This window comes from Polypterus senegalus, chromosome 1 (assembly GCF_016835505.1).
Source record: "Polypterus senegalus isolate Bchr_013 chromosome 1, ASM1683550v1, whole genome shotgun sequence".
In the NCBI taxonomy this organism is placed as follows: Eukaryota; Metazoa; Chordata; class Cladistia; order Polypteriformes; family Polypteridae; genus Polypterus; species Polypterus senegalus.
The window spans coordinates 284,258,669-284,402,847 of record NC_053154.1 but is presented as its reverse complement, the minus strand read 5'-3'; the positions used below and the strand labels follow the sequence as shown (position 1 = coordinate 284,402,847).

Genomic DNA, 144,179 nt, shown 5'->3' with positions numbered 1-144,179 from the left:
GTCTTCCCCTTTTAAAGCCTCCACCTTTTCCCTATTCCCTCAGTTCTGTTCTGGACTCGGTTTTGTGCACATCAGTGCGGTATTCATTTTTCGACATTGCAGATAGGATACCAATTATACGGGTGGCTGCCCCAAACCTTGCTATGGCTCTGTGTGGAGTTTGTAACACTGTTTAAGAGGGGCTTTCGGAGGAGCGACTACATCCCCTCTTCAAACTAGTCATAATCTATACAGTTCACTGCAGTAAGTGTAGAAGCGCATCAAAAAGAAACAAACGGGACAAAGTGTTAGCTGGGTGACAAGAGGGGCTCTGCAGTTCAATGGCAGGCTCTTCGGGAATACGAGGGCATGGCGTGGCATTAGGAACAGGGTCCCCTTTAGTTGGTGCATAACTTAGGGGATCCACTTGTGCTCCTTATCCACTTGTCGTATTCCCCGAACCCACCCTCGTCCTCCAAGGAGAAAAAAGTGCAGCTATGAAACACTGTGACATTTTCTCACGAAAAATGCAAGTATAATTTTTACAAACTACTAAATACAAAACTAGTACACAAAGACACAGAACTCTTTAAACAAACAGGAAAACAAAGAAGTTTTGAAACCAGTTTTTCACTCAGGGTTGGTCATCTCAATTAACTTACTCCATTGAACAGGCACAGAGTTAAGAGCAGTTCACTTAGGGATGATAAGCAGCAGAGCTTTACACCATGACACCTCTTATTGTGAAGGTATTACTGATCTGGTTTACTTACTTAGAGCTCTTTTTCTGATCCTTACTGAGTAAACCAATCAATACACAAAATAAACACTTTTTGGTTTTTTTTCACCTTGATCCTGCAGGAAACGGGACTCGCACGCTGACCTGCTTACTGTCCGTGAGGAGTTTATACATTCTAAAGAGTGTGGATTTTGTCCTGACACTCAGGTAACTCAGAGAGACTTGCTGAAAACATTAAATGAATACTCCACCCACTGGCATCGTTCGTAGGGGGCTCTTCCAGTGGGGGTCCGGACCCTAATGTCCTGCGACACCCTCTTGATGTCCGTAGCCCAGTCCTCACTACCAGTATTTACACTAATCCCCTATGCATGGAAGCTTCATGCTAAAGTCCCCTCTACCAATCTGTGGCAAACTCAGTAAAAACTACAAGGAGGACTAAACCTGTAATAGCTACTAAAAGCTAAGGACGCCCTTTGAATCCATCTAAAAATGGCTTTTTGTTGTTTTTATTCATTAATTACCATGCAGTGTTTGCAGTGACAAATCCCCCCAAAAATGTAATCCTCTACTTGCTGAAGAGCAGAAAACTGGAATGTCAGTGTGGTACACAATGAACATGAATCCTGTTCAAATGATCAGTCCTTTGAATTAAAGGCAGGGCTCTTAACCAATGAGTGCATCATGTTAGAACACTGCTTGGAATTTCTGGAATAATATTTAGCAATATTTTAGCAAAAAGTATGCGCTTTGGACCTTTTGAGCCTATGACTGGATAACTAACATGCAGGGCCATCTTAACAGCATTACAGGCCCCCGGACAAAGCAGTGCAGTGCGGCCCCCACCTACACGACCACTCAGCAAGTCACAACATACACAGAATAGCATGGGACCCCTATGCTCGTTGGGCCCCTGGGGAATGCCCAGTGTGCCCATGCTTTAAAATGGCCCTGCTGATATGTGGATTAGGCAACACAAGTAAATTATTTTTATCGATATTTATACTATTTGCTGTTGTTTAGGACTGGATATTGATGGTTCCCAATGAAGTGCCTTGCAATGTCTTCTTTGTTATCTCCATTCTCTATGAGAACATGAGTTTAAAAATTTCTCAGCCATCAATACAACAAACAGATGATAAAAGCCAGATTTAAAAAAAAACACACACGCACATTTTACAGTAGAACCTTCCTTTGATTGACGATTCTCACTTAGGCTTGTTTGAATGTGTACCTGGAGGCGGCCTGCTATGATCTGGCCAAGGCAGGTACAGAAAATTATGTTATTATTTTGTGCTATTTTCAAACTTTTTTAGTGCAAAGTTGGATTTTGTACTGGGCGGATGTATTTACCTTTTTTTTTTTTGAAGTTTTATTAATTTTATTGCAATCATTCCACACAAAATCAATCAATTTTTACAAAAAGTAAAATTAAGAACAAGTCGACCCCCACCCCTGAGAGAGAGAGCGCAAGGCAAACGGCGTGAAATTTAAAGCTTGTAAACATACCTAAACTGATAAGTTTGATAAGCCAATAGAGATGAATGCAGAAGACAAAGAAATACAGAAATAATTGCTTCCTCTGTGCTTTAAGAGCGTATTTTAAAATATCACTGATAAGATCCTGCCATGTTTTGAAAAAAGTCTGTACAGATCCTCTAACCGAGTATTTGATTTTTTCCAATTTCAAATAATATAACACATCGGTTTCCCACTGACTTAAAAGAGGAGAGTTTAGGTTCTTACAGTTTATCAGAATAAGTCTGCGTGCCAAGAGTGTAGTGAATGCAATCACAATTTGTTTGTCCTTCTCCACTTTAAGCCCCTCTGGAAGAACCCCAAACACAGCTGTTAATGGGTTAGGAGGGATTGTGAGTCCAAGGCTGTCTGAAAGGTAATTAAAAAATTTTGTCCAGAATAATGTTAATTTGGTGCAGGCCCAGAACATGTGACCCAGTGAGGCTGGAGCTTGGTTGCAACGTTCGCAGGTTGGATCATGCCCTGGAAACATTTTGGAGAGTTTTAGTCATAACAGTCGACAACATCTGCCAGACAGATGTGCTCAATATATAATTTTGAGTTGTATAATTGTATGCTTTGCGCATATGGAGTTCGAGTGAATTCTCTGCATTGCTACTTTCCACTCCTTTTCTGATATATTAATTGAGAGATCCTTTTCCCAGTGTCCTCTTTGATCTTTGAAAGGGAGGGACTATAAAATGATTTTATATATTGCAGAGATGGTGTCTGAGTCCTTGAGATTGAGCAATATTTTTTCCAGCATGGATGATGGTGCAAGATGAGGAAAATATCGGGAAGGTTCTGTTTAACAAAGCTCCTAATTTGAAGATAGTGAAAGAAATGTGTAGCTGGAATGTTAAATTTGGAATGTAATTGTTTATTGGATGCAAAGATTTTGTCTATGTAAAGATCTCTAAGCAAGCTAATTCCAAATTTTTTTCCAGATATTAAAAACTGCATATGTTCACGAAGGTTGAAAGAGGTGGTTCTCTTGCAGAGGTGCCACAGATAAAAGCTTCTCCGTCTTAAAATGCTTTCTACATTGGTTCCATATTCAAAGTGAGTGATGTATTTACCTTTGATTGAAATGTGTTTTCTCGTTACTGTGCGACAGCAGACCCGCGCTGTATGTTAGAATAGAACCGCTTGAATCCACCCAGCAGCGCAGCGCAGCGCTTGACCCTCGTTGGATCCCCGGATGTCTGAAGTCGACACGCAGTCCACGAGTTATTGCGCTTTCGAGATGATGGTGACCCGAAACATCACCGACAGTGCATGGCAAATTATTTCCTTGTTTATTAGATCACGTTATCGTACTGTAAAAAGTTTTTTTCAACACAACGGATGGATGGATGGATGGATGGTGGGATGGATCAAGCGCCCCTCGCTATGGGATGGGGTAGGACCCGATACATTACCATATGAAGAAGGTATGATGTTGAATGTGTAGGATCTCCGGCTTTTATTGCATTAGCTAGTAATGATGTTCATTTGTTCAATTCGCTAATACCGGTAATTATATTATTTGTTTATTAATCACAGTAAAACGTAAATACTGTCATTACCCTTGTCTTATGTTGCAATTTCTGAATGACGAATTGATCGAACATGTGTGCTGCACACCTCGTCGTTTGTTTCAAAACTAATTTCTCCTTGAGTTATCGTTGGTTGATTTGATCTTACTGTATGTTATTTTTTAAATACAGTAAATCATAAAGAATCTGTATTACATAAGTGCAGCTAATATCACTCCTACATTTAGTTTCCTGCAGGTGTGACCTCAGTGTGGTGCTGTAAAGCTCCAGAGAATCAGCTCGTTATTGTCCGAGAGATCTTAGACTCTTAAAAATAACGCGTTTAATGGCACTTTATAAAGTGTATGTAATGCTGGGTTGTACTGGTTCCTCAAAGGCGCCATTCCTTGACAAAGAACCATTTAATTCTTCATTATTAAACATATGAAACCGGTATTTTGGACTTTGAAAAAACATTCCTAATGTGTGAATAAAATATAAATCTTCAGTTTATAGTAGGAAACCTAACGGAATGATGACAGAGTAACCGCAGAATTTAACCTGCGTGAGTGTATGGTGTAAGAGCCCTTTTAAAATCCGAAACCTATTAGTAATAAATAAATCTGTTATCTATCCATTCTGTTTAAAACCCACTTATCCCGAGCATGGACGTGGGGAAGCTGGAGCTCATCCCAACAAGCGTTGGGCGCAAGAGGAACAATCCCTGGACCGAGTACTAGTCCATTGCAGGGTGCACACGCTCTCTCACACACTCATCATGTCCAATTAGCAGCACCAGTCCCTCTAACATGCACGTCTTTGGACGGTGGGAGGAAACTGACGGTTATCATCTGTTTAGGGCTATCAGTGGAATATCTCTTACGGATCTACATAAAATTTTCTTTGAGGAACATTCATACGGTTGGATCATTTGGGACCCAAAAATAGTTTCCCTATGGCATCGCTTTGCAAGACTTGACACCTTTATTGTTAAGAGTGTAGTGTGGACTGCCTGATAGGATGTCTCGATAAGGTATGTAACGCTATTGAGACACGCTACCCTTTATTTTACTCTACAGTGTATCTGTATTAGCGTTTGGTGCCATGAAATGCTTCCATCTCGACAAGGTAATTAACACGGTTGACCTATGTTACCTGGTGAATTATAAACCCCAATCTGTCAGAATTGACATTAGGTGGCATACTTAAGGGAGCCCGATATCTTAATAACGCATTTGCACTATCAGACTGTGCTGCCCAGCAGTTGATATTGTATGGAACACTAATAACTATGCCTTTTATTAAAATTTACTTGACAGCAGTTCCCGATAAATATAATTATTCAATGTATCATATATGATGGTTTTCGGGTTTGTTAGAGTAATTAGTGAAATTAAAAATGCGATTTAATTTAGAAGCATCTTCCTGTGAAACAAAAATAGCGCTGGATTTCTTTCAGCTGTTGAAAGTTGCCAAAACTGCGTGCGGAAGTATTTTTTGGTAGGGTACCATAGATCGGCACACTTAACTAGCGATTTGTGTTACGGTAAAATAAAATCGACAGAACAGTGGTGTCTTGTCCAAGATTTGCCCGAGCGATGCTGCCTTGAAGATTCTCCGGCCCCGTGATCCTGAAATCATTTACGCAGATTCAAAAACGGGTGACTGGAATGATGTGCATGTTGCCTGAATGACTTTTACCCACTTCTGGGTTGGAGTCCCGTCCACAGTCGGATGCCAGAATACGCCTCCGCTGTTTATCAATCCATGTATGGTCATTGCCAGGTATCCGTGTGATTTTTTTATACATGCTTATTCGTTATCTAATGCTTGGCTTCAAAATGCCCTGAACGCTGGCTTTACGCATCTCGATAAAGGCACTTTAGGTTTGATAAAGCAATTGTGCTTCTCACTATTGTCTCCAACATTTTTTAATTCGAAAATGATTTTTGAAAACAAAAAAAAAGTTTGACTTGTTCTTGAGACATTGCCCGATTAAAAGAAAGCGGATGCAGCCCGAGTGGATTCTGCTGCCTCAGTGTCCCCCTGTTTAACGGCGCCTGTCAGAGCGTCTCGCCCGGCATAGCCAGCGAGACTTCTCTTCAGCTCGAGGAGGAGAAGAGGGGGTCCGAATTTGAGCTCAGCCCTTGCAATTGGTCCCTTTTCCCTGTGATGTCATTTGGTGCGGAGCAGCTCCCGTTCAGCTCTCAGACGCGAGGGTGGCGCTGAGCCTGCTGGATGCGTCTCTCCCCACAGCATGTGCGATCTGTCCTCCGGTGCGAGTGGACACACCGAGTGCGGCTGACCATGGGCGATGGATTATCGTTCCTGGACTGCACGAACCAGTCGGTCGCCGAGCATGGACAGCAATCTGTTGAAATCTCGGAACAGTGGGTGATCGGCATGGGGATGCTTATGGTTATGATAGTGGCCCTCATTGTCGTCGGGAATGTCTTGGTGATCGTGGCGATCGCCCGGAACCAGAGGCTACAGACTCTGACCAACTTGTTCATTATATCTCTAGCCTGCGCCGACTTGATCATGGGCTTACTTGTTGTGCCTTTTGGTGCTGCCCTTGTGGTAAGGGGCACCTGGCTTTATGGATCTTTCTTTTGCGAGTTCTGGATCTCCGTGGACGTCCTCTGCGTGACAGCCAGCATCGAAACCTTGTGCGTGATCGCAATCGACAGGTACATTGCTATAACATCTCCATTTCGTTACCAAAGCTTGCTGACGAAAAACAGAGCCAAGGGTATCGTTTGCGTGGTGTGGGCTATCTCGGGCTTAGTGTCTTTTCTTCCCATCCTGATGCAGTGGTGGAGAGATGACACCCCGAAAGCTATCGCCTGCTACAATAACCCCAATTGCTGCGACTTTATGACAAACCAGGCGTATGCGATAGCCTCGTCCATCATTTCTTTCTACATTCCTCTGGTGGTTATGATCTTTGTCTATGTTCGGGTGTTTAAAGAAGCCAAAAAGCAACTGAAGAAGATTGACCAGTGTGAGGGAAGGTTTCATAACAATCCTGTTGTGGCCAACGTTAAGACGGGAAAGAGGAGACCGTCCAAAATCCTAGCAATAAAAGAACAAAAGGCACTCAAGACCCTGGGAATTATCATGGGCACTTTCACTCTCTGCTGGCTGCCCTTCTTCTTGGTCAATGTTGTGAGAGTGTTTTGCACCGAACTGGTGGACAGCGATCTTTTCGTGTTCTTTAACTGGCTGGGCTACGCCAACTCTGCTTTCAATCCCATCATATACTGCCGGAGCCCGGACTTCAGAAAAGCCTTCAAGAGGCTATTGTGCTGCCCGAAGCAGGCGGACCGAAGGCTCCACATCAGCTCGGGGGAGTTGTCACACTACTCCGGCGGCTTTACGAGTGTGGAACCGAGCTTAATGGCCACTTGGTCCGAGTGCAATGGTCACGAAAGTAGCGACTGCAGCCTAGAACGTAGCGGCAAACCTCCAAGTACAGAGTCCAATCTATAACGTCCAGAGAGACCCGAATTGGGGATTACACGACCAAAACTGGCGTCGGAACAGACAATAACGCGACGTATAGAGAGCATAATGAGCAATCCGCAGAACGTAAGGTAAAGCAAGGCGCTGCAGATTGTGTGACTTGAAGGAACAAGGTATGGACAAAGTCGGCACGCGCAAAGCGTTCGAGTTTGTAAAACATAAAACACAACTTTCTTAATGAGTAAAGGCAAGGCAGCGCGCCCTGCCACATTCGCCGGATTCCGGTGCGGATCTACAGCTTTGCAGATTGTAGATCGAGAAAATGCACTTCAGACGCCTCCTTCACGGGCATGTTCCGTGTGTGTCCAGAGGAGACCTACCTCAGCTGTGCGCTGTACAGGGCATTCCAATTGTTTATATTAAACAGGTGATCTGCGAAAACGGCTGCGTTTAAGCGAGCCAGGCTGCCAGCACTACTTTGCAACCCTTGCCACGTAAACCACCCGGTTGTCATTTACGCGCTTATCAAGGTGTATGTCGGGGTTTATTGGTGGCAAAAGAATAATGAAGTTAATTGTGAAAGTATATGTTTGGCAATCGAAAGCTGAACAGAGACGGACCCCGAACATCGCACAGCCAAATGTGCAAAATCTACAAGTGTTACGAATGGATGACATATTTAAAGTAAGGTGCCAATTTACTGCAAGTTAGGAGTATTATTTTCATTTTTATCTGTAATTTTTCATTTGCATTTGGTAATTTATCATTTCTATGGCAGAATTGTGTGTTGCGTCACCAAGTATTTATTATTGTATAAAGAGAAAAACCTACGAATGTACAGTATTTTGTCAATGTGCAATAAATTGTTGATGCACAGCGAAAGGGATCGATTGTGTTCATTGATCGAGCTCTGTCTAGAGGTTGTGTCTTCATATGCGTTATGATTAAAATGTATAATACAGGCTTAACCACTAGGCACAGCACCGCCCTCCTTAGTTTATGATTTGTGGTTATTAGAAACGTACTATGTACAACTTATTTTATGACTTGTCCCTTGATCTTCACACGGAGATTACTGTCACACGGAATGTCTTAATTTGCAGATTTAGGCTGCAGGGAGGCTCTCCGCGTTCGTCACATTTTAAGGGAGGGTAACATCCGCCCACTCAGCCACCCACCTTCCAAACTCGCTGTATCCTGAGCAGAGTCGTGGATTTAAATGGACCCTGTGCCAGCAAGCATCAGGTGCAAGGCAGCAAAAGCCCCTGACCAGGGCGCCAGTCCATCGCAGGTCCTCATAAAAACAACAGTTCAGTAATGGCATGTTATTGGGTTGTGCGGATTCTTCGTGGAACAATTACCGGACAGAGAACCGTTTCATTCTGGGAACGGTTTTTTTGCACATGTTGTTTGGTCTTCTGCCTTTGAAAGGTTCTCAATATGTGGACAAAACATAAATCTTTAATTTGTAGTAGGTGTCCTGGTAGGATCGCGAAAATCTGAAGTTATCATTTGAAAATCAGGAACATATTGCTATTTCACAATTCTGTTGTTATCTATTGATGCTTATTTATTGAACCTATTACGGATCAAAGTAAAGGTTCTTTCCGGAATCTTAATGTGGATTGCTCTCTAGGGAGCCAAAAATGGTTTCACAATGGCATCACTCTGATGAACCACTTTGGCACCTAACGTTTTAAGAGTGCAGGGTGAACACACGCATTAAGACCAGTGTCCTATTGCAGTTCTAGGCAGTCTGCACTGTAGTATGAAAATGAAGCACACGCACGCGTGCACAGGGAGCGCATGCTCACTCCACTAGGGGCGGTACTGCGGCGTAAAGCCCGGGCTACTTGCAGCGAGTCAGCAGCGCCACCATGCGCCCCGGGCAGGGTAACACATGGAGTTTGGCTGTTTACCCCTACAAATATGCAGTTAGTTTGACTGGCCTGGCGGTTCAAACTCAAAGTAAAAGATGATTTTATTGTCATCTCAACCATATACAAGTATACAGATAGACGAAATTGCGAAGATCAGGGTAAACAGTGTAACATGACGTGCAAATAATACATTAAAAATGGAACTAAAATTTACATTTAAAATTTAAAACCCAAACAAGACATTGTGCAAAGACAAGACAAAGTAGCAGCAATATTGACATGTAATTAGCAATATGAACATTGATGCAATGTATAGTATTTACAATCTAGATGCATAAATATAGTCAAGAGATATGTAATATAATGAATAAATAATAAATAGATATAGATAACGGGCGGCACGGTGGCGTAGTGGTAGCGCTGCTGCCTCGCAGGTAGGAGAGGTTCGCTTCCCGGGTCCTCCCTGCGTGGAGTTTGCAGGTTCTCCCCGTGTCTGCGTGGGTTTCCTCCGGGCTCTCCGGTTTCCTCCCACGGTTCAAAGACATGCAGGTTAGGTGGATTGGCGATTCTAAATTGGCCCTAGTGGGTGTGTTTGTGTGTGTCCTGCGGTGGGTTGGCACCCTGCCCGGGATTGGTTCCTGCCTTGTGCCCTGTGTGGGCTGTGTTCGGATTCAGCGCGTTGGAAAATGGATGGATGGATATAGATAACACAGAAATTATCAGTGTATGACAAAAATTGTTTAAGACACGTGAAAACAATGACAGGTCAGAATGTTTCACAGCAGAAGGATATCAAGAGAGTGTCAAAATACAAAATAGGCCAGTATGAGATTTTCAGTTCTATTTCTACGTGCACACTCGTCTTTGCAGGAAAGTGGCTTGCATGTATAAAAGTTCTGTTTTTAGAGTTGGTTGAGGCAGTGTGGAAGATCCCAGTGGGCAGCCTGGTGTTAAGGAGTCTAACAGCTTGGGGGTAAAAACTCTCCTGCAGCCTGGCTTTAATGCTGCAGTATCTTCTCTTGGATGTCAGAAGTGTGAAAAGCCCATGTGAGGGTTGTAAGTGGTCCGGCACAGTGCTGCAGGCCTTGCGGACACTGCGTTTGTAAAAAATATGTCCTGTAGTGGAGGTTCCAAATCGGCCCGGTGAGTAATTGTGACCTGCCTCTGCTGAATGTCCTGTCCAAGATCGGGACCAACCTCTAAATTCGCAGCTATCATATTCTAGAGGTGAAAAGTCATAAAATGGATTAACTTTGGTAGGAGTAATTTGTTTTGTTTTTACGATTCTGTCTTTGCACTCGAGTATATGATTGTCGACGAGCGATGAAATTGAGTTCTATGTCGATTCCCAAATTAGTAGTTCCCGTCCCACTGTTTTAAAGACATGATCTCTAGGCCGTAGGTGTTTTAATTGTTCTCAACGGTGACAGTGAATTTGTAATAAAAGGTTTTGCTCAGGCCCCCAAAAATCTTTAATGTCGTTAAGTTAATTCAGACTGTTACGTGAGAGAACCTGAATACATTATGTTTGATGTAAAGTACATTGCCATCTGAGGGCGGCATGAGGCACTTTTATTAATGCTGTAGTTTCAACGGAGATGCAGAGCAGACGTTCACTTTGTCTGCCAGCCTGCCTCTCGGAAGCCCCTCGATCGCTTTACCGTTTTCTGCAGATCGCGAGCGCTCCTTAGCGTACGACGTCGCGCTTCCTAGCGTTTCAACTCTTCCTTATCGTTGAGATTCGGCTCTTCGCTCTCAGTGCAACGATAATTTGAATGTGTTTCGGTAAGTCACATCAACCCTTTATACCACTGCATACGACAATTTTGCTGGGGAATAGTAGATAAGCAATATAGCTAAACACGACTGCCCGGGATAGCACGGTAGCGCAGTCGTTAGCAGTGCCGTTTTGCTTACTAGATTCCAATCCAGCGCCCTACCGTCGCATACTTCCTAGACTTTGAACGATTTTCCTCCCACATCAGGACAAGGTTTGTCGATAACTTATTTGGGAATTTCAAATTGACTAATTGTGAATGGGAATAAGGGCAAGTTGCCTCCTTTTGGCCCCGTGGTTCCCTCTAAATCCTTACACCATAAGCACCCATGCCAGATTCCTCGGGTGTAGGTAAAATATAAATAAATAAATAAATAAAGTCGTGGTTTGACAACGGAGGCTGCGTGTAAAGTCGCGCAATAAATGTAATAAAAGGCCGTAGGGGTCCCAAACACGTGGGTGTTACGAGCCCTCTTGTGGATTGGCATTTCAATCACAGCTGGACCGTCCTTGAGCGCAGTGCTGCCAAATAGTCCCCACTCATCTGCAGCCCAGACGCTTGGATTACGTGGGTTTCAAATGTGATGTATTTATTAATGCCATTGGGAGAGCTTTCTTAAAAATATTGATTCTTTAATTGCACTTTGTGTTTCTTTACGGGGATGTGCGGCTCCTCATAGAACTATTGCTTAACAAAGCACCATGTAATTCGTGGAACGGTTATTTGCATATAAAGTTGATTTTTTGTGGTTGGACACCCAGCGGGACACTACCAGATTAAGAAAACCTGAATTTAGCCCATGTTGATGTATGCAGCAAGACTCCTTTTAAAATAAAGATTATCATTTATGGAGCCTGTTATGAATCTCAATAAATAAAGATTTTTTTCTGGAACCTTCATATGGATGTCTTTTGGAAACCAAAAGTAGTCCTTTAGTGGCATCGTTCAGAGGAGCCACACTGGCACCTTTATTTTTAAGGATGCGCAGTGCTGCGCCACACACCTCCCGTGACAGGTGTTTACCTCTGTGTAGTGAAACGCCAGCACTACACCAACGTGCACATTAAGTTACTTTGTGACTCTAAATTGGTCAGGTGTGTGCGAATGCAGGTGTGTGGGCGAGTGTGGGCTGGAAATGTCTGGAGTTGCCTCTGGGGTGCCAGCGTAGGATGTGCCACTTCACAAATTTTTCCTTAGTGTAATTGCAAAAAAGGAAATGAATAAAGGACAACATGCTCAAGAAAGCGAGGGGCAGAAATGCTAAAACAGAAGAAATGTTCACCTGCCTCCATGTCCCACAGCGCTGGCAACAAACGTGTTTCCCAATCAAAAGGAGGGCAATCAATGTAAAGTGCATTGGAGTACATGCTGCAAGCTTAATTTAGAAAGAAAAAAAGTTCCACATTTGCTAGCTGAATCCATTTAAAAAAACGAGTTGTGCATTTTAGTTTAGTGGTTAGCACTTCTAGTGGGTTTCAGATGCCAACCTCTGTGTGACAGCCACATCTTCTCCAAGTCCACGCAGGTTTTTGTCCCACATTAATATGCTGATATGGTAACCAACAAATCTGAACTAGAGGCATAGCAGTGGGGCAGGCACGGCCAGCAATTGCGTGGTGCCACGAACTGAGAGGGGGCACCCCATCTCGATGGCATCCATTTACACAGGTACTAATGGCAATGAGAAATCTGCGGGAAGCCCCCTTGAAGCACAGCTTCAACACACTATAACGACACAACTGGAAACCGCCATAAGTAAATGTAATTCAGAGCTCATTTTTATAAATCATGAAGAGGATTTACATGTCTGAAGGCAAAATTTTGGATTCATTTTGTTTTGACAATTCAGCCATTTCTAATTTGACTCCAGTCAGGCTCTTCATTCCTCACTATTGTCAGTGCCTGGCTAAAATCAGTAGCACTAATTCAGTCACAGGGTGAGTGGGTGACAGTGACGGTCAGGGCGTCCGAGAAGTCAAAATGAAGTCCCTTGGCAGTTCTGACTCTTCCTATCACTGTGGCCTCTGGTGAAAGACAATTTTCATCTTTTTAGCCGAATAAATGGGCCAGCAGTGGCTTTGTGGCCTAACCTAGGGTTCACTGCAGTGCAGTGTTTGAGGGTCTTTGCACCTGGAGGAGATGATGGGTTTATATAGCCAAAGCCCAAAAACAGCAGTTTTGAAAGTTATAGTAATACCATCACAAGTAATTTGTATTTAAAATTTGTATTATGTGCGGTTTAATTATTTTAATTTTTTTTTTTTTTTTTAAATACAGTGGTATCTCGGTATATATCCTTAATCCGCTCCAGATCCTTTGACTTATACCAAACAGGACGTATACCAAATACACTTTTTCCCCATAAGAAATAAATAGAAAATGATTAATCCGTTCCCATGAAAAAAATCCTATTGTTATTGGCATATTATACATTGATGGGATTGTATAAAATAATTTAAACACTGCTTAATACTAAAATACAAAAGCAATTAGATGAAATAGATGAAAATTTAACCTCACTTTACCTTTTAATAACATCTTTGTTTTTCACAATCGTAGATACCGTCGTTCTCGGCATACGGTATGCAGCAGCCATGTCAGCCACCTTCATGCTTTTCAACAATCAATTCAAAATTATGTGAAAAAACACAAAATCACGTGAAAATTCACAGAGAGTTATAGTGCGGGTCGTTCACTGAATGCTAGCAACTGGCGTACTGACGCTCGTGGACAGTCGTGGCTTTGTCTCGAGAGAGGCAGACAAGGGTAGCGCACGGTGTTCTAGCACACGAGTTGTATTCCAAACAAAGGTTGTATACCAAGCACAATTTTTCACATCCAAACAGGACGTATACCAAGTTGGACTTATTCCAAAGCAGACATACACCAAGGTACCACTGCATTATGATGTGCAATTTGTATGTATTTTTTTATTACTGTGTGGTGATGGCCCAGGGAGCCTCTTGAACTTTGATCATCAATCATAATCGAGATGAGCCAGGCAAACGAGGACACACTCACTGACAGCAAGGGTAAGTGAATCAGTGCATTCATTAAAATCCAAAAACCAAACAGTGTCCAAACAGTGCAGTGCATTTCAAAGTCTTAAATAACTAAGACTCATAGAGGTTAAATCCCCCATTAATAAAGAATCCATTAAAATAGCGGTTTATAATCACTAGGCAGGACGGTCACTTTAAAAACTAATGACCTTGGAGCTTCTTCTCAAACAGACATCTCCTCAGCTTACCTGGCAGGGGATTCTGCAGCGGTGGAGACGCTCAACTGACGTGTACAGCCAACTTTCTTTTTCTGGCAGGGGTCCCCGCTGTCCATGGCTCCCCGGAAGGGCACAGCGCCGAGCCTCCCGTCGGTCAGTCATCTCCCGCTGCCTCGTGTCACTCCACACTCCTATGAATTGCTCAGTGGGATTGACCCTCTGTAGTCCTGAGCGTTGATCTCACGTTTCCCCCAAGGGCCTGTCCTCCTAGCTGCTTGCCTCCTTTCCTCCGCTCCCTGGCATCTCTCAGTTCTACCACGTCTCTCTCTTTCCATCTTTTCTTCTGTCTCCTTCTCTAATGCCATGCAGGCTCCTCTTATGTCACCAGGTGTGAATGCTCCACTCCCTCCGAAGCAGTAATGAGGCGCCTGACTGATGCTCACATTCACACATGTACGTACAATCAGCCAGGTGCCACAACCGAACACTTCAAAAACTGCACACGCTCACGGGTGATTTAAAATTTTCCTGATGCCACAGACCATTTATCACTCATGTGCACCTCACATTTTCATTCTATTTAGATTTTCAAATTTGATTTTATTCTGTTATTGTTTTTTTCTGTTTTCTTATGCAAAATATATTTTGTTGTGGTCTTTTATTTATACATTCATTATCCCTGTGAATTTTATTAAACTGTGCTATAATAATTGTAGCTCATTTTAGCATGAGGGTAGAGGGTAGGTTGGAGGGTCCAATGGAGTTGGCTTTTTTTTTTTTTAAAGCTTGAATCTCCTCTAATCTGAGCCGACGCGCACTCTGCAGACATTTTGTCCAGTACTGTCGCTGCCTTGAGCCCAGAGCCATGGGTATGGATGACATTTTACAGAGAAAAGCAGGTCCAGAAAATGGATACCAGCTTTGGATTTTTTTTTTTTAAATGTATATACTGTACAACTGTGACAGATTTGTATTTCCCTCCTTAAGTTTTACGCATAAAAGGCGTCATCTTCAGAGTGATGCCACTGGGAAATCATTTTTAGGTCTCTAAACAGACATCTACATGAAGGTTCCAGAAGAATCCTATATTTAGACCAGTAAATGGCTCCATGGACATCCATGAGTAGATGACAACAGATTTATAAAATAGCAGTGGGACCCTGGCTTTAGAAGGACACTTGCTGCATTCACAACTAAGCTAAGTTCAGGCTTTCTTGATCTGTTGTACGCTGCTTGGAAGCCTCGTAATTATTAAAGACTTCTGTTACTCCACATATTGGCAACCTTTTCAATAACCAAGGAACCAGTTTAATGGAGAAGAACTCTTCTTGGAAGGACATTGTTCTTTGTCAAGCAATGGGTCTACAAGGACCCACACGGCCCAATAAAGTGCCATTAAGGAACCCTGATCGATACTGTTAAGGGTTTGGGATTGTTCCTGCGTTGGGCTGAAGTGCAAGCAGGTTCAGAATGGCAGTAAATGAACTTGCATGAAGGAACGACGCTTCCTGCACATCCACCCATCTTATCGATTTACTGATGCACAGCAGGTTACATTTCTATAAACTGAACACCGCCATGCTGCTGTTGGTAACTGACCTCCCAGTAATCAGATGCTCATGAGACCTGGACACATGTATGTTATGATATGCTTTCAAATCAAATGTCTACATGGTGTCCAAGTAAGGCTGTCTTAACATATTATAAATTTATCATCAATACAGCCTGATAATTTAAGATTCTGCTAGACTGTGCTACAATATGCCGAATTGCTAGAGTTTGTGTAATAAATGAGCATGTAGTAAATTATTTCACATACTGTTATATTACCCCTGCACTGTCTGCCCACCCATTTTCTGAATCTGCATTGTTGTAGTAGTGCAGATAAAGTTCAAGTCAATAGGAACAGGGATGCCGTTCAGTAGAATCGTTCACTACTTTATGGTCACCAATCCGATTAACACACATTCTTGTTCATTTAAAATGGCATTACGTTTACAATGATATGAATCATGAAGCTTAGTTTTGTGTTAAACAGTCAAATAGCAATTAGCATTGGCACACACCTCAACTGGAGAGAAAATGTAGCTTTTAGGTTGTTCATTTGTCATACATTTTCTTGTACATTTTCAAGCACAAACACGTCGGTCTCTGCTTTGCACTTTAAGCGACGGCTGCACCAGAGCACTTCATCTCTCAAAGGCGCTTATTCACTTAACTCCCATTCCTGCCAAAACTCTCCCTCAAGCCACAAAATGGTTTATGGCAAATTAGCACACAGTGCTATAAACTATAAATATCATAACAGTCCGGATTTAATTCAAGTTCAGTTACTACTGTTGTTAAGTAGAATGCCCAGAGGGGACTTGGCGGTCCCGTGGCCTCGAACCCCTGCAGATTTTCATCCGTGTGGAGTTTTTTTTGTTTTTTCTGTCCTCCCTGGCCATCAGACCATACTCTTATTCTATGTTAATTAGTGTTCTCTTATTTTAATTCTTATTTTGCCTTTTTCTCTTGCTTCATCGTGTAAAGCACTTTGAGCTACATTATTTGTATGAAAATGTGCTATAGAAATAAATGTTGTTACTGTGCAGCAGAGAAGGGGGGCTTTCACACAATATTGTTGATTCTGCCCTTTCCGATTTGTTTTCTCCGTTTTTGCCTATCGTCACAATGTACTTCGTGTCATAATCCCCAGGGTAATGGAAAACACCAGGTAAGCCAGCATTTCTCGACCTTTAAATATTTGCGACCCGAGATTTTCATAACAGTTTTAACTCTTTAAGGGCTGAATATTTTTTGCAGGCAACTCCATGTTCTGAAAAGCACACAAAGCAAAGGTTTAGCATGTAAATCAACATAAAACGTCTGTTGCTGTGGCTGCTGTCGGCTCCTATACTGCGTCTGTGGTGGTTGTGTAGGGGCAGCATGATGGCCCTCAGGAAATTGTGGCGGGCCGGCTGCCTGGTCTATCTTCATGTGGCAGTGCTACACAATCTGTTTTGTACCGCTTGCCACCATAAGTGCCGGTCCGACCAGGCGAAGATCGCCGTTGGTGCATCGGCTACACAAGCGTGTTCAGCACCACAATCAGCTGGGAACTGATCAGCTGAAGCCAGTACCTCACTTTCGTTTTCAATCTCCATCTTCAGATCACTTGCATCAAAACTGGAGGCTGGCAAGTCAGAGTCCAATTTGGTGAAAAAAAAGTCCACTGACTTTTTTGCTTTGTGCATTCGCTTTGGTCTCTCGTTAGAAGTTGATGCCATTTTAGAGTTTGTTTGCTCTTCGCTACTCAGGGAATCGAGGTGAAATCAACAACGCTAACTTTCCTTATAGCAAATAGAGTTGAACTAAAACATAATGGTGAGTTTTGTCATAGTTGACGGCGGAATACCGTCCTCTGCCCCTGAATTTCGACAAAAGTCAACATCAGCCCTAAAAGAGTTAATCACGCCCCCACCCTAACATTTTTTTGAAATGTAGATGCATATTATACCTACTTAACTTTTATCGACATTTATCTAACTCTAAATTTATTGTTCTAGTATCAGAATGTAGTTTAAGTTAATTTGTTTTTGTTTCAACAAATGTTTTTTTCATATTCACATCTTCGCGCCCCCCTAGGGGGGGCCGCCCCACAAGTTGAGAACCACTGTGGTAAGCCAATGTGGGTGTTCTGTTAATTAAAATGATGTATTTTAGTAGATTCTGATTTATCATGATACCCAAAAGCAGAGACATGTTTGGACTGCAAGCATTTTAAAGAAAATGGACAATTCCTCACCAAAAATCCCAGGCTTTATTACGGCTCTATCTGCACAGCTTAAAATATTTTAAATGATATTTTAAATCCCACATTCTCCTTTGAACTACAGTATTAGTAATATTACCAAGGTAGCCTTTTTCCATCTAATGGAGGTTTCAAGGTTGCCTTTTTATTTCGAATGCTATAACGGTAACCCTAATCCAGGCTTTTGTCACTTTGTGACTTGACTACTGCAACATGGTGTTTGGCATCCCTGCTCGGAGTGTGTCCAAAATCCAGTGCTAAGGATTGTTACACAATTAAAACATCGAGAGCAGAGTACTCCCACACTTCAAAACTTACATTGGGTACCTGTCCTTTTTCACATCCAATATAAACTACTTAGGCTTTAAGGCCCTTCATGGTCTGGCCCCACCATAATCGGTTTTCTTCTTTGCGGTCTCATGTTCTGTCATGCTCACTTGGTTGTTCCGATTCCATGCTGTTAACCATCCCACTGCGCCAGTTGCATACTGCAGGTTATAAAGACCCACGGTTATGAAAAGCCCTCACTTTGGAGCTTCATATTTGTACCTCACTTTGTTTTTAAACCCAAGCTTAAAACATCTTTGTCACATTGCTTTTTTGTTAACGGTTGTGGCCTTCAGGGTCCACACCAGTTCCCCAAACCCAACCCAGACAGACAATCACAAGGCACAAGTCCAGCACAACACTTTGCTATAGGAAACTCTTCCCAAACAGTTTCGCACACAAGCACAATACAAAGCACAATACAGTACACAGCAATGGCTTTCTCTTCTCTCCCTGTCTCTCCGTGTTCACCTCCACTCCTCCTCTAGCAAGCTTCATCACCCTCCTCTCAACTGACTCCCAGAGTATTGACAGGTAGCTCCTTTTAAGTAAACCTCCAATGTTCCAAAGGCTTAACCTGGAACCACTTTGAGGGAAGGCTAGAGCCCAACAAAGTAGGGTTTCTCAGTCCCTGCAGTAGCCCCTGGTGGCACTCCAATTCCCATGATGCCCTGTGGTAAACCGTAGCACTGCTGCAACACAGGGGGCTGCCATCTAGTGATCCAGGGGAGACAGATGCCCTGTGCACGTGCTCTGCCCCTATCCTTCCAATATGGAGGTGTTCTGGCTGGGTAAAGGGTATCTTAAAGGCACTTTAAAATGAATGTATATTAGGGAGCTTCACCCCCTGCTCGCTTCGCTCGCCAACCCCCCGTTTTTGCTTTTCCGGATACACACTTTTAAGATTTTTTTTTCCTGTAAAAACAATATTTGGAATCTATCGAGTCTCAAAGAGCTTAATCTTTTTAAGGAGGTCAGCGAGACTTGTGTTTAATGACTTTGTACCATAATTCAGGATACATTTCTCCGTTTGGAATTTCAGCACAGACAAAATGATCTACATCAGCAGCAGTTAATACTTCTTTTTGCAAAGTAACCAATAAATGCATGTGAGGTAAACTCCGTTTTTGAAATTCTCTTGGCTTAAACGTCAAAGCCTTACAATATTTACATACTTCTGATATATCACCTGTGTCCATATATTCAATCTCTATTCACCTTTTCGTTATTTCTCCGAGTAATAATTTCTCTTTGTTTGCGCTATGATGTTTACTTTCTTTTTTGACACTGTCGTTTTTTTCAGCTTTCATATTCTGTATCTTGCTTCACATATGTTTCGTGCCTACTTTTTTTTTTTTTTTAAGTCTTTTGAATTCCAGTTCTCATTATCTCTATCCTGCTCTGCATGTGTTTGGACCCCTTTTTTTTTTTTTTTAAACCTTTTTATGATGTTTTACTTTGTTTTCTACTCTTTGTCTTTTATTTCTGACCTCGCTTTATCCTGCTTTTTTTTTTTTTTTTTTTATATAAATATAATGACTCCTGGTCCGTGGTGATTATTTTCCCTTTTTCGAGTAATAATTTCCATTTGTTTGCACTCCTCGATCTTTATTTTTTTTATACTTTCTAATTTTCTTACTTTCATATTCTTTAACTTTCTCCACATGTGTATTGCACCAATTTTTTTTTTTTGAGCCTTTTGAATTCCACCGCTTTCATAATCTCTAACCTGCTCTGCATGTGTATAGCACCAACATCCGGATTGGACGTGCTTTTTTTTTCCAATCCTACTTGTTCCAGGCTGATAATTACCTTTCTTATTTTCTGAATTTGCACCTAGATTATTCTTTTTTGTCTCTCCAACGCTTTTGAGTCTCTTTTATCTGCACTGCTTTGTCGTCTACGTTTCATTTATAACGTATTGTCCTTATACACTTTATATGCGCGGAGAGCCCTGGATCTGTGTGTGCTCAAAGCCAAAACACGACTCAGAGTTTTGCTGCCCGTGCTCTTATTTATTTGTAAAAAGGGCATGTCTCGCAGGAATCTCATATTCTACGTCATCGCGAGAAGGTCCTGGGTCAATCTCTTGGCACAAAGTCTCATTTTTAAAGGTCCCCATGAGACGCTCTGTGGCCAATTTCTTTAGTCCTGCGGATCTTTTAAAGTGTCTTCCATGATCTTAGCGTGAAGATCATGTCTCGTCGACCTACTATTTCTCTCCAGGATTTTTTTTTTTTTTAATGAGAGAGAGAGAGAGAGAGAGAGAGAGAGAGAGAGAGAGAGAGAGAGAGATGTGCCAATAGCACGCGGGGTGCCATTGGATCTTTGTTTGCCTTGTTGAGTATATTTCAGGTCATACTTGCACAAAAGTAATTTGAGAAAATGTGTCTTATCACTAGGGTATTGCACATCGTAGGAGAAACGAGTTATACTGTATAGTACATTACAGGGCTCCACTTACAGTATGCCATATCAGACTTGTTAATAAACTCAAGTTGTCATCCTGAGATTTTACTCAACATTGCATTACCAAAGCTGTCGAACGGAGAACCGGGAGGCCCAGGGTGGCTGCTGGTTTTAAATCCCAGCCACTTTCTTAACCGGTGGCTACTACTAAGGGAACAGACTTTTGCATTAATCTCTATGGATTTGCTTTTGAGCAATCAGAACCCTTTGTTTTATTTCTTAATCAGCAATCAAACTAGCAAGATGCAAAACAAGCCAATGATTACCAGCTAACTTGGAGCTTTCAAACAGTCCTGGAAGGGGACCATTTTTGCTCCAACCCATTTCCTATTTAGCTGTTAATGAGACGTTTAATTCAGTGACTTATCAGGCCTGTTGTTCTATCACACCAGACATTTTCAGACAGCTGATAGCACGTTGCTGTACCCAACAGATGACATACCACATGGATTGGGACCCAAGTGCAGCGTGTGAGCCCTCAGCACCACACTGGAACAGTGTGAGGGTGTTTACAGTGGCTGGAGTGCCAATCCTGCTGCCAGCCCCCAAGACAGCCATCAAATAATCTGTGGACAAGAGCAGATTGATGTTTCCCAGACTTTCACTTTTTCCTTTTCAAATATTTTTAGACAGATTTTATATGTAGGTAGAGGCAAAACTGATGAAGTTAGTCTGACCATCACCATGCTTCTCATCATCATTTGGTTGCTGTTGAAAGAAAAATGATACAATTAAATTTTAATTGACTAGTATTTTTATGTTCTTTTAGCAATAGTATTTGATCATTGGTTGGAAAGAAACAGTGCAGCCAGTGTGGCCCTCCAGTTTGACATCCCTGTTCTAGAAGCACACCACGCAGCAAACAATTTGAAAGGCTTCAGGAAAAGAAAATGTGAGGCTGTTCAGTGTGGAGTTAAAACTCCAATTTTCAAAGTGCTGGTGCTCCAATGGGTAGCGCTGCTGCCTCACAGTTAGGAGACCCCGGGTTCTCCCCGTGTCTGCGTGGGTTTCCTCTGGGTGCTCTGGTTTCGTCCCACAGTCCAAAGACATGCAGGTTAGGTGCATTGGCAATTCTAAATTGCCCCTAGTGTGTGCATGTGCGCCCTGCGGTGGGCTGGCAACCTGCCCGGGGTTAGTTTCCTGCCTTGCACCCAGTGTTGGCTGGGATTGGCTCCAGTAGACCCTTGTGACACTGTAGTTAGGATATAGCAGGTTGGATAATGGATGGGTGGTGCTCCAGTGAATCACGGCCAGAGCGGTATTGTCCAAGAAGAGAAAGTTTGAGCTAAACAAGCCATCAGCATCCAGCGCGTCAAAATCTGTTCCAGTGGAAGGCATTAGGTTTTCAATAAAATTAAAGAACCTTAAACCAACAAGTAAGGATCTATAGGCCTCTCTCACTTTAAGTTCATTGGCTTCAAAGACAGTGGGCAGCAAAAAAAAAAAAAAAAACTGGCAGAGTAACAGGGGAGATTAAAGTGCTCACTAAAAAGAATAAAAAGTGATCCGTCGCATACTGTGGAGGAGTCTCAAAAGTTTTGGTATAAATTTTCATGGAAAAGAAAGCAAACCCACCATCTCTTCATGTCTGGAGAAACACCAACAGTACATTCTGTAGTAAAAGTCACAGCCAGGGAAGGAGCAGTTGTGCCAAGGGTTTGAAGTGCTTTGCTGTGTCGAGACCTAGAAGACTTGACATCATTAAAAGGAAACATGACCTCCTCCAAGAGGAATCATCTAATAAAGAGCAGTGGGTCCGACAGCAGGACAGGGGAATGAAACATCAGCTGGAGAAAAACCCTCCGGAGTTGAACAGCCTAATTAAAAGGAGAGATCAAAACCATTTTGGGATTTTGTGGCAGAAGCCAAAGTCTACATTTCTTGGTTAAAATCCTAAAATGGCAGCAGGATGAAACAGTTCTACAAAAAAAAAAAAAAGAAGAAGGAGTGGAGTAGAATTGCTCCATGGTGCTGAGAGAGATGGAGCATCACTACCAATGGTGGTGTAACCAATATTAGAGTCCAAGGTGAATTGACTGTTGTAGACAGTGAGTACTGCACTTCACGGGTAAATTACATTTGAAAATGTGTTCACTCAGAGACCTGTTAATTTAATATTAGGGCCTGGTTCAATATAAAAAACAATTCTTATTAAATAAGCAGTAATGTAGAAAAATCAGATGAGGAGGGTTCATTTGAGTTTATTTTCACTTATAGGTTACATGGATTAGGTGAATGGTCAAACATCCACCTTTTAACCCACTTCTCTATAGGGTGGTCCAGATCGAATTATGCAATTTTCATTACGCTATAACTTAAGTTTATTACATAGAAAATCACCTGGAAAATCTGGGCCCATCATGTCGTTAGTTCGCACCCTTCTCGAAGAATCATCTTTGCGCCGAACTGGAATCGTCCCCATATAAATCAAAGTTATCCAGACGATCTGGACCACCCTGTATTTCGGGGTTCACCAGTGTTTCCCAGACATCACTGGCAACAAAGAACCATCTCTGGTTGTGATGCCAATCTATATAGTCAGGCCCAGTTCAGTGCCAGTTCAGAATCAACCATCAGCTTAACATGTCTGGGGAACACACAGATATGGAGAGAACATGCAAAGTCTGCATGGAAAATTGCCCAGCTAGGATTCAAATTAGTACTGGGACTTATTACTAAAAGGTGCAGAAACATTACGAGTAGCGCCACTAAATAAGTCACTCAGTGGAGCAAATTTAATGGATTGACTGTGCAAAACTAATCCACATCTACACTTGTGCTTTCCACCATTACATTAAAAGTTGGTAGTTCAAAACAAAAAAAAACAAATAGAAAATATTCACAACTACTGACTTAACTGATGAATTTAACACATTGTATTTAATATGCCCAATGGCAGACTAAAAAGAGCAGATCTAGTGCAGAGTAGAAAAAGAGCAAAAGCAGGTGACAGCAAAACCCCCTCCTCGTCCAATTTCTAATGCATTGTTTGCAAGAGCAGCAGACTATTATCACAAACTTCATTAATCAATAGCTAACTGGTATTTCGTTTGCTTTGCTTTCCATTGTTACTTGGCATTCATTATTCAAAAAGGCGCAGTTCTGAAATATACTTGGGGTCTGGCCATGGCTTGGTACCTGGATACAGAAATGCATACAATAGTGTTGTGACCAAACTAGCAGGAGAGAAAATGAGACACGGGGGCACAACAAATAAAGAAAAAGGGCAACGGGCGTAGGTGGGATCAGTTAGCACCCTGGGAAAAGCAGAATTGTGCAAAATAAAGCAGGCATGGGTGGCAAGCTGGCCATGGTGCTGCTAAACTTCTGCCGATTTTATTCTTTGCCTCTCCATTATAGACAAAAGGACCTAATTTAAGTGAATTTTCTTTAACCATCAAGAGATGTATCCAAATGCAATTCTTAAATAAGAAAAACTGACCGTTAACGTATGCATCTACAGCACACTCAGATTTTGTCGAGTCACTATACATTTCTGAATGACCCGAGTTTATGTGGTCAATACAAAGAGCACATGACCCATGTTTCGCCTTAATCGTGGCTCATCAGGCGTGTGCACATTTGCTCCCCCTTACAAGAATCAAACCTCAGATGTCCATTAGCTTGCGATTCAGACCTGTGAATGTAATACTTTGATCTTCACCCTGTCAAGTGAAGCAGCCACTGTGGTGCTTCGTCAGAGGCTTCACCTCAGGCGTGGATGGCACTGTACTTCGTATTATTTGGCAGGTACTGCATCACATATCTATGATCTGCTGATCACAACTGAGAGGACATGACAGATGTTTGATGACCAAGCACAAGTGTTACCTGGTAGGTAATCATCCAGATAATTGGATTATATTCAGACCTGTAGGCATGCAAGTATATATAAAAACACACACCAATGAAATTCTTGTGTTCTTCAGCACTGCGCTGCCATTCAGCAGGACTCTTGATCCATAGGCTGTGTAAAAATAAAAGAATGTAACAGGCAAATATTAGGCACCATTTAGGAAAATATTTAGGTGCATCTCTGTTACAAACCACGACAGAAGATAACTGTTGAGCAAACCGAATTACAGGGACACAACTAGTTTAACATGCAGCCTGAAGCTTCCAAAAGCTTGTTGAATTGGGGGGGAGGAAGCAGGAGCTTGTGGTCAAAATTCCACCAGCGCCACCTGCTGTGAGCAGAAACATCACCAAGAATCCATGATAAAGTTTATTTCCATTTTACTTTTGTTGTGACAGCTATGTCTCTGAAACATTTAAGGCACATGATCTTAAAATAAAGCCTTTGCTGCTCCAATGTGGACGTTTCCAGTAAGTTTTATAGCTTTCGTTTACCCCTATTGTAAAGCACAAGAGCAGACCAGCTGGTTTGTTGGGTTCTTTGTTTTTTTTTGTTCTTTTTTTTTTTTTAAAACTAATTAAAAAAAAGCTTCACTTTAAAAGAATGTCATGTGACAAATATATACTGTGACTGTAAAGAAATAACTGGTTGGAAAAAATGCTGCACTTATTCTTTAGTATGAATAGGTTTCAACTTCTTTGAGCAGCACATTTATCCAAAATGTCTTTGCAAACCACAAGTGCACTTCCACTTTCCAGTACAGTATATTTGTGCAGGCAGACACCCTGCAGGGTAAGCGATCCACACTGTGAGAATGTACCATCGACAAGGTCAATGGCCAGCATGCACACTCTCTGAACAGCTGCCTTCAGATTCTGCTCCCTCAAAGACAACATGCAGGACTCCAAACTTTAGAAAGAACAGAGGCAGAGGCAAGCGTACACCCACAGAGATCAAACTGCTCACAAGGAAGAGTGTGACTTTGCAACAAAGGGATACGTTTTCAGTCATAGCACCATTTCCGATGCCCTTAGCACTGGGTAGCTGGGAACGTATTCTGTTTTCACACATTTGTCTTTCATCCGTCTGTGTCTTGAGGTGTGTGGAGTGCTGGGCCTGGAAGGTCACACTGGCGGCCAGCTTTCACTCCAGCCAGTTTCTTAATGATTACGAGTTTTTATGTTTAATTGGACCTTCCTTTCAGTTAAACATTCTGCTGTGTCAGAAATTTTTAGCAGTAAAGTGGAACCTCGGTTTGTGAGCATAATTCGTTCCAGAAACGTGCTCGCAGTCCAAAGCACTCGTATATAATAATAATAATAATAATAATAGTGGGAAAACTCGAGTAGCTCGAGTTCGTGCCGCTCGGGGCGGGCTTCAATTTGCCGCCCTCCAACATATCTGAATATGTTAAAACTATTTAAATAGAAAATTTAAATAATGTATAGAGAAAAAATAAGATACATTTTGCATAGATTTATTCATATATAAAAGAAACAGCAATAATTTTTTATATACATTTATAAGCATCAACTAGACCAGAATATAGTATAGACGCACTGATAAGCTGTGTTCTAATTATTAGTTTAATATAATTACGCTACGAAAACCAGATCCAAAGTAGGGTACAAGTGATAGGTGGGGAGGTTTTCTGCGCTGAGCAAGAACGCATTCGGATTAATAACGATACGAAATTATAAATTAGTTTATCTTCCTAGAAATTATTATTATCGGTGTAATGTTTATGTTTGTCATTGCCTCGGATTTCAACTGCTGTGCCTGATGCAGAAGGACAGTCTGGATATTACTTTTCAAGTATTTGTGGCTAAAAATCAGAGAATTTGACTTTTTTCATACACGAGTGATATTTCTCCGAACCCTGCTGCTTGCACACGAATTGTACTGAGCCTTTTGGCCAATAATGCCGTCCCCAAAAATGTGCCGCCCGGGGTGGACCGCCCCCTCTAGCTACGCCACTGAATAATTATAATAAATTCATTACATATATCAAAGTGAATTTCCCCATAAGAAATAATGGAAACTCAGATGATTCGTTCTACAACCCAAAAACTATTCATATAAAAATGATTAATGCAAAATACACAGTAAAAATACAGAACACAAATTAACCTGCACTTTACCTTTGAAAAGAATCATGGCTGGTGTGAGTGACTTTCTAAATTCTTGTGGAATTCCACCCAACGGAACAACACGCAGAAGAGCGTCCCAAAGCAATCGCAGTCTCCCAGCGCTGTAGCAGTTCGCTGTAAAAGCGAATCCGAAAAGATCGCCGACATGCTATCAGCACCTGCAGTCAGTGGGTGATACAAGGAACATTATAAACGCGCAGGGCACAGTACTGCTTGGCCATGACCCTGCCTGACTGCTGTGTCTGTGTATAGGAGAGTGGCACATCCTGCTACAATAAATAACCGCGCTGTTGCTGTTTCAAGCTAAATACAGCTGGTGGTGCAAGACGGGGACTCGCACGTCACAGCACACACACACACAGACACACGCGCACACACACACACAGTCACAATGCTGTAGTAAACAGTATACGCTCGTACGGAGGTTGATTATATGAGTGAGGCACACTGACTCAGATGGAGAATAGGAGACGATTGCCCACAATCCCGCAGTGCGAGAGAGAACCATCAGCTCAGTTGTGATCACATAACGCTCAGCAGACAAAGCGTATCCTTACTACTCGTATTGCAAGACGTCGCTCGTTTATCAAGTCAAAATTTATTAAAAATTTTAGCTCGTCTTGCAAATCACTCGTAAACCAAATTACTCGCAAAACCGAGGTTCCACTGTATATATTTCACTTTCTTAGGGGGCCCAGAAAAGGATTTACGGGGAGGATTAGAAACCCTCAACATGTATTGAAAGAGAAGCTTAATGATGAAAACACAACACTGAGCGAGCTTTTGTGCTTCATTGTCTTCTAGTGAAGAGAAAAGCAATAGATTTACATTTATAATAAGCAAAATGACGAGACACTAAAATTAAAATACATCTTAAAACAATTAGTAATTTGTGAGAATAAACAGATATGATAAGGCACATTAAGAATGATTAGCAAGGAGTAAGAAATTGGCTGGTGTGAAGGCCTGCAGACGTATGGACCAGGACTGGTCGCGTCTGTCCCTCTACTAAAGGTCACACATCCATAGTGAGAGAACATTTAGACGGCTCACCGAGTGGCACATTTTCTAAATTCAATGGCTCATGCAGGCGGCGCTCAAAGCAGGACCGGTGATTTTTAACTGTAAAGATGAGGGGTTTTCGTTAACCTGGTCTGACAGACGAGGTTCTGATTACGATGAAATGTCTCCAGTTGGAAAGACTCCTAAACCCACTCCTGTTAAAATGTGTCACAAGTGCAGAAAGCACATTGCACATTTTAATAACTATATCCTGTTTCAAGGGAAAAAACACTAATGTCAAGTTACCCTTTGCCATTCAATGGAAGAGTGGTACAGTGTTACGATGATAGCGTGGTAGTCTATGTCAGACAGACAGAATTAGCAGCTATATTCATGAAAACATGAACTACAAAATATGTATTTAAACAAAATGGTGCATCACACCCCATCAAAAGGGATGGCAAAGAGCAGATAACGAATAGCCAAAGGAGATGCAGATTTCAGTACTCAAAACACCCGAATCAACAAATCCACCTGACGACACCAGCGAAATCAGGGAGAAGACTGCACAGCACCCACCTTCTGACTGCAGGTCTAAACAAAGAGAACAATGCCGTTTAATTGGAAATGCAAACCTCTAACCTAAACCCCAAGCCAGAAACACTGCAGCATTTAAACACTCCAATGCTGTCATAAAGTGATGCAATTGTCAAAATGACAGAAAGATGTCATAGCAAAACAGCGGCACTTCTCTAAAGTGTGGAGCCCAGTAGCTGCAGTGGTCGGTGTGCGTCTGTCGGTCTCCACGTGCACATTGTTACGCTTCAGTTACCTTGTGCTACTGAGCACCTGAAATAACACCACCAATTTTAGGCTTTTCTCTCAGCATCAAATCTTTTGTTCAGTATCCCCCCCCCCAATCTCGCCCCAATACCCCAGCAATGGTTTAAAACACACAGGCAGTAGGAAGTGGAAGATGGAACCTTTGCAGCACAGGGTTTTTCTGCTAGTCACACTCATTTGAGAATCCCGTCTGGCTCCACGAGACTAGCAATGGACTGGCACCTACTCAGACTCACTTCCTGCCAGATGACCCATGTTAGCTGGGAGAGGCTCCAGCCACCCGTGACCCTGGTATGTTAGAAAATGAGTTGTGCGGTTATAAGCTGCTCCAAAGCTACAGGGTCTGAAAAACTGGCCAAAAAGTAAGATTTAAATATTTAAAACAAAAATTTGAAAAATCCTTGAACTTACAACTCCAAGTGTCACAATGAAAATCATACAAGAACAATCTAAATCCAGCACAGGTGAAACCCAATGACTGGGTGAACGAGTCCTTGCTAGGACAGCAGGCCATAATTAAAAAAAAAATAAATAAATCAGCCACAAAAAGGAGCTTAAATGATCAGTTTGGTGTTTTTTCAAGTCAAAGTTATTTCTTCACAAACAATGTATATACACATTTGCCATGCAAACTTGTGTCCTAAAAGGTAAGACTGTCTATAAATTGAATTGAATTGAATTGAAAGAAACATCTTGCCCACAGTGCTGCTTTAGAATTGAGGCATGAAAGACCAGCTTATACTTACAAAATATGTCAAGCCAAGACAGAGGTCAGGTATTCACGGTCAGCACCACCATTAAGGCGAAGCAGACATTCACCTAGGACACCCGCCCCAGTAAGGCACCCAGACACATGGGTTAGCTACTGAACAGACAGTTGGCACACTAATATGCTTGGCCTAGGGCACAAAATCTAGCACTGCCACTCTTTCTGGATAATTCTCAAAGAATAAAGTGCATTCCTACAAGAGGACAGTAAATGTAATCTTATTGTTTTCTTTATAGTGCAGAATCAGGGATATGAGCCAGAGGTGCAAAATTAGACATCAACATGTGATGAAAGAGACATTAATAAAAGCAAACAGGCAGAGGATAAAATGGGCACATTTCTGAAATTCTAAAATTCATCCAGAACTTTCAAATACTTAATGTTAAAAGGGCCCACGTGTGACCTAACCAGTTATCCAACATCATATAAAGTTAACAGGAGTTTGAACATCAGAATATACTCAATATCTAAACAGTGAAATGTGCAAAAGCAGTTACCACGCAAAACACGGAATTTTCAGAAATGGGTGTCTGTTTAAATTCTAGCAAGAAACGGCACTCATCAGATCTCAAAGAGCCAGTAATCAAAAAAAAAAAACCCACCCAGAGGTGCCAGCAGCAGAAGCTGTACGCAGGGGGGGAAGAATAAATGAGCTGACCCCCGAGTGGTGTCCCACATGCGCCCACTCTGTTGTGAAGACTGCAGCAGCTACAGTATAAATAAATGGCTTTGTGACATTGAGAGTCTCCAGACGCCAGTGAGGTCCTTCAGAGAAAGCGGATTTAAGCGCAGACACGGCGAACATGCTTTGTTACTGTAATATGAAGAAAGGCGCATGCAAATCAGCAGTCGTCTGTTAAAGTGATGAAACTGCGCCGCTTACGTTAAAGGTTATTATACCCATCGAGCAAGCTATAAATAAGAGACTTTAGTAAGGTTTGTATTTGAAAAATGAGGACGTCAACACAGAGTTTTTAAATAAAAAAACTCGTTTAATCGTCACTCCGCCTTATAAATATCAGGCAACAACTGAAGGCGAATCAGTAGTCTTATTCACTACGTTCAGATATAATTAGGGGGATTCTTCAAAGAGCTTTTGGGGAGGAGCACGTCGAGACATTGTGACGTCATAGCCTTTAGTCTGGTGCTCAGACACCCTGCTGCTGTTAACCTTGAGGTCGGCGTGCGAGTCGAATCCAAGCCGTGAACATGGCAGTTCAAAAGAACAGAGAACTTTTAAGAGTATACTCCAACTGCTATGTTAGGTAATTTGAGGTTGATATTCAATGACAAACACTGAGGCCAGAAGTTAACTGCACAGCAGGCTTTTACTAAGAACGTTACATAACCGCTGGTCCAAGATATCTCTTAACCCCACTCTGGCGCCCCCTTCTGCCTGGGAATACTACCAATCATTGTTACATTTATTTCAATACAGAACACCAACCATATACATGTTACTTACCCCATATTGTTTGTAGTGATTGCAGAGAAATGGGTAACTGAAAGGCCATCTCCATATTATAAAGATCTGTTAACTACGTTGAAATGCAATATGTGCAAGTGAGACATTTGATTTTGGCATGGCTTTATCGTGTCACAATTAAAAACATATCAACCAAACGATCGATTGACTTTCAGCAAGGCAGGAAATGTTATTGTCCGTTTAAAATGCAATACAAAAGCGCATTCCATTTTAAATTCATGTTCATAGATCGAATGTCATAAAAGCAAAGCAGACGCATTGCATTTCGCTTAGTGGGCCGTTCCTTGCGAATAGCATTTCGATTCGAGACCCCGTTTTAATCATTAGGGTCAGTTTGGGGAGCATGCACTGGTAGAGCGCGACGCACCTACCACACGATGAAACAGTTCGGGATCCTGGTTGGCACAGGTCCCCCCGTCACAGATCTGTGAATCTTCCTTCACCAACAGATGCCGCAGGCAGTGGACCCCAAGACCTTGCCCAACATCAAGTCAAAGCATTTAACAGAATAGGATCACGAACACACTCCTGATGAATCCCAGGATCAACTGGGGGAAAAACGCATAGGTTCTGTCTACACTCAACACAGCACCAGTGTACAAGCCGGCCATGATATCCATCAACTTTGTAGGGATCCAACGAAGTCTCAGGATGCCCCACACGTTTACATACGTAAATCGACAAAGGCTCTTTCATTATGACAAAACTAAAGGTAATCAAACTACCAATCAGCATCATAGTGATGGGCGGAGTGAAGCCTCATGAAGCATCAAAACGTTTGAAGCAATTGTGTCGGAAATCGTATCGAAGCTTCGAAGCATTTGACACTCACCTCTTTAGTGACCCCTCCTGGCCATTTTCATTAACATTACACAAACTCATGATCCACTTCAATGACGTCTGTTATAACTCTTATTGCTTTTATTTTTCGCTGCTACAGACTGACAACGAAGAGAAGGGTTCGTCAGCAACTTCTAGTGTCTGATGTCTAAAAATATCAATATATAAATAACTAACGCCGACAAGCAGAATGCACTATACGCTAGCAAGAGTTAAAATAAGACGCCTCACGCATGGATTCCCGGCTCTTTCAATTAGTATTTACCTTTGCACTGTATCATTATAATCGCTCCTGTTATTAGTATTAGAATTAACCCTCATCTTTTCTTGAGATCACATTTAATAGCCTTAAATGTTTTCCTTGGTTTGACTTAATTAAAATGGAGTAGACGGAAAATAATGGTTTATCCCTGTACTTTGCCATGATATAGGTAAGCACATTTGAGAAAGAAAAGGTGAAATCCTTAAATCAGTTGTTATTATTCGATCAAGTATTGAAATATTTCATTTATTAGTACTTTACAATATTTTGTGGAGCACGAAAATAACGAATTAGCTACAACGAAATGACGCCGTCAATGGCACAATTAACTAAGATGGTTGCTTTTCAAATTCTGAACGTAGTGCTAGCCCGAGTTCGATCCCACTTAAAGACTCATCAAAATTAACAATAATAAAAAAGGATCAGAATTGAAATCTTTATAACCAATTTGAACTAAATAATTTTGAGAGATACTGTGGAAGGATCACATAAGAGATCTGTTCGGGAATCATCAAAATGTGATGTCTAATTGCGGATGGCAGCTCACGTATTTATATTAATCCATTTCTATTCATTGCCATTTGACGTCCATGAACCCCTCCATTGAATAAGGCAGTGGTTCTCAACCTGTGGGGCGCGAAGTAACAAAAAGGGGGGCGCGAAGATGTGAAAAAAAGAAAACATCTGTTGGAACCAAAACAAATTAACTTAAACTACATTCTGATAATAGAACAATAAATACTGTATAGAGTTAGATAAATGTCGATAAAACTTAAGTAGGTATAATCAAATATGCATCTACATTTCAAAAATGTTGGGGGCGCGATTAAAACTGCTATGAAAACTCGGGTCGCAAATACTTAAAGGTTGAGAAACGCTGGAATAAGGTGATAACAAAGCCACTGTGGTAGATCAGGTTGAATTTGCTCTGCTGCACCAAACATTCAAAGGCGTCAATCCGGAGCACATCAGAGAGGCTGAGAGACACGGCGCAGATCAGTCACCGGCACACCGACACACACGGGACACTCCAATGTGAGCAGTGCACATATCAAGGTCGGCATTAAAGATTGAGTGCTGAGGCAACAAAAAGCAGCGGGATAAACACATCTGGACCTGCTGTTGAAAAACATTTGCTTTTAACAACAGCATCCCTCCCTCGTGAACACATCTTCAAGGTCCGGACAGGTGATCAGTAAAAGTTTTTGTCACAGCACAGTGCAATAATAAAACATTTCCTAAAACACATAGTTGTCCAGTCTGTATCATTCCTAAGCAATCTTCCAGTAATAGAGGCGCAATCCCAGTTACTAACACATTAACACTCAAAGCAAGAACACATTCCACCTTATTAATTTAATATTTAAAAATTTAAACCCGCCATCAACAACTACAAAAACAGTTGAAATCGTTACTCAAATATTTTTTTTGTTATAGACATAAAACAAGATTCACATTTCCATTTGATATATCTTTACTAGTGTTCTCGCCTTGCTCGCTTCCGGTCCACGCTGAAATTTGCTGTTTAATAAAAAAAATAAAAAAAGAAAATCAGACTCTTTTGGGTCATAATTTACAGAGGGTGGACGTGGGACCCGAACCCACGTATGCTTTAGTATGAAGCGGTAACGCTACCGCGCACTACTACTATTTTCAGGAGGGTGGTATATAATGTATGTTTTTTAATGTATACATGTATGTATGTACTGAAGACGAAAACAATTATATATAGATGTATACTATATGACATACCTTCAGTGTTGCATGAAAACGTTGCATGAGGCGAAGAATGGATATTTAGGAGAGTATTATAGTGAGAGATGTGTCGTCACCCGTATTGCTAAAGCTCTTCTTTGCAGCATTATGCATTCAACAAGTCGGCGTTTGTATGATGTATAATTTATAATTGTATTTTTTGCCACAACGTATTATCGGGCACGATCATTTAACATGTATTGATCATCTACAAACTTTCATTTCAATGGGAATTCTGTTGAGTTTTTTAACTCTGTTGATGCCATATGTACTTCAAACGGGAGCTCGTTGAATAAATAATGAGTGGAAGCTTTGCGCAAAGTACTGAGATTGCGTCATGACGGGCTTTGAACGAGTCTCTGAAGCCTCAGACATGCGTACTAGTGAGATGATGACGGAGCTACCGAAGCCTCAGACATGCGTACTACTGAGATGATGACGAGGCTACTGAAGCCTCAGACATGCATACAAATGAGATTGCGTCATGACAGGCTTTGAACGGGCACGAAGCCTCAGACATGCGTACTACTGAGATGATGACGAGGCTACTGAAGCCTCAGACATGCGTACAAATGAGATTGCGTCATGACAGGCTTTGAACGGGCACGAGCCTCAGACATGCGTACTACTGAGATGATGACGCGGCTACTGAAGCCTCAGACATGCGTACAAATGAGATTGCGTCATGACAGGCTTTGAACGGGGCACCGAGGCCTCAGACATGCGTACTACTGAGATGATGACGCGGCTACAGAAGCCTCAGACATGCGTAGTACCGAGATTGGATCATGATAGGGCTTCGAGCAGACATGGTCACTGGTTACTGAATCTTTGTAAAGCCTCAGCACACTGAAAGGCATTGACCTCTTAATTTTGAGAGTCTATCTGACACTTAACTCTCTAGTTATATTTTGTAATTCGTATTGACATTACACATTTCAGTTGATATGGTTAAGCTACAATTCAGGTAGTTGCTGAGAATTAATTATTGTTCTTGTGGATTGCTGTGATTTCCTTTGTCTGATACATAGTGTCAAAGATATATTGTCATATATTAACTTTATATATATATGAAAAGATTAGGTAAATCGTTCAACCTTTTTATGGAACACTTAATTTTGTTCAAACCGTACGTCATATAGTATACATCTATACATATAATTTTTTCGTCTTCATTAGGAGAATACAACAATGATACTCTCGTATCAATTAAACCATTTTAACGTGCATATGTCAAACAACATATTTCATCCGCCGCAGTAAGAACAGTAGTAGTAGTTCAGTTGTGCAGAGCTCGTTAATTATCCGGATTAGGTGGCTCAGTGGTGTTGTTGCTCAGGTTCGTGTCGCTGATCCTCCTCTTGTGAAAGTTTTTTTTCTATTCCTCCATTTAACAAGCTTGGACGGATAGCGAGCGAATCGAGCTATCGAGGGAAGGTTGGGCCACCGTAGTCGGGCAGGTGGCACACGTCCCTAATTATATTGTGTATGTAAAGAGTTTCACTGTAAAATGTAATAAGCTTCATATTTGTGTGTTTGGAGACCCAGGTGTCGTACTGAATTTGTATTGTAGAAAAATAAACTACTGTCCATTATGCCTAAATGTGTCTTTTCGTGTCTGATCGCTATATGGCACTTCCAACTTGGGACAATTCGCTATAAACAGTTTCAGCCAACCAGCGCCTTCTAAACATGCAGAACGACAGTGTGAACCTTAATTGTTGCGGCGCAGCATCTTCGTTTCAGTCAGTCATTGTCCTGTTAGACTATTTACTGTTAAGTGCTGCTTGAGCTACCGTTTATAGTACAACAGGTGGCCTACGTAGTTCTTAAATCGATATTGAAATGCACACACAAGTCTCCTAAATTATTTATTGAAATGCCTACATTTACAGTGTCCGTTTTAGGAAGTCGTAGTTTTACTTGTTCCCGTTATTAGGAATTATAATTTCTCAGTGTCACATATTATTCGTTACTACTCGCGAGTCCCGTATCATTGAGATTCTGTTTTATATTCTGTATAAGGAAACTTTTTAAAAGTAGCGTTGATTAAACTGACTATAGCAGACTTGTTATCTTCTTAAAATGACTTTATTGATTTGATATTGACAATTAATCATTAGATCAAACATCAAGGAGGATTTGAGTTAGCATGGACTACGCTGTTTCTTTTTTTCGTGACATCGTGTCAGTAGAGAGTGCGTCACGTTAACAATGCATTCTGTCCTAAGTGACAGCGCACACACTTTTTTATATTTCCTAAAGGCCAATGTGTCTCAATTTTCTCATTAGTATATTTTGACAGTGTCTTTTAGTGAGAATGATTATAAACATATTACCTGTGTTCATTTCCCATGTAGATCTGTAACGTTTGGTGAGTATAAATAAAAAGTAACAACACATATAATAGTTATGTTGCATTGTTTATGATTAACAAAATTCATCGTTTATCTGAAATGTTCTACGTATACAGTCGATTTATTCCACTTCTGAAGGTGTACATTGTCGGTATTACTTTATTACATGTTATTACTTTAACATGGCCTTTTATAACTTCACTTTAACTTAATCCTGATACTCTGTATGTTCAATTCTTCATAATAACTATTCACAGTGGCTCCAAAATCCATACTGACCCCTACTCTCTCTTCTGTTTCTTTTCCGGTGGCCTGCGCCACCACCACCTACTCAAAGCATCATGATGCACCAACATTGATGGACTGAAAGCCAGAAGTCTACGTGACCATCATCATCAGGTCCTTCCATGAAAACCCTAAATACAAAGAGGACTGTTTGACTTATGTTAGGTAGATTGCCAGAGGGGACTGGGCGGTCTCGTGGTCTGGAACCCCTACAGATTTTATTTTTTTCTCCAGCCTCTGGAGTTTTTTTTTTTTTTTTTCTGTCCACCCTGGCCATCGGACCTTACTTATTCTATGTTAATTAATGTTGACTTATGTTTATTTTTTATTGTGTCTTCTATTTTTCTATTCATTTTGTAAAGCACTTTGAGCTACATTTTTTTGTATGAATATGTGCTATATAAATAAATGTTGATTGATTGATTGATATTCTCCATTGCATTTGCTCCAGAGTGTAACGTGTGCCAGTGTAACCGAGGGATGGCAGACGAGCTCACGTAATGGGTGACAAGGCACATTCTCATCCTGATGTCCAGGCTCTTGTCATAAATATTCTCATCTTGTGCTTTTCTCGTTCCTGCAAGTTTACTATTATTATTGGACATGTAGAGGAAATGTGTTTTATTTTATGTCTATGAAAGGAAGGACGGTAAAGCCTTGAATGAAACTGAGTGTTGATGCTTTGGGTAACAAGACAGGTTAAGGAGCAGAGAACATTGAATGTGACAGAGACTGCGGGGGATTGTGTAACTGGAAGATGGTTTAAGAATACAGAAACGGCAAAAACTTAGTCTTTCAGTATTTCTATTTACATCAATTATTTACTCTGTTGTGCTGCACTTCGGAAGATTACTTATTTACCCCCCAGCGCAGCCTTTGATAAGATGAATTCACAACTAAAGGAATGTTCATGACAAAGTCAGGTGCTTTTTTGAAAGTTTGGCTCCAGATGTGCTTATCCAGCTGCTCCTTCTTCTCAGTACTTGAGTGATCTTTACGTTCACCTTTGGATGAATTTGCAAAGTTTCTTTACAACTTTTTTGTCTCATTAACGCAGAAATCCTGAGGCTTTCCTAAAATTGCAGAAGACACTGTTGATGGCGCTGATTCTGTTTTAAAGACAGTTGTGATTAGTTATGCAGAACACGCTTTTACTCACATTGCTTTTGGAAATCAATAATACAAATCAGCAACAGATCTGGGAATCACTGAATAGTAAAACGTTTAATGAGGAATGTCTTGCGCATATACTGGTGTAATGACCACGTCGGCTTTAGTGAAGCATTTCTTAGCCTCTGTGATATGATCGACATGGGGTAGAATAGATTCTGGATTGTTACAATACGTGCTACCTTACGCAAAATATGCTCATCGATTTGTTACAGATTCTTGGTGGACACAATTCCACACCGAGGAAAAAGGTGCCCCATGTAAATCGTTCATAATGTCTCCAAAATATATTTGTTAACTTTCAAACAAGTACTACTTAACTGTTTTATACAAAATCCTTATTTCAACATATGCGAGCCCCAACTAGGATTTGAACTCGTGTTAGCGTATTTTATCAATATAGCACAGACAACCGCTTTTACGCTTTGAGCCAAAGCACTTCAGCAGACTAGTGACTGACCAAATCGACTGCTGACTGCGCGGATATAATGACGTCATTACGCTAGCGTGCTCAAAATCACGTGACGGGCGCATTTGAAGCAAGCCTCGAAGCGGTGCTTCGATCTCCAGCGCTTCGAAGCTCGACACAGTGTCGAAACCTGAGTATCGAGCGTCCCATCACTATCTTGAAGGACTTAACAAACGTTCTTATCTCGTGTCAGATTTACATTTACTGTCAGATCATCCAAAACCGCTTGTATCTCTTTGCCTGCATCTTTAGTCAACGTACAGAGACATTCAAACATTTCCTTAGCCACCATTAACTCTGGAAACATCAGAGGTCGGAGTCATCGAGTCCTCTGCTACAAACAGTGAGCTCTCGCACTCTGTGTGCCCACATGTCTCTCTTTCAAAGTCAGGGAGATCTCGTCTAGCAGCCGAACATCTAACGAGCCACTTACACCACAAGTCCGGTATTTAAGATAATAAATGTTTGTATTTTTATTGAGTCATAAAACTACAGACAACTGATAAATACAATACGATTCGCCAAGACTTCCGCTGGACCGTGAATACAAATGAACTTCGCAATGTACAATAAAACCCCACAAGAGCTAGTGGAACTATAATAAAACGAAAAAAAAAAAAAAATAACACAAGATCTATGAACAACACAACAACGCACAGCAAATCAATCTAACAATATTGTGAAAAGACTAAAGAAAAACGTGACAAGTCACACTATATCTACAAAAAAACTTTGCAATTATTTAAAACACCTTGGCTCTTTAAAATATACACATTTACTGTATATAAAATCCCTTTAAATAATTAAAACCTACCACGTGAAAGTGAACATTTGAGGCCCAAATTCCGCTTCCTTATTGCAACACCCAGTTAGCTCTTAATCTCCTCAGCCACCTGTCTTGAGAGGTTCCGGACTCCTAGGCCACTTTACACAGGTGCGTAAATTAGAAATAATGCCCACCTTATTCGCAGACCACGTGTCCTATCTGGGCCATTCATATTTATCTCTCCTACACCCTGATTGTTGCATATGCTGTGTGTGATCTTACAAATAATGGAATGTTAATTGCTGAGAGATCTCAGTTTTAAACCACCCGCTTTCAGTAGAATTTGGCTCCGCTTATTATTCATAATTCTGTCAGTTGCCTACAACTGCATGATTTTGAAAGTAAATCCAGAATGTTACAGAGTGAAAGGTTGTTTAACTAATTTTTCAGATTCTTAAACTGTTGAGAAATGAATTATGTTTTCATAACCTGTATGGCCACAGTCAGTTTTATTTTTTATTTTGTTTTTTAATATTTCACAAAGCATTTTTGCAATGGTGGTCACTCAGAAAGACATTATCTGAGTAATACGTATAGTTGATGGTGTGCATTTTTTGGTGAATTGTGTCAATTTACTGAAAATGGATCAACACTGGAGACGCTCGAGGTTTGACAGAGTGCAATGTGTTTAGTAAAAATGAGTCCCAGCATTTTCTGAAAAGGCATTTGTGTAAAGAAGTCTACTGACCTTCACTTGCCTGTTGGAAAGGAAGCTCATTCCACAACTTGAGAGGAAGACAAGAATAAGAGATCTACTCTGATGGATATAAAGGGCAGAGGCATAGTCGCTCAACATATAAAGAGTCTGCTCTAAGACAAAAGACAAGTAGTGTGAATACAGTGAGGGGCACCACAGCCCACATAAGTGTACTGTACTGTGTGACCTTTCGAGAAGCTGGATAGCCATTAGAGCAGTCTACGAGTTGGGAGAATAAATACATGGACTGTACATCTTACAGTTTAAGGCAGCAGGCTATGACAGTGATGAGTGGTTTTGACGCCTCAGGAGCCCCCTGCCCGGATGGACTAACACAGGGCTGGGCAGCGTCGGTCCTGGAGGGCTGCAGATTTTTGTTCCAGCATTTTCATGAGAAGTCAATTATTGCCGATGAAGCACTTATTGCTCAAGTGACATTTTTCTGCTTCATTTTAGTGGTCTCAGTTGTTAAGGCTTCCCATGCTTAATTGTTTATTTCAGTCTTAAACAGCTGCATTCTCTGTTTTTAATGGCTCCTTATTAGCAATAAGATGCAGATGACAAAGATGCCAGCAGTTCTCTGTCTTACTTGTACTGATTTACACTTCTGTGGATTCATCCTGCACCATCTGGTTTAATAAAGCACTTAAGAGAAAAATGTCAGACTGAAAATGATCCGTTTTAGGCTTCAGATCATTTAGATATCGTTGGAAAGGAAAAAAATCAATGATAGAAGAATCTATCATTACAGACTAAAAAGCCATAAAATGAAATAAGGTCTGAGATTGGCAAGGATTGGATTCTAATTAAGCAATTGGGTTGGAACAAAATCCTGCAGCCCTCCAGGACCGACATTGCCCACCCCTGGACTACAGTAATTCAATGAAGACCCAGACAACAAGGTAGGTGTAAAAAGTGCATTGTGCAGTTTAGTTAAATCAGCATTGTTCCATAAAAAGTGCAGTGCAAATCTTCAAATCTATAAATAATCCACGTGGCAGATAAAAATCTATTAATAAATAAATATATCCAAAAGAATGGTTAAAAAAAAATAATAATAAAACCATAGGGTTAAAATCAGGTTGCTTTGCCGTCTCCCCTGCTCACCCTGTGGGTTCTCACTGTGTGGCTGGGACACCAGTGTCATCATCCCGCCACCATGCCAGGCATCCATGGGACGATCCACAATGCCATTGGCTGCTTCTGATCCCTGAATGCTCAACAGGGGCCTCATTTCAAATACTTTGCATGGATTCAAACATGAAAATATGCACAGCAACAAAAAAAAAAATAAAAAACAGGAAAATTTATACGGCAAATACAAAATCCAATTTAGAAACCGCGGGGTATACACATTTCTAAGCAATTTACCATCTCTACATCATTATCACCTTGTAAATATGCATAAGTGAACACCATCCTGCAACGTCCATATATGGAGCATGCTAATTAATCTCACGATACCACAGGAATTGATTGGCTGGTAGAGCAGCTTCACCACTCCTACAGTCAAGAGGATCTGGCTGTGCTTTGCAGCTGGGAGCACAAGGTCATGTCTGGCATTATAGAGCCACTCTTCTGCACTCTGGGGGGTCTGGGAAAGGCTGAAGGTGCCACTGTCTGAGCGGGTAGCTGCTCTTCCCTGGCACAAGTAATGACGTTATTGCTGTAACCACGTAGAGTACAGGCATGTCGGCAAAAACAGATTATGTTTTATGTACAAGCACCCACACCATACAAAAACTCGATGTAGTGCCTCGCTGGCGGTCAATGGCTACAAGCACAGTAGGCATGACAGAGTGAAGCTTGGCTGAGATATTCCTGGCATGTGGGCCAGTTCTCTGAGAAGTGACAAAAGGTAACCAATATAAACTGACAAAAAAATCAAAAAAGGTCTTCAGTGCAAATACATAGCATTGGCCCTCTGACAAGGAACTAAAATACAACCCGAGCATCGTATTCCTCGTTTTTGAGGTGTAATATGTTTATCGTGTCAGCGCACATAATAATAACGGTTCTGCGATGTGAATTATTATGTATGCAAGTCGTCATTTAGCTGGTTTGGCTGCATTTCCCTACTTGATCGAGGGTGTCATCATTTCACAGCTTCTCCAAAATGCTGCATACACATGCATGAGAGTTGCTGTAAATATACACACATTTTCTGTTATAAATCCTGACCTTTGTGATGGAACCTGCACACGCACATTTCAAGCCTATTTTTGTGCATACGCAAGCTTTATAAATGAGGTGCCCACGTTCAGCACAAGCCCTCCAAACCTCCCTGTCTCCAGTCCACCGCATTGGCTTACACTCCCAGTCTTCCTCTTTGTGCCTGTGCATAGGTCTCTCTTGATTTTCCCCTAAATGTCTTTCTCTTTTGACTGCGATCTTTACTACTCTGACCCTTTGGTATTTTTTGGGTGTCATTGCTTCCCTTTAATGACCAGGGGGTGTGTTAGCCACTCGGCCAATTTCCCCACTAAACACCCCATGGCCACATAGCTTACCAGCGGCATGCACCCAGGGCTGTCTTAACAGCAGCTTGGGCCCCCAAGCAAAGCAGTTCACTGGTGCCCAAGCTTTGATAGGAAAATACAAACATACATGGGCATTAGAAACATCATAGGCCCCTGTGCTCCAGCCAGTGCCCATTGCACCCATACATTAAGACAGCCATGTGTGACGCACTTACACCCACCAAGCCTGAGCCACACTGGTTTTATTAAAAATCCTGCACTGCTACAGACCTCTAACACACTTCTCCGCAGCAAATTACATAAAGACCCTTAAATATCAGTGTAAATAAACTTGGCCTTCAATAATAATAATAATTTACATAAGAAATGTCATTTATTCTAGTCCTACTACTCAATGTTTTGCAATATGTCCCTTCTAACATGTTAAGAGCTGAGCATAAATAGATAGCAGAAGGGACAAAGAAAATCAATGCTCACAATAAATGGCTTTATTCAGGTAAGGCTGAAGTCAAGGCCCACAGCTCTCAAGGCACGCTCAGCAGGTCAATATGGCCACCATCTTCTTGATGAGACAATTTGAACAATACCACAGTAATTACTGATAAGGTTCGAAGAGAAGGGAATTTTCCTGGAGCAATCTCAGGTGCACAAAGCTGGCAGCGTGGTACCAAGTAAATGAGGTCTTTGAAAGTTAAGGTAATCTGAACTGTCTTGGAAAATGCAATACGGTTCATATTAGATCAGTCAGTCTCAAGTCATAGGCAATGCCAGAGACAAATTGTTCAAAAGCAATCAATAAAGATTCTGTATCTTTTAATTTCTTTTCATCCAAAAGACTTTGTTTTACAAAGCATGTTGCTATGAAGCAGACAACAGTTAGTTAAAAATGTCTCTAAAAAAGACAGCACAGTGGTTGGCAGTGCAGCATCCTGGGTGCGAATGATATGCCCAGTCTCTGTGTGTGTGAAGTCTGCAAACCCCCCCAATTACCATCACACATATCCCAAAGACAGGCACGATGTGTTAAATGGAGACTACTCATCAGCTCCATGTGGATGTGACTGCGGCCTGGGATGGACAGATGATTTGTTCCTGTATAGAAATGGTGGTATTGCCAATAGGCTGAAATGTAACAAATCACTGGGGCCAGATTACATTTGTCCTCAAGGGTTAAAGAAGTTAGTAAATATACAAACCCTTGGCACAAATTTTTCAAAAATCTTAATAAAAGGATAAATGTCTGCCTCAGCATCCATTCGGTTGCTATGTCTCTGCATTCCAGAAGATGGGGCATCACAAACATTTTTAGTAATAAAATTCATTGCATTTGTCATTTCAGCAGATGGCACACCACAAATATTTTAGTAATAAAAGGCATTGCACTTGTCATTCCAATAGAAGGCACACCACTCACATTATTAGTAAAAACATGCATTGCATTTTTCATTCCAACAGATGGTGCACCATGCATATTTTTAGTAATAACATGCATTGCATTTGCCATTTCAATAGATGTTTCATCACAAACATTAACACTCCTTTTGCAAATCCCATACCAAATAATATATAACAGAGACAGAAGCACTGCATGGTGCAATGCTAATGCTAAAACTAAGGTATGCATTGACTAATTAGATCTCAGTTCGTCTTAGATGAGTAGCGCTGTAGTGTTGCCACATTAAGGGTTTTCATTTTTTGTATGCATGTCCTGTTTGGTGATTGTTAAATATTGATAAGACAACTGGTCACTCGGATTCCTGGTTTGTAAATATGGGGTCTGTATCTTTAAGCAGGTTTACACAGATGTAGAGAGGCTTGTGAGATGTGTAGTTTGTATTTGTAGGCACTGTACACACAAAACTGGAAGAGTAGGATGTGGCGGGACATTTTGACTTCTCCATTTTCCACCAACTTTATCACCGGCAGCACCTAAAAGCCCTTATCAACTGGACGTTTGCGGCGGTGGAGGATTTTGCATGGCCTTTGGGTACAGGGATGGCAGTTAGCACTTTTTACCCCAATCCTGTCTATGGTTGTTCTATTGTGAAGATGCGCACCTCAGAATATCACTCACCCTCTGGACTCTGGTGGTAGGACTGTGTTTATTATCCATTTTACTGGAAAGTAATTTACCAAAGCGGATTATTCCACCCCATCTTTCCTTGTGCTAAACGCTGTTTGCCTTCAGGACCCCCACTCATCACTTACTGTAAAGGCTTTTCCAGGAGTATAAATACTGTCTGGGGTTTGTTCATGGCGTTTGCTTGTATTTTTGTGATTACCTTTCTTTGCTGTGTTTATAAGTAGCTATTATAATACACAGTTAATATAAATACTTGTTGCTTAATATATTCAATCTGTCTGGACATTTTTCTGGTGTGTGTGTGTGGCTAATATTTGGGTGTTGGCCTGATTCCATCCATCCCTTGTTTAAAAGTGTGGTGGCCTCATCACTACGCAAATCTGTTGCCATCATCGGCATCCTCTCAGAAGTCAGCGTTTGCAGCAGCACAGCTCCTAATTATTCTTATAAAATGGGTGTCTGGGTGGTTTCAAGCAATTATAGTTCAATAAGTATATCGTGCATCACAGATAAATTAATGGAAGGAATAATTAAGGAGACTGCGGTGGGCTGGCACCCAGCCCGGGGTTTGTTTCCTGCATTGCACCCTGTGTTGGCTGGGATTGGCTCCAGCAGACCCCGTGCCCCTGTAGTTAGGATATAGCGTGTTGGATAATGGATGGATGGATAATTAAGGAGAAGGTGGAGCAGCACGTCTAGAATGGGTCAGCAAATTAACAGCAAATTGAATATCAGCAAATATTCAACGTGGGTTCAGATGAGGAAGGTCGTGTTTAGTGATCAAATTAAAAGTAGTGGGAAGTTTTTGTTGGAGGGTACAAAGTTGGCTCAAGCACAAGAAGCAAAGGATTCGTAGTGGGAGGGGACTTGTTCAGAATTGGGTGACATTTTATCATGGTGTCCATCGGGGTAAGTACTGGGGTTGCTGCTCTTTTTAAAACACATAATCAGCATATTGAGTATATGGTATTCTTGTCTAGATCACGTAAGTTCCAAACTAGGTGGAAGGACAGATGATGCGCAATCAGCTAAACTGTTACAGAGGGACTTGAACATCACAGAGGTTTGGACAGATTTGTGGCAAATGAAATGTAAGTATGGTAAATGTAAAATATTACACATAAGAAGTAAAAGTGTTTCAATACATTGTGGACGGTACAAAACTTTAGAATGACCTAGGAGTCATGGTGGGCTCCTCATTATCAACATCAAGACAGTGTACAGAAGTGCTCAAGAAAGCTCATAGAATGTTATGTTTGCCATCACGAAGTATGGAGTGGAAGTCAAGGAGGGTTATGCGCAGGCTTTACACCACACTGGTGAGGTCTCATCAGGAGTAACGGTGCACAGGTTAGGTCACCATATTACAAAAAAGACATAGCAGCACTAGAGAAAGTCCTGAGAGGAGCAACTCGTCTGATTCTGGGACGAAGGGATATGAGATATGAGAAAGAATTAGAGTTGCAAATGGAGATATGAGGTGAAATGATTGAAGTGTTTCAAATTCTGAAAGGGATCCCACCAGGTGCCCTGAACTCACAGATGAGTGTGGATACAGAAAGCTTAAGGAACGATTGAAGTTTGGAGGCAGAATTAGGCTTTCAACACAGTGTAGAAAAATCACACTGGCTGTCATGGAGTTGTACATGATGTGAAGAATGTCACAACCCACATTACAACAACAGTCTTCTCAGGAAAAAAAAGCCCAGATCAGACCTTCAGACATTCACTTTGTACGTTTTTAAATATTTCATTGAAATAGACACTGTTTGAAGGACATATAGGTGCAAATGAAAACAAATTAGCTGATCACCTATTGGCTTGCTTTGCTGATGAAGGAAAAAAAAAAGAAAGAGTTGAGGGTACTGAATATTGGAAATCAAGCCAACCAAGAACAAGGCAGCCATGACAGTTCTAGGAGTAGCAGTAACTGGCTACCAAAGAAGAAAGTGGCAGGAACAAAACCCTGTAGCCACTGTGACCCAACACGATTCGAGTTTGATGCCTCTGTTCTAAATCTTTATTTGTGTCCTTCCACCTGATCTTTTGCCTTCCTGTTCTATTTCTCCTGGCCTGACCATGGCCAGCTGTTGTGGAGGTGTCGAGTAATGAAGTGCAAACTTCAGAGTTGCAGACTAGAAGAAGTGACTTCCCTTCTTTTTTTCTCCATCTTGTGAAAATCTATACTTAATAGTATCCCTGCATCCTCTAAAACCCAAATTATTAGTACACTCCCTTTAATTGTGTTTCTTGCCGCTCGTAAACTTTATGCTCTGCATTTGCCAGTCGATTCCATCTGTCACTTGTGTCCTCTAAATGTTCCTGACACTTTTCTCCATATGTTCAAGACTGACGCCTGTAGCTGCCCGTCTTCTATTTGCTGTTAGTGGACGTTTAGTGCAATTCCTAAGAGAAATGCAAAGATGCTGAATAAATATGGGCACAGATCTCAAACTAACTGAAAATCTGTGGCCGAGATGAAAAAGGCCATTTGCTCGTGAGCCCCAAGCAGCCTGACCAAGCTGGAGCAGTTTTGCAAAGAAGAAGTGGGATAAACTGTGGAGTCAAGACGAGAAAGCCATAAAGATTTTGTGGAATGGGTGTGGGACGTGTGAAAAGGCTTCCTCTTTGTGGCCTATTTTGATTTTACATAGTTATTTATTTAACAACCTTTTACTGAAAAATGCAAGCGATTTGCACATTGTCAGCTTACAACTTGTCATGTGGAGTATGCGACACAAGCAATGGGAGATTTTATTTCATGGATGTTTGTGATATGCTTGCTGTTGTCAAGCATTGGTCATCATTGTTCCTGATAAAATAGGAACTATTTTGTCCATTATCCTCAAAAAAGGAGACTCTTTACAGCTATCATTGCCAAGTACAGTTAAGTAACATATAACATATTTTTTGGAGTATTCATTTTATGGTGTTTAGTTTTGCCTAACACCACTGTAAAAGAATTTATGCTTGTAAATTTTGGTTTTAATTGAAAATAAAATGAAAATAGCTTTTCAACTTAAAGGTTTCATTAAAGTTGGTGTATTGTCAAAGGTACAGCAAGTGAATTGGTGGCTTTTCCTCTCCAGCACAGACGTGCTTGTGTGTCTCAAATAGTGGCAGTGCTGGGTGATGCTGCTCCAAAATACAAGGCAGTATGGCTTTCGATTGAGAATTGTGTGGCTGTGTATGAGGCCATTCACCTACTTATTCCACTAGATATCTTTTGACTTTAAGCTAATTTCCGACATACTCCAGACTACCAGAGTAATAATACAGTGTACCGCAAACATGAAGCAACATCTGGGGCCTCATGTATAACGGCAGGCGTAGAATTCACACTATAACATGACGTAAGCACAAAAGCCGAAATGCGCTTACGCACAGAAAAATCCAGATGCAGGAATCTGTATGTACTCCAACTTCCGCGTTCTTCCGCTCCATAAATCCTGATCAGCGTAAAAACTAACGCACGTGCACGCGCCTTCTGTCCTGCCCCAACTCCTCCCAGACTTACGCCTATTTGAATATGCAAATCAATATAAATTGACCTTAAGCTTAGCCTTCTGTGAAAAGACAATGGGAAAAGCACGGGCGAAAATATAAGAATTTCAGCGAATACCAAGTGGAGGCAAAGGAAAAACATACTATTTGTTTATTTAAACCGTGGTATAATCAACAAAAGGAAGTTGATTGAGTGACATAGCGTTTTGGAGAAACTTGAAAGCTCACGTTCACAAAGTCGCACAGTGCCAGAAATAAAAAAGAACTTGTCAGATATCAAAGTTGCCATGAAAAGGCGAGTCATTGCCCACTGTCTGAGTGTCATATGAAAGCTTATTAGGGTACAGAGGAAAAAAAAAGGCACACAGTGGGAAAAATCATGAAATGTCAACTTCAATCTCAAAATTTCCGCTTTAATCATGTAGTTTATTTTGTCACTAGCAAAATACCCGCGCTTCGCTGTGGTGAAGTACTGCCTTAAAATTTTTATTAAGAAAATGAAACCTTTTTAATCTGAGGGAAAATATACCAATAATTATTTGTTAAAGATCTCTTTGTATACCACATTGTTAGTTCGGCCCTCCGGTTGTAATATAACCAAGCTATGCACTGAGCTTACTCTTGAGCATGCAATGTACAGTTGGCCATGTGAAAAGTAATCTTTTCTCAAATCTCACAGCTTGGATTGCTGCTGTCATAATCGGTTTGAGTTTCATGGTTTGTTTCAATTTCGACAGTATTTGCAGGACTTTCTATTTCTGTGTTATATTCAATATATATTGGTGCGGCCGCCCCTGCAGTCCTTTCTTATCTTTCTCCAAGTAACCGATCGCCACACAATCAGCTCTGTATTAGACGTTAAGCCATCTGTATGCTTAGAGCGCCGACTCTTCAAAATAATTATTCTATCCTTCATGCCAGTCCCAGTGAAGAATACAGATTATTTAAATGAAGTTAAAGTTTTATCTGTATAATAAACATATTTTGCTGCATTTCATCTTAAAAATGATATTGTCATCATATGTAAATGCGCGCTTTATAAAGTGGCTCAGTTTGTGTAATATAACTGTAGTGCAAGTTTACAATGGGGTGATTGTACTTATAAATACAAACAGTTCTACAAGGAGCAATTGACCGAGTGCGTTTAAAGTTCTTGGGATGAAACTGTTTCTGAACCACAAGGTCCGTACAGGAAAGGCTTTGAAAGGTTTTGCCGTGGCTGAGATACTGTGTGCTTGAAGCTGTATACTGATAATTCTCTTTCCAATCAGCTGCTGCTGTGATTCTGCACTCAGATATAGTGATATAAATACTCCGAGTGGTGCAGTGAGAGTAATATGGAAAAAGATGATCCGCTGTGGCAACTCCTAATGGGAGCTGCTGAAAGAAGAAAAAGAAGGTGCAGTGAGAGTAACAACGCTAAAGCAGTTATGGTATTTGGAATACTATGGCTATTCCCTGGACCATTATATTGTTACAAGTTAATTACAATCAGACGCATTACACTAATAAACAATATGCGGTTAGTTTCAGTGTATTTATAAAGCCACATCAGGAAAATAAGAGAGTAACCACACAGGAACAGTAGTATTGCTTTGACGCTGGGTGCCGCCAGTCTGCAAAACCGAGCGGAGAACTTGCGTACGACAAGGTATAGGGTAACGTGGAAAAGTGCGTGGCTTTACGCCAAGTGTAGGTCTTATACATCGCAATTTGAACGTGGAAAAGTTCTTACTCAACATTTCTGTGCATACGCACCGTTTATACATGAGGCCCCAGGTCTTTCATTCTCCGACTTCACTTTATGTAGAAATCAACCCAGGATAAAGACCTACCATGACAACCTGTGGGTCTTCTAATTATATTGTCCAGAATGACACATTTTTAAGGTCCTATTACTGCTTCTCAGATTAAGTGTGCAGAGTTCAAATTCCAAGCCCTGTCTGGGGGTTGCCCATTCTCACACAGGCAGGTGTTAGTTGACTCTGAATTGGCCAATTTGACTCCATATATCTAGGTCTTGTGATAAACTGGTGCACCTTTAAGGGTGAGCTCACTTCCTGTCACTTCTTTTTACCTGAAATTTGCTCTTGTGTCTCTCCTGCCAGTGCCAATCATAATTCAGATGTCACAGTCACATCATTGGAGGGGCAAGAGAAATAAAAGACAAATAACTTCTGCAAATCCAACTCCTTCAAATTCCCTGGTGGTTCTGAGATTTTGCTCTTTTTTCATATGTTCTTCTTTCTGCCCACATTTGTTTTTTTTTTTTTGATTCCCGATATGCTTTACTGGTGGTGTGACCCCGCCCCCCTCATCCCCCCTGTAGTGAGATGAGTTCATCGGGTCCAAACAAAGGGGAAATACACTGGACATCTTAAAACATGCAAGTTCTTCTCACCAGGTCTTGGTGGTTGAAAAATGTTATTTTTGCATTAGTGAGAGACTACATAGTAATCCCAGCTCTCAATGGTGCACCTCTGCTGCAGTGAAAACTGCATTATATCATCTATGATAACACTTAAGACGTCAATCCGCCCGCTCTAGAGGCTGCTTAGTATTATTTTAAATTTTATCATTTTACAGCCAGACATGTGCAATTTCATTTAATCTATTCTCCTCTGTGAGGAACTATTATCAGGTTTACAATGCTGTTGTGATGCCACTTTTAGTAGTTTGGAAGAGATGGAAGTGAGTGAAACCCCAGTATATTTCTACATGTTTCTGGAAACAGCTATGACATTTCACTTGCTTAGTATGCCTGCTCAATATGGGGAAACCACGTGAATCACAACACTTTCAATCCAGTTATGACGATTTGGTTATCCCAAACTGTTTAATTTGTGCAGTTATTTCAGTTACAATACTATTGCTGAAATGTTCCTATAGCAGGCCAAGGTACAAACACCTAATAAAGTTCAGACTGTACCAAAGGAGACTTGTAAGTAAAGATGATGGAGAAGCAGCAGAAGAGCTGGAAGAAACTGACAAAACATCTAGGAGAGCAAATAAAAGTTCATCAGTAGTTTGGTTATAATCACAGTTTATGCTACACTACCTTTCACTGCCCATTATTTATCTGTCAGTGGCACTTTGTTACTAGTGTGGTGCACCCCCTTTTTTGTTGTTTTATACCTGGAACAGATTAGCTTTTTTGAAATTTCCTATTTAAAATATCTAGGGGTTACTTCCACGTGGTATAAATCAGTGCTGCATGTTCTGAATCTGTACTCCTTTCCTGCACAGTCTTGAAATTTTATAAAGTGCTGACATCTGCTTTGGTCCAAGAAGTAAAGTGTGACGCTGTCACAGTACAACAGCCATACCTCCCTCAATAAACCTCGGTAAAATAATACATTGTAGGCTTAGGCAAAAAGTATTAAATATATACAGTAAGCACCTATTATATAAAGGCATGAGCAAACATTTCCCCACTCTTAAAATTTATGAAAATGGCATAGTTCAACTTTAATGATTTATTTTAAGAGCAATATATACAATATGTAGAACCATACATTTATAAAATCTTGTCCATTTATACACAAACCTGTATCTACAGATTTTAAATACACCTTCATATTTAAATCAGGATAAAGGGTAAAATTTTGCATTTGGAAGGGAAAATGGAGACAAAAAGTTTTAAAAAGACTGCTATGAAACATTCAATCAAAATTACAAAATAATCATTTAGACAGACAGGACACTACATTGTGTTACATATTAAATTATGTTGAACATCTGAAAGGGAAAACAGCTGCACTTGAGCCATTTAAAGCAATGTGGAAAGAGTCTTGATTTTTTTCACTTAAAAAAAAGTGCACTCACTTCATCACCCAGGGTCACTCAAATGTTTACGAAAGTCTGTTCTGATACCCTAAAACGCTAACTTTGTATTTCCACTGCAGATACAAAAAGATGCACTTTGACCTCTCACCCCAACTAAACACTACTATGTCAAAACCGATCTAATTGACTTTATAACAGTTCTTTCCCAAGAGTGCAGCATTTTAATGAGATGCAAATGTGAGTGTTTGCATCTTTAAATGTCAATGTTCGAGTTTCAATATGAGTAGTAAATCTGGAAGAAATGATCCACACTGGATACCTTCTACTGATTTGCTTGGTTGTCTTTTTTAGATGCCAAGATACAGTAATTGATGGTGGCCCATCTGATCCCCACAAGTTTCAAGGAAAATGGCTAAATATGATAAACCATGCTTCAAAAAAAAAAAAAAGTAAAAATCAAAAGCATTTTTTGAAAATGCATTGCCAAATTTCAGTAAAGTTATGAACGGTATACTACATCACTCAGATATTTAGTGCATTTTAGGTCACTTCAAAACTACAAGCTTTTTTAATAAAACTGTAAAACATTTTTTTAAAATTAGTATTAGCAAAGACCCTGGTAAACATTCAATATATGCCTATGCATCACTAGAAGTAAAGTTCCCCTTTGTGGAGGGGAGATTTTGAAAATATTTTCAGTAAAAAAAATGTAAAATGGAGTTAAAATAGTCTGAAATACAACTGATAAGTGGGCAGTGGAGTGACACAGTCCAAGGTTTAAATGCTGGTTGTGTGGACGGTGCACATTTCCTGGATGTCTGCACAGATTTTCTTGGAGTTATTTAGCTTTTCTTTTAAATCCCAAAAATGTGCGTTAGATTAATAGGGAACTACAAAATGACAAAGTACATGAGACTGTGTGTGAGCCATGGGGTGAACTACAGCTCTGTCCATGACTGATTTCCATTTTGTGCCCAGTGCTGCCAAGGCAGGCAACAGCTTTCTGCCAACCGGAGAAATACACTAGAAAATAGAAGATGACCAAAGAGGCATATTTCTGTTGATGTTATCTAATAATTACAGGAGTCAAATTTAAAATTTTAGAGCAACAGCAAATAAAATAAGCATATGTTCTGTCATGTTTATTTTAACATTTAAGGTTAAATTCTATTGGAGTACGAAAAACTTGAAACCGGTACATAACGTAATCTATTAAGATTTGAAAGTTAGTATTTTTTTTTAAATATAATTAATCACATACATGATAAACAATATTAATTTTTTGTTTCCTGAAAAGAACTGATTTTCACAGAATTAGACTTTACAGTAATATAGAACAATTACAGGCAATTTAACCAAATATTTAAGTAAAAACCAAAACCCTTTCCACAAGTAGAGTTACCCACACAAGTTCTGTTCAAATATACTTTGAGCTCTGAAAATTTCGGTTGTCAGTTAACTAGTGTGACTGTGACCGTAGTGTTATTTTGCTACAATTGTATTTAATGTTCTATTACATAAATTAATGACATATATCCGTGAGATTTTTTGACAACACCATGGCTCATAGTTTTTGTAACATGTTTTTGTAACATGTGAAATGCATACATTGATGAGCATGGCAAAGATAGTCAGCAGAGCTACAAATTACATCTTTGCATTAGTTTGATATGCCATAAGATGACGAGATTCAAAAACGTGGCCAGAGCACTACTGTAACAAACGTTCTCTCATAAGTATTTGCCAAAGCAAAACAAAAACTTTTAAGCTAAGTGAATCATCGTTTCATAATCAAAACTTCCAGAAGTACTTTAATTATCATATCCAATTTCTACTGTGACCTTATTTTATTAAATTTTTATGCAGATGGTCCAAAGCTTATGTCTTAACTGTACTGATTTGTTACCCTGAGATGTTTAACCTTCATTAGTGATCAACTTAGTTTACCATAAAAACAAATTGAATAGTTTACATTCCTTTGTTCAAACCTTAATCACATCATACATAATAATTGCACTTTCCCTATTTACAAAGTTAATGAAATATACTTCAAATTATTTAAATAAGCTGTCCATTGCCTCCCTTTAATCATGCTGAATGGAATTTATTTATACATTACTTTCCCTTTCTAATAAGAACTAACAATTCTGTCCCCCAGGTCCTCCCCAAAGAGAATATGAAAACAATGCCCAGATAAGCCACTTAGGCAGGCACCTAAAACTATAATTAAAAAAGAAAAATGGGACATAAACAAAGCAAAGAGTATTATAAAAAAAAAAAAAAAATGATAAAAATACAAAGGGATGAATGGATAAGTAAGATTGGAAACAAACTGCAATAAATACTGACAAGCCTCTGGGCAATTCAAATCATCTTCATGAATATTACTGTAACAGTGTACTGGTGGCTTCGATCAAAGATTAAAAAAGTGCAAGAAGAAGATAAAATTAAAAGCCAAAATTGTCATCAGTGCTTACATTGAATTACATTCAAAGTGGATTTTTAAAAGGCATGTCAATGATAAACATGTTATTGTTTAGTATATCCTAGAATAATGTAAAACAAACATTTTAGAAAATCTGTTTCTGGATGTCTTTAAAATGGTAAACAAATAAAACATTTTTTCACCTTGTTTCATTTGAGCATTTACATTTCATTGCAATGTAGTAATCATGTAAATCCTTTAGACATTTTCACATGCATCTTTAGGGGATGGTAAATAATTTCTTACTTTGTCATAACTAATTTTGGCTAAAGTGCATTTTTCATTTAGATACCACAATGTATTTGATATACACATATTCTTGCACAAAGTTCATTCCACAAAGTGCTAAAAACAACATGCAAAGAACAGATTAATTAGCTTACAAAAATAAAGATGAAAGATTATCCTGTGAGGAATTCTAAATGGCAACATAACCTATCCAAACCACTTTAGAGGAGTATGCCATAGGCTTAGTTCTTCCTTACTCAGCATTTTTTGGCGATGGAGGGGTTTTTAAAGATAGGGTGGTGGCATTTCAACTGTATAAATCAAGATGCTTTTTACAATGGTAGTGATGGTTATATATATAAAAAAAAACTTCATAAATGGCACCTTTGGCATATAAGGAAAAGAGCATCTGTTACTGTCCAGAATGTGTTTATTTATACAGACACAAAAATGTGCATGATTAACCAATCTGTCGTAACCATTAAGGTGCAACAATTCATCCTGTTTCAGGACATTAAATAAAGAGACAAATCTGTATAATATGAAACCTTTCTTCAGTCACTGCTCCGGATCTTTTGCTTTGTAAGTCTTTCTATTTCTGATCCAAGGGTTTGAAGATTTTCCTAGGGAAGATAAAAGTAAGGTTAAAAAAAAGGCAACACAGCATAGGATTTCTTGACTTGAGGCTCATAGTAGTGTACTGTAGAAAATGTCTTTTACTAGTAAGATGTTTGAGTCAGAAACAGTATAGACTGTTGTGTAACTAACTTAGAATAAAACCTGTTAATAATTTCCATTACATTTCCATTTGCACTTTAATTCCACTCACTTTTCATTTTATGTTGCTATCTGTAAAACTAAACCTGCAATCTCTGAAAAACATATTTATTCACTTGAATCTGAGGTATACATTAGTTCTGAATTATCCTAAAATGACCAACAATAAGTGAAGCAAACAGTATGTTTCACACTAAACAAACAAACGTGTCATTCTGGAGTAAGGCTGAGATTGATCAAGGTTGTACAACTTTACAACTGAAGAGGATCTATGCCTTCATTTTAAAAATAAACATCAGTATTCTAGAAAAATGAAACACAAACTCAGTGGTTTGATTTCCTCACAAACACCTATCCATTTTCTGAATCTGCTTTTACCACAAAATAGTAGGAAAGTAAGGAGTTGGGGCAGAACCTTCTAGCGTCACAGTGTCAACCATCTTCAAAACCTGCTTATCCAGGGCAAGCTCATATGGCAGTTGGAGCTGATCCCAGCAATCGTTGGAACAAGACTGGAAAAAATCTCTTATTTTAAAACATGTAAACTCTCAACTGCTTCATGATTCTGTTATCACTTTGTTTCTTAATCACCCTTAAGAACTGATAAAAGCATGTCACTAGTGTGGAAGCTGAAAATGTGGTGAAGGAGTCTATTCTAATAAGAGAGCCACACAAAACAAAATGCTGTCATTTTAAAATGTGAAGGACATTACAAGTATGGTGTATTAAAACCTATGAGTGTTGATCACACACCTCAGTAAACATATGCCTAATTTTGCAGCCATTAGCAATGTTGACTCGGAAAAATATATCCCTCCATCAATCACTTACTTTGATCTTTTGCATTACCTAATGACTGTGAGTAAATCTGCCGCATAAAGCTGTAGCCAGTGAGTGACTCAGATTCTCTTGGCACTTGTATCAGTGTGCTATTTTATTTCAATGAATTTAAACAAATCTATTTCCTATAAATAAGAAGACAAAATATGTCTATCCCAGTATACTTTAAACATGGCATTATAATAATTAATCAGCAACATACCTTGAGGGTGATGTTTTTCAGTAGTGTATCTTCTAAAACTGCTTGCAACTTTCTGTTGATTTCTAAGGATAATTCCAGAGTAAGACCACTGTCTGATGGGTGTGATGTATACAAAGAAGCCATGATTCCTCCTCGCCTACTTAAGTGAGCTTTATTAAAATCTGAAGCTTCTGAAGACAATGCACCAGTCTCTTCTCTAAGAACATAACTCTGAATTATTCTGAAAAACACCAATTTTAATAATACAAGTGTTAAAAAAAAAGTATTATTTTCTTGCTTAGATGTCATATTATTAAATGGAACAGAAAGCGCAAGAAAGATAAGAAATGATATACTATAAAATGGGCTGATAATCTAATAAAAAAAAAAAAAAACATATATAAGAGCATAAAATCGTCGAAGACAGAGCTAGAGCTTAACAGTGTAAAAGGCACAGCAGTATGAATGAAAATAGCCGCAAACATCTAAAATCAACAGAGCATAAGAAAAACTGACAAGAACAGACCCTTCTGCCAAGCACAGCTCATCAGTCTCTATTCACCTATCGTATGTGAAGCATAATGTCCCCAAAGGACAATCATTTTGCATACTTAATCTGTGTAGGCAGCATTATCTACTGTCTTGGGCTCTGTACTTTAAAAATACTTAACATCTTCTTTCCAGGCTTGTAAAGAAACAAATTTTCCTCAAATTCTTTTTTTGATTTGTTATGTCCTAAAGTGAAGTTTAAAATGTTTCTCTTTGTCATGAACAAAAGTGGCCCAATCCTTTCTCTTTGTGGCCTAAAATCAAAGGCTCAAACTAAACAAAACAAAAAAAAAAAAAAAAAAAATCAGTGAATCTTTATATTCTAATGGATGCTGACCATGTTTCCTTATTAGGCAAGTGACAAGAAATAAAAATACATTATATTTGAAATATATTTAGCAAATGTAAAAAACAAATTTTCCATAAACTGCATGAATGCCACCTCATCCTAGCAGGCTAATTAATTATACAGAGAAAGAGTCAGCATGCAGGATTGGCCTGGAGCCATAGTTTGAGATATCAGTTCAAGGTTGTCCTTATAAAGGTGACTATTATGTAAATTTACAGTAATATTTATCAGTGGAGGTCTTAGAATCAACTGAAAATAAGGCTACTTCTGTGGAGAGACTGAGGATGGTTTAATTTGCATGCTGCAGTCTACTAGAGTGTAAGCAAAAGGCTTTTCTAAAGAAGACACAGAGGCTCTGGCAATCTGAAAAAGATAAAACCTGGCTTTGGTAAACAAAAAGAAATTTACCGACAGCAATCAGGATAGCTGAGCAGCTCCGCAAAATGATATATATTGTACTATACTAGGTTTGCAGTGTTGCCAAGTGGCTTGAAAATGCAAGACTACATGTGAAGTAATAGATACCATCACTGAATCATTGTGTGACAATGGACAAGCCACTTTACAAATGTAATTTTGCTCACTGATCAATTTTAGTTTTATCAGACTTTTACAGAACACTGCCCACGTAATAATGAACTAAGTAAAGATTTAGTGACATCAGAATTGAGATGGAAAAAAATAAATTTAGGTAAAGATATGGTGATTGTATTTTAAATATGTCAGTTACGCACTTTGTTTTCTTTCTAATTTCGTCCACAAGTTGTTTGATATGGTCATCCATAAACTCAATCTTCTCATTTTTTCTTGCATGTGCTTTCTGCAACTGCACAATCCTTTCTATTAACACAGCCTTATCTACTTCAGGGAAGCTGTCAACAGCAACCACTGAACCGGTGTTCTCAGGAGATCGATCATCATTGCTACTTCGAGCATTTAAAGAACCTGTTGAAACAAAAGTCACACATAAATAATTTCAAAAAACAAATGCTGCAGACAATGCATTCATTAAACAGTTTTCTAGTTTTAACTGAAATATTAAATCATGTTTACAATGCAGGTACAAAGTGTTTTTTTATTCACTTTTCAGAATTGTTAAAAAAAAAAAAAAAATGCAAGCAGTAGTTTATTAGATATTTTTAGAATGTGTAAGACAGATAGAGACGTTTGTACCTGATGAGCTTGAGCGACTCCCCATACTGCTGGCTTCTTTGTCGTAGCTACCATTTTCCATCTGATCAAGTTTTTTTCGTGCTGTAAGAAAATGAATACAAAATTTTTAAGATAAAGTAAAAAACAAATCTTTTAATGTGAAATTATTAACAATGGTCAGCGCTACTGACTAATACAGTACTGGTAAAAGCTGAGCTTATTATCTGCTCATTCAGTCTGAAAAATATGCAACCTCTCTGTCAAATTAAAAATAAATAAATAAATTACATTGAGAACTCAACTATCTACACAAATGGATTAAAGTTATCAAATTATTCTTTAATAACTTCCAAAAAGATTTGGGAGTAAATTGATCTTTCACACATTCAGATCTGGTAAAGCCTTTGAGCTTCTTTTAACGCCATTAATGAAACCAAAGAATGACAAACATTCTAGTAATATAAACAGATGAATACAGAGTGTTACAGGAGATTAAAGGCATCATATTTTGATTATTTGTAGTAACACTGCACTTTCTCAGACTGAGGAATTATGGTTTGTGAATAGCTTAAAAATTATAAACAACCTCCACAACACCAAGTGAATTAAAATTGGATGGATGATGTTTCTGCCAACTTTAAACAGCAATGCTTCACAGCTGTCAAAATCTAGGTCAGTCTTAACAATGCTAACAAAAAATTGCATATGTTGATGAGAAGTAAATATGACACATTCTTGACTGAACTACCATCCAGGCATTGACCAGGGCACTCTACAGGACTGCCTTGACTTGTTTTAAAAGCAACTCTTGTACGGCTTTGGCTGTAAATTTTAGTTCAACTCCCATCTCTAGAATACTGCACTAAACTTTCCTCTGGATTTCTTTGTACTCAATACTTCTGAAAACGAACAAAACTTCTTTCTGCTAAGCATACACCTGATATGATGTTGCCACAACAACATTTTATAGTATGTATAGCATTCAAGATGTTGTGCAGTGTTAGGCTAACAGAAAAGGAGGCAAAAACACTCAAAGTTAGTTTTGGTCTAATTAGACCGTGGACTTGTCTTCTAACAAGTGCCAATCTCAAGCATGCTTTCAGACAAACTGATAAACACGGCTATGGTAAAGGAGAAGTGCAATTTCCGAGAGTATACTAGTAGGCAAAAGTCTATACATTAAGATCAGAAAAAAGAAAAATCACAGAGCAGAGCAAACCTAAATAAACACTGATCAAGAAAACACAATTCTTCTCTGACATCACACACCACACAATACATACAAAATGTACCCATAAAAACAGTTTAAGTGCTAATTTAACATTGGAAATGTTGCTGTGTAGTCTACCTGCCTAACAGCACACATTGTCATAGCCAGCAGTTAAGACATCATTAATAATAATGTAATAAGCAAAAAAGTAAGCACAAAATAAAACAAGTTATTCCCAAATTCTGTCAGAGCACTCTCTCCGAAGACAAGAACTCTGAATGAACCGGTCTGGTTTAAAAGGTTGTTAAATGTGGAACTAGTGGAGTAACTGTAGGGCATGGACATCCCGAGAAAACCCAGTAACACTCTTCAGGTCCATAACCTCACCCTAAACGCATAAGAGTCGAGACAATGGGAATTCGTTTTTTGTCTTATGCGTATGCTGTAGATAGTGATGAGTAGGCATTAGTGAAAACAATTTGCAAAAACCTCAAGTAAACTTTTTTCCCCGTTGTCATTATGGGGTGTTGGTGTAGAATTCTATGGAAAAAAATTTATTTAATACATTTTTCCATAAGGCTGCAACATAACAAAATGTGAAAAAAGTGATGCGCAAAAATATTAAGTCAAGTCATGAACAAACAAAAAATGTGAAAATGTTCTTACCTTGAACAAGTTGTTTAGTAAGATCTTTTAGATTAGCCGCATGCTTTCGTCTCTGTGTCACAAGTTCATCATTAAGTTCTTCAACAGACGTATTCAAGTCAGCAACTTGTTTTTGAAGGGATGTTCTCTCACTCTGAAGAGCTTCAACTTCTTCCTTCCTCAAGGCCTCCTCTTTCTGCATCCTATTCATCTAATAAAATAATAAAAACCTTATAAAGTTAAATTTTATGTTTGCTCAATATGTCATTTTAAAAGGTACAAAAGTAGCTGGAAAGGCATCGGGTTTCATTTAAATCTCTGTGGTAAAGCATGTTTAGGGGTCCGTGGCAGTGTGCAGTTGTTAACTAAAAACAGTGTCCTCAGGCTCAGAGGGGACGTAGGTGCACTTGGTAACAAGGCTAAGAAACCCTAAAAGCAGTCAACCCAGCCAGTTTCCTCATTAGCACTCTAGGGATTGTAATTAAGATGTCTGTGCTCATTCAAGTGTAAGTGAAGCCTGAGTAGAAGGATGGGGAGATCCAGAGAATGAGAAATGAAGAAGAAAGAGACCAGAAATTATGCCCTACCAGTTTCTCCTGTTGAGCGTCAAGGGTAGCGGGATGTGACCAGCTGTTATGAGAGATTTTTATAGACACCAAGAGACAGCGGCAGAGCAAGGTTTACGAGGACCCCAAGGACGTCAAGGGATGATGACATGGACCCAGGCTGGACAAAAGGGTTCACTGATCCTGTCAAAGGACATCTTCTCTTGCAGAAGACACCATAATAGGCGAACAGAAGAGACATCTGTTTTAGAAGAAGCATGGAGGCTCAGGAGTGGTTTTAAAGGACAGATGCAATCTGTTTTAGCCTTCAATTTTATACCTATTGACTGGAACATTCGTTGTTGATTTTAACCTCCACCAATGCGCAGATTTAATTGAGGATTATTTATTTATTTTAAAAAAAACTGCACTGTAATTTTGTTTTGAACACTTGATTTTGTGAAAATAAAAGCACTGCACACTTTTACACAATCTCCTCCTCTGTGTGTGTCCTTATTGCTCAGTCCATCCTCAGTTTCAGGAGTATCAATGACCTGGGTTCAAGGGAGTGTGCTAGCTGAGGGCAAACCAAGCATCACAATCTTTGTTTAAAACACTTGGGCAGTGATATTTATAACGAAATTCTGAAAGTCTTAAAATAATTAACATTTCTACAAGAAATCCTCTAAAGGTCAGTTTTATTTTCTTACAGACGTGACATTGCTTGGACTTGCGAAACGCTGCACTTTTAAAATAGTTCTGCTTTTAGAAACATCACAGAACAACAAAAATACACAAAAAAAAGCAAAATTTCATAATATGTAAACAGGCTGCTTTACAACAGAAGCTTTAGAAAAGAAATCTTGAATTGTTAACTTAAATATTAATTATTCTATGTTACATTGTAAGCAATAATCAACAGTTTACCTGAAACATTGAAATCTTTTTAACATGGATATAAATGGATATAAGTATTTAATTGCTAGGAAAAATTAGGACATTCAAGCTATCCTATCACCCCCCTTGTATCACACCACTGTAAAAGAGAAGCAGCAGTAGTTTAGTAGGTTCCATGTTCATCTGTATAAACACCATAAAACCAATATAGCTGTCACACAGCTCAGGAAAGAGATTTTGTCTCATTCTGTCTCTTATAGAAGAACATACTTTGGCATAAAAAGTGCAGATTAATCCCAGAACAGCAGCAAAAGACCTTGTGATGATGCTGAAGTATTTATATCCACAATAAAACGAGTCCTACACATATCAACATAACTTGAAAGGATGCTCAGCAAGGAAGCCACTGCTCCAAATTCATCATAAAAAGCCAGACTGCACTTTGCAGTGGCACATGGGTACTAAGATCTTACCTTCTGGATAAATGTCCTGTGATCTGATGAATCCAAAATTGAACTGTTTGTCCATAATAACCATAGTCATGCTCGTAGGAAAAAGGGTAAGGCTTGCAAGCCAAAACACACCATCCTAGCCATCAAGCATGGGGGTGGAAGCATCATGTTGTGGGGCACTTTGCTGCTGGTGGGACTGGTGTACTTAACAAAATAAACGGCATCATGAGGAAATAAAATTATGTAGATATACTGCAGCAACATTTCAAGACCTCAGCAAGGAAGCTGAAGCTCGGTCGCAAATGGGTCTACCAAATGGACAATGATTCCAAGCATATCTCTAAAGTTGCGGCAAAATGGTTTAAAAGGCAACAAGGTCAAGGTATTGGAATGCCTATCACAAACCTGTGACCTGAATCCGACTGAAAATTTGCGGGCAGGACTGAAAAAGCGTGTGCGAGCAAGGAGGCCTACAAACCTATCGTAGTTATACCATTTTTGCCTGGAGGAATGGGCCTTAATTCCAGCAAATTATTGTAATAAAACTTGTTGAAGTCTACCAAAAATATCTGGCCCAAGTTAAACAATTTAAAGGCAATGCTACCAAATATTAACAAAGTGTGTGTAAACTTGTGACCAACTAGAATTGTGATATAGTCAATAAAAAGTGAAATACTCTGTGAACATTGTTAGAAAAAGTTACTTTTGCCCTGCGCAAAGCATATGTCTTAAACAATAGCTAAAAATGTATAATTTGTTTAAAATCTGTAGAGAGGTTATGAAGAGAGTTCTAAAGAATTCACAGTAAATGCATGTAAACTTCTGACTTCAACTCTAGGAAGATCATACAAACTCCCAGAAAACCACTGTGTCATCCCTCCGACAAATTTTTTTTTCACCGAAACAATTCTTTTGCGACTAAGAAAAATTTAGGACAGTATGGAAAATAAAATAAATCAGCGATTTTACTTTGAATTGTAATCCATCACAAACAGTATAAAGAGAAGATATTTAACTCATAATCTGGTCTTCCTCATTTTTTGTAAATATACATCCATCCTTGCCATTGAGGGCCTGCAACACATTCCAAAAAAGTTGGGATGGCGTAATTAAGGGCCAATAATGAAGAAAAGAAAATATTGATGTGAGTAGAAACGGATGATGTTCAACAGACAACTGTAAACTATTTTTTTTTTTTTTTTATAAAAAGATGCATCCAGCCTTTTAAGAGCAAAGATGGGCCGAGGATTGCCAATTTTCCAACAAATACGTGAAACAATCATTAAAAAAATTAAAACCGTATTTCTCAAAAATAGATCAGAAGGTATTTGGGTATTTCACCCCCCAAGAGTGTTGAGTATAACTAAAAGATTATTCAAAAGAATCTGAAGAGCTTTCAGTGCATAAAAGGCAAGGGAAAAGGCATAAACTGACAGCCTGTAATCTCCACTCCCTCCAATGGCTCTGCATCATGAACCATTATTCATCAATAAGTGATATAACCACATGGAGTCAGGGGTACTTTTGCAAACCTTTATCAAATAACACAATATGTAGTTAAATCAACTAGAGAAGGTAAGACAATGCAACACCACCAACCACTAACTGGCTAGCCTACAGTACTCACCTGTCCCTGACTGAGAATTTGTGAGACTTTTGAAATGTAAAATGAAATATCAAAGACTCCACATAGTTGGACACCTACTTGTTTGCTAGGAGAATAAGACAAAATTTACTCCTGAAACTCTCAATAAAGTCATGTCTTCACTACCTACACATTAATTGTGTTGTGAGAAGAAAAAGCAACATTAAAAAGTGGTTAATGCTTTACTGTCCAAACCTTTTTTGGAATATGTTGCAAGTATCAAAAGAAGAGTTTACTTTTGACAAAACAAAGTTAATGAGTTGAAAGATCAAATAATTGAGTTTATATTGTTTTCAGGCCACAGATCCTTTAATAATCCCAGCTTTCTATTTTTATTTTCCATATTGTGCCAACATATTCCACGTTGGGGTTGTAGTTCATATACCAAAAGCTACAATTTTAATTTGACATGAAGCACTTCTACAACTTTGAACTTACTAATTCAGCATTTGTATGACCCATTTGTTCCAAATGATCTTCTAGATCTTTCACTCTGAAGGTTACTTTATCAAGCTGAACCTGTAGGGTGTTGCTTTCTGATTGCAGCTGAGCATTTTTGCTAGTCAGTTTCTCTGTAAAGCTCAGTAGTTCTGATTCTCTCTTTCGACTGCCATCAATATCCTTCTGAAAGTCAGCAACTAGGGAATTAAGATTATTTATCTCCTCTTTCAATAATTCAATTTCCTGTTTGTCCCTATAAAACAAATGCAAAAGATCATACATTATATATAATAAAAATTCTAAATAAAACAGTTATTTATATATACATACAAGCATCTATTTCACAGTATGCATATACTGAACATATATTATACATGTGTATATACATACAATATACACAAAAATATGCAAATATAAATGTACAGAAAAAGAGGTAATTAAACATTAATTCCACTAATTATTTAAAAGCAATCAGCAGCGTAAACATATAACCAGATTGCCACCAAAGTCCCATGTGGTACTGCAAATATTGTTAAAGCGTTAGTATTTCCAGTAAAGGGTGCTTTGGAGCCAGTAGACCACATCAGCCATAAATAAAAAAGGGTTAGAAATGGGACCATCACACCTTGTTTGGAGGTCTGGGCCAATGAACAGAACAAAATTTGTGAGTTAGATAGGAAATGTTGACAATAAAAAGAATGTAATCCTTCTTTAAAACTTTAAATAAAAACACAGACTTTTGATATATTAGAGCAAGTTTTACCAAGCCCTCCATCAACCTTAAGTTCTGGCTGTCAATCTACAGTTCAGTAGTTTTACTTCAAAACGTTTACAGGCCAGCATTTTACACTTAGCAATCATTTTATATTAAATGATATATATGGTGCTGCATGTCACTGCTTTGGCTTCGAAGTAAGAACTCCACTTGTAGTGAGTGCAGTGCACACTTGTGTTTGCCACATTGTCCTTTGGTGTGGTTTGGTCTTCCACAGCCTGTGGTTAAGCTCTTTGCTATATCCTCCACAGGACTCTTTCTGGCACAACAGTTTAGGCATTGACGCTCTGTTAATGTAGTAATGATGCATTATTAGACTAGAATCAGTCACGGGTACAGAGCTTGGAAGAGGGGATCATAGATCAAGCTCAGTGGACTTCTAGCTCTAAAATGTCAAAGAAGAGTCCAAATAAAGATATTGAGCTTCTTGCTCCCTAGGGAATAAATAGTGGCTTCCTGCTCAAAAGAAGTGTTGGCCAGTTTTCTGTTCCAAACAGAAAGAACAGATGACGGCACCTAGTTTTACAAGACATAGTCGTCTCTGGTTATTGGATCAAAGTTCTATCCAGTTCATGAGATTCATGAGATTTAGCCAGAGTTAAGATCATGTTTACAGGAGTCTCTGCAGGCATGTCAGCTTTTACACCTTTGCTATCACACAGAAGTACAGAGGTGATCAAAGTGTTAGTAGAGAGCTGTAGTTTAGCAGTTACTGCAATTTTAGTATTCATACAGATATGCAACCAAAGTGATCCTACTCTGCTGGGCCCTTGAGCAAGACCCTTAACCTGTAATTGCTCCAGGGGCACTGTACAATGGCTGACTCTGCGCTCTGACCCCAAGGGATGTGTGAAAACTAACAAATTACTAATACAAGAAATTGTATAAGACTCAATAAAGAACAAAAAAAAAAAAAAAAGTACCATGTGGCAGAGCAAAGATAAACAGGGAAATGCTACTTTATGTGTCATGTTTTTTTGGGTTTTTTTTGCACAGTACATATTTGGATTTGACTAAAAGTAGTGTTAAAATATAAATGGAAAAACTTGGTTTGGTCAGCTCATACTTTCACATTTGGCTATAATGAAAACATACAGCATTTTTAAAGCAAGAATAAAAGAGCATGCAAACTGATCAGTTTAAATCTACAAGGTTCCTACTATGGAGAGTTAACAGTCTTAAGGAAATGTGTATGTGTACACAACAAAATCCTAAAATGACCAACAACAAATCAGGCATACTTATGACCTACAGTTATTTTAAGTATAAATGTAATTTGTGTAAAATACTTGATTAATTACAAGTGAATTTGTTCAAATGTATAAATTCAAAAGAATGAAGCAATGCATAAATATATAAATAAAAACCTTGAAAAATATTTACAGAATTACCTGTGTTGCTGGTCTTCTAATTTTTGGACATTTTTTACTCGATCCAACAGATTCTGAATTTCACTCTTTTGCCGATTAATAATCTCTCTGTACTTATTCAGTTCATCTTCTGTTCTTAACCTTTCCTCTTCAAGGCATTTTACCTACATGGAAAACACAATGACCTTGAAAACAGTAACTGAAAAGACAAAGTAAAGGTAATCAGCACTACAGTGCTGTGAAGCACATTATATCCCTGGACAATATGGCAATATTATCATTGAAATATTTCTAGCCCTGACCCACAAAATTAACTTGCTTTGAGAAGATGATAGGCAAATGCTTACTTGCACAAGCTTGAGAAAAAAAAATCCAGATCAAGGAAATGATTAGTGAAGAAGCAGCGCCAAGCTGATGCATTGTTCAGTTTTGGTGGTGTAACCGTGACAAGCTTGTGTTAGGATAGAAAGTTAAGATGCTCAGGAACACACAAGCTATCAGGTGCGTTATAGCTGATGACAGACAGGCACCTGCTCTCACATGGTCGGGTATTAGCATTTGAGTCCGTGAATGGTGCGCTGAAGTCTGTTGAGGTGCTGAGAGATGTTTCATCAGAAGAAGACTAACAGTTTCTTTGTTAGTACCTAGTAAACTTGTACTGATAGGCGATGTCAATGGCAATCAATTATTGATTACTGACATTATAGATGGAGTTTCTTTTGTGGAGGATTTGAACCCACTGATTAAGCACACTGTAAATACACCCTACACTTGTATTCTGATTGCATACGGATAGGCTGTATGCCACTGCATTTACATACACTAGGAAGTTTAAATGCTTTTTTAGCAGAAATCTACAAATCAGAATATAATTTCACTCACAAAAAACAAATTAGTGGTAGACATCCCATTTTGACAGCTTGTGGAAAAAGCCATTTGCAACATACTATTAAGAAGAGAAAAGAGAGGCAGAGGATGTTGCAATTGCGACAGCTCTAGCCAAAGCTGCAACTTTGTCACCATTCTGCATTCATTTCACGCATTCAAACTGACTGTAGCAAACTCTTGCTTGGATCACTCGATGATTGCTGTTGCTACTCCACAAGCATCTTTTCACATTTTTTAGTATTTGCAAAAGAACACAGCCTCTCAGGATGCCGAGAAGACATGAGATTTCGAAAATGTGCACTCGTAAAAAAAAAAAAGCATGTTGCTCCGGTATCGTGGTACATCACGATCACCACTAGTACTGGCTAGAACACCTTAACCAATAAAAACCTTCCTCCTTACTCAACAAATAACTTAATTTGTTTGACTCACCATGCAGTTTTGCTTTGAGGGCAAAGTGTTGCTAGTTAGGCAAGGCTAATTTCTTCTTGGCCAACCATTTGGTTAGCTGTGTTTTTCTATATTAAACAAGGATATTATTGCAACTTGTCACAATGAATAGCAATTAGCAATCCGGGTACTCAGTGACCAAATTGAAAACTACAGGAACTGCTTTTCCTGTTGAAATGGCAATTTAGACTTGAACCCTACCTGATAATATTGACTATCAATGATGTTTAAGGAGACAATGATTGACCCAAGAGATTTAAATATCATCCAACCCTATTTCCAGTATAATCTTTTTAATAGATTTAGACAAGTTGAGATGTCCTTATTGTTTGTGTGTTAAACACATAACAAAAAAACAAAACTACTGTACATATATATTCTCATACATATAGCTGCATATGAAATGAACATCTAAACCATGATTAAATAAACTGTGCTTGATATGTAGTTATATATTTAAGATAATGGATTTTATATTATGGAAATAAAGTGAATTCAAGTGACATCACATACATACATAACAACCTTTTTTCTTATTAAAATTCAATTTTTTGGCAGGTGCACCAGTAGTACAATTTCAAACAGCAGTGCCACAGAAGTGATCCACCTTGGAGATTCTCAACTCTACTATGGTCATACAATTTTTAAGCAAAATTGGTTGGTTGAAAATCACTAAAAGACAACTGATTAAGGAGGGGGTTAAAATAACAATTACAGAGCATCTTTAAAGTAAATCTCTCCAAGTACTCTGTGTGGAAATACTACTGATTTCTCATATTTTTAAAGATTCTCCTGCATACATTTCTTTATTCCTTATTTATTAGGAGTTGTTCAATTATTTGGAAGGTGCCCTTATCTAATGTGACTTGAAGAAATCCAAAAACAATTTTTGCATTTTTTTGTTTAATTGGAACACAGGGTGATTACATCAATATCTATGATTATGCATTCAGACAGGGATGGGGAGGAAACCAGCAACCATGTGATTTGAAGACTACCTCCCTTACTTACCTCTCCGCCTCCTACAACCAAACACAAACATACCTATTTGTTTCATTTTTATCCAGAGGAAATCATGAAAATGACTTGGCCATGTCACAGGCAGAGATATTAACAATAAATCCTTTACATAAAAATGCAGTCCCATTTCAATTTCACTTCTAAAAGCACATCACTACAGTACATTAGCTTAGTGTCTATACCAGTGCAAAACAGAAAAGAAGTTACACACAGACTACTTGTTGCCCCAAATGACATGCTTCATCATGACAGTTAAAGCACACAAACCTCCACTGTTACCCAGCAACACATCCATGGGGAGTACTATCAAAGTGAATCCTTCCAGGGCATCTGTCTCACTATTTGCTATTTCAGCATCCTTCTAAATGGGGTGCTGAGGTATCACCTGTTGCATGGCTGCACTTGGGTCCTAATCTGGGATCCTGAGTTGGTTTGTCGTGTGGTGGGTGCGGCAATGCACTGTATCAGTGCGTGCTCCTAACCCCTCTCTCTCTCTCTCTCTCTCTAACTGGGCATTAAGCACTGTACCTCAAACAGTATGATATAGTTAATGCATGTTTATGTTTGTGATTTGGTTTTGTGCAGGAAAAAAGGAATTTAAAAAAAAAAATCTTAAGGGAGCAACTTCCATCCATTCATTTTCTAACCCGCTGAATCCAAACACAGGGTCACGGGGGTCTGCTCGAGCCAATCCCAGCCAACACAGGGCACAAGGCAGGAACCAATCCTGGGTAGGGTGCCAACCCACCGCAGGACACACACACAAACACACCAAGCACACACTAGGGCCAATTTAGAATCACCAATCCACCTAACCAGCATGTCTTTGGACTGTGGGAGGAAACCGGAGCGCCTAAGGGAGCAACTTAAAAAGCAAAATACACTGTATAACATCTACTATTTATTCTTTCTTTACAAACAACCTAACTAAATATATCCTGCTTGATATTCTAAATTACAGGGCATTTGCCGAACATTGCAGTTTCCAATAAGTTTTGCCTGCAAGGACCATTACTTTGGGTAGCAGGGGTAATCCTACAGATTTTCTTGCCTTTCTCATAAGCAGCACTGAATAAGCATGTTCAGCAAATTAAAAATTAGATATCCTGCTGCTTTGCAATAAAAATCCTGTGGAATATAAATGTTATCTTAAACCACATCTAACATTACATATTACATTCATTAAGTGTGGATAAGTGGGATAATAATAAAAAAAAAACACTTCAGAAACAAAAATAAACTAGCTACATAACTGGAGTGGATCAATACAAATGGAGAAATGAAATAAAATACACATAACATACCTTTCACATTTATTACTTGAGGCATTTGCCACATCAAATATGAGCATGTTTAATTTGTTCAGTTAAATCATTAAGAAACATAAGGCGCTTTTCCACTGCATAGTACATCACAGCACGGTTCAGTACAGCTCACCTTGGTTCGGCTCAGTTCAGCTCGGTTTGCGTTTCGACTGCAGTTTAGTACCGCTTTAGAGTGGGCGGGATTATTCACGTGTCGTTATTGTTGCGCCGCCTCTACTGCCGTGACACCGTGGAACTTTTACAACAACACGCAGACAACGACAACACTTTAGCTCGACGACGCGCAAGGGTAAGCATCTAAAAAAAGCACATCACTAGCTAACTTTTATCACTGTTGCAAAGCATAAAATGAACTTAACTGCCAGTGTAACATTAAAATGCTGATTCTGTATATTACAGATCTTCCACATTTTGCAAAAAAGTCGCCACAACAGACCATCTGTTTGGACATTTAACCGTGCCTCAGAGTGGTGGGATTTGATTGTTCCCGGTTTTACAAACACTCAGTGGCTGGAGAACTTTTGAATGTCTGAAGAAACATTCATCCACTTATGCAACAAACTGCGTCCAGCGATGGAGAGACGGGACACAAACTTCCGCGTGTGTGTACCTTTAAAGAAAAGAATAGCCAGTGACGCAGTAATGACGATTTTCTCCGGCCAATCAGTGACCAGCAGAGTTTACACGTCACGTTTTGGTAACGGTTCGGCGCGCTTGGAACCTCGGCTGAGGTGGTACTAAAAAAAGGACCAGGTACCAGGTATTGTTCCCAGTGGAAAACCCCCCAAAAGTGAGCTGAACTGAAACGTGTCGTGCCGTACTATGCAGTGGAAAAGCGCCAATAATGTGTACAGTACATCTAAAGTGTTATTACCACACAGGCCCAGAGTAAGAAGAAAAAATGCACCGAGACAATGAAACACACAATCCTATATTAATACTACTTATTTATTTTAAAATAGATACCTTTGTACGCAAAGTATGAAGTTCATCCATTCCTTCTTTAAAGGTTCTCTTCAAATCATCAAGCTCCTTGGTTTTTGCTTGATGAAGCTGTTGATAAGAAATAGTATTTGTAACTTTTTATTTTACAAAAACTACTACTGACCCTGCTTACACTTTTAAACTAACTGATGAAAATAGTCTCCTCTAAAAGAAATTGTACAACATTCCTACACTAAACTTTTAATAATTTTGAAAAATTACAATAAAGGTATTCATCTTTCCATTAATTATTCGACAATAGAAAAAAAAATTACATTCTTGAGTATAATTTAAAAGGCACAGTAAACAGCACAAATAGAGGAAACGTAATATTTCATAACATTGGCAAACTATATTAAAAATTTAAAAAGTTTAAAAATTAGGAAACAGATTAGTGTTTACTTTGTCATTACCTCTAACTGATCTGTCTTTTCTTGTTTTTGTTTTTCTAGTTCTCCTTTCGTCTCTTTAAGCTTTGCATCTAATTCATTAGATTTAATTTCTTCAGATTCCTAAAACACAGAAAAAATGCAATCACTAAAAATAATACAAACTGCTTGATCGAAAGGGCAACTTTTAAATCAACAAAGGGACCATTTGTGTACTTTTTCACAAAACACTTAAGCATCTTCTGCACTGTGGACTGTTCACATTTCTTTCATTAAAACATTTTCATAAAGGAGTGTTGCTTTATTAATGCTTACTTGGCAGAACATTAATCGGAATGTGAGAAATAGAAGTAACAAGTGGTGAAGACTTGATCAAGTAATAGACATGCACGTATTTCATATACAACTCTACTTAAAACACGAGAACATACCAAGGCACTAATAATCAAATAAAAGTGACACCTGCCAATGGAATGATCCCATGCAAAATATGGCTGACCTAGGACCACCTTGAATATATATTTAGATTAATATTTTTGAATATATTATAGGAGATTTCTCTGTGTGTTTGAAAAATACTTGTTTATTTTCATTTCTTTTTTAATGCAACATTTGAAACTCTAATATAGATTGTTAGGTTCATAAGTGGCAGTGTGCTTAATAGATAGAACTTCATTTGTCTGCGAGGGGAAATTTGTCTTTTTACAGAAGCTCTTTAAATAAATGAATACATAAATAGATAGATAAAAATATAATGACATACTACCAGAATAACTAAAAATTAAGAAAATTTTAAAAAGAAAGAAAAGGAAACTTCTGCCTTGACCATCTCAGTGAGGCATCATATAGGCATATTGCTGTTGGTATTAAGAAGCCGCAGTAGTGTTTCTTGACACACTTCTGCTGAAAAATGGGCGGAAAGTCCTCAGTGTTAGTGAGCCAGAGAAGTTGTACAGAATTGTTCATAATGGTACTCAGTTTTGTTTTAATCCCCTCCTTTGCTACAATCTCTTGTGTAGAGTGTGTCCCCTAACTGAGCCTACCCTTTTAATTAGCTTGCTAATATGATGGGCCAAGCTGAATTGCTTTATTTGTAATTACAGTGTTTCAGACAGCTATCCATACAAAATGCATAAAACCAACTCCTTGAACTGGTTGGCAGAGCACTGTAGGACACATGCAAACATTCACCCACACTGGGCAAATTTTCAGTGACCAGTTAACATAATATGCACATTTACTAGACTAAGCCACATCAAAGTAACAATATAAAGATATAAAAATTAAGGGCTTCATTAATAAAAATGCATATAGAATGCTAACCTATGATTATTTCAAGTTTCTACAATACAAAGTAATTATTAAAGAAAGATCACCTCTAAAAATTTACTCTATGCATACTGCATGATATACTATAACTATGGCTCCTTACTTTTCAAAGAATTCTGTATTTATGTCATGCATGGGTGTCTGAGGATTACCTGCCGATTTTTGCTGATGCTTGAGGTACCACCCCTGGGAAAGAGGGGGCGTTGTTGTTAATTATATCATCTCTTTGCCCTTCCACACCATTGAGCCTAACCCACAACTCTCCAGTATACATACTGTGTGTTTATTTTATTATATAGATATATAGATATAGATATATATATATATACACATACATACACATATATATATATAAAAAATAAAACACACAGTATGTATAATATATATATTATACACATACACAAGCAGCATTATCATGTCTCTCTTTCCCCAATTAGTGATTAATGATGTAAAAAAATTACACTAACACCGAGTATTTCATCATATATATATCTCTCAAAATAAACATAACACATTTTAGTATCATATATGTTTTTTTAATGGAATTAAAGTTCTTTTATTGTTCACACTAAGTAGTGTTTTTGAACCGCCTTTCCACTTTCCTTCATGTAAATATGTTAATATCATTCTCAATTAGAATATTTATTTTTTCTTATGTGTTTTATGATCTTAGCATGGTTGATGTTAGCTACTTTGTTATTGTTTTAGTAACGATATTTTTCAAGTAGTTATTTGTATCATTTAATCTTCCTGCATACTCCATCTTCTATCTGTTCCAAAATCAATGTTGGTGTTTGTTATTCAAAATTTTGCATTCTATATATATAATCTTAACTACTTTTTTCCAATACAGGCCTGTCTCTTACTTCTTACTGTGTAAATATTCTCTCTCTCTCTCTAATCTGGATTTTTGTCTTATCTTAAGGACAGTAAATGGGACAACAATTCAGAATATGCATGTCAACCAAAACACATTCACAAACTTAATCTAATTTATTGGAAATTGCACAAAATGGACGTTGTTCCTGAACCAACCACCCTGGTCTGTTCACCAAGTAATTTTGAAATTTTCTTCCCTACAGTTTTGGATCTCTTTAATGTCTGGATTCTTGTCTTTGGTCTCTCATTTGATTTTAATTGTGCGCAATACTTTCTCCTTAATGTATTTTTTCTTGCTCACTTAGCTCTCTTTTGCTGTTGCTCTCACTTATTAAAATAATATTTTTTAGGTTCTGTTGATCGAATGATTATTTGAGCAGTAAGACAAAAATTCCATCAAGTAGTAACCAGTTCACCACCAGTGCCCGTTACTCTGTCATGCAATTCTTTTTAAATTATCCAATAGTCTTTGTAACTAACAATACCACTAAAACTGAGGCTTTACCACCATCTGGTGGTGATTTTTAATATACTATTTATCATATATTTAAATATTACCTCTGCTACTTCTCCAATTGGAAAAAAAACAAAAAATAAAAAAAAACAATGAGTATATTGGTTTATTTATCTTATCATAACATGCTAATCTCATCCCCAGAGATGGGTAGTAACAGGTTATATTTACTCCAAAACTAGCTTAAATACATTTGCGGAAAAACAGAACAAAAAGTTATTATCTATAAACATTTAATTATGATTAGTTAATTTAGTACAGATGTTTAAAATGTAGGCATGCCAGTCGAGCAGAGCTAGTAGCTGATATTTCTGCCTCATAATTCTTCAGATTTGATTTCTAGCCTGGTCAGAGTCTGCATGGAGTTGGAAAGTTTTCTCTATGTGCACATGGACTGTGTTGTGGATTAATCACACTCACCCATCTGATGGTTACAAGGAACAACTCTGGTGGTTGGTGTGCCAGTGCTTTACAGGGCGCTTCCACACATACATACCCAAACGCAAGAGACTAAGAAAGATTGCTGCAGAAAATCCAGTGACAGATACCGATAAAAGCATCAGTTTAGTTTTAATCCAGTTACTTATTATACGCTAAATTCTAAAACGGGGTGACCTGGTGACATGGTGGTTAATGGTCATATTCCAATGCTTCAAGGACTCCGGTTTAATTCTTAGCCTAGTAACAGTCAGCATATGTTTGCTTAGGATGACTGCTACATGTGAATTTGTCCAGTGAAATACAGGGGATCCTTCCAGGTCAGATTTCTGCCCTGGGTCACATAATGAGCACATCTACCAAAGATTTTTGTGGAGACCAAGTTTCATGTTTGCCTCCAGTGGCATAACACACACTTGATGAACTTCTGCCCAATGGGAAAACATACAATAGTTCCACACATGCAGTGGTAGTAAACGGGACAGAATTCTGTTAAAGTCAATCACATAATGAAGGACACAAATAGGCTTGGGCAGCATGGTGGTGCGGTGGTAGCACTGGTGCCTCGTAGTAAGGAGACCAGGGTTCGCCTCATGGGTCCTTCCTGCATGGAGTTTGCATGTTCTGCCAGCATCTGTGTGGGTTTTCTAAGGGTGTCCCAGTTTCCTCCCACATTCCAAAGACATTCAGGTTAGTTAAATATTTTTTTATTTATTAACATAGTTCAAGTAGAGACTTAAAAAGTATGTGAAACAAACCAAAATTTAAATTTCTGGGTTGTAGAAAGAAAAATGCCAAGGTTTAAAAATGGGTAAGTAACATTGTTTGTATTAGCATGTAACATACAAGTATACATGGTACAAATGCAATGTATATACATTTAACTATATCATCAGTGTTCAAGTTCAAATTTAATTATCACGTATGAAAACACAGCTACAAGGATAAAAATGACACCAACCAACTGATGATTACAATGTGAGTGGTGTTACTGCCTCTCTATTCCAGAATCATGGGTCAGCAAGGACAGAGACAAAATCTTACCTTTAAAAACATTCATGAGCAAATGTATGTCAAATATGCACCTAATATATGAGTTTAAGAGTCGCGAATGGAAAAGTGTAAAAATATTCTTATAAAAAACTATGTAGACAATTAAGGAAAACACGGAAATGAGTAATGAGAAGCTGAGAAACCAACCACAGAAGCATCACATAGTTTTTAAGTGCCCTGGTAATATATATCTACATGAGAACTGAAAGTCTTCATGACAAAAGATCATCTGAAACTCTTACGAAAACAAGAACTGGACAAAGACTGAATATCATTATTACCCTGAACTTACGCGTTTCTCAGGCTTATGCCACATTTAACCTAAATGAACAGGCTAAAAATCTATAACATTATGTTATTCTGGTTATTGTGTAAGTGCAAAAGAAGGCAGTAATGTACGTACAGTATTTTGGTAAAAATCTTTAATGCTAATAAGTCTGTCATTTCCCATATTATATTTATAAAACACTAGCTAAGAAGACTGGGATTTCTTCTTCTTCTTCTTCTCCTCATGTCACAGCATGAATTACACAGACTACTCATAATGTTGCAAATAGACTGTGGCTGCTAAACAGAGATCAAAGTGGATGTTACCTGCAGTAGTGTTAAGTACTGAGTAGTTTATTAATCAAAGTTAAATATGAGGCTGTCTTACCTGATAGCTGATCAAAAATGTTTTAACAGCATTTAATAGTCAGATCGTAAGCAAGATTTCCAAAAGATCATAACTCAAAACAGTTGCCGTCTTAACCAGATAAAAGAAAGATATGACTAATCACTCCCTCTCATGGCCCTCTTACAAAAAGCAGACGTTTGTTTCTGAAGACAAGAGTTGAATAACTGTCCCAGGTGGAGAGGTTAAAGTACCTCAGAGCTGTGCTCTCAACTAATACTACAGCTGATCAGAAGATTGACCAACAAGTCAACACACTGGAAGCAGTTTTACAGACATCATACCAAACCCACTGTGGTTAAGCAGGAGCTAAGTCCTCAGACAAAGCTTTCAATTTACCAGTCACAAGCTCTGGATCATGAGCAAAAGAATAAAACTTCAAGTACAAGTAATGGAAATAAGGATCCTCTACAAGATTACTGGGGTCAGTCTCTGTGGCCAAGTGACAAGAACCGAAATAAATAGACTTCAGAGTAGAAATTCTGCCTCTATCGAGGGAGATATGTGAGCAGGGTTTAGAGTATGAAGTAAGCACATTTCATACACAGCTCACAGGGAGGTGGCAGAGGTTGCACACTCAAAACATACTGGAGAATTATAGGTTTAGACTGGCCAGGAAGTGTGTGAAAATTCAACAGGAAAAGAGGGGTTAAGTTACTAGGGACAGTGTGGCTTGGTAAGTTCAATTCAGCATGTTACCACAGAGACCCTCACCAGAAAAAGCAGAACGATGATGATCTTGCTCATGTTCTCAGTACTGTGCAAAAATTGTTTAACACTTGAGGAAATTGTTGTAATGAAGGAATACTTTCAAAAATAATGCCATAATTTGTGCTAATTAATAATCCAACTACAAAGTGCAGTAAACAAAATAAAACATCAATGAAATGAAAATATGGTGTGACCACCCTTGTATTAACATAGGTTCACTTGTAGGCAATTTCTAAAGGACATGAGTAAATTGTTTCATGCCTCTTTAAGAATTTGCCACAGTCCCACTGCAGACTTTGGCCATCTTACTTGCTTCTGGCACTGCAATTCGAGTGGCTGAATGATGTGTAGATTATAGTTCTGTGGGGGACCATACCATTGGTTGCAGGATTCCCTGTTCTTTTCACTGCAGATTTTTTATTTATTTTTTTAAGATTTTGGTCATGCATTTGGGGTCACGTCATACTGCATAATGAAGCTAGGAGCAATATGATGCCTCCTGCTGGAGATTGCATGGTGGACAAGAATCTGCCTGCACTTCTCAGCAGTGAAGAGACCATCAATTTTGATCATCACCAACTCAGTTTGTGTAAATTTAGCTCCAAACCTGCAGAGAATGTACTGTTCAAATTTTGATCCATCGGTTGCGAGTAGTTGCTGCCATTTTTTTTGCATCTCAGTCTTTGTGCTTTTCTGCTTAGGTGATTTATTTGGCTTTGAATTTCACCTTGGAGGAACAGCTTTTTCTTTACAACTTTTCCATGAAGATCACTTTTGATAAATGCTTTTATATCCTGTAGATGTATATACCAGGGCCCCAGTGGCTTCTGACAGTTGTGTACCAATAGCACTGCCAGACATTCTATAGTTTCAAAGGGGAGTAAAGTTAACATATTTCTCATTTGCTGCACTCAGTTTCTGTGTCAGATCTTTGCATTTCTGGTCCTTAAACATCCTGGTTTGTTTGCATTTCTTCAGGAATATCTTGGAAAGCATATCTGGAAACACCTGTCTGACACAATATTTCTGAGCGACCTTGATGATGCAGGATGACCACCTTGTATCTTGTTGTTAAGTTCACTTTTGCTATGAAGTTAAACCACCATATTTACCACAATATACGAGTAGGGTTGTCCCTTGCCTACTTATTCCTTTTGCACGGATGTTTGTTTTCATTTAATCATTTTGTCTCAGCCAAGACATGATGTCATTGATCATTGCCACCCGTTTGTTATATACATTTGCTTAATCAAACACTGGGCTATATGCCCACAAAAAATATAATATTTTTGAACTGGAAAGAGATCTGTTACTGTGTTAGTTTATTTGTTAAGGACATTTAAGTATCTTATTGCAATGCGTTTTACAAAAAGAAATGTTTAGAACTCGAAAAAACACACTTTTATTGACATACTAATCAAGAAGACATAAAATAACTGCGAGAACTATCTAACATGTTTCAGACTTTTGCACAATACAATATTTAAATAAAACTCAAATTATAAAACACTTTTTTTTTTTACCTAAAAAACACACACATGGTTGGGGGCTTTGATGTGAAAGACAGGCTCCAGATTTAGCAGCTTAATTTAATATGGATACCAAGCCATTATAAAGCTGGAATGTTTTAAATAAATAATTATTTCATTACTCATTTTATCATAACTGTCCATTGATTTTGCAGTAGCTTTTCTCACCAGTGTCTGGCTTCAACAGCAGTATTACATCATTTAATAAATAAAAAAATAAAAAAAACAACCTGAACTTAGAAAAAAGAAAAAAAAAACAACAACCTATCCTTTAAAAGGAGAAAACTTTTTTGTAAGTGAGATTGTTGCAGTTAAAGGATGTGCAAGATACATGAAATGCTTCTACCAAGTTGCTATACACCTCAAAAGGTTGATAACCATGAACTGCAAGGCTTATAATGAGGGCATCAATGTGGCAAAAGGGCACATAAGCACTGACATAGGAATAAAGCATGGCTGAAGTAGTTTGCATTTATTGTAAGCTTATGTGTCAATAAAAATGATATTTTCCATGCTTAAATATCTAATGTATGAAATTTTCTATACATTCTTTTTAAATTTGCATTAGTAACACTCTCACAAACATCTGGAAAACAATTTTCGTAATAAAAATAGGAAACTAAAATTACTACTAAAATGAGCTTGCCTGGTAAGTTTTAATCATTTCTTGGCAATTTCTCCTAATCTGTTCAGCTTCTTCCTTAGCTTGGGTAAGCTTGATGGTGGTATCTCTTAACCTCTCTTTTGTTTCCTTGGAAAATAAAATACATTATTTATCATGCTGTACATTCATCATTATACAAAATGAACATCACACAAAAGGTATTTGTTAAAATAAGTAACTGCTTAGATTAAATTTAATGCAGCTTTAACATAGATAATGGAACATTCAGTTTAACTCCCTTTAAGCTAATAGAGCGTTCTAATGTTTAGCTTTGTGTGACAATAGAATAGCCCTTAGATTGACTGCTAGAAAGAAACATGAACGGTTATTCAGGGTGACATTAAGAGCAGACAGACATTAAGGGAATTTAGTTTTCTGATCGTTATGTATGTTCCGTAAAGTATGGGCTTTGAATGAGATAACAAAGAAACCTAAGGAAATGTAACCAATACACACAAGTCTTAAACGAAAACAGCACAGGCAAGAAGATTTTCTTTGCATGTATTATAAAATGTTCCCCTAATTTTATATGAACCATTTACTTTAAATTTCTGTAACATCTTTTAAAAGAAGACACATGGACTGTGAAGTTTTTTTGTATGAGTTGTACAACTACCGGAATGCATTTCAGGTAGCTGCATTTGACCTATTTTAAACTATTTGGAAGCCCTTGACAAATCAAGCTACAGCAACAGTAATAGTATCTGGATAATCTGAAATAAGAACCAAACTGGTGCAGTAGTGTTCCTTGTAATTCATGTTTCTTGTACAAAGAAGCCATTAAATTTTCTTTGGGATATCCATAACAGAATGAGGGCAACAGTTATTAGCATTTATACAATAGACAAATGGCAGCTTGTTGTTACTGTAGTTTATAATCACAAAAAGTTACCACGTAAAGAAGCATATAATATGTAAACACAAACCTTGTGTGCATCTGTTTCAGTTTTCAGTTTGTTTTGAGCCCATTTTACTTTGATGATATGAGAGTTAATTTCTTCTTTAAGCTTTTCAGTCTCTCTAGTTAATCGCACTGCTTCTCCTTCCTTAAAAAAATAAATTAAAAAAGTAAAAATTCTTCAAATTGTTTTAAATTTGTTTTTTAATTCAAAAAAGTCAAAATCAGTGCAACTAATAACACTGTCCAAATTCAACAAGAAACTTCAATTGAAAGCCAAATTCAGCTGCAAAGAAAGACAAAGATAAGACGGCATCATTCACATTGACTGGAAGCTATGAAAGGCAAGATGAGATGGTAATGAAACAGCCCGTTTGCTTGTACATGGACAATTAGTTTGACTCATATTACTTTACTCTAAGTCTTCAAAATAGTCCTGTATTTAATACATGCAGGAAATCAAATGACTTTATCACTACATTGTCACGGTGAGGGCTTGTGTAAATAAGAAGGAGTAATGTGTCCTGAAAAATGTACCCCACAAACTTCCCAGGCCGAAACATAGCTGTAAAACTAACAGGTGAAGCACCTAAAATGCACACAGAGACAAGACTAAAATCTGCATAGGAACAGTGCCTATGTAACATCTGGGAGGATAAGCTATTATTCTCAGACCACAAAAATTAACACATTACTGTTAAATAAATCACCACAAGGATAAAGCTGAATGTGTATCTGTGTGAGTGTATTCTGAATTTTTATAGATGAACACCATAGGCTTTGTTTCATTCCAAACTTCAAATGACAAATTTGGATAATCCTGCTAGTCATTTATAATGGAAACAAGCAATAAGCATTTATAATCTATACTAATAAAAGGCAAAGCACTCACTCACTCACTCATCACTAATTCTCCAACTTCCCGTTTGGGTGGAAGGCTGAAATTTGGCAGGGTCATTCCTTACAGCTTCCTTACAAAAGTTGGGCAGGTTTCATTTTGAAATTCTACGCGTAATGGTCATAACAGGAAGCTGTTTTTCTCCATTTACTGTAATGGAGATGAGCTTGAACGCCGTGGGGGCGGAGTTTCGTGTGACATCATCACGCCTCACGTAATCACGCAGTACATAGAAAATCAGGAAGACCTCCAAAAAGCGCTGAAGAAAACATGCATTATATAATTGAGAAGGCAGCGAAACAATAAGTAGCGAGCGAGTGACATATACAACCATATTGATGAGTTCTGCTACTTCGGAAACAAAGCACGATGTAAACCTACACTTTAAATTAAGTTCATAGACAGGCTGCGCTGGCGTTTGTAATTTAGTGCCTGCCCATATAAGGCCGTCCGTCAGCGGCAATCCAATAGCAAACTCCCACTAAATATTCACGGGTTAAGGACTGTGCTTATGCAGAGGAAGATGAGATGGTCAGCGTGGTGTTTGGCACAAACTCAGCGAAACTGCGAGAGAAAGTTTTAAGTGCCAGGACTAAGGTAACATTAAATACAGCCATGGACATAGCACGAGATGGCACCAGCACAACTGGGGAACTTCGATGCATGTACACCGAGCAGCTCACGTGAACTGACGCAGTGCACAGATAAAAAGCAACAGTTCCAAAGAGCGCTGAACAAAACCGAATTACACAATTGAAAAGGCAGCAAAAAATATGAAGCGCCTGATACATACAAGCATATTCATAAATGCAGCTACTGTGGAAACAAAGCACACGGTGGAAAAAGTCAATGTCCCACTAAAGGAAGACAGTGTAAAAAAAAAACCCGTGCATGCAGTGTATCAGGTCTCAGATAAAGAAGAAGCGAGCTGTTTATTGATGCAGTAAGAAACGAATCGATGAATGAAACCTGTCATCTTTACAACGATTGACAAACACGGAATGCAACTTGAACACAACACATCCTACAAATACGAACCTGATTGAAAGAAATAATGATAATCAAATCATTGATGACAGCAACACTCAGTAACACTCACAAAACAAATATATATATATCCCGATCTACATATTCGAATAATGGATACTTTATTCGCCATCAATGATTGTTTTTGTAAAGCCATACTCAGTGTATTCATTAGATGAACGGTAAAAAAGTAAGAGCGAGGGGAGGATGACTTATTGAGGCATGCAGGCTGTAGTGTGCGTCAACTCTATCTGAATTGCGCGATCACATTTGAAAAAATATATCTTTTCAAGTTCTATTTAGTCCATATGTGTCAAACTCAAGGGCCGCGGGCCACATCCGCCCGGCGTGTAATTATATCCAGCCCGCGAGATCATTTTATATACTGTATTATTGTTATTAATGGCCCGGGTATATGAAGCGCTGGTAACACAATAAACTACAGATCCCAAAATGCAGCGCTTCAGCTGCCTTGCCGAACACTTACCGCGTTAATCAAGTCTAGCTTATGATGCTGCAAGTTATTGCGAAGCTAGCTCACACGATGCTGAAGAGAAAAGTTGATTCTGAAAATAGAGCCTTTAAAACCGATGGGAGGCTGAGTATATGTTTACTGAACCCGTGTGTCTCATTTGTGGAGCTAATGTGGCTGTAATTACAGAATTTAATCTAAGACGGCACTATGAGACAAAACATCAGGGAGTTCTGTGTTGTGGAGATTCTCAGGATGGATTGCAGGTGCTCATCAGTGAGGCTGAAAGACCTGAATGCAATGCAGAAGATACAGAAAGCAGAAGAATTAAATAAGAATCTGACACTTCAGCGGACGTTTTACCCGTGCACAATCACAAAGTGATTTCAAGTGAAGTTGCTTTTATGGGAGACACAAATGCACCAGTGCAACTTTTCCTGTTGCCAAGTAATGTTAAACCAAGTCGTCACTACGGTGTTCCCAAATACGCACTTTGCTGATAAACCGGCGCACTGAGTTTGCACGGCGCTTTGGTGACTTTGAAGAACAAAAAAAGTCCGTCTACATGCGGCTCGAACCTTGTGCATGTTTGGTAGCACATATCTGTGTGAGAAGCTCTTCTCAGTGATAAAGAATAACAAAACAGCACACAGGAGTCGCCTCACTGATGAGCACCTGCAATCCATCCTGAGAATCTCCACAACACAGAACCTCACACTAAACAGAAACGAACCTGTTGCCAAAAATAGATGCCAGGCGTCCAGCTCTAAAATGACATATGAGCAAAGACAACTTAATGATTTGATTTGTTATTGCTGAAAGGAACACATTTTATTTATATTTCCAGGTTTTGTTATGCAGCATGTTCATATTTGAATTTGTATAATTTTGAAAGGATATATTTTTATGGAGAGCAAAATCTTTTGGGATATTTAAAATCTAAGTTTATTTTTATATAAATTTACATAAGAGTAAAGAAATTTGAATGTTTGTTCTTTTAAGTTATTTAAGGTTTGAGTTGATTTATTCATGAATAATATTCCTGTCTGTTTTTACCATTCCTACCAAAGATATTTCTGTCGACTAAATAAAAATTCCTTCTATTTAAAATTTAAATAGAACTTCAACAAATACGATAGTTCATAATATCCACGCAGACTTGCGTAAGAGCGGAGTTATCCGTTTTACCAAGCAGCGTATTGCACTGATCTGAAATAGCTGTGTGTATGTATATATATATATATATATATATATATATATATATATATATATATATATATATATATATATATATATATATATGACAGCAACACTCATCACTCACAACAGTGACAAAACAATTACATTGACAATCATGTTACGTTATTTTCAAAATGTTTCCTTTTCTTTTTCATTGCTTCTTCAACACACTACTTCTCCGCTGCGAAGCGCGGGTATTTTGCTAGTCTATACTAATAAAAGGCAAAGCCCTCACTGACTGACTCACTGACTCATCACTAATTCTCCAACTTCCCGTCATAACGGTCGATAATGGTCGACAATATCCACCATGTTGAACTTTCTTATTTATGGCCCCATCTTCACGAAATTTGGTAGGCGGCTTCCCTGCGCTAACCGAAACTGATGTACATACTTATTTCGATGATCATATTGAATTTTCCAAACGTCACTAATTCTCCAACTTCCCGTGTAGGTAGAAGGCTGAAATTTGGCAGGTTCATTCCTTACAGCTTATTTACAAAATTTAAGCAGGTTTCATTTCGAAATTCTACACGTAACGGTCATAACGATCAACAACATCAGCCATGTTGAACTTTCTTATTCATGGCCCCATCTTCACGAAATTTGATAGGCAGTTTCCCTGCACTAACCAAAACCAATGTACGTACTTATTTTGGTGGTATGACGCCACTGTCAGCTGCCATATTGAACTTTCCAACATCACTAATTCTCCAACTTCCCGTGTAGGTAGAAGGCTGAAATTTGGTACTTATTTCGGTGGTATGATGCCACTGTCGGCCGCCATATTGAACTTTTCAACGGTCTTTGTTACTCATGGGCCCATTTTCAAGAAATTTGGTATGCGGGTTCCCAACGCTAACTGAATCCTACTTACGTACATATACACGCCCATAGCCTGCAGCTCGGTCACCGTGTGAGGCGGCGTTGGGTCCCCATCCCAACGCCTCCCACGTTGTTGGCTGCCTGCCTATATAAGGCCGTCCGTCGCTCCAGTCTCTACATTCCCTTCCTTGCCAAAATATAAATACTATATGACTAATTTTAGGAACTAGTCTAAAATTGGCTAGTTAGACCGTGCTTCCGTTCTTTTTTCTTTCTCCGACAGGACACAGAATCCATTACATTTGTGATATTACAGTTCTCCAAATAATTAAAATACTGAGATGTATATGTGATATCATTTTCATGATGATTGGAATGAAAGCATGTTATTAAATATGGGAACACGATGGCGCAGTGATTGTTCATGTCTCACACAAGATGCTGCTGCACCATGTGCGACCTTCAATGAAATAATTTATTGTAGCAGTACTGTCTCTTTCAAACATACTAACCTCCAATTCCTGTCATTACTTTTCTTTCCCCCAAATACCCAATTGCCACACAAATCAACTCTGTAATAGACGTTAAGTCATCTGTAAGCTTATGACGACGATTCTTCAAAACTTTTAAGGAACATAGAATAATTAAACACGTACTATGAAGATATTTCAATCTATCCTTCCAGTGTCGCGCCAGCCTCAGCAAATATACAGCGCGCAAGGCAGGAACAATACGTGAACTTGCTAGCACTGCGGCACCATGTTTAATTATTAACAATACAGATTATTTAAATAAAGTTTTATCTATATAATATAATCAACATATTTTGCTGCATTTCATCTTAAAAATGATATCGTCATCATATGTAAATACGCGCTTTATAAAGTGATGCAGGTTGTGCAATATAACTGTAGTACAAGTTTACAGTGAGGTAATTGTACTTATAAGTACAAACAGTTCTACAAGGAGCAATTGATTGAGTGTGTTTATTGTTCTTGGGATGAAACTGTTTCTGAACCGCGAGGTCCGTACAGGAAAGGCTTTGAAACACTTTGCAGTGGCTTTGGCAGCATGTGCTTAATGCTGTATACCAATAATTCTCTTTCTGATCAGCTGCTGCTGTTGATTCCCCACTCAGATACAGTGATATAAATACGAGTGGTGCAGTGAGAGTAATATGGAAAAAGATGATCCACTGTGGCAACTCTTAAAAGGGAGCAACTGAAAGAAGAAAAAGAAGAAGATGGTGCAGTGAGAATAACAACGCTAAAGCAGATATGGTATTTGGAATACTATGGCTATTCCCTGGGCCATTATATTGTTACAGGTAATCTACAATCAGATGCATTACACTAATAAACAATATGCGGTTAGTTTCAGTGCATTTATAAAGCTGCGTCAGAAATGTGGTTCTAAGAAATAAAGGGTAACCACAAGAACAGCAGCACTGCTTTGATGCTGGGTGCCGCCAGTCTGCAAAACCGAGCGGAGAACTTGCGTACGACAGGGTATGAGGTACCGTGGAAAAGCGCGTGGCCTTACACCAAGTGTAGGTTTTATACATCGCAATTTGAACGTGGGAACGTTTTTACGCAACATTTCTGTGCGTATGCACCGTTTATGCATGAGGCCCCGACTTTTAATGCCTTGTAACAGCACAAAACTCAGTAAACAGCTTTCACCTTCAGTAAACAAGCAAGAAAATTTATACTGCACAAAATCAACTTAGCATTTGTGCTTTTCAAATTCCTTCTGAAAATCCAAGGGAGTTATCATCTACTTGAACAAACAATTCCAACTGATCTGTTACACTGTCACTTAAAGAATACATGTAATCTTTATATTGATTTGTTTCTTTGTTTGCTTAACATAAATCGTTTTTTCATCTTGATTATCAAGTGTATATATAGAAGGAGTGTTGCAAGGATGAGCAAGGGTGCAAATTTGAAGAAACAAATATGTCTGTGTTAAAAAATGTTAAAGCAACAAGGTGCTGCTAAAGCACTTCAAGCTATTACATCCCAATACTAAATCTGCTTTTACAAGGGGTCAAACTTTTTTAATTCACCACCCAATAGAAATTTTCCTTGCCCTGTTTTAGAACCACCAAGTTAGACTATGATGTCTAGACATTTTTATTGATTCTTTTAAATGACAGTGCTGCAATTTTTTTTTTTTTTAAATCATGACCGAGTGTTTCCATGTCATAGCCATGTGCTGTCTCTCTCCCACTCTTAATGTGATATGTGAATGACCAAGCCACAGACAAAATGTCTGTAGCCTATTATAACTGGAATAACAGTAATGCTTGCTCGGCACCTCCACCTCATTCTTAATTCACATTACTTTCCATATACAGTACAAAACCCCAGCTCCAAATCCTCCTTCTATCACATTTTAATGCCATCAAGCATCCTGCTAACTGTGATGAGTTCTTTTTTCTTCCTTTGGGTGAAGTTTAGTTAATAATAAATTGACATTTCCTCCCAAAACAGAAGGAGAATGGCCTTTTAATGTTTGAACTTCTCCCTTCTGAAAATATCTCCAGCAAATGATTATGTTCATAAACCTGAGCGTGCATATCCATTAAATATAAGAATGATTAAACCAGTGATTCTTTCCACTGAGTCACATTCTGAGTATATGCCTAACGTTTTAGAGAGTTGAGCAACATTGACCTTCGTGCATCTTTTCAATGTCACATGGGAATCTGCACAATAATATCCAGCAATGGAGTTACAGATCAAGCTGCAATAGCTGGGCCAGGATTATTTGCAGAATTCCACTACAAAAAGTGGATAAATATGAGACTGTATTCGTGCCTAGAAGCACTTAACCTAAAGTAAACAATTTTAAAATATATTTATATAAAATCTTCAAATTAAACAGTGGTACAAATGTTACCCTACTTAAATATTTATGACACTCAAGTCAAGTCAAGTTGGGGAGCATGCACTGGTACAGAGCAATGCCGCACCCACTACACAATGGAACAACTCGGGATCCCAGTTTGTAACCCCCCAGGCAGACACGAGGTCCAGTCCCCACCCTCCGGAAATGACCCTCTATCTGCCACAGCCAAGTGTTACGTGGGTGACCCCTTGGCCCGGTCCAGCCACTCAGGTCCCCAGCAATGAGGATCTTACGAGCCGGATCACCCTCAGGGAAACGCAGCACATGGCCGTTACGACACTGCTAACACTAAAAAGAAAGCGATTTCTATGCTACGTATTGGCTGAGGCTTTCATACACTATTACATTTTTTTTTTTTAATTTCCCTTTGCTTTACATTAGATAAAGAAATCATACTGACAGGTCTAGACTTGTACCAACAGACAACACATTATCAGTCAAAATAGATAAAACTATTGTCAATGATTATTTTTACCAACCAACCTTTATGCCCTGTGCAATGGCACCTTGCACATAGCTGCGAATATGGTAATTTGCAATTGTAACTGAGAAACTAGAGTGAGATGTATATATACGCAGACAAAAAAACGCTTGTTTAAGAAAAAAATATAAAAGCTGTTTATCATATGTATACTAAATCACAGGCCAATCAATAAATTATTAATAAAATCAGTCCCTGTGTGACACAATCCAAAAAACTAAAGTCCAATTATGAACGAATAAAAAGAAGAAAAAAAAAGTCTCAGGTTTTTGCTCTATTTACCCTCCCCAGAAAGGCTCAGAGCAAAAAAAAACACACTTGACTGAGCTCTTCAACAAGTTAAAACTAGCTGAAGCTACCAGTTTTCAGACATTGCTTCTATTCTCAGGACATTCGAGGACTTTAATTAGCAGGCACAATCATACCTGTCTGAAGAATATTTAGCAAATCCAATCGATTCCCAATAGCACTTGCAGCATCTGTTCTTCCCTGGTTCTTGTCTTCTCCTCACTACTCAATCATAGGGCTTAACCCCAGAACACTGTGAAGCTTGCAGAAGGCTGCTATGCTTCACCGACAAACAACACTATCAGAAGCTGACTAGCCCATTTATCAATTTAACCATCCTCACGGGATATATGCAGCCAATCCTTCCTAAACAAGTCTCCATTCCCACTCAAAGGTTTGCACATCATCAAGCTTACACTGCTACATTCAGCAGAAGCAGAAATACCAGGTCCTAATTACAGCTTCTATTTCAAGGGGTATCAAATCTTCCTATGCACGAATACACTTGCGCTGACTTGATCCCAGGTTCAGTCTCCATTTCCCAATGGTGAAAGAGCACAGCCAAGGTTTCGGCACCACCCACAAACACATTTGTGGCTTAACAGGCCTCTCACACTTGCACAAAATGTAGTCCATCCAGTCCTCCCACAGAGCACTGCCATGCAGCTGTACAGTCTTTCATGTCGACACCTTGCGCTGCACCCACGTGCTATCAAGCATCTTTCACAGACATCCCCATGCTGCACCATACCTATTCCTTTTATTAGGCAAGTCCAAATTGTTTTTTCTGTTTGTCAAAGAAAGGTATGCTAATCAACACTGTTTTACACAAACCCAGGCTCTCAACTAGGCCCATGACTCAGCCTTCCCATATAACACAACAATGCAACCAAAACAGTTTTTCAGTTTATACATATTAAAATGTTTTTAGTCAAGTGCATTAATCTTGGCATATATGTAAACTTTAATTCTACAGATGGACTTTTTTGCTACAGTAAAAATGTACTGTAATATAAAAATAAACATTTGCACAGTGTGGCATGTTAACTTCACTTATTTTGTTCTTTTTAATTTTTTAAGAGGAAAAATTGTTACCTTTGTATCATGAAGATGTTGCAAACGACCCTTCTCTTGAAGTAGCTGTTTCACTTTGTTTAAATGCTTGTCTATTTCTTTATTTGCTTCTCGTAGCTTCCTCTCTAAAATCTCCTTCTCTTTGCGAAGGTCCAGTGCTTCCTTCTCTCCTCTCACATACTTCATCACCATTGCCTCTTTTTCTTGCCGAGCTTCTTCACATCTTTTGTTGGCCTTGATGGAAATACATTAGACCTGGGATAGTTAATTAAATGTATTTAAACTCATTGACACATTTCATTTGATTATTTGGACCCTCACATTCATCCCAATTATATTTATTATGTATCCAACCAAACAAAACAATCTAAGCTATTTATATGATGTCATATCTTGTAATAACCAAGTACTCTATCTCTTCATCATCACTCCATCTCTTGATCTTATTCCAAGATGGGAGGCCCGGAATGTTAGAAAGACACTAATTATTTATTATTCCTTAGGTCATACTCCTGACAAGGCAACAACAGGCTCCAGGGACATCAGGAAAATGAACATAACATAGTGTTCAAATCACCAAAAGAACTGCATGTGGCCATAATGCTTTTTAAATGAAAAGTAGATGTCTGCCAACCAGTTAAGCATGTATGCATGTGCTTGTGTACATATGCAATTCAGATGAAGAACGGAGAAGAGTAAAGACTTAAATGTCGAGTGGGTCAATGGTAGCCGGACAAAATAGCATTATTGCATCAGAAACCATGACTCTGTCACAGTTTTCATGCATGATGTGGCCACACAGGTATAAAGCATGGGCCAATACATATTTAGCCAACAGCAGTCCTGTTCTTTGAAACAGAGTGACAAAACTGGCCAATGGAGACTAATGTGACTTCTACAGAATAACTGAATGTTTAAGTCACTCTGCTAGTTAACTTAATATAGCAGTGTCAATAAAAGGGGATATCATAATGTACAATTTTAGGACTGAGAAAAATACATTTCCTTATTTAAATACCAGGTCCTGACCCTTTACTTTAATGGTAGGACTGTGAAATGGTAAAATCCTTCTAAATCTGATATAACAAATGTCAATAATAAAGCTGATGGTGGTATAATTGTACTGGCGGTTTGTCAATGGTACACATTGAGTCCCTGAGTATAAGAGGATAGCAGAATAGGCGCATACCTTATTAGCAATAATATAAGCTATAAATAGGCTTATTCAACAAGTTAAAGACACCTACCTCTGAATAATTCAATATTTTTACACCTCACATACATAAACCCAGTGAACAATATCTGCAATGACTTTAAATATAGTATCTGAAACAGATATCGACCTTCAGCTATTGTGGACACTTTGCTGAATCAAAGTCTTCATATATGTAGGATGTTCTGGAGGAACTTTTCTCCATTAAAAAAAACATGCTCCTATCGAAGCTACCACTCCTTAAATTATAATCGTGACATTTAACATTTATCTCCAAGAAAAGTTTGTGCTATCAAAGCAAATGAGGAAAGGACAAAAAATGTCAACAATGCACAGTGTTGTATTACAACTTTTGAACAATTTAAACATACTGAGGAGATGCATAGAATTTAAATTAGTAGTTTGACAACCTAAAAAAAAATGACAATAAAATAGATTCTTCCATTTCTTTTGTTGAAAACTGTCTGGAAACCCCATCTTTGGGACGGGTTGGGTATGAGTCAGGCACCCATGCTCCCCGTTATCACTGTCCATGGTTATTTATATTTTACAATGATCAAAATGCCACTTTGACATAATACTGTATACAGACAAAAACAACAAGTGTAGAAAATGTGTTAATTAAAAATGTCCAAAAATGAAAAGAAAAAAAAAAAATGAATGTGTGTTTACAATTGCTGTCTTCAGTACCTATATGCCAAGCACTCTTCGCACCCACCTTATTTCAAGCAAATCTAGCAAAGGTCAGAAGGCATGGAAAGTTCTCTGTAATGTTCTTTAAGTAATGCAGACAAGTACTGCGTTACGTTACTTAAAAAAAAAAAAAAAAAAGTAAATTGGCCTACATAATGCACATTACTTTTGACAAGTTAGCCCGAACACTGTTCATGATTCATTATGAGAGGTCTACTGCTGAATGCATTTCCAAGCTCAAGTATGCAAATTCAAGTCATTTTTGAAAATACTGGAAAACTAGAATATCTGCAATATGTCCCGCGCCACCCCAAACCAAGGCCAGTGCTTTAAAAATGAACAAACGAGGCCATATACTAATTTAAACATGAGGCAATACACTAAATCCAAATACAGTAAAGTCCTCCAAACATTGGACAATAAATAAATAAATAGTGTAATAGAATCAATGATAAAACTATGCAGGCGAGATCAGTGAAGCAGCTGAGACAGCAACAAAGCCACAATGAATGAGTAACATAGAAAGGAACCAGGGCAGAAGCCTAGCAGATTCTTCCCACCACCTTGAAGAGCTGCTACAACAATTATTGAAGACAACACGTGACTAGAAACTGAAATGCTAGACAGCGTGCAACTCCAATGCTCATATAATGGAAGATTCAAGGTGACAAATTAGCATCCACATTATATCACAGTAGGGCATACAATAAAACAATTGTTAACAATTTCTGGTGTCTCTGTAGCATTCCCTCCTACTATTGGGTCTTTACAATAGATTTGGGAAAAAATATGGAATAATGAAAACGATTAGCTCCAACATACTAACACACTCAAAATAGGCATTAAAATGATAAAAATGTACAATATGAAACAGAATTTGAAATGAGACTTGGCTGATCACTTCCCCTGCATTCTTCTCCAAATACCTGGCCAATTTCAGTTCCTGTCCTGCAAGCTAAAAGGCGTCTACCCTTTCAAACTAAACATGTATAGTGCTAATTTAAGAGACTACTAACTGACCCCTTTAAGATTCCAGAAATTAAATTTTATAAAGTGACATAAGCAGTAAATACAATACCATATTAAAAAAAAAAAAATCAGGTAAATGAATGCCAATGGCATTAACTCTGAAATGCACTTGCACATTTTGATTCTGAGGTGATGTGAGGTACTCCAAATTGCGTTATTCTAAATTGGAAGCTTTTAAAATCCAAATATTTGTCACGTTTTTTAAAGATAGTATATAATCAATGTTTTCACTCAAAAAATAAATAAATAAATAAAACACACACCATAACGGGATAATGTCACCTTTACCAAAGTGCTGACTGAGACAATTGCCTTGACGCCTCACTCCATGTGCCGGCCCCGCATCCATCTTTATGTCCAAGTAGAATATAAGATACTCAAGATTGAAATAAAAATGCATTTAACTTTGTCCAAAATTATAAATAAAAGGAATCTTATTAATTCAACTCAAAATATAGTGTGCATTAAAAGACCATCACAAAAAAAAAATCAAGTTTTTAAAACAAAATCGTGACAGTGGTAGAATATAGAATTTGTTAGGATACCCACAATCTCAAAAAAAAAGTTCAGTTGCCAGAATTAAAATTACATTTACATTTTTCAGTCTTTCCTCAAGACTCTTAAACTGTCTTACCAAACTTGCACTTACTTGGTCAAGTCTAAAGGCCATTTCTCTTTGCAATTGCTGAATTGCATTCTTGGCAGCAGCATCTTGAGAGACCATTTTGTCTTTTGAGGATGCAAGCTCTTTTGAAAGTTCTTCTATTCGTTCTTCAAGCTGCAGATGAAAATATGCATGTAACAAACCAAACAAGTAGCACATTTGAGTAAAAACAATATATAAATCTCAATATTTCTGCAGTGGAAACTAAAGCAACTTTCTAAATGTTAGCAATTACATTGCTACCTCCAAATGACCTAACTAAATAATGGTAGTAACTTATTTTTGAAACCTAATGCATTAATCCTGGAGGAGGAATTAGACTTATATAAATAGTATAGGAATATATAACTATACAACTTGTTTTTCTTTACTAATAATTAGTATTCAGTAAATAATCTATGTTTGCATGTGAATGGATTTTCACTTTTAATTGAATTAAAAAACAAATCACATGTGCACTGTTATGAGAATAGGTATGACTTGAATAAGTAGTAATTTTAATCAAAACTAGTGTCACTACAATGTTCATTGTAACTGTTGCTTTCATGAGAAATATTAACATGATTTTATGGTTGCATATTTATATGTGCAGAGCAGTTTGGATGCCTATTCAAAAAGAAGATACATGGCAAGATACTTTATTATACATTCTCAAACTAAGATAGCAAGACTTTGCAGAATAAAAGGCTGTTTTTCCTTTCTTTATAAAAAATAAGTTTTAGGAACTATCATTTTTTTAATTAATGCACCTCTACAGTTAAACAAATTGTCTGAATTTGTCACACTGAAGCCTCTAGTAAAATCAGCTATACCTATCAATGGAAGTTTCTTTTGTAATACAAATTATTTTACTAACATTTAAATATAAGAAAGGGCTGATATACTATACATATTGAAGATTTTTCGTCACAACTTTATTCAGTGTTCACAACAAAGGAAAAAGTTTCTACAAATCTCTGTTTTACATTTGAAAAGTCATGCCGTGGATACACCAGATTTTTTTGATATGCTTCTAAATATAGAGATTTGTATAAAGATCACTTTCAGTGTTGGCTTTGTGGCAAGTTCACCAATTTTTAGTTTATGGTGGTTATTAGGACTAGACTGTGTCAAAGCTGTTGGACTAATGGCCTTCCACTGAGGCCTTGTTCACATGGGCGTTAAGTTTTTGGATAAACGAACTTGCTCTGAACGTCCTAGACGTTTATGTTGCATTTTGTGGTGGCGATCGATTGACTTCTACACCGGCGTTCATTTGTCTCTGTCTAACGCCAGCCTGCAGCCCAAATTGTAGTTTATGTGTTAACCTGTGGAGGCAGTGTCGGGAACTGGATATGAAAGCCCTTGTCGTTTTATTTGAGGTGCCTCCTTTCAATATGGACCATTTTGCTATGTTAGATATTAATCTTCTTGTTTTAAAAATACTCGTAATACGGCGACGTAGGGAGAGAAAAATCGCCGCCACTACTGGGTTCATCCTCTGACTGCACAACGTCGGGTTAAAGGAAGTTTTTTTTGTGCTTTATGAAGAAATGCGAAAATTTCCGCGCAAGTTTTTTAATTACTGTCGGATGTCGGTTTCCACTTTTGATTGTCTACTGCAGCTGGTGCAATGCCACATTGCACGCCGATCAACCAATATGCGACTTGGTGTTAGCCCCGAAGAGAGACTACTTGTCACTTTGAGGTAAGGAAACAGTAGTCGAGTGTGCGCTTACACCGGTGTTATGCACTGAAATGCAGCCACCAACCCCCCTAATCCCAAGCATAAAATAAACGCGCAGAAAACGAACTAGAAGCGGTTTCCTTGCGTTCGTTGGGTTTTGAACGCCAAGAAAAAGCTGCATGCAACGATTTTTTGATGCCGTATAAACGCAGCGGACAAACGACGTCACCAAAGCCCGTGTGAACACTCTCATTGACTCCTATGTAGAAAACACTCGGCGCTTGATCCGCGCTCACCGGACGCTACGAACGCAAAAAAAACACTCGATTGAACAAGGCCTAATTATTCATAGACAGTGTCAGGTAGGGACTCATTTGCCGTTTTAAGCTTTCTTTTGACATCAATACATGGAGGAAACATTATCTGGATAACACCAAAGAATAATATTTAATAGGCAAAATGTTAAAAACTCTTGACCAAAGCTTGAAATTACCAAATCACTCCTGTTTTCTTTAGGACTACCTTTTGTTACAGACAGCCAGGTGGAATGCCTCCATAACAGAAGGACTGGGAGAAGGAGCTTGCACGGGGCAATACCTCCCCCGGGACGACAGAGGGCATGCAAAAGTGCCACTGCCAGGAAGTGCACGGAGAACAGCTGAGCCCCCCTCTGCAGGGCTGCCGCCACACTCGGAAATGCAGCCAGAAGGAGATCATGGAACACCTGAAGCACTTCTGGGTGCCCTATAAAAGGGGGCTGGTGCCACAACTCGAGCAGCCAAAGTCAGGAAAAGGTGGATAAAGCTTGCTGGAGGAGAAGTGGAGGCAGAGAGAAAGAAGAAAGGGACAGTATATTGGTATTATATGATGCTTGTACTGTGTGCTGCTGTGGGGAACAAGACAAATGCGTTTCCCACAGCTGAATAAAGGTGTGTTGTGTGCAACACTTGGCCTCTGCGTCTGTTGTGTCCGAGGTTGGGGGAGCTGTATGCCCCCTGATGGTTCACACTTTGTAAAATCAAGGGTATCAATTGATAATTAATCCAATATTTCAGAATATCTATAAAAACAGCCTTTGTTTCTCTTGTTTTCAAGGCACTTCACAGAAGCGACAACAAAGTCTGGTAATTTATGACAATGACACTGAATTAGCCATTGAATTGGACTGACCATAACACTGCTTGGAGCTGAAGAATGCATCTTATTCACTCCCATACCATTCAAACGTGTGTGCATGTGTGTCAAAATTAAAGACCAGGAAGTGGATGGATGAATGGAAGTTTAAATTGAGATTTTCATTTCATTTTAAATGTATCACAAGCATTTTAACGTTGCAGACTTAAAGTACAAACATAACAACTGAATTTACACAAATGGTAGTACAGTTAAAGTGTGCACTATCAGGAGTTTATGGAACTATCAGAAATTATAAAGTAATAATTAACAATATGTAAACAATATATATTGGCCAAATAAAATATATTGTGTTAACCAAATAAAGTGTACATTACAGAAGCTTTTACTTCTAAGCAAACAAATTCCAACACCGTAAAAATATATATAATGTATAAAAATCTTGAATTGGGCCAATTGCATTTTTACACAGTTTAAGTAAAATTAAAATCACCTTTTTAATGGAAACAATATACTGTTTTTCAGTCTCAGTGTAGCTTTTCAATTTTTCTTTCATGGTGTCCTTCTCAGAACAGATTGCTAAAATAAGCTCTTGATGTTTCTTGTTTTCTTCTATTAACCTGTACCCGCATTAGGGAGAAAAGAAAAAGGTTAAGCTCTAATCATGCGAGTACTGAGTAACAACTTCTTGTGCAAAAAAGAAATAATGGTCTAATAAAAAGAGTCAAATTAAAAACAAAAACAAGTAGGAGACTAAATGAGGGAAGAAAAAAGCCATTACAGGCCAACTATTCTTTTCCAGTTTAGAAGGGAACAAAGCTGTCCTCAAACACACCCTGCTAGTTGCAAAAAAGTATGCACAGCAGTGTTATATATATTTTTAGTATAATTTCTAAAGTCTTACAATATACAGGGCAGTGGAATTTGTACACAAAACCTTTGACTCCAACTCCGAATCCAAATGAAAGCACACAACATACGAAATACAAGGTATTTCATCACTGCTAGGAGGAATTATCAGGCAACTTTTTAGCTCCCTAACGTGTTAAAGTTTGGGTTTAAATTAAAGGCTGTAGCAATGCAGCTGTGGCTTACAAGAACCAAGTAGCATTAAACACAACACTAAATGTACAAAGTCAAAAAAGAAGCTATATGTTTATTAAACGTCTGTAGGAAAAAAAGCTTAATTAAATGAGCAATTCTGAAATTTTAAATTTTAACACATCTTATTACATATTTAGCACATTTTTACTGACACTGACTCAGACTCCAACTCCAGTAATCCAATAATGGCTTCCGACTCCACAGCCCTGACAACATATGGCCAAAACATTCTCCACTCTGCACAATCTAAGAACGAACACATTAAGAAGTTAATCCATATACAGAATAATTTAAACAGTTAGCTTTTTGCCATGTCCAGATGAACAACAGTTTATGCTGAACAAAATACAAGATAATCTTTTAAACATCTGTTGGAAATACAGTAATTTTGTAACTAGAAATGAAACCAGTTTTCAAAAAGCTGTGACAGAATAAGGAACATTAAAAAGCAGATAGATCAACACCATTCAAATACAGTTTGAGGCATTTATAAGAGGTTACATGCTCAATGTAAAAGGCATGTTAAAGTTAAGGCAAGCTGACACAATGCAACAGTTCAATAACACAGGAATAACCACATTAGATCACCTTCACCTCTTCATTTCAAGGCATACATATCCCTATTTGAAATTATTAAAAAGAGCAGTTCCCCTCAAATTCAAAAGTTTACAATTATTTTGTATTTGTATAAAGCAAATTTTCATTCGACCTATGTTTATTTTTATAGGCCCAATTAATGGCCCATGAACTTCATATTCTCAGAGAACACAGAAGAACTTTTCACAAAACATTTTCAAAGCAATATGTATACAGCAACATGAACCAATGTAGTTAATTTCTCCATTCCATCACAAACTTTACTAAATCGCACAAAAGAAACCATCTATGGCTACTGAAATCTGGTTACAGTACCTTAAAAACAGTTCTAGAATAACATCTCCAACTTGTCAGTATTCATCACTGTGAACATTATCAAAACAAATCATAAACATCACATACAAGTTTTTCATCTAGCTTCTATGTTCAACATCATGTTAATGTCTTACAGATTAGAGCCCAACCTTGTGGCGAAAAAAAAAAAAAAACAGATTTTTTGAGTAGGTGCCTCTAACTGTCTCCTTCATGCTATTTTATTCTTGCAAGTTTTTAATGCTGCTATAAGTTGGTCTCAATACATACATTACAGGTCAAAAGTTTTAGAATACGTCAGTTTTTCCAGTTTTTCTTCAAATGTAATCAGCTGAAGTGCAGTAAATGACCTAAAATGGTGCAAAGGTAAGCAGTAGACTTTATCCAATCTGCAGTAGTTCACAGCTAGTATTTCAAGGCCCTATTTTGTCCTTCAAGGATTGGCTTTCTTACTGCCACTCTCCCTGTCAAATCTGAAGTCTACTCTTCACAGTAGAGATGGAGATGTGCATTTTTCAATTACTGTTAAACTGAGCTTGAAGCTGTTGTGCTGTGCAGTGCCTATCACATGAGCTGGGACACTCAGGAACTTGTCAACTGATTGGTTTGTGACTTTGGGTCTGCTAGATCTCTTCATATCAGAGTTTCTTCCAGTTTCCAATTGCCTTTTGATTGTGTAGGGCACCATACTCACTGACACTTTATAGACTTTTTTTTTGCAATTTCTCTAAATGAAAGGCCTACACTTCTAAAGATAATGATCTGTCTCATTTCATTTGTCAATTGCCGTTTTCTTGCCATTATTACTGGAATATTGTCCATCCAAGTAGTAATTCATAAGATGTAGTAACACAGTCTACTCCATCACGGTTTTAAGACTGATGGTTTTTAAGTAATCCACAGATGTTGGGACACCTGTGGAAACTGTTTGCTTTACCTTGCAAGCCTTAATTTATTTTAATTGCTGTAGAATATCTGCAGGTTGTAACCTATTAGATGTTCCTTGAAGAAGGCCCATTTGTAATATTCTGGCATTTCCATTTTTTCCACTGTTTTGGCTAACCTAAACCTTAAATGTAAACCTCTGGCAGTTTTCCGCTTACATTTTCTCCAGACAGATCATTCACTGTATTTCAACAAATATATTTGAAGAAAAAATGGAAAAACCAAGATGTTCTAAAACTTCTGACCGGTAGTACAAACTAACTCATACTGAGTTATCTAGACCTACTTTAATGTAATTACATACATAATGTTCAAATATCCCAAAGATGTAACAATTCAAGTAGACCTTTTAGAAAAATTCTACCATAAATCTCCAGTTTATATACTCGGAGATCCCTACTGTTAGGATTAAAAGTGATTTTTTTACAATCATGGTATATGTTCAGTCCCCATATGAAACTGCCTTCTAAAGCAAATTTATCAATTTGAAAAAAGAAAACCCTTAACTAGCCCGCTCTTGTGTTACATAATGGAGCTTGGGAGTCTCGGGGCTCATTGTGGTGGAGTGGGGGTGAGGTATTGGGGAAACTTAACACTTATTAAATACACCCACTTTGAAAAAGCAAAAGGTTTCAGTTCGAGAAAACGTTCCTTCTGCATCTCACACATGTAATTTAAAAATATCTTGTTTCTAGTTTACTTTTGCAACTCTTCATAGTCCTAAAGTCCAGTTAACAACTCACTAGCAGGCATGCAAATGCAATTGTTTGGGGGTTGTCCCCCTTGATGAAACAAACTCACTTCGAAACCAGTAAACATATTGCACAGGACTGTTGATCGCATTTGTGGCCCACTTACAAACCAATGACGGAAACATGAGACCAACCCAGTGGTTAACAAACACTCAACTAATGTACCCTCCAAATGAAAAAATTGCAGTTTGGAGAGTACTGGTCAGGTCATGATGGAAACAACCTTACAATAGGCCTGTGTGAAAGTTCTGTGCATTGCTGCTACAGCTCTATAATGTCAAGCAGGCCTCGCAAAGCATCCTGGAGCGCTGGGGGGGAAAAAAAATTTTAAAAAAAAGTTCACCTAAGCCAAGCACAAGGCGAGTTTCCAGGAAAAGACTCAGCAAACAGTCACAGGCAATGCTTTAGCAATTTTCACTGTTCAACACTAGTCACAATCTCAATAATGGTGCTTGGTGAGGACTTTTTGAGATGAACTCTGGCCCAGAAGAGTGCCACTGAGGAAGATGATCTAAGGAAGACCAGTGACAAAGTGAAGCAAACAGTTGGGCTCATTTTAAAATGGCTGAATCTCACAACATTTTGCTTTTTTATCCTTCTTAACATGGCATTAATACACTGTTTTGCAATATGTGTGTAATCTTCATACACAGATCAATACTCAACAACATCTTGGACATTAAAAGAAGACAGAGGTCATAGTACTGCCTAAAATTATGAAGACATTCCCCATTTCCCATTGGTGAGGCTTTGAATGCCCACTTCAAGTAATTATAGTTGTAGCAGCATGGGGACACAACTTAAATATTATGCAGCTTCTACATAAAGATCTCATTAAAAGCATAAAATACTCACTATCTAAGATTAAGCATCCAGTTAAGTCATACTGTAAATAGAAATTGAGCTTTTGACAGGAACATGTAAAAAAAAGACCATGCTGGTTTGAGTTCATAAAGGGTTAAGTCATTCAAGTCTTACAAATAAGTTAAAGAGAGTACATCCCTGGCATGAAGACAAATCTGGTCGCTCATTCTAGAAGAATGCTTTAATTCATACCGTGGATAACCACATCACCAGTATTGGTGGGCCTCAATTTCCATCTTTGTTTCTTCTTAAATAAGTAGAAATACATGACTGCAGAAGCGGCCACTTGACACAATTTAAGTGGGAAACCCTGGCCTTAAAAGTGACAGAACATGTATCGGTTTCCTAAAACTGTATATTCATCAGAAAGAAAAACAAAGCCAGAGCCTACCACAGCAATCCTGGCAAAAAGCACAAATAAATTCGGTAGAGAAAACAAGTCCATTACAGGACATGCTTGCACATATCAGTACTTACTAACACTAAAACAATTTAGGTTGGCCAAATAACGAGACGTATAACTTTGAAACACAAAAAGAATGCAGAATACCCAGAAACCAACTGGAACAACATACATTACAAATGAAATAACAGAGAATTTGGTAGTAGAAATTGCACCCTTTGCCATACAGCAATAAGGCAGTAGTGCTAACCTTTGAGATTACAGTACCAATTAGTGTCAAGGAATTCTGAAACGCACAACTTTGCAAAGGAAAAAAAAAAAAAAACAACCTTTTCCAGAACATGTGGACTGGCATTTAGGTTGCACATTTCTGCTTGACAAACCTTTAGATAAGAGAACACTGTGCTTACCATGGACAGTAGCATAATACATCAACAAATTAACAAATGCAAAAAGAATTCAGCAGATTTTGGTCATAATGGAATTTAAAACATACAAAAAAGGGCAAAAAAAAAAAAAAGAGAGAGACATCTATTCTAATAATAAACTTACCATGTATTTTTTTCACTAGAATAAAATTTGATTCAAACTGTAAATATAAATACTGTGCATATCAAACTATGAAATATTGTCTTGCAGACACTGTAATAAAAAAAAAAAATTCTGGGAAACAGAAATATGGACCAACTTACTTTGCAATTGCTTTTTCTTGCTGCAAACATTTTCTTTGTACACATCGGTCAAGGAATACTTCACTTTTAATCCCATTGGGAAAACTTCCTTTTGTGATAAAATCACATGAAAGTAATTCAGACTCTATTTCATCCAGCAGTTTCTCTTGCGATAACGTTTGCTGAATTTCAGAAATCATAATCTGTGTACTATCAGTGTTATGTAAAATTAAGGGACTCAATTCATGGCAAGTCTGTGATTCAGAATTTTTGTCTTCTAAAGGTCCTGTTCCCTGTGGGTTCTCACCACTAGATAAAGAAGATCCAGAAGGTACCTCCTCAAAAGTAACGGGGTCCGCACCCAATGAACTGTTCTCTATTAAAGACACTCCTTTTTCCTTAGTACTTCCAGTATTTTCAAGGGGAATTGTAATGTCCTTTTTCACAACATCAACATTTGAAACAACACAGCACTTGTTTCCAGGAATGTCAGAATCATCTATCAAAGAGTTTTTGGGAGAATCAGAATCTGCATTTTCTGGTTTTGAAGATTCAGTTATATTGTCAATAGAGCTTTCATCGAGAGGTAGATCACTGGCAATTGTGAGCATGTTTTTATTTTGCAATTCTGGCAACTCATCTGTGGTAGGTATTTCTGGAACAGGTGCATCTAGCTCCATTCTGTCACTTTGTCTAGAGTCTGATGGGGGGGGAAAAAAAAAAAAAATCAGTCAATAATTGAAACATTATAAAAACATAACAAAAAACTAGCATATACAAACAAAATTAAAGACATGCATAAAAACTTCAAGTGTAAAATCTTAATTGAGTCCATCACATCGAAGAATACACAAACACCACATTAAATCCCCGTTATTCTCTAGGTCTGATTACAGCTCATAAAACTGGAGTTTCAAAAGAGCCACTAAGCTCTATTAGCACAGCAGGAAGAACACACCTCACATTAGATTCTATCAAACAAAGAATGATGTTCATGTTCATTGTGCTAGACTATGGTTTCATCTCCCCATGTTATATGGAAATTGTAAGAATCCCTAACATAATGACCTTTACAGTTGGTCTAGTGCATGAGGCGATTCTGAAAGAAAGCATCAAAATCCCAGACACATTAATACTCCCACTACCACACATACACTTTCACACATTCCGCATATCAGCGGGTACAACTCACAAAATAAACTATACATAAAGCCCAGGTACAGTAAAAGTTTCCATTTACTCCCTACTACAGTATTATAATAAAACACTGCTTATGTATTCTTTGTGCTATTTAAGCTGTAAACTGAGCTATTTTAAGTCACTTCATAGTAACTGTATGTTATGCTAAGTCCTATAAAATTTCTGCTGTGCCACCCTGGACTTCAGTACTCATTTTGTAATGAGGTTAAAAAAAAATGGAGTTGATGACAAGTATGAGTACCTGGGGCAGTATCAGGCAGAAAACAAGTAACAAAGAGTAGTATCCGTGTATCCCTCCCTTTTATGCTCCAATATTAGAAGCAACAGATGTATGCCACCACCACGCTTTTTCATTACAAGCAAAAATGCTGAAGGAAACACCAGTAAAGCATAGGCAATAGATACTGGTATAAATTATTCATATTTTAAGTAAAACATTAGCTTACACACCATCATATATAAGGTCTATTTCCATCATTATGTCTATATACAGTACTTAATACTTAGACAACAACATCATACAACACTATCATTAGTACAATCTTTAGGCCACTCTCCTCCTGCTTTAAGCCTCATTTCCACCATCCCCACCCATATCTATTTTGTAATTTATTTTTGACAAAAAACGTTTTGCATGTATCCACTGATGTTACTTAAAGAATTAAAGAAATTCTCACATTTGTTTGAGGTGCAGCTAAGAAAATGTATAATAATGCAACAACAATGATCTAAGTTTTTGACATCAACCTAAAACCTGGCAATGTAGTTCTTGCCACCATGTACTCTTGGACAATTTTTTTTTTTTTTAACAGACTAGCTTTTAAAATTCCGGAGGGGGATTGGGGTGGGGGGCAGATGGAACAATAATAAAACAGATGCAAACTATTCCATCTTCTATATACAACATTGTGATTACTATACTGCACTACAATTGAGGAGAAGGCAGGCATCAAAACCTATTCACAATTTAACAGACCACTTACTCCTAGAGGGCTAAGACAAAACCCACTTAATGACTCTGGACAAACTTCAATTATTAACATTTCTGTAAATATTTACAAAGGAAAAAAAAAAAAAACACTTTGAAGACTTGGGCCGGTTTACACTTTACACGACACAATGTGTGTGCCTGCAGATGCTACTGCTACACAAGCGGAGTACTGTTTATGCTTGAGCTAGTAACTTATGTAAATCTGGAAAATTCCTCTGGATGGCAGAGCGAGCTATTATCATGGCGAGAAAACAACATCCAGCTTCACTGTATTGTAAACTGCCCGAAACATCAATTAAATTCCTGAGACACCTTGCCACAATATATCTCTGAAAAGTATGGATGTTTAATGCTTACATCCATCAGTACAGGGATGTGCCCATTCCAGCTAGCCTCAGGTGTGAGGCAGAATCAATCCCTGGATGGGGCATCAGCTAATCGAAAGGTGAATAAAAGCACACATATACACTAGCGTTATTTTAGCACCAACAAATCCCCAAACATGCATGTCCTTGGAGGGAAACTGGAGCACACTTTGAAAGCCCACCAGGAAAACATGCAAACTCCAGGCAGGGAACACCAGGGATGTGACTCCCTACTGCAAGGCAGCAGTGCTACCACTCATATCACCGTGCCTTCTACACAAGTGTAATTATTAACAGTATTATTTAAATGAAGTTAACAAATTACCTGTAAAATGTAACATACATGGTTTAACACATTTCATCATGAAAGTGATATCAAGTATGAATCTAAGGTTTGTAGATGTGCAGGGAGCTGGAATATCATACATTTAATGTGTTCTGTGTAGCAATCACTGCTGAAAGTGCAGGAGGAAGCCCCAGAAGCACATAGCAATTAACAACTGGGTCAGTTTTAGATGACATTTATGATGTTCTACTTTAATGACAAAATAAATTATAAGATTGAAATTTCCACTTTAATCATGAAACAGACCTTTATTTTTTTCTTCACTGTGTCTGGCTCAAGTACTTCCGTACATTCTGATGCTGTTGCAAAAAACAAAAAAAAAAAAAAACACACTCCACAGAAGATGGTATGGGAGACCTTTAAAATGTATTGTGTCATTACGATGGGGGATATGCGGCGCTTGTATTGCTTATGTGAGAAACAGATGAAGAAAACCACCACAAATATATTTGTATGATTTGCTTCTCTGCTTCTAACCATTAATCGAACATCAAATCATGCACATTGATCCTGCAGGATCTGAAAAGTGGCTTGTCGTCACATGTTGATAGTAAACAAAGACTCTGACATCACATTCCAACTTGAATATACGGCCCCCCCAAATTTTCTGCTGGTACTGCAAATTGCACAAGCATCACTTTAATTTCTGAAGATGTGCTCAAAGGACATGTCAAATGAGCGCTGGGAATGCATGGCAGCCATGATACTTGTGCATACAATTTCTGAGCATTAAGCATAAACCAACCCTTAGATTCACTCTAGTAAACCTATAAATAAAAAAGAAAAGGTAGTTTGTCCAAAGTATAGACATACACAAGTCAGAAATATAAAACATTTACATCTATATAAAATGCAATAGGTAAACAATATATGTGGAATATCAAGGCATGGGTGAATCAACAGGAATATATTCCTCTTCAAAGTTTAACACAAGAATTCCTGAAGCCTATGAAAAAAATCTGTAATCCCGGCCCACCTTAAATCCCTTCCCACCTCTCTATCAGCATCTTTTGTTTTGTAACTATGTCAATCAGCACAAGAAGCCTGCTGTCCAATCCCCCACCTTGACAGAGTTAAGCTTGGGCAAAAAGCTCCCCCAGCTCAAGACTTCTTAGCTGTGTGTGAGGTGCCTGGGGTTGTATAGGGAAAATAATACAGAATATCGTTATTTGGAATACATGCATTTCATATTTGTTCGGTGTCTACAAAGATCTGGGTAAGTTTACAAAGAAAGGAAATGCTGAAAACATACCTAAAGCAGAAACGTTTCCATGCCATACTAATAATGACATGAAGTGTATAATGTGTGCAGACTTTAGTCCAAATATCAAACAAACACATGGAGATAGGCAGGACCGTAACAAAACATAGCTTCTTCACAGCACTTTCGCTGTCTAGTAGACTGCTGCACCATGACACAATACTGCTTGGCACCATAAGTAAAATGGGACTTCCACCTGCAGCTAAAGTCACTTCAGTACACAAGCAATTTGCCAATCTGATAGCGGTCACGGGAGCAGACATCAGCCACATCACTGCTCTTGTAAAAAGGATGGAGATTAATGCCATCATCTTAGGAAAAGGAAAGGCAAGTTCATTGTACCATGTGAATGTCACTGAAAGAATAAAACTGAATAATAAAAGAACAAGTGCTAACATTTACAAGTAGCCACAATTTACACCTGGTGTTACAGACTCAAATCAAATGTATGTTTCTATTATATTGCACAAACAATGATATTATTATTAATAGCAGCTCACTGCTCAAAACGCGGAGCGCCTGGTCTCGAACCAGGGACCTCGGGGTTATAAGGCACCAGTTCTTACCTCTGCACCATTGAAGAATGTGTGTAAACTCCCTGTTGATTGACATATGAGCTTGAGTTTTTAACTCATTGACAGCCACATGTAAATCGAATGTTTTTTTTCCTTTGGTTATATTCTTGAATAAAAGCTCACATGTATATTTGATATTTGGACTAAAGTCTTCACACATTATACAACAGAAAGGTAGAAATCTTTTCTAGCATATGCTTTAATGATTTGCAGGAAAAAAATACAACTTATTTGCCTTCTTTGATCAAATGTTGAAAACAAAGACCATCAAATTATTCCATGTCAAGGAAAACAACCCGTTTCTAAATGACTCACACAAAAGTACATATATAATTTTATTTATACATTATTTATCACAGTCATTATTATTAAAAAAAAAAAGATTACAAAGAAAAAAAGGAAGGAAGGGGGTATCACAAGAACTCTAACATTCAGGTAGCCAATTTCCTAAAGTGGAATAATGATGCGTCTACCAGTTAGATATGACCTGAACCAGTTAACAGCAGCCCCTTTAAGCCCAACAAGATGTTCAAGCCGCGACAGCAATATCTCATAGTTAATAGTGTCAAAGGCTGCGGACAGGTCCAGCAGGACAAGGACTGCAGCACCACCTGAGTCAGTAATAATAGAGATGTCATTGAATACTTTAAGGAGGGCCGTCTCAACACCATGATAAACGCCTAAAGCCATCAAAAATTACACTGCCCACTCTGACCTGAATTTTAAATCGCATATTAATCAGATTACTAGGACAGAATTTTTCTACTTAAGAAATATAGTAAAAGTTAGACCCCTTTATAACATAGCAAGATGCTGAGAAATTAATCCACACTTTTGTTTTCAGTCGACTAGATTACTGTAATGCACTCCTCTCAGGACTACCCAAAAAATACATCAATCAATTGTGCAGAATAGTGCAGAATGCAGCTGCTATAATCTTAAGTAGGAAAAGAAAATCCGAGCACATCACAACATTGGTTACCTGTGTCATTTAGAAATGACTTTAAAATCCTGTTTATAGTCTACAAAGCCTTAAATAATCTCACTCCATCTTATATTTCGGAATGTCTTACATCTTGCACTCCAAATCGTAACCTTAGATCTTCAAATGAGTGTCTGCTTAGAATTCCAAGAGCTAAACTTAAAAGAAGTGGTGAGGTGGCTTTCTGCTGTTATGCACCTAAAATCTGGAATAGCTTGCCAATAGGAATTCGCCAGGCTAATACAGTGGAGCTGAAAACACATTACTTTAACATGGCTTTCTCATAGCTTCATCTTAGTTTAGTCCCAATGCTCTGTATATTCAATTAATTATTATCATCATCCATGGTATTCATGTTCAAAATCCATACTAACTTCCACTTTCTCTGGGTTTCTGGGGTGGCACCTGCGCCACCACCACCTGATCAAAGCACCGTGATGTCCCTACGTTGATAGATTAAAGGCCAGAAATCACTATGACCGTCATCAACAAGTTCTTCCATGAGAACCCCGATTACCATGAGGGCTGATTCATGTCATTTATATCAGGTAGAATGCCTAGAGGGGGCTGGGCAGTCTTGTGGCCTGGAACCCTTGCAGAATTTTTTTTTTCTCCTTTTCTCCAGCCGTCTGGAGTTTTCTTGTTTTTTCGGTCCTCCCTGGCCATCTGACCTTACTTTTATTCTATGTTAGTGTTCCCTTATTTTAATTCTTATTTATTTTGTCTTTTTTTTCCTCTTTCTTCATCATGTAAAGAAGCACTTTGAGCTGCATTATTTGTATGAAAATGTGCTACATAGATAAATGTTGTTGTTGTTGAAATATAAGAAGATAGTAGTAGCAATTGAGCACACAAGTCACGAAGATTACCTGCTGTATACAGGTGTATATAAAACACTTTAAAAAATGTACTGAGGTTCATTTGTATGCATTATGACTGAATGCTTGCACTAACAAACAGGTGATTTGTCTAACATACAAATAAAATTCCACCCTTCATTTGCAAACCTGATTATCCAGTTATAACTGAAGGAAAAAATAAACATTACTTCAGTGTAAGCATTTAATAAGAGACTTAAAATAATTTCAAAGGTATAATTAATAATTAGAGTATTACTTTAGAACAATTATGACGTGAATAGCCCATTCATCCCAACAAGCTTGCCAATCCTCTTCACCTAATACACTTCTTGAAATCCACCACAGCTACAAGGTCCACTACTAACAATGACTCATCTTCTGTGTTAATGCAAGCTGGCAAGTTGCCCTCATATGCCCTAGCAACCACTTCCATGGACATTATTTGCATTGCTTGCACAACATTTTTTTTCATCTCTACTACAGTCTTTAATTGCCATAGTGGGTCTTCTGATATATATCTGATTATTTTTTCTCAATAAAGTACAGCTAAAATTTGATTTAATGTTTTGCCTAAGACAGCATTCTATTTCATCCCAATACATGCTATTGCAGCAGTACTCAACAGGCAGACTACACTGTATATCTACACCTAAACACAACTCAATCCTGGCTTATTCCAGCATACACTGATACAGTGCATTGCCACACTCGCCACATGATGAACCTCCTCAGGATCCAAATTAGGACCCAAGCTCAGCAGTGCAATGGGAGACACCTCAGCACCACACTAGTTTGAATGGAATGGAACAGTGTGCGCCAATCCTGCCATCAACCCCCAAGTTTTCCCTGCATGTTGGAGGACCTGCTTTCAGACGGGGAACAAAACAAAAATGTGGTTAAATCTGTGGATAGAAAAAAAATTCTAGCCATACGTAAGCTGGCTAGCAATGAGAATACAGTGCTCATTACTGGGTGGTTTTGTATCTAGTGCATTCACAGAATTTGCAATATTCAAACAATAAACTCAATCACTGCTGCTTGGGTCTTCAATCTGCTACTTTAGACACAGTCAAGGAACTAAACAGCAGCTCCCTAAACATACAGTTCTGCTCTGTTCTACAGGCTGCAGAAAGGAAAATATCTGGTAATTAGCAATTGTTAAACCTCACGGAAAAAGTATGCTCAAAAAAATGCTAGTACGAAGAAATAGTTCAAAACATGCATTTAAGCTTGATTTTACTGAAATAATGTCTTTATTCTTCCAGAGAAAAAAAGAACAAAATCAATGTAGCTAATTTGTCATGAAACAGTTGCCACTATGACTAACAAATTTTGAGAACTATTTCAAGGACACTGCGAGAACACCCACAAAATTAAACTAGATGCAGGCACCATATCAAGTTTCAAGCAGGATAACAATGCTGCAGCAAGGACATCATTTGAAGGCCTTGCTAAGACCACCCTTAGTGATGAAATCTTCGAAATACCTCGGAGCCTGGATTTTAAGTTAGCTTAGCTTTATTATACATGCAAAATTTCATTAAGATCAAGTAATGCTCAGTGTTGGGGTCACCTTCCCACTACAATCCCACTCTCCTCAATGAAACTTTAAAATATTATTCCACCTATATTTTATTTTGGATCAGCAAAAAATGTATATATGCAAAATTTGCTGAAAATTGGTTTAACCACTTTTGCATTAGTCAAACAGGCGAGATCTGATCCAAGGACTGAAATGAGATCTTTAGTGTGCAAAACATGTAAATAACATCAAATGAAGGCAAAAATTGAAAGACTGGCAAAGGGTATTTTGATTGTATTTATACAGATAAGGTTAATGCAAAAGAGAGAGACCTGAAACAAATGGGTCCAATGCTACAGACAGAGCATCACCCATTACAGGTAAACCTAAGGGATTGGTGAAATATTAAAGATCTGTCAAACAAGACAAGATGACATATTACTCTTATTCCACCAGGCAGTTTTGTGTGCAAGTCTAGGTGAAACGTACTCAAAACTCATGGCAAGAAAGACAATTGTTAGTTACATAAAAGCATCTCCAACACCACAGCATCATTTGACATGAACAATACGGACATAGGATAGTGCAAAATCTGATCATTTATTGCTCCATAATAATGTTTGGTGGCTCAGCAGATGCAGCATACTGAAATGTTGAAGGTTATTCAGAAAGAACAGCTTTTTTTCTGTCTAAACGAGTGCAAAAGCTAAAACGTTGGTGGGTTTCATACAAAAATAAAAGAAAAATGGAAGTTGTTTTTTGTCTGATAGAACATCCCACCTCAGTAATTAAAAAGTCTAGTTCCAGGGCAGAAACAATGCAAATTGTGACATGTCAGCTGTATTTTCTTTCCAGAGAAAACTAGAGGTTTTTCAATGTGACATAAAGGATGCCCTGCTTGACTTCCCAAACTGTTGTGCACAAACAAAAAAGAAAATATCACCATCCAAAATAGGTTGAGTTTCTGGAGAAATGAAGTGAAAATTTTCAAACTGTGCATTAAAAATCCAACTGCAGTTAAAAAATGTTGCCAAAGTATTTTTATTTCTAATAAAGTCCAGAGTTCAACTCAAACTGCAGTCTGTAAAAATCAAAAATACATAATAAAAACCAAGTGTTCTTCAGTACAGAAGAAAAACACAATAATTAAAAAAAAAAGCACATCCAGACATTTGAGTTATTATCTCCTCTGCGCAACACACTTTTCTCTCCCAGTCTCCCCAGCTCACCCAATGGGACCTGGAGCTGGACTAGACACCAGCAGCTGAAGTCACTCTCCCCAGTTTTCATAATGACTGCTTCCATCTGGTTCTGCAATGATGCTTGGAGGCAGACCTCTTGTCTTCCTCTAAGCAGCCTTGGCATCTAACAGATCTCTAGGAGTCTTCTCCATCAACCCAGATCCGCCACGCTTTGCTCTCTTACAGGACTTTTCTCCACTGGATCTCGCTTCCAATTCTGTAGTTCCTTTGCTTTCATTTTCAATCTGCTCTCTTGTTGTTTTTTCTTCTCTCAGGCTCTCCTTTATACCTCCGCTGAGGTGATGTCCTAATTACAGCCTAACAAAAGTCAATAAGGAAAGTGGACACAACTATGCTCACATATATAAGTGCGATCAGCTCCAAACTCCTCACTAGACATCCCAGGGTCGCACAAACGCGCGCGCGCACACACACACACACACACACACACACACACACACACACACACACACACACACACACACACAGTCTCTTTTCACCTCCAACACTCTTGACATTCTGTTCCTTCAGAATAACCCCGACTCCATTTCTTCTCCCATCCACACCAGGATAGAACAATTTGAATCCACCTCCGATCCACTTGGCTTTACTCCCCTTCTATTTAGTCTCTTGCATGCACAATATATCAACCTTCCTTCTCTCCATCATATCTGCTAACTCTCTCCCCTTACCAGTCATACTGCCAACATTTAAAGTTCCTACCCTCAGTTCCACTCTCTTTATTTTCCTCCTCTCCTCCTGCCTCCAGACACGTCTACCCCTCTTCTTCTCCTTCTTTGGCCAACAGTAGCCCAATTTCCACCAGCACCCTGTTGGTTAAAAGTACTGGTGGCGGTCGTTGTTAACCCGGGGCTCGACCGATCCAGTATGGAAATTTTATATTTAATAAATAAATCAATAAAATAAAACCACACACACACACACAAAACAACAATGCATGACAACAGACCCTAATGTGCATCACCACAAAGGATCAGTACTGCAACCCTATTACTTTCTGGACAAAGATGGTTACTGCAGCAAATGTTCCACTCCTGAAAAAGCTGGCCCTTCTAATTCTCACCTTTTTGCCTCAACATACTGCTATAAATGAGCATTTTCAACTATAAATGTTAAAAAAAAGAAAAACAAAAAACTCATACTGCCATTGACTCACCTATGTGCTCTTGCATTAGTATTTCCTTTCCACGTAATAAAAAGCAGGACAACAAGGCACAAAAGCCCCGCCCCACCCCGGGTTGTAGTGGCCAATAATCAGTGTTCTCTATTAGCTGCCTCACAGCTACACTGTTTTGTTTTTGGGTTTTTTTTTGGCTTTTCATTACTATAATCTTGTCCCCATATTGAGTTTTGCACTATACATCATTTGTTTTATTGTCTTATTCATTTGTTTTATTGTCTTATATGCTGTTCTTTTTATATCTGAGAGTTATAGTGACCACTGTATTTTCCCCTAGTCCTATTTAGGATTGGCCTGGCATAGCCGTGTTTGTTTGTCTTTATGTATGCATGTATGCGCTTGGCAAATGAACTCAATTCCGATATATGCAAGGTTACCTCTCAGCCATCATATGTGCATCTTAACTACAGAAAAGGGCTTCTAAATTGATAAAATGCTGCAGCTTCTTCTCAGTTTTCCAAACTAGTGTTTTTCCTAGAATTTCATAGCTGTGTCACAATTCTAATTTAAGTGTATTGTTAGCTACACATGATTATTTCACTTGAATGTTTCTTCAACAATGCTGTAACTGTAGTCTTAACATACAATAGCTCAAAAACATGTGGCAGGAGAGAGGGGTTCCTCCCTCAAGTATTAATATAATGGGGGAGTTTATTGGTTTGGGGCGAATCTCAACATAAAGCTTATAAACAGTGATATGATCATCATGGACAATAAGATTTCTTACCATGTGCACACTTTCACTGAAAACTATCATTATAAAACAGAACATTAATTTTCACTCGTATGCAGTTAACATCCAGTTATAACTTTCTTTAGAGCAAATGACATTTCTCCCATGCTGTCCTTAATTAGATATGTTACAGAGTTAAAGGAGTGGATGGATGAGAACTACTTTGACATTTAGCTCATTCGAAATCACCATTAGTTTTACTGAATCAGACCACTATCTACGCATTTTCTTTGACACTAGCATGTCATTTACGGCACAAATTACAAAACTATCAAAAATATGTTTTTATCTATGTTGGAAAATTAACATGTCTTGTGTTTTCTAAGTATGCAGGATACTGAGAAATTAATTCAAGCATTTAGTTCTAGTAGGATTGACAAATGCAGTGTGGTGTTCATTCACTGACTGCTCAAAATATTTTTATACAGTTTTCAGATCATTCAAAATGCTGCTGCAAGAATTATTACAAGAACATGAAATTACAAACATGTAACTCAAGTTAAGTCCTTACACTGGTTCCCAATTAAGTTTAGGGCAGATTTCAAGCTCTCCTTTTTACATATAAAGCATTACATGAATTTACTCTGCTTACTGACCTGAACTTGCCATTATTTACAAACTAAAGCATACCTTATGTCCTTAAAATACCAACCTATTTATGATTCCAAATATTAACAAAATAACAGTGGGAAGTCAATCTTTTAGCTACAGGACCCAGAGGCTGATGAATGATCTGCCTGATACTATAAGAAGTGCCCCTTTGGTCTCAGGTTTTAAATCTAGCCTGAAGACTTACTACTTCAATTTAGCATACCCTGAATAGAGATGCTGATTAGCATTGCATATTTCATTCTGGTTACTAAATAGTACTGAAATATTAGTAATATGATATTAATAAATTGGTACTGACCCTCCCCTATTCCATTTCTCTTCTCTGTATCCCCATGTGGCACTTGGTGCCTCTACTCTCCTGTCAGTTTTTTGCCTGCCTATAGAAAAGTCATCACAGGTTAAGGAGCACTGATATCATCAGGTAGAAGGGTCCTTGCATCAGACTGTCCAGCCCAGTACTGAATCAGGTGTAGAATGGCCAATAGGGGAAGGCAGTTCTCCAGGATTCTGACTGCTTTTCTGGAAACTGGCCATGTCCTACAATTAATAATGTATTTCTAAGTAAGTCACCTACATTTAGCAGGATACAGCTCAACATTTTTTTTTAATAAATAGGCCTTAAGTGTATGTACAAATAGTTCTCAATCATGTTCACAAACTGGCAGTAAGTACGCATCATGTTTTTTTTCCATTTTAATTGCATACAAGGATTAATTTTACTAGACAGTCCCAAAAGAAGAGGGTTTTAGTGAGCTGGTGGTTCTCATAAATCACAATTTAGGATTGGAAGGGTAAGATGTATTTCCCATGTATTGAACCAAGAGAGTACTACGTGTTTTTAAGTTTATACTTAAATGTGCACTTGCATGGTTTGCAGGTGTGTTATATGATGGGACAGTAAGATACAAGTCAAATGTTACAACAGCTCAGAGCTGGTCATGTGTAGTAAGAGACTAGCTAACTAAAACGTACATTAATTTAGCTACTTTCTGCTTGGTGAAAACTACTGCTGGAGATTCCTTGATGAAAGCATTTTAATATGTAAACTGACCCAATACAAGCAAAACGACATAAAATAATATATTTGAAGCTACCTGAGGCAGAGTTCAACTATCAATACAAAGTACATGGTGTCTTAACCCACACATTTCAGTATTTATAAACAAATCTCAATAATACTGAAATGCAGTACATGTAATTTACAAATCAATGCGCTAGTTGGCTTTTACAGGTAACAAACATAAAACACAATTATAAATGCATTTGTCTCTTCTTAAGAAAGAAAAAAAAACACAAACAACATGCCACATACTATTGTCAGCACAGACGAAGGTCGAATTTGTACTTGACACTCCAAATGCTTATGCACACGCATCACGGCTGCCACACATTCCCAGTGCTCTTTTGACGCATCCTTGGAGCACGTTATCAGAAATGAATGCGGCGCATGTGCGAGTTGCAGTACCAGCAAAAATCTAAGGGGCACATCGTGTTCAAGTTTGTATGTGACATCAGCATCATTTTTTTTTTTTTACTATCAACATGGCTAAATGCTTTGAGGAAGAGCTGACAGAGCAGGTTAGAAATTATCGTTATCTTTACAATGTGACAACCCCTCTCCAAACTGTTAAGGTTTAGGTGTGATCAAGGATTAAGGCAGAGTTTTCAAAAGTTACTTTTTTTAAAAACCATACCCTGCATTTATCATTGAAGTTAAATTACTATAAAACACATTTAATGGTGAAATACAACACATCACAGCATTCCTCAACTTTTAATAAAATAAAAAAGTAAAGGTAATTATTTTGCTCACTTCCCCCAGGAAATCATTCTATACACACTGCACTCTTCTTTTCACCCACTACACAAAAATCTTTTTAAGACAGCTAGATCATTATGCTACAGCTCACTGGCTGTAATCATCATATCCTAATGCACAAGTGATACTATGACTGCCTGTTTTCTGAAAGAATGAGCCTGGTCCCTGGCCTCCCATGTACCAGGCCATAGCTCTCTCTTCACTGTGCAGGTTCCTCTGCCTATTCCCCTTCCAAGGCAACTGACACATACAATGAGCTCTGATGGTGTACACATCCTTCAACAATGGCTGGACAATGAGCATCATCACCATCAACACCTGCTTTCTTTGCCTCAGTATGATTCATTGGACCCTATAACTTTAAAATGTAATGCATTTTAAAAGGTTATTTCCGTTGGTTATGCAACACACAATTAATTCACAGTCACTGGGGACCAGCCTGGCAGGCTTTGGTGCAAGGTCAGATCATTTGATAGGCTGACAGTCCATCACATGGAACATTCACTGATTAACAGAGTCACAAAAGCCTTTATGATCTATAAGAAAAAATTAAGTACCTGTAGAAAAAACACAGACAGGCACTGATAACACGTGCAAACTTCATCAAGTTTGTACACAGGATTTGTCCCTAGGGCTCTGGATCTATGAGGAGGCAGAGCTCTGTTCCTGGACCACTGAAAAATAATCCAATTCTTCTAACATAATACGGCATCTTATCATAAAAACCAGGAATAAAATGTAAAGTGGCCATCATCATTTCAAAAGCTGCGGCATTTGGGACGTTCAACAGGGAGTTCAGCATACCCGTGCCATTACAGAATTTCGTGCTCCCATATATCACATAAAACAGTTGTCCTCATTGCCCGATACCGGGTCCCCAGAAAGGTAGGGTCTTCGGACCCTCTACCACTCTAAATGTAAAGTGTAGATTGCATTTCAGTTTTATTTTTATTCCATTACGTATAAATTGTATTTTTTTTTTTTATATATATATTAAACCAGGCAACCTCTACCGAGCACAGAGCTCACCGTGTCTTTTGACATTTCAAATAATGGGAAAAAAACACGTACATCCAGCTGTATAACTCTTAAAAGTATACTGATTTAAAAAAAAAAATGGATAATTACATAATACATACACAATCGCAAGTGAAACAAAAGGCACCTGAGCTACTACAGGAAGCTGAAATCTTGACAACAAAGGTCACCAATTCCTTTAGTGATACGCAGGGCAGTACAAAATAAAAATGAAAACTGCTCTTTTGCGAAAGAGAGAAAATATCACCAGCGCACATTACAAAGCAGCAACAAACTGAATTTGCTTCAAATTCATCTAACACCACATTCCAGCATTACCAAAGCGCAACTCCCACTTTCTGTCAGATTAGTACCCAGATGTACCAGCCGCGAACTACTCCACGATTTACTTGGGAGCCCTGCTTTCAAAAGCACTTGCGTCACCGCAACCTCGTTCGATGTCACCTACCTTATTTATGGAAATGCCACCTTCATTCTGCTAAGAAGTATAATCAGCAGTCCTGAGTAAAACCTAACACTGCATAAATGAAGGACCGATTTGTTTCGTCACCAAGGCTTTCCGAGGTGACACATCAACAAAGATGGCTACGGCAGCACAAGAAAATGCTGCCATTCAGGCCTATAAGATCGCTGGCCGCGAGAGCGCATGCGTTCAGGAGAAGCTTTAACGTGTAAAGGGCGCTCCTGGCCAAGGGGCGGGGTCCCTCCGTTTCATTCTTGACAATTGATTATCGTTTCACCACCGCTTCGCGTAGATGTGTACTACCACATTGTGCGCAAGGAAAGAATGACCTTTTTAAGAATGTATGATATTATATTACGAAATATGGGAGGATGCAAACGTTTTCAAATATTCCACACAGTTTGCAAATTACAAAGAGCACCAGTCAGAAAAAAGCAAGTCGTTCCACTTAAATAGGAACAGTATGGAGCCCATTTAAAAAAAAAAGCATACAGACCAATATAAAGAATAATTTAAACTAAAACTTTTTTTATAAATATAACTCTTACTTGTGTGCATCTTACATTAAAAAAAAACTTGCTGTTGCCACCATTGTTGCTTTTGTTTACTTACTCCAAAACATATGAAGCAATAGGAATATTAATTGGAGCTTTCAGAACACTTCACATGTTAAACGATAACGCGGACAAACATAGTGGTGCAATCATTGTGTGTATGTGTGAGAGAGAGAGTGGGAGGAACTTTGTCCAAGGCTGGTCCCTGAGTTAAATAAGAGCTGGAGGCATGAGCATTTGGCATTTTAACTTTGAGAATAGGTTTGAAAATATTATATTAAGTTAGGAAAGTTGTGAAATGCACGAATTACTAAGCAATAGATAAAATGGCCATTCAAAGACATTCATATTACTGTACTTAAAAGTAGCACAATAGAACAGTGAAGGGGAAGCTGATGTCTTCATAGAACTTGATCAGAGCTTGGTCACATAACTTGCCCTCTGTGTGGAGTATGCATGTTCTAATGTAAGTTTTCCTCCACGGAAATAAACTTCCTCCTATGGTAAAAGACATGAATTTAAATTGATTGCTCGCACTGATCACTGTCCACCGTCAGATGACCAAAACTTTCACCCATAAAATATTCAAAATACAGTACAGTTTAATTTCAGGCTTTGACATGGAAGTGAAAACACACCTCAATATGTGAGTGTGAAGGATAGACAATTGTGATATGAAATGTATGAAGGATCTCTGTTTCACCTTTGAGCCGGGACACCATAACTTTCAAGAGATTTATAAACTGACAAAAGTCCACATTAAATAGCCTTCATTTTCTCCATTTGTGATTCAGACATGGTGATAGATTATTTTTCAACAAATAACCCAAACACACTTGCTACAATAAACCAGATAATACAATTTATTCATAATATAAGGGTAATAAAAGATGGATATATGCAAATAGATACAGACAGAGGACAATAACAACACAAAACATAAATCTACCCTAAGTTAGTTTGATCCTTTTTCTATCCAATAGAAAAAAGGCACATGACTTATGAATTCTATTTTTTTATTTTTATATAAAGAATTATTCAGCAAACATTGTTTGTTCCAGATTAACTTTAAAATGCTCTCTAAGAATTCTGATTTTTCAATTGGATTTGCACACAGCTAGTGTACACTAGTTTACCCTTCCCTAGGGTTACCAGACATCTAGCAAAAGGAGGAAATGTCCTCCTTTTCAGCGTTGTGTCCTCCACCTGGTAGGCATTGCCTAAAAAGGTGAAAATGTCCGACTTTCATCAATCACTGACTTGACCGTGTTATTGGCTAGAATCACATGCTATCATCTCCGTGTTTTACATAAATCATCTATGTTTTATCGAGAACAAAATACAGCTACACACCTATGCCCACTTTGCCATTATGTGTTGTCCGTACTTATTATACAAATATGCAGTAGTCTTTTATCTAAAAATGTCATCCAGCAGTAACACTAAAAAGAGGTCCTCACACTGTTACGGATGTAGTAATATTAATAAATGACATTAACTGTTTTGGAATTGCAACTGATGCCAGTAACCATAGTGTAGAGAAATTAGTCCCAATAATCTTTTCAGTATTTTAATTAGAAAGCTGGTGGAACTCAGACTAGATTACTTGCACTGGACAGAATGCTAAATGAAATGTCTGAAACGGTATCTAATTATCTGCTGGAAACCCTTGAGAAATACAGTCTGTCATCAAAATGCACTGCATTTGCAGGAGACAATGCAAACATGATCTTTGGGGGCATCAACAGGAAAGAAAGCAATAATGTTTATTCACAGCTGAAAACGAGCCTGAAGAAGCCATTGGTGGGCCTTGGCGGTCCAGCCCATGTTCTTCACAACTATATTAGAGATGGTGCAGATATAATGGCAGTTGATGTTGAAGCAATTGTGCTGAAGTTGTTTAACTATTTTTCTGTGTATACTGTTTACACAGAGGCTCTAAAACATTTCTGTGAATTTGTTGATGGTAACTATCAGCAGTTGCTGTGCCACATCAAAACTAGATGGCTCAGCCTATTTCCAGCAATTGAGACGCTGCTTTGCAGTTATTCCCTGTGCTGAAAGCATACTTTCAGAACATAAATCAGCCGCTGGTACTGATCAAGGATTTTTTCGAGAACAGTTTTTCAGGAGTATATTTATGGTTTTTGCATTCTCTGTACTTCTGGCAAAAATTGCAACTACTCAAAGGGAAGAAACTTCATCGTTGAAGGTTTGTAGCATCCTAAAGTCGACAGAGCAAACTCTGCTTAGCAGACAGAGTGAAATTTTTATTTCCCTGAAAGTGAGAGAACTTCTAAAAAAACTGCGTGAAGATAGCCAAGATGAGGAATGCAAGCCATTCATCACAGAGATTCAGTCTGTGTACCAAGAGTGCATTGATTATTTGGAAAAGTGGATGACACCCTTTGATGAATTGCAATGCTTTCGTTGAATGTTTTTAAATCATTTGCAAGACAGAAAGATGACAAGTTTTTTGACCATCTCCTTCATGAACAGTGGTGTTCATATGTTCTGTTGTATTTCAGTGCACAATGACAATGTTGAAAGAGCATCTTCCTTAATCAACGCACAGTGGACAAAAGAAAGAATTAGACTATGTTGCCGGGAATGAGGAACTGCTGCAAAAAGTTGCCTTGTCTAAACAAAAATATGAAACTGCATAATTAACTTTTAACTTTTAATTTTGATGACTCATTTTGTGACCTGTCAAACTGGTTGTTTTTAAAGTTTTCATTGTAACACACAGTTCAAACAGTGTTTCATGAATAGAATAGGACACTTTCTCCTTTGTTCTCCTTTATCATGGCTTTGTCCTCCTTTATGACCTTCGGTATCTGGTAACCCTACCTTCCCCCCACCCACAGCTACTCTGGGTGCATGTGTGCGAGATGCTGCTCTGAGCTTTCCTACTGAATTTAGGAAAAGAAACTTATAACAGCTAAAAAAATCTTATCTTTCACAAAGCTTACTCTTGCTCATTCAATAATCAGGATACATTAGCTGGCATTATCCTAACTACAAGTTACAAGTAATAGTTCTTAGAATCAATGCAGGTGTATATGTGATTTAATGTAGGTGTATTTACGATTCCTATTAACTCAGCTGGGTCAGCTTTCTCCAGCACACACAGAAGGATGTTCAGTGCATTTTTTTATATCTTTGTTCAGGAGCTCTCATTCTTCATGTTGGTTGTGCCTTTTGGTTGTGGGCAGTACTGCATTTTTCACCAAGGTTTCATACTCAGTGCTGCTCTCCTCTTTAGCAAAAAGAAAGTTTGGTTTTATGTAGGTCTTTCTTGGTCATGTACCTTGCTTTACTTTAGCAAGGTTTGGACTTGTGGCATTCTTGTTCTTGCAATGGCACACATTTAAGACCAGACCGAGAGCATGGAGATCATAAAGAGAGCACACAACTAGTGTTTCAATGGTTTATAAAGCAAGAAGTAAACTTTTTGCCATTGCTTTCTTGGGTGCACCTAAGCACAATCTTTTGGTTGGCAATTTATACAAAGTTTTGTCCTTCAAGGTGGCCAATCATTGAGTAATGGTTCTTTGTTCACTAACCAACTGTTTAAATGGTACATTATGCAGATGGCTTTGGATGTAATTTTGCCTGATTAGTGTTATCAGATGAGACCCAGAAACTGCACTACAAAGAGGCTCTGAGGTTGGAGAACTGACACTTGAGCTGAAGTTAAATGTCAATGAAAAAGGTTATGGCAGCTGCTTCTTAAGCAAAGGAATTGTGTGTCAAAGCAAAGCAAAGCAAAGCAAAATGGATGATGTCATTCTGTCATACAGTGGGATACTCTTGTAATTTGATCCAAAATCAGAGCCTGGTAAGTAGAGAAGCAAATATATTGTTTAGTAAAATGAGCAATGAAAACTGGAATTGAAAACTTAAGCACAAAGTTCAAAAGCAAAAAATATTAAAGAACATAAAAACATAAGTCATGTTAAAGTGAAACAGGGCATTCAGTCTAAATTTGAGGTAATGAAATCATCAGTTTAACAAAGCACATTCACATATTTCTCAAATTTCATGTAGAAGACTCAACATCAAGGTGTTAAATTCACACATTTCACTTTCAATAACACTAAGGATCACATATCAAATTACTGAACAAATCTGTTATCTCAGTATGTTAGATACAATGGCTTAAAGAATAAACCTGAGTTACTTTCAGAAATGGCTGATTGTTGGAACAAAGACTGACAAACCTGAGAATGATGGATACGGTAATATTGCCATGAAAGTTAGAAGAAAACAAGTATCGGCTAGAGTCTTTAATAACATAATACTACAGTAAGTGCCAAGGAGAATGGGTTAGCTTTTTGACTGGAATGGAGGGCAACTTCATCCGGCTGGGATGTTATAATGAAAGGATGGTAACAGTGGAGACACAACTCAGCTGAGCAATCTTATTTCGGGTTGGAAACAAAGAATATTGGAAGGACTTCGGGAAGGTAGATGCCAGGAACTGTTCATCCTCCTACACGGCAGGTGGCAATGTTCCTCTGGGCTGAAACCAGTCTGGTACACCATAAGGTGGCATAGGAATTGGAGTCCGGCAGCATAGTCCTGTGGGGGCCCTTCGGTGCCACCAGAAGGCGCTACTAGGAGTGGACTGCCCTGGTTTCCACATAATCTGGAAGTGCCCCAAACAATCAAGGTAATAACATGGGAAGCAGTCCTGGTATTGGTTTAAAAGAAGCCTGCAGCCTCAGCTCAGAGAATCAAAGTCAAGAGGCAGTGGGCAGCACTCACTAGGAGGGCAGAAGGAGTAGAAGAGCTCTGTTTTTTGTATTTATTGGTCTTGTTCACTTGGGAAGGTTGGCGACAAATAAAAATCCTTTATTTGAACCAGGAACTGTGCTGAGTGATATTGTGTCAGTGGCTTGGGGCTTAGTTGTGCTGCCTTGTGGTTAAAGTACACATTCAGGATTTTGTCTGCTTACTGAAACTTCGTTTAGTAAAAACAACAATATTCCTTTAGCTGTGGTTGCAAGGGATAGTTTTTAATGTCTTTCATAAACCAAAAAATATTGGTTGAGAATGTGGAATTTTAGATAATATCACATCATCTGAGGTGCTCAATTAGATATTAAAACAGAGTCCGATACAATTTATTATCAGTTTAAAGACCTCAGTCATATTCAATATTCATTAATGCAATGATCTGATGTCACTAAAAATTTTTAATCTGTAGTGTTTATACTTTATTTTTTTAGGAACACAATGAGAGAGGAGTTTTTAACCAGATTGTTTAATGCAATCTTGGAAAGTGAAAGGATGCCTGAGGAGTGGAGAAGAAGTGTACTGGTACCGATATTTAAGAATAAGGGGGATGTGCAGAACTGTAGTAACTACAGGGGGATAAAATTGATGAACCACAGTGTGAAGTTATGGGAAAGAGTAGTGGAAGCTAGGTTAAGAAGGTAGGTGATGATTAGTGAGCAGCAGTATGGTTTCACGCCAAGAAAGAGCACCACTGATGTGATATTTGCTCTGAGGATGTTGATGGAGAAGTATAGAGAAGGCCAGAAAGAGTTTTATTTCATCTTTGTGGACCTAGAGAAAGCATATGACAGGGTGCTTTGAGAGGAGTTGTGGTATTATATGAAGAAGTTAGGAGTGGCAGAGAAGAATGTAAGAGTTGTATAGGATATGTATGAGGGAAGTGTGACAGTGGTGAGGTCTGCTGTAGGAGTGACACATTCAGGTGCATTCAAGGTAGAGATGGAATTACATCAGGAATCAGCTCTGAGCCATTTCTTATTTGCAATGGTGATGGACAGATTGGCAGACGAGATTAGACAAGAGTCCCCGTGGACTACAAAGTTTGCCGATGACATTGTGATCTGTAGCAAGAGTATGGAGCAAGTTGAAGAGACACTGGAGAGGTGGAGATATGCTCTGGAGAGGAGAGGAATGAAGGTCAGTAGGAACAAGACAGAATATGTGTGTAAATGAGAGGGAGGTCAGTGGAATGGTGAGGATTCAGGGAGTAGAGTTGGCGAATGTGGATGAGTTTAAATACTTTGGATCAACAGTACAGAGTAATGGGGATTGTGGAAGAGAGGTGAAAAAGAGAGTGAAAGCAGGGTGAGATGGGTGGAGAAGAGTGTCAGGAGTAATTTTGACAGATGAGTCAAATAGGATGGTAGTGAGACCAGCTATGTTATATGGGTTGGAGACGGTGGCACTGACCAAAAAACAGGCGACAGAGCTGGAGGTGGCAGAGTTAAAGATGTTAAGATTTGCATTGGGTGTGACGAGGATGGACAGGATTAGAAATGAGTACATTATAGGGTCAGCTAAGGTTGGATGGTTTGGAGACAAATGTAGAGAGGCAAAATTGCGTTGGTTTGGACATGTGCAGAGGAGAGATGCTGGGTATATTGGGAAAAGGATGCTAAGGATAGAGCTGCCAAGTAACATGAAAAGAGGAAGACATAAGAAAAGGTTTATGAAGGTGGTGAGAGAGGACATGCAGGTGGTGGGTGTAACAGAGCAAGATGCAGAGGACAGGAATAGATGGAAAAAGATGATCTACTGTGGCAACCCCAAACGGGAGGAGCTGAAAGAAGAAGAAGAAAAAGGAACAGTGTGTGAGGTATCTGTGCCTAAAGAAAAAAATGAGTTGAAATCAAAAGAATGATTATTTAGCATCAATTAATTCTGTTTTTTCCTTTGTATTCAGTTTCTAACCTTAATTTTACCCAGAATAAACTTAATCTCTTCATTAACTGATTTTTTAAAGCTGACATAGAAATTTAATAATATTTCATTAGAAATATTCTTCCTTCACTGCCTTTCTTACTTACTGTACAATGTACCAAGTTACCATTGTAACAATCTTGAAGAAAGACAGTGCAACCTGATACCAGTCCAACATCTAACTGTATAGTTTTACATGACACTACAGGAGCTATGCTTAGAACAGTTCAAACACAAACCCAACCTTCATTAGAAGTAACTTCCTTTAAAATAACCAATATTTGTTTAAATTAAATAGTGTGAATTAGACAGTAAATTCTTCAATTATTTCTCAACACAGAGAAATTTGCATGCCCAATTTGCTTAATTCATCAGTGTTTGAGTAGATTAACAAATTGTCTTAAATGGATTTTACATTAGTAATTAACAATGAGGATGATGTTATGTTCTTGTCAAGGTTTTGCATTTGTTTTAGTATTATTACATTTTTCATTTATTTTGTTAATTTTAGATATGAGGAAGCCAGTGAATCTAGTTCAGCTTATCCTATTTAAAACCTGTAAGGATTAGGGCCTTTAATAGTTCCCTACTCTTGATCTATCTACATTTACTTGGTCCTGGTCAAATGTGGGTATGTTTAGCAAAACTATTTTTTTTTTATTTTGTATTCCCTTATTTGTTTAAACAATTGCATTTAGTTAAGTTATTTGTTCTCTTTAGGGGTTTCTTAATTTTAAATTTAGGCTATGATACCATTTTTTTTCTGTTTTGTTCTGATACATATATTGTGACCACAAGGGGGCCCCAAAGTTTAAGGGATAAATAAACATTTTTTTTATTACCTGAGACACGGCTTTCTTTAACAGTCCAACACAGTATTTGTCGTTAGTAAAGCACCCTTATCCTCTTTCATCTCCTTTCACTTCTCCACAAGAGCTTTCTTCTCCTGCCTCCTGACTCTTACCCCTGGATGAGCCAGAGAGGTTTGGACTTGAGTCATATGGAAGCTCTCCAAAATAGTGATATCCATTCTTCTTGGCATAAAGCTGCGGCGCCCAAGGACCCTGACAGGATCACTGATCTGGACTACAATACCCAGACAACCCTTTGGGGTCTATACTGTATTTAGGCCAGGGGAGCACTGCTACCTTTCAAGCTGAGAAAAGGTCCACTTATCCCTTGTCCATCCATTTTTTGATCAACCTGACAGGGACAGAAACTGAGGACCATCCTGGCCAGGCTGCCAATCCAATCTAGTACTTACAATACAGATATTGTTTATAATTTATTTCAGTTTTCTTTTTGAAATACTATTTTGATTTAGTTTATGGAGTTTCTTTTCTTTTTTTTATTTTTATTGATTTTATTGTAATCATTCCATACAGATAGACCAATTTTTTTCTGACAAAGAGAGCATGGCCAACGGAGTAAAACTTAAAGCTTGTAAAAATACATAAATTGATGAGTTTAATAGATGGATAAAGATAAATGGAGAAGAAAAAAAAAGAAATGGGAAGAGAATCTATTTCCTCAGTGCTTTAAGAGCTTATTTTAAAATATTATTGATTAGATCCTGCCAGGTTTTGAAAAAGTTCTGCACAGATCCTCTAACTGAGAATTTGATTTTTTCCAATTTCAAATATTATAAAATGTCAGTTACCCACTGACTTAAAAGAGGAGTGTAAGGATTCTTCTACACTGCCAATAGTGTAGTAAAGGCAATCACAGTTTGTTTGTCCTTCTGCGCTTTAAGTCCATCTGGAAGAACACCAAACACATTGGGTGGGATTGTGACACCAAGGCTGTCTGAAAGGCACTTAAAAAATTTTTGTCCAGAATGATGTTAATTTGGTGCAGGCCCAAAATATGTGACCCAGTGAGGCTGGGACTTGATTGCAGCATTTGCAGGTTGGATCCTGCCCTGAAAACATTTTGGACAGTTTTAAGCAAGACAGATGTGCTCGATATATAATTTTGAGTTGAATAATTGTATGCTTTGCACATATGGAGCTCGAGTGAATTCTCTGCATTGCTACCTTCCACTCCTTTTCTGATATGTTAAGTGAGAGATCTTTTTCCCATTGTCCTCTTGGATCTTTGAAAGTGAGGGACTGTAAAATAATTTTATATATTGCAGAAATGCTGTCTGAGTCCTTTGAAACTGAGCAATATTTTTTCCAGCATAGAGGAAAGTGCGAGATGAGGGAAATCGGGCAGGTTCTGTTTAACAAAGTTTCTAATTTGAAGATAATGAAAGAAATGTGTTACTGGAAAGTATGTTTGCGAAAGTTGAAAAAGGTGATTCTCATGCAGAGGTGCCACAGATAAGATTCTCCATCTTATAATTCTTTCTACATTGGTTCCATATTCTGAGTGTGTGAAGCACAATTGGGTTATTAGTATATTGGCGATAACTTGCATTTATTGGGGTACAAAGCAGGCAATATAAAGAAGTACTGCAGGACTTTATTTCTATTGATGACCAAGCCTGTGTATGTTCATCTATTTGAGTCCAGGTCTTTATAGCTTGTACAGCGCATCCGGAAAGTACTCTGTATATTCAATTTATTATCATAACTATTCATGGTGGTTCTAAAATCCATACTAACCCCTACTCTCTCTTCTGGTTTTTTTTGCCTGGTTTTCTGTGGTGGCGACCTGCGCCACCACCACCTAATCAAAGCATCATGAGATTCCTACATTGATGGATTAAAAGTCAGAAGTCTACATGACCGTCATCATCAAGTCCTTCCATAAGAACCCTAAATACAATGAGGACTGTTTCATTTATGTTAGGTAGAATGCCCAGAGGGGGCTGGGCGGTCTCATGGTCTGGAATCCCTGCAGATTTTATTTTTTTCTCCAGCCGTCTGGAGTTTTTTTTTTTGTTTTTTCTGTCCCCCCTGACCTTACTCTTATTCTATGTTAATTAGTGTTGTCTTATTCTAATTCTTACTTTGTATTTTATTTCTCTTTTCTTTATCATGTAAAGCACTTTGAGCTACATTATTTGTATGAAAATGTGCTACATAAATAAATGTTGTTGTTGTTGTTGTTGCTGACACTCAGCTACAGCCATGGGAGTTGCTGTGAATTCTACAGAAGATGTAGAAGCTTATACAAGTGTGACTTGCACTTGTTGAGATGGTGCATGCATACACTTTTACATTTTTTTGGCTTTTGCATGCACCTCACTTCTCATTCAACCCAAGCTGATAAACTCAGCTTTGTGGTACATACACGTTGTATGTTCACAAAATGAGTTACCATACATTTGCCTGAAACAGGTTCCAGACTGTCCCACTGAATTTGTGTTACAGCTGCACTGGACCACACATCTGTCTCAGACAAGATATGACCTGTCCCTGCTCACTTAGCTTAATTTAATGAAAAACTGCTAGGGAGTCTTTGGGTTGTTTTTTGTTCTGAACACCACACGCAGCTAGCATATTATAAACAGCTAGTAGCAGAGACAACAAAAATTTTTAAATTAGGAAAAAATATTGGAGGAAGTACTTTTCATAACCAAACAGAAACACACCAATTAAAGAAGAATGGGACAAAATTAAAAAAATGAATGGTACATTACTGGAATATGAAATAAAGAAGGCTTTAAATAATAAGATGATAGATGCTGCAGTTGTTGTAGTATTTTTAAATTTAAAAAGACATATTACATGTTATGGAAGCATGGATTATTAATTAAAATATACAAATTATGTTTGGTGAAACATTTGGTGGTGTTTATCTGAAAGGGCATTTGAAGTAAGCATAGGCAAAGAGACATTAACAGAAATTAAAATACAAAATGGCACACCACAAGGTAGTGTGATCAGTCCACTTTTAGATAGTTTAATAGTAAATGATGTACCTAGTAAGGTATCCAGTGTCCATATGTCTCTGTCTGTAGATGATGAAGCTATTTAGAAGAGAGCAAGAAACTTTAAGCAACTTCTTAAGAAGGTACAAAGTGCAATCTCAGAATGTTGAATTATGGGTCAATTGCTGGGATATAATGTAATAATATTTATTTCTCATTGCAACAACAACAGCATTTAATTCTATAGCACAGTTTCATACAAACGTAGCAGCTTAAAGTACCTTCCAAGATTTCAAAGAAGTAGTTACATGCAAAGAAAAACAAATTAATGTCAGATAAAAAATGCATAAATCGTACATAAAAAGAAATGATGCACAATTATATGAGATAAACTGTGTGACAGATAGGGGGCGCTGTCATCCCCTTGAACCCTCAGATCAGACACCACACACCACATAAAAGTCCAATAATTTTTATTTGGACAATAATAATGTGCACAAAGCACCCTCCACTCCACTATACTCATAAATAATAACAATACTCAAACAATAAACCAATCCTCCACTCCAAGACGCGTTGTTCCTCTGCCACCCGACTCAGCTTAACCCTGGGATCTCCCACAGTCCTTTTTATAGTCCTTGACCCGGAAGTGTTTCTCTCTTTGTCCATGTGACTGACAACACTTCCGGGTCAGATAAAAAACTACCTTTCTTCAACCCGGGAGCATGTCATTTCTTCTGACCATGTGACTAGGATGCACTTCCAGGTTGTAGGGAAAACAATCGTTGTTCCTCCCTGCAGCGCCTTCTAGCAGCCCCTGTGGTATCCAGCAGGGCAGTGGATAAAAACTCCATAGTCCATAATTCCCTGCTGGCATTCGGGGCACCTCCATGTTGCAGGGAGGGCTCCATCTGGCGGCCTGGGGGTATTGGCCAGGATGACTGGCCGGCCATATATCACAACTGTAAATAATTAAGATAAATAGTGTCCTTAAATATAGAAGTCTATAAATGACAGTCCAATGATAATCAGTTAGCCAGGTTGGACAGAAAACAAAGCTCCATCCATCCATCCTCCAGTTAAGCAAAAAAAAAAAAGAAAATCTATAGGGGTTCAAGGCCAAAAAACTACCCTGCCTCAGGTTATTCTTTATTTAGCTTGAGGAAATTACTAGTCGTCCAATTCAGAAATATAAGACAAACATTGGGTCAGAGCTCAGAGTGTCAGGGACTTTAGCTGCTATAGAAAGGGAATGCTGCGTATCATCTGCATAGCTGTGGTAGGTCATCTAGTGTTTTGGAATAATCTGGCCTAATGGGAGAATACAGATTGAAAATAACAGAGGGCAAAGAAGAGATCCTTGTGGTAATCACCACAAATAAGAGAATTTTCTAACTATTAAATAAGACTGAAACCAATTTAAGACACTGCCCAAGAGTTCTACCCATTTACTAAGGCAATTTATTAAAACACTGTGGTCTATGGTATCAAATGCTGTACTCAGATCTAGTAGAACAAAAACAGATATGTAGTCTCTGTCTGCATTAACCTGTAAGTCATTTACTGCTTTAGGCAGTGTATTTTCTGTACTGTGATTATTTCCAAAACTTTACCGAAACTTATCAAAAATAGAATGTTTATTTAAAAAGTTGTTTAATACAGAGGAAGAGGAGTCAGGATTATTTTTTTTAAGCATGGGCATAACTACTGCAGTCTTTAGATAATCTGGGAAGACTCCCATATCTAATGTTGAGTTAAGTATGTCAAGCACTGAAAAGTCCTGTTGGGTCTGCATGGGTCAAGGACATAAGTGGATGGTTTTAGAAATTATTCTACAGAGTTCAGAAAAATCTGTTACAGGGAAAGAATTTAATTCCCTAAAAAGAGCATGCTGATGTTCAACAGGATTAATTTTGGAGGGATGTATTATATGATCCTAGGTGAGGGATGAGACAAAGAGCAGTTCATCAAACCTCCTATGAAGAATAAAAATTTTGGGCGGCGTTTTCCCTCGCCCAGACGTGGGTCAACGGGGCCCTCCTCTGGAGCCAGGCCTGGAGGAGTGATTCAATGGTGAGCACCTGGTGGCCGGGCCCAGCACAAAGAGGCAACGTGGGTCCCCCTTCCCATGGGCCCACCACCTATGGGAGGGCCCAGAGAGGTCAGGCGCAGTGTGAGTTGGGTGGTGGCCAAAGGCAGGGACCTTGGCGGTCCGATCCTCAGCTACAGAAGCTGGCTCTTGGGGCGTGGAATGTCACCTCTCTGAAGGGGACGGAGCCTGAGCTAGTGCGCAAGGTCGAGAGGTTTCGGCTAGATATAGTCGGGCTCACCTCGACGCACAGCTTGGCCTCTGGAACCAATCCCCTTGAGAGGGGCTGGACTCTCTACCACTCTGGAGTTGCCCCCGGTGAGAGGTGCAGAGCAGGTGTGGGCATACTTATTGCCCCCCGACTTGAAGCCTGTTCATTGGGGTTTACCCCGGTGGACGAGAGGGTAGCCCCCCTCTGCCTTCGGGTGGGGGGACGGGTCCTAACTGTTGTTTGTGTGTATGCACTGAATGGTAGTCTGGAGTACCCACTCTTTTTGGAGTCCCTGGAGGGGGTGCTAGAGGGTATACCTTCTGGGGACTCCCTCGTTCTGCTGGGAGACTTCAATGCTCACGTGGGCAATGACAGTGAGACCTGGAAGGGTGTGATTGGGAGGAATGGCCCCCCTAATCTTAACTTGAGTGGTGTTTTGTTATTGGACTTCTGTGCTCGTCACGGATTGTCCATAACGAACACCATGTTCAAGAATAGGGTTGTTCATATGTGCACTTGGCACCAGGACACCCTAGGCCTCAGTTCGATGATTGACTTTGTGTTTGTGACGTCAGATGTGCGGCCACAGGTCTTGGACAATCGGGTGAAGAGAGAGGCGGAGCTGTCAACTGATCACCACCTGGTGGTGAGTTGGCTTCGCTGGTGGGGGAGGCCAGTCAGGCCTGGTAGGCCCAAACGTATTGTGAGAGTCTGCTGGGAACATCTGGCAGAGTCCCCTGTCAGAAGTAGCTTCAACTCCCACCCCCGGCAGAACTTCGACCACGTCACGAGGGAGGTAGGGGACATTGAGTCCGAATGGGCCATGTTCCATGCCTCTATTGTTGAGGTGGCTGACCGGAGCTGTGGCCATAAGGTGGTCGGTGCATGTCGTGGCGCCAGTCCCCGAACCCGTTGGTGGACACTGGCGGTTAAGGATGCCGTCAAACTGAAGAAGGAGTCCTACAGGCAGCTAATAGGTACCGGCAGGCCAAGCGGAATGCGGCTTCGGTGGTTGCTGAGGCAAAAACTCGGGCATGGGAGGAGTTTGAGGAGGCCATGAAGAACGACTTTTGGACAGCTTTGAGAAGATTCTGGTCCAACATCCGGGGTCCCAGGAGGGGGAAGCAGTGCAGTGTCAACACTGTATATGGTGGGGATGGTGTGCTGCTGACTTCGACTCGGGACATTGTGGGTCAGTGGAAGGACTACTTCGAAGACCTCGTCAATCTCACTAACATGCCTTCCAATGAGGAAGCAGAGCCTCGGGACTCGGAGGTGGGCTCTTCCCATCTCTGGGACTGAGGTCACCAAGGTGGTCAAAAAACTCCATGGTGGCAGGGCCCCAGGGGTGGATGAAATACGCTTGGAATTCCTCAAGGCTCTGGATGTTGTAGGACTGTCTTGGTTGACACGCCTCTGCAATATCGCATGGACATCGGGGATAGTGCCTCTGGATTGGCAGAACGGGGTGGTGGTCCCCCTCTTTAAGAAGGGGAACCGGAGGGTGTGTTCCTACTACAGAGGGATCACATTCCTCAGCCTCCCTGGAAAAATCTATTCAGGGGTCCTGGAGAGGAGGGTCCGTCGGATAGTCGAACCTTGGATTCAGGATGAACAGGTTGTTTTTCGTCCTGGTCGTGGAGCATTGGAGCAGCTCTACACCCTTAACAGGCTCCTGGAGGGCGCATGGGAGTTTGCCCAACCAGTCCACATGTGTTTTGTTGACTTGGAAAAGGCGTTCGACCATGTCCCTTGGGGAATCCTGTGGGGGGTGCTCCGGGAGTATGGAGTACTGGACCCCCTGATAAGGGCTGTTCAGTCCCTGTACAACCGGTGTCAGAGCTTGGTCTGCATTGCCGGCAGTAAGTCAAACTCATTTCCAGTTAGAGTTGGACTTTGTCACCAATTCTGTTCATAACTTTTACGAACAGAATCTGTAGGCGCAGCCAGGGCATTGAGGGGGTGTGGTTTGGTGGACTTAGGATTGGGTCACTGCTTTTTGCAGATGATGTTGTCCTATTTGCTTCATCAGGCCATGATCTTCAGCTCTCTCTGGATCGGTTCGCAGCTGAGTGTGAAGCGGCTGGGATGGGAATCAGCACCTCCAAATCCGAGACCATGGTCCTCAGCCAAAAAAGGGTGGAGTGCCCTCTCAGGGTTGGTGGCGAGATCCTGCCCCAAACGGAGGAGTTCAAGTATCTTGGGGTCTTGTTCATGAGTGAGGGTAGAATGGAGTGTGAGATCAACAGGGGATCAGCGTGGCGACCACAGTGATGCAGCTTCTGCATCAGTCTGTCATGGTGAAAAAAGAGCTGAGCTGTAAGGCAAAGCTCTCAATTTACCAGTTGATCTATGTTCCTAAACTCACCTGTGGTCATGAGCTATGGGTAGTGACCGAAAGAACGAGATTGCGAATACAAGCGGCTGAAATGAGTTTCCTCTGCAGGGTGTCTGGGCTTTCCCTTAAAGATGCTCCTCCGCATTGAGAGGAGTCAGATGAGGTGGCTCGGGCATCTGATCAGGATGCCTCCTGGACGCCTCCCTGGTGAGGAAGACCCAGGACACGCTGGAGGGACTATGTCTCCCAGCTGGTCTGGGAACGCCTCGGGATTCCCCCAGAAGAACTAGAAGAAGTGGCAGATGAGAGGGAAGTTTGGGCATCTCTGCTCAAGCTGCTGCCCCCACAACCCGATCTCGGATGAGCAGAAGAGAATGGATAGATGGATGGATGGATGGATTATATTATTTTTAATATCATTTATTTTGTGTTTAAAAATCTGGCAAAAGCTACTTCAACTAATTCTTTTTTGTCCTTAGTAGTGATAGAGTCTGGGAAATTAGCTAATAGAAAATATTTGATTTAAGAGGTAAAACACATATCAACAAAACTATAGATAAATACAATACAATACAATACAGTTCATTTTTGTATAGCCCAAAATCACACAGGAAGTGCCTGTGGTGTTATGGGTCCACAGCTCGTTGAGCAAAGGCCATTCATTTTAAATAATCACCGCACCCGAGGCGGCTTCGTGAGGGGGGGCGATGTTTATGAGCAGGGGGCAGTCGTCGATGTGGGCGTTTCTCACCGTGTGCACAGGTGAGGAACTGCCCACATTCGTGATTGCTCCCGTGGCTAATGCTACAACTGTGATGGACCCTCACGTTTTAATAAAAGCGCGAGTCAGTTGTGGGGTGTAAAAAAGGAGATGAGGAAAGAGGACGGAGGTTACAGGGAGCGAGGAAGCAGGCGGTGCATGAGTGTGGTGGCCAGCGATCGGCCGTGGGCAGCTGCGAGGAAGCTGGGTGTTAGGCCGACACCCAGGCGTTTGAGTTGAGGTTGCTCCCGCTGAGTGACCAGGTAGCAGGAGTGCCTAGAGGAAAGCGGCGAGCCGCAGAAGGCCGTGGAAAGGCAGCGGAAGTCGGGAGGCTTGGTGGTGGAGTCCCCAATGTGTGCGTCCTGGCTATTGGGGTAATCAAGTCTCGGGGACTGGGATGAGTGCCATACCGGAGCCAGGGATCGGGAGGTCTCCAGTCTCGCGTGTGTTGTAGGAGGGCAGCTGCAGAGAGCGTCTTGCCTGCTGCTAAGCCCAAACGGGATAAGCAGGTAAGACGCATACAGAAAAGAAGCACCAGAGTTGTTGTCGTTTTAAGACTGCTTCCTGATCATTTTAACCTCTCGTTTTAAAGGATTGTTTATTCTTATTGTTTTAACCTCCATGTTTTTTTTATTGGATTATTTATTGAAACTGCACTATTTATGGAACACTGTTTTTGTTTTTGTTGACTGTTTTTAATAAAAGCACTTTTGCACTTTTTGCACCACCCCTTGCTCAATTGTTTATTTGCCTCCACTGACTAGCTCACTCGGTAACATTATCGACGGTGTTGGGTTCAAGTGCTTCCAACAGCAATGGGAGTGTGGAGCCAGAACCCACATCGTCACAGTGCCACAATGGGCTTTAACAGGCCCTGCCTCTTGACAGCTCCCCAGCTTTGACTCTCTAAGAAGACAAGGAAAAACTCCCAAAAAACCTTGTAGGGAAAAATGGAAGAAACCTTAGGAAAGGCAGTTCAAAGAGAGACCCCTTTCCAGGTAGGTTGGGCGTGCAGTGAGTGTCAAAAGAAGGGGGTCAATACAATACAATACAATACACAGAACAGAACAAATCCTTAATACAGCATAAAATAAAAATTTTAGAAGTACGAGCAGAATTTAACAGTAGATAATATCACATAATAAGATTTGGATATTTTTAGAATCCAGGAGACCTCATCCATCTAGCTGCCTCCCCCATCTGGCCATTCCACGGCTGAAACAGTGCTGGGCCATCCAATTCGATGAAAGGACCCCTCTTTCCCATGATTCCTGTGATCCTCCATCAGGGATGACTTTACCATAGGCAGGCAAACAACTTGGCAGGTGGGCGTGGCACCAATGCCACATTTGAGTACCGAGAAAGAAACAGAATAGGTGAGGTTAGTATTCAAATTATAACTATCATGTTACTTATGTTTTAGTGCTAATGACTAACAACAGAGATGCAGTATGTACAGTTAATCAGCAGCTCTAGTCAGGATATGCTAAACTGAAGTAGTGAGTCTTCAGCGGGATTTAAAGGCTGAGACCGAAGGGCATCTCTTATAGAAGCAGGAAGACCATTCCACAGTTTAGGGGCCCTGTAACTAAAAGCTCGACCTCCCACTGTTATTTTATTAATCCTTGGAATCCTAAGCAGACCGGCATCTTGAGATCTTAATGTGCTCAGGTTTGTAAGTCATGATAAGTTCAGACAAGTAAGCGGACCTTGGCCATTTAATGCTTTATATGTTAAAAGGAGGATTTTGAAATCTGCCCTAAACTTAACTGGGAGCCAGTGTAAGAATTTAAGAACTGGAGTTATGTGTTCATATTTTCTTGTTCTTGTAATAATTCTTGCAGCGCATTTTGGATTAACTGGAGGCTGTATAGAGAACAGTTTGAACAGCCAGTGAACACCGCATTGCAGTAGTCAATCCTACTAGAGATAAATGCATGAATTAATTTCTCAGAATCCTGTTTATTTAGAAAGCGCCTTAATTTCCTAACATTTTTAAGATGGAAGAAACATGTTTTGGACAACTTTGTAATATGCTTTAAATGACATGCTAGAGTCAAAGATAACTCCTAGATTGCGGGCTGATTCAGTAAAATTAATTGGGATTCCAACTGAGTTAAATGATGACAAAATATTGCTGTGATCAGCGTCATTCCCTCCAACAATTAACATCTCTGTTTTATCTGTATTTAAAGACAAGTAGTTCTCATTCATCCATCCTTTAATTCACTAACACAACTAATTAAAGACAACATCGGAGAAACTTCATTTGATTTAAACGAAAGGTATAACTGGGTGTCATCTGCATACGAGTGAAAATTAACCTTATGTTTCCTAATGAGAGATCCCAGTGGAAGCATGTAAAGTGAAAACAGTAAAGGTCCCAGTACTGAGCCCTGCGGGACACCATATTGAACTTCTGTGTATAATGATGGAGTACTGTCAGCACATTTCTGTACATATTGGAATCGATTTGATAAATAAGAACTAAACCAAGCAGCACGGGCCTGTAAGCCCAACATCATTTTCTAGCCTGTGCAGTAAAATAGAATGGTCAATGGTGTCAAATGCTGCACTTAAGTCCAACAACATAATTACAGTGGAGTTTCCTTCATCAGAGGATATCAGAATGTCATTTACAACCCGTGTTAGTGTCGTTTCTGTACTATGACCAGTGCGAAAACCAGACTGGAATTTCTCAAATAAATTGTAATGCGTAAGGTGTGACTGAAGCTGACTGGCGACTACTTTTCTAGTATTTTAGAGAGAAATGGTAAATTTGAAATAGGCCTATAATTATTTAGTATGTGTGGGTCTAGGTCTGACTTTTTAAGTAATGGTTTAATGACTGACACTTTTAGTGCATCAGGTACTGTGCCATGCAATAATGAACTATTAATAATGTTTAGAATAGGCACTGCAAGAACATCCATTGCACTTTTTGCTAGTTTTGTTGGCACTGGATCTAGGGAACAAGCAGTAAAGTTAAGACTTCCTGCTCAGTTACAGGATTAAAATTATTAAAGTGCTGAATGCAATGTGAGACAGGGTCTGCTAAGCTAGTATTTGGTTTGTACTGTGATGCTGAGATCTGGGATCTTATATTTTTAATTTTCTCATTGAAGAAGTTCATAAAGTCTGTACTGCTAATATCTGTTGGTATTTTGCACTGTTGATCTGAATTCCATTTGTTAATTTAGCCACTGTTCTAACAGTACCTGAGGATTTTTATTATTGCTATCTATTAATGTAGAATAGTATTCTGAGCGAGCTTTAAAGAGGGCTTTTTATATTTATTAACACTCTCTGTCCATGCAATTTGAAAGACATGTAGCTTTGTTGTTCTCCATCTGCGCTCCAGTTTTCGACACTCTAATTTAAGAGCTTGAGTGTTTTCATTAAACCAGGGAGAGTTTCTATGTGCTTTGATCACTTTTGTTTTAAGGGGAGCCACTGTGTCCAGAGCATCTCTCAAGGTCACATTATAATGTGATGTTAGCTGATCTAAATTGTTTTCCACGTTTACATTTGATGTTAACTGATCTAAATGGTTTTCCACAATTACACTCGACTTACTCAAGGTATCTATAAATTTTGAAAAAGAATTACAATCGAGATGTCGCACTGTCTTTGTTTTAATCTGTGAGTGCCTTGCCATGGCAGGACTAAATCAAATGTAATTAAGTAGTGATCGGAAAAAACTTCATTTAATGGAGTAATAATTAAATCTAATGTGTGGTTATGATAATGAGTTGGACCTTTGACAATCTGACAAAATCCTACTGAATTTAACAAATAAGTAAAACATTTGCTAAAAGTGTCAGTTTCCACATCAATGTGTACATTAAAATCCCCCATCAGTACTATGTGATCATAATTTATAGCCAAATCAGATAGAAGGTTGCTAAATTCAGTCATGAACAATGCATATTGCCCTGGTGGTCTGTAGACTAGCACTATAATTGTGTTGGAATCTGTTTTAATAGATAGATACTTTATTAATCCCAAGGGGAAATTCACATAATCCAGCAGCAGTATACTGATACAAAAAACAATATTAAATTAAATAGTAATAAAAATGCATGTAAAAGCAGACAATAACTTAGAGCAATGTTAGCATTTACTCCCCCGGATGGAATTGAAGAGTCGCATGGTGTGGGGGAGGAATGATCTCCTCAGTCTGTCAGTGGAGCAAGACAGTGACAAAAGTCTATCACTGAAGCTACTCCTCTGCCTGGAAATGACACTGTTCAGTGGATGCAGTGGATTCTTCATGATTGACAGGAGTTTGCTTAATGCCTGTCACGTCACTCTGCCACAGATGTTAAACTGTCCATCTTTACTCCTACAATAGAGCCTGCCTTCTTAATTAGTTCCAGGCGTGAGGCGTCTTTCATCTTTATGCTGCCTTCCCAGCACACCACCGCATAGAAGAGGGCACTTGCAACAACCGTCTTGTAGAATATCTGCAGCATCTTATTGCAGATGTTGAAGGACGCCAACCTTCTAAGAAAGTATAGTCGGCTCTGACCTTTCTTACATAGAGCATCAGTATTGGCAGTCCATTCCAATTTGTCATCTAGCTGCACTCCCAGATATTGATAGGTCTGCACCCTCTGCACACAGTCACCTCTGATGATCACAGGGTCCATGAGGTGACTGGGCCTCCTAAAATCCACCACCAGCTCCTTGGTCTTGCTGGTGTTAAGGTGTAAGTGGTTTGAGTCGCACCATTTAACAAAGTCTTTGATTAGCTTCCTGTACTCCTCCTCCTGCCCACTCCTGATGCAGCCCACAATAGCAGTGTCATCAGCGAACTTTTGCACATGGCAGGACTCCAAGTCATATTGGAAGTCTGATAAATATAGATTGAACAGGACCGGAGAAAGTACAGTCCCCTGCGGCGCCTCTGTGTTGCTGACTGCAATGTCAGACCTGCAGTTCCCAAGACGCACATATTGAGGTCTGTCTGTAAGATAGTCCACGATCCATGCCACCAGGTGTGAGTCTACTCCCATCTCAGTCAGCTTGTCTCTAAGGAGCAGAGGTTGGATGGTGTTGAAGACGCTAGAGAAGTCCAAAACATAATTCTTACAGCACCACTGCCTCTGTCCAAGTGGGAGAGGGATCGGTGTAGCATATAGATGATGGCATCCTCCGCTCCCACCTTCTCCTGGTATGCAAACTGCAGAGGGTCGAGGGCGTGGCGGACCTGTGACCTCAGGTGGTGAAGCAGCAGCCGCTCCATGGTCTTCATCAGATGTGACGTCAGAGTGACAGGCCGGAAGTCATTAAGCTCACTAGGATGTGATACCTTTGGGACTGGTGTGATACAAGATGTTTTCCAAAGCCTTGGGACTCTCCCCTGTTCCAGGCTCAGGTTGAAGATGCGCTGTAGAGGACTCCCCAGTTCCAACGCGCAGGCCTTCAGCAGTTGTGGCGATACACAATCTTGACCCGCTGCTTTGCTGGCACAAAGTCTTCTCAGCTCTCTGCTTACATGGGCTGCTGTAATTGTGGGTGGGGATGTCTCACCTATGCTGGTATCAGCAGAAGGATGGTTGGAGGATGCAGTACTCCGAGGTGAGAGTGGGTTAGGGTGATCAAACCTATTAAAGAAGTTGTTCATTTGGTTTGCTCTCTCCACGTCTGTCTCGATGGTGACACCCCGCTTCGAGCTGCAGCCAGTGATAATCTTCATCCCATCCCACACTTCCTTCATGCTGTTGTTCTGCAACTTCTGCTCCAGCTTTTTTCTGTATTGCTCTTTCGCCGCCCTGAGCTGGACTCAGAGTTACTTCTGCACGCACTTAAGCTCATGCTGATCACCGTCTTTAAAAGCCCTTTTCTTCTGGTTCAAAAGGCCTTTGATGTCACTTGTAATCCATGGCTTGTTGTTAGCATAGCAGCTATTTATATTAATATTTAAAATGAATGCCTCAAAGGATGTAAAGTTGCCTAAATTTTTAGAAGTGATTTGCATTTTGTTACAATGAATTATTCCAAGGCCTCCTCCTCAACCAGAATCTCTAGACTTATGAAGGAACGAGTATCCATCTGGTGATGCCTCAGCTAGGGGAACATTGTCATATTTACTAAGCCAGGTTTCAGTGAGAAGACACAGATCAGATTTTGTACTTAATATAATATCATTTACCAAAACAGCTTTAGTGCCAAGAGAGTGAATGTTCAATAAACAGCATTTAAAATTGCATGGTTCTTTCTGAACTGGTGATATCTTTTTTGTTTTAATTTGAAGTAAATTTCTATTACAGATACCCCTGGTGGAGGGTCTGGTTTTATCCCTTGGTCAAATTATACAGCTTATTTTTTGGTTATCAATTAATTAAAAGTTTGTATCAAGACTAAATTTACTGGATGCCCCACGACAAGGGTTTTGGGTAACAGCTTCAGGAAAATAACAGGTGGGATAAACAACAGCCTGTGATTTAAGATCACATGACTATGGCCTGGAAGGTGCTCTAATCAGTCAACCAGGCAGTTTTGCTGCCATATTTTGGGATAATACATAAGATCCCCTCCAGTTAGGATGAAGACCATCTCTTTTGAAAAATCCAGGCCTTTCCCAAAAATCATCCCAATTGTTCACAAACACTATGCTTTTATTTGCACACCAGATTTCTAGCCAGCAGTGAAGGGAATGCAATCTGCTCTAAATCACATCCCCTCTTTATAATCTTGGTAAAGGACCAGATACAATTAATTACAATTGACATTTTCTTTTAGCTTTGGTGCATAGAGAGATGAAGTTCCACTTTAATACCTCAGATTGCTGTAAATAAATATCATTAGTGCCAACATGCAGCAATAAGGTTGATACTTCATCGTCGGCGACACGGTCCAATGCAGCCTCTATGCCAGAAATCTTGGCCCCTGAGAGGCATTTAACATTAACTGCTGGTTTAACAATTCTAAAATTCCTCACTATGGAATCGCCAATTATGAGTACTTTCTTATTCTCAGTTTCCACAGGCGCGCTGCGGAGTGCTGAGAATCTGATCTGGGTCCGAATTGGTGACCTGGGTGCTGGGGGACAAAATTTTGGATTCTTAGACCCCCGTCTTACTGTTACCCACTCGCCCTGTGGCTGAATTGGTGCTGCTGATTTCAGCCGCGCACTGACTACAGTGGGACCAGGAGAGACTGAAGCCAAATCAGAACTTGCCGAATTATCTAAACAAACCGAGTGGATCCAATTTTCAGTTTGCCTAATCGCTATCAGATTCCTAACGTGGTCCTCCAATTTGTGTATTTTCCCGACCAACTCTAAATTAACTAAACACTTTTGGCAGGTGAAGCTGTCTACAGTGTCGGCCGGAAAACCTGAACTGTACATGCTGCAGGACACACAACATATAAATGTGCCCTCGACAGGCAGAGAGCAGATAGAACTTACGTTAAGTGTTGAAGTCATCTTCGCCGTTTTTATAGGTGCTTCGGCGCTTTCCGTGTTCAGCTGAATCACTAAGAGACTGTCGGCTTTAAGTTTCCACCACCCGCTGAGAGATCGACTTTAATTTCTCACTGCCGGTTATTTCTACTGGTCAGCTGCCGGCTTTACTTCAGATGAACTTGCTCGGGTGCTTGTGAAGGGATACATGCTGCTCTGTGTTTCTGCTTGCTGCTCCGCTCTGTGCTTCCGCTTGCTGCTCTGTGCTCTAATTGCTCTAATTCCTAAATAAGGTATTACTGAAACTAATTTGGATTCCAGTACAAAAAGGTATACTGGGTAATGAGATGGCTGATAAATTAATACAAAGGGCATTGAATAAGGAACTAACAGATTTAGAATTATCTTTGGGGAAAAAAATAAACTAAAAATATAATTAAATTATTATTTACAAATGAGTGTCAAGTATTATGGCAATATACTGTAGTAATAAAGGAAGACACCTATATCAGTTAAAACCAACAGTCAAGGATACAATCAAACCAAATAGCCAGTCAAAGAAAGATGCCCGACCATGGGATACGCACGACAGAGCCCCGCCCGCCAACTCTAATCCTCCTCCTGTGTCATGGGGAACACACGACAGAGCCCCGCCAACCAACTCTAACCCTCCTCCCGCATCCACCCTTGCTCTCAAGGCATGCGTACTGCCTGTTCATGTGCTCGCCCCCAACACGTCACCAAACACATCCTCAGTCGCTTTGGTCCCTGCTACAGTCCACATGCACCTCTTGGCCACATTGACTTTTCATTGTTCTTTTCAGTTCCAGCTGCTTTTCTATATATAAATCGACCAAGTTGCCCAACCATGGGGTACGCATGACAGAGTCCCGCCCGCCAACTCTAACCCTCCTGCCGCGTCATGGGGTACACGCGACATAGCCCTGCATGCCAACTCTAACCCTTCTGACCGTGTCCACCCTCGCTCTTGAGGCATCGACTTCTCAACTGTCACTCCGGAACAACTCAGTATGCAAGCTATATTAAGCGTCACCAACGAAGACTCGCTACACCTTAATGAACAAGTACTGAAACTTATCCCTACCCACGAAGTAACTTTCACCAGCGTTGACTCCATCATCACAGACGATCCCGCAAATCAACTTTCATTCCCCGAAGAATTTCTTAACATTCTTACTCCCAAAGGCATGCCACCGCATAAACTCAAAATTAAAATTGGTTCAGTCATCATGCTTCTCAGAAACCTCATGCCAGCAAGAGGTCTCTGTAATGGCACTAGACTGACTGTTATCAGAATTCACCACAATGTACTGGAGTGTAAAACTATCACAGCTGCTACCTCACAAACTGTCCTTATTCCCCAGATTTTCCTGACCCCATCAGATTCAAATTTGCCTTTTACTTTTACACGCAGACAATTTCCTGTTAGATTAGCCTTTGCAATGACAATTAATAAGGCACAGGGCCAAACTTTCAAAAAGATATGCCTGTATCTGCCAAAAGCAGTTTTCAGTCACGGACAATTGTATGTTGCTCTCTCCAGATTTCCATCTTTTCATTCACTCACAGTCGTATCCTCAAACCTACCCCATTTGGACAACTGTGTCTTTCAGGAAGTGTTCACCCATCAATAAATAATTAGGTGGCGTATACTACGCCGCGGGTCAGCTAGTTAATTAATAATTCAGAGTATTGTGAACTTAATCAGTATTTATGCTATATTGGAAATATATACATGATAATTACATACAATGTGGGGAAAAAGTCCAGCAAATAATTTAGAAATGAATCATAGAAATTTATTAGTAAATTCAGTCATCTTGGGAAGCATGCACTGGTACAGCATGTTTCCGCACCCACCACACAATAAAACAGCTTGGAATCCCGGCTGACTGCCCCTCAGGTAGAAATGTAGTTCTGTCCCACCCTCTGGAAATGAGCATCTATCGGCCACAGGCAGGTGTTACGTGGGCATTGCCTTGGCCTGCTTCAGCCAATCGAGTCCCCAATAATGGGGACACTGCAAGACTGATCAGCCTCATGGAATTGCGCCACATGGCCGCAGTGCCGTAACTGGTGCTTCCTTACAATGCAGGTTATGTGCTTAATTTGGGACTTTGTGAGCAATCACTTGTTCGACCTAAATCAAACCAGCAGTAGCAAAGGATTCCCTGAAGACACACAGCACCAAAGGAGTCCAGTCTTCGTCTCAGGTTATAGGGTAGAATCCATGTCTCGCAACCATATAACAAAACAGGTAGCACCAGGATTCTAAAGACTTGAAACTTTGTCTTTTTGCAAAGATATCGGGATCACCACACAACCCTTTCCAGTGACCTTATGACACCCCCATGCTCTCCCAATCCGTCTACTAACTTAATGGGAAGAGCCCTCAAAGACATGAATATCGCTGTCAAAGTAAGTATACTTCTCAACATGGCAACTTTTTCTCTGCAGACAGACACACTGCTGATGGATGTGCCCATGAGGTCATTAAAGGCCTATATCTTGGTTTTTATCCAGGATACTTGCAATCCCAGACACATGCTCCTCACTCAGTGTCTTGAGAGCCCCGATTAGAGCCTCCATTGACTCTGTGAAAATCACAGCATTGTTGACAAAGTCATGATCAGTGAATCTTTCATCACCCATGAATGCCTTAAACCTGCTGGACCCCATGACCAAGCCCAGCACCCAATCTATGAAAGCAAGGTAGGAGGAAGAACACACCCCTGACAAACCCCAGAATCAACTGGGAAAAACACAGAGGTTGTACTGTCTATCTGCACAGCACTCACAGTGTACAGACCAGCAATGACATGCAGCTACTTCGGGGGCATCCCTTGAAGTCTCAGGATGTCTCACAGGGCAGTTCAATCAACTGTATCAAACGCTTTATGAAAATCAACAAAGGCTGCAAAGAAACTCTGCCGATATTCATGTTTGCGTTCAAAAAGAATCCTCAGTGCCAGGATGCGGTCGATGGTAGACTTCGGTGTCTACACTTAGGTGTAAAACCAGACTGCTCCAATTGCTGGTAGGTGAGCAAATGATCATGGATCCTATTGAAAATGATCATAGCAAGGATCTTACCCAGCACTGAAAGCAGCGTTATCTCCTTGTAGATGCCGCAATCCAGGTGATCACCCTTCCCTTTCCATACAGACAATAAGTCCTGTTTTCCAGTCAGTTGGGATTACACTCTTTTCCCAAATGAAAGAAAAGATTGCTTGCCATGCTAGGTGGACAGCCTTACCACCAGCCTAAAGAGGTTCACTCTGGATACCACAGATCCTTGCAACATTTTGCAAGTCTGCAAGTTCCTCACACAAACTGCATGCAAACTCAGTAGAAAAAGCCTGGTTAAGTCCAGCCTCATTTTCCTAGTAGGCGGTAGCTGGATCTTCAGAGTAGCAACAACAAGTTTGTGGTCAGAATTCACAAACTGGGCACTTCTGTAGACCCTGCAGTTGTGTAGGAGCCTCCAGAGTCTATATAGGTATTTATATTATAGTATTTATAATACCAGAGTTTATAATGTGTCTTTAAAAAAAATGAGTAAAAAGTCTTTAGAAGTTTTACTTCATTTATTTAATAAAGTATGGGGATTTGGTAAATTATGAAAATTATGGAAACATGCAATCATAATTCCACTGAAAAGCCCGGGAGGGATTTATATAAATGCTTTTCCTTCAAGTCAATTACTCTAACATCAAATATATGTAAGTCAATGGAAAGAATGGTTGTGTAAAGATTACAATATATAGTAGAAAATAATTAGTTGGTATATATACTTCACTGTGAAGGTCCACATTAGATCATATTCTTAAATTAGGGGATGCTGTAAGAAAAGCTTTTTACAGTTAGCAAGTATTGATTTCAGTGTTTATGGATATAATGTAGAAAAGCCATATGATATGGTGTGGAAAGAAGATTTGTTAATCAAGCTTAGGAAACTAAGAATAAAGTGTGACCTGCATAAATGGATAGCAGATTTTTTACTTGACTAAATGGTTGAAGTAAAGGTCAGAGGAGTCAATGACACTCCACAAGCCCAATCTTATTTAATATAATGATAAATGATATATTTCAAGCAGTTCCAGATAAGATAGTGAAGTCGTTATATGCTGATGATGCGTTATTAAAATTACCTTGCGATATGTATTAATAATATCACTACAGAAAGAGTT

At 39.0% G+C, this 144,179-nt stretch overlaps 2 protein-coding genes across 2 annotated transcripts; one reads left to right on the top strand and one right to left on the bottom strand.

The window, feature by feature from the left end:
• Window positions 1–5,980: 5,980 nt before the first annotated feature.
• On the top strand, window positions 5,981–8,730 carry adrb1 (adrenoceptor beta 1). Its single transcript, XM_039775943.1, has one exon. The coding sequence runs from the start codon at window positions 5,992–5,994 to the stop codon at window positions 7,243–7,245; it is 1,254 nt and encodes a 417-aa protein (XP_039631877.1). The 5' UTR covers window positions 5,981–5,991; the 3' UTR covers window positions 7,246–8,730.
• Window positions 8,731–50,956: 42,226 nt separating this feature from the next.
• On the bottom strand, window positions 50,957–116,225 carry ccdc186 (coiled-coil domain-containing protein 186). Its single transcript, XM_039775934.1, has 16 exons — window positions 116,048–116,225; window positions 100,875–101,553; window positions 95,699–95,825; window positions 92,391–92,519; window positions 88,828–89,040; window positions 79,619–79,738; window positions 78,675–78,779; window positions 70,927–71,025; window positions 70,496–70,582; window positions 65,868–66,010; window positions 63,699–63,954; window positions 59,743–59,932; window positions 57,888–57,968; window positions 57,449–57,659; window positions 55,838–56,057; window positions 50,957–54,641 (listed from the first exon to the last, which is right to left on the bottom strand). The coding sequence occupies exons 2-16, from the start codon at window positions 101,531–101,533 to the stop codon at window positions 54,573–54,575; spliced, it is 2,709 nt and encodes a 902-aa protein (XP_039631868.1). The 5' UTR covers window positions 101,534–101,553; window positions 116,048–116,225; the 3' UTR covers window positions 50,957–54,572.
• Between the last annotated feature and the right edge of the window lie 27,954 nt (window positions 116,226–144,179).

What these genes read in the sequence shown, in the direction of transcription:
- adrb1 (XM_039775943.1), top strand. Translation starts at nt 5,992, where the DNA reads ATGCGTCTCTCCCCACAGCATGTGCGATCTGTCCTCCGGTGCGAGTGG.
- ccdc186 (XM_039775934.1), bottom strand. Translation starts at nt 101,533, where the DNA reads ATGGAGCTAGATGCACCTGTTCCAGAAATACCTACCACAGATGAGTTG. An exon ending in AAATGATTAAAACTTACCAG is followed by an intron (nt 71,026 to 78,674) that starts GCAAGCTCATTT and finishes TCTGTGTTTTAG; the next exon opens with GAATCTGAAGAAATTAAATC. An exon ending in GTCATACAAATGCTGAATTA is followed by an intron (nt 59,933 to 63,698) that starts GTAAGTTCAAAG and finishes TTATTTTATTAG; the next exon opens with ATGAATAGGATGCAGAAAGA.